The 125,220-nt window shown below is 53.7% G+C and overlaps 10 protein-coding genes, 1 long non-coding RNA gene and 1 other non-coding gene across 14 annotated transcripts; 6 read left to right on the plus strand and 6 right to left on the minus strand.

Moving 5' to 3' along the window:
* Positions 1–11,137: 11,137 nt before the first annotated feature.
* Positions 11,138–21,293, minus strand: HOXB13 (homeobox B13). Its single transcript, XM_071817962.1, has 6 exons — positions 20,675–21,293; positions 19,894–20,152; positions 19,425–19,627; positions 17,955–18,031; positions 17,453–17,539; positions 11,138–11,554 (listed from the first exon to the last, which is right to left on the minus strand). The coding sequence occupies exons 1-6, from the start codon at positions 21,291–21,293 to the stop codon at positions 11,138–11,140; spliced, it is 1,662 nt and encodes a 553-aa protein (XP_071674063.1).
* Positions 21,294–41,102: 19,809 nt separating this feature from the next.
* CALCOCO2 (calcium binding and coiled-coil domain 2) lies at positions 41,103–48,733 on the minus strand. 2 transcript variants are annotated; one of them, XM_071798224.1, is made up of 11 exons: positions 48,143–48,733; positions 46,388–46,576; positions 45,878–46,004; positions 45,632–45,748; positions 45,190–45,315; positions 44,586–44,713; positions 44,384–44,474; positions 43,657–43,779; positions 43,048–43,180; positions 42,620–42,657; positions 41,103–42,102 (listed from the first exon to the last, which is right to left on the minus strand). In XM_071798224.1, exons 2-11 carry the CDS (start codon positions 46,486–46,488, stop codon positions 41,926–41,928), a joined length of 1,161 nt encoding a protein of 386 aa, XP_071654325.1. In that variant the 5' UTR covers positions 46,489–46,576; positions 48,143–48,733; the 3' UTR covers positions 41,103–41,925. The 2 variants fall into 2 exon arrangements, with proteins under 2 accessions (XP_071654325.1, XP_065712270.2); XM_065856198.2 differs by having other exon boundaries at positions 45,632–45,765; positions 48,143–48,730.
* A 140-nt stretch (positions 48,734–48,873) lies between these two features.
* On the plus strand, positions 48,874–51,249 carry ATP5MC1 (ATP synthase membrane subunit c locus 1). Of its 2 annotated transcripts, none has more exons than XM_065856230.2 (5): positions 48,874–48,975; positions 49,398–49,446; positions 49,973–50,050; positions 50,322–50,497; positions 51,029–51,249. In XM_065856230.2, exons 2-5 carry the CDS (start codon positions 49,408–49,410, stop codon positions 51,141–51,143), a joined length of 408 nt encoding a protein of 135 aa, XP_065712302.1. In that variant the 5' UTR covers positions 48,874–48,975; positions 49,398–49,407; the 3' UTR covers positions 51,144–51,249. The 2 variants fall into 2 exon arrangements, with proteins under 2 accessions (XP_065712302.1, XP_065712301.1); XM_065856229.2 differs by having other exon boundaries at positions 48,903–49,023.
* Positions 51,250–51,988: 739 nt separating this feature from the next.
* Positions 51,989–61,356, plus strand: UBE2Z (ubiquitin conjugating enzyme E2 Z). Its single transcript, XM_065856389.2, has 7 exons — positions 51,989–52,384; positions 53,884–53,956; positions 55,272–55,459; positions 56,783–56,894; positions 57,445–57,557; positions 58,034–58,124; positions 58,954–61,356. Exons 1-7 carry the CDS (start codon positions 52,053–52,055, stop codon positions 59,122–59,124), a joined length of 1,080 nt encoding a protein of 359 aa, XP_065712461.1. The 5' UTR covers positions 51,989–52,052; the 3' UTR covers positions 59,125–61,356.
* A 253-nt stretch (positions 61,357–61,609) lies between these two features.
* SNF8 (SNF8 subunit of ESCRT-II) lies at positions 61,610–64,411 on the minus strand. Its single transcript, XM_065856260.2, has 8 exons — positions 64,302–64,411; positions 64,090–64,140; positions 63,737–63,875; positions 63,379–63,483; positions 63,032–63,104; positions 62,305–62,446; positions 62,062–62,136; positions 61,610–61,832 (listed from the first exon to the last, which is right to left on the minus strand). The coding sequence occupies exons 1-8, from the start codon at positions 64,353–64,355 to the stop codon at positions 61,695–61,697; spliced, it is 777 nt and encodes a 258-aa protein (XP_065712332.1). The 5' UTR covers positions 64,356–64,411; the 3' UTR covers positions 61,610–61,694.
* Positions 64,412–66,072: 1,661 nt separating this feature from the next.
* On the minus strand, positions 66,073–67,917 carry GIP (gastric inhibitory polypeptide). The gene is made up of 4 exons (XM_065855881.2): positions 67,673–67,917; positions 67,042–67,176; positions 66,660–66,791; positions 66,073–66,169 (listed from the first exon to the last, which is right to left on the minus strand). Exons 1-4 carry the CDS (start codon positions 67,744–67,746, stop codon positions 66,073–66,075), a joined length of 438 nt encoding a protein of 145 aa, XP_065711953.2. The 5' UTR covers positions 67,747–67,917.
* A 9,969-nt stretch (positions 67,918–77,886) lies between these two features.
* Positions 77,887–101,748, plus strand: IGF2BP1 (insulin like growth factor 2 mRNA binding protein 1). The gene is made up of 15 exons (XM_065856197.2): positions 77,887–78,491; positions 79,484–79,544; positions 92,266–92,314; positions 92,785–92,836; positions 93,188–93,251; positions 93,932–94,213; positions 94,565–94,699; positions 94,916–95,038; positions 95,695–95,830; positions 95,914–96,036; positions 96,464–96,580; positions 96,733–96,807; positions 97,063–97,194; positions 97,344–97,457; positions 98,049–101,748. The coding sequence occupies exons 1-15, from the start codon at positions 78,317–78,319 to the stop codon at positions 98,136–98,138; spliced, it is 1,728 nt and encodes a 575-aa protein (XP_065712269.1). The 5' UTR covers positions 77,887–78,316; the 3' UTR covers positions 98,139–101,748.
* A 3,961-nt stretch (positions 101,749–105,709) lies between these two features.
* TRNAQ-UUG (transfer RNA glutamine (anticodon UUG)) lies at positions 105,710–105,781 on the plus strand. The gene has a single exon. It is a non-coding gene; the product is annotated as a tRNA-Gln (tRNA).
* A 369-nt stretch (positions 105,782–106,150) lies between these two features.
* On the plus strand, positions 106,151–108,772 carry LOC139825467 (uncharacterized). The gene is made up of 3 exons (XR_011735529.1): positions 106,151–107,201; positions 107,392–107,459; positions 108,260–108,772. It is a non-coding gene; the product is annotated as an uncharacterized lncRNA (long non-coding RNA).
* On the minus strand, positions 107,379–109,100 carry GNGT2 (G protein subunit gamma transducin 2). Its single transcript, XM_065856338.2, has 3 exons — positions 108,938–109,100; positions 107,966–108,055; positions 107,379–107,650 (listed from the first exon to the last, which is right to left on the minus strand). Exons 2-3 carry the CDS (start codon positions 108,047–108,049, stop codon positions 107,525–107,527), a joined length of 210 nt encoding a protein of 69 aa, XP_065712410.1. The 5' UTR covers positions 108,050–108,055; positions 108,938–109,100; the 3' UTR covers positions 107,379–107,524.
* A 424-nt stretch (positions 109,101–109,524) lies between these two features.
* Positions 109,525–114,915, plus strand: ABI3 (ABI family member 3). The gene is made up of 8 exons (XM_065856484.2): positions 109,525–110,228; positions 111,002–111,169; positions 111,570–111,746; positions 112,825–112,907; positions 113,066–113,161; positions 113,523–113,710; positions 113,920–114,039; positions 114,192–114,915. Exons 1-8 carry the CDS (start codon positions 110,112–110,114, stop codon positions 114,350–114,352), a joined length of 1,110 nt encoding a protein of 369 aa, XP_065712556.2. The 5' UTR covers positions 109,525–110,111; the 3' UTR covers positions 114,353–114,915.
* Positions 114,916–120,311, minus strand: PHOSPHO1 (phosphoethanolamine/phosphocholine phosphatase 1). Its single transcript, XM_065856486.2, has 4 exons — positions 120,177–120,311; positions 118,537–118,639; positions 117,188–117,289; positions 114,916–116,560 (listed from the first exon to the last, which is right to left on the minus strand). Exons 3-4 carry the CDS (start codon positions 117,230–117,232, stop codon positions 115,799–115,801), a joined length of 807 nt encoding a protein of 268 aa, XP_065712558.2. The 5' UTR covers positions 117,233–117,289; positions 118,537–118,639; positions 120,177–120,311; the 3' UTR covers positions 114,916–115,798.
* Between the last annotated feature and the right edge of the window lie 4,909 nt (positions 120,312–125,220).

A 125,220-nucleotide genomic window follows, 5' to 3' on the forward strand; every position in this document is an offset into this window, starting at 1 on the left:
CGTCTGCAGGCGAGCTCACCAATCCGGGCTGGCCGAGGCTGCTGAGACCATCCCCTGGTGTCAGTTTGAATGGGAAACTTCACTGCTTTGCAGTGAGGGGGGATGTATTTTTTAATATAAAGACCTGCAGCCACGGCCGGTTTTCCCTCGCCCCTCCCCGCCCGCTCGGCCCCCAGGCAGTTTGCTCACACCTCCGTTGCCAGCAGCTCCATTTCTGGCATGGGGGTTATTTTGGGAAAGCCCTTTGCGGAGGTGAACCTGTGGCTGTGCCAAGGCGTGAAAGCCCACCCCCAAAAATAAAAAATAGAGAGGAGAAAGAGTGCTGCTGAGCGCCGATGGCCGGCTCGCCCCACTGAGCCCGGCCTTTGCAAGCCGGGCTCTAAGCCTTTGCGCCCTTGTAGTGCATCTTGCGCAGCTACGTGCAGGGGGGGGGGGGGGGCGGGCAAATATAAAATAGTATGTATTTAATATTACATATTAAATATTATATACTATATGCAAAAAGTCCGTGGCATTTTTAGGGAAGGGAAGACCTCTCGGCTCGGGTTTATTGCTGTGGAGTCGGCATGAGCTGGGTCGGCAAAGCCCAGGCTCGGAGGGCTCCCGAATTTGGGGGTTGCTTGGGGGTATGGCCAACACAGAGAAAAGCCGGGTTGCCCAGGAGGGTGGCTCCCAGCCCGCTTGCTCTCCCTTCAGAAAGGATTTATACACAGGATGAAATGCCTGGCCACATCGGTCAATTTAATGATCAGCGTGAATTAATTCTGACTCCGTCTTTAAGAAAAATGATGGTTTGTGGCACAATTCTCTGCAGGGCTGTCATTGCAAAGAAGAAAAGAAACCAAACCCCAACAGCACGGGAGCGTTTCCGATGCCTGGAGGCAGCGTTTCCAAACCGGCTTGGACCGAGAACACGGAGAAAAGGGGAAATTCGGTGTTTCTGTAGAAGGGAACCATTTTATCCATTATCTTCTCGTGTTAATACACCTTCCCTTCTGGAAACGAACCTGCGGGGACGGGGTGTTGCTGACAACATATTAGGGTTGAAACCGACAGGCTTTTGCAGTTGTACCTGGTTCTATATTGGAGACACATTCCCAAATGCGGGGAGGACCGGCCGTGACCGCCCCCCCGCCGCAGCCCCGGCCCCGCTCCGTGCACTTGCTCCCTTCTCGTTACCGTCTGCCGGGAGCAGGACTTTTAAAGGAAAACTCAAGGGTGACGTTCCAGGGTGTCTCGGCTAAAGGGAGTGAAGATCGGCTTATATTTGTTTCTTTTTATTTTATTTTTTAGCAAAAATCTTCTGTCGGAAAAGCGCGAAGGCACCTCTGGAAATCTGGGAAGAGGACGGGGGATGTAATTAACCCTTGGAAAGAACCCTCGGCTCTCTAGAGAGGTTATTTTGTTGAAGTACTTGAAGGATGACAAATGTACCTCCGGAGGGAGAGCGCTCAGGGCGTTATCACCGCCCGGGGAAGCCGCTGAAGGGCCCCGACTAAATATAACACACAGCGTTAAGGCGGGTGGGGACTTTGCTGTTTTTAAATCCCGGCTAAATCCTGGCGATCGCTCCTCGATTTCATTCCGCCCGGGGACTCCGTCCCCTGCCCACCCTGACGGGCTTCGCTAAATCTACTTCACGTTCGGGTTTTCACGCTGAAGCCCCGCGGCTGCGATCGTGCGGGGCCTCAGGGCGGTGGGGGCCGAGGGCGGGCGGCACGCAGTGAATTTTGCCACATGATGCAAATCGCATGAAAAACAACCCCAAATCGCTGCCCCGCTTCCCCCCCCCCCCCAGGTTTGCTGCCGGCTGATGTGAACGTGCATCCCGGTCCCGGTCCAAGGCGCACAAGGCACCCCGGCGACAGCCCTTGTATCCCAGTTCTGAAAAAACCCTTCCTTGTAAAAGTCACTTTACATCTCCTGAGCCTGAGAACTACCAGGTAACAACTTTTTACGACCCGGCCCCCAGGACACGGTCTAATTTCGTTCCTTAACTCAACTCTCCATCCCATTCTCTCCCGGTTGGTTCCCAGCAAGAGACCCCTCCGAGTTTAGCATGAACTTAAACACTCAAACCTTGCAATGGAGCTGATTCACGATCTGGGCTTAAACCGCAGGATTTTTAGACCATCTGGAGTTGAACTCAGATTCCAGCGGGGACATTTTCAGCTGTTTAAAAGTCCTTGGGATCCCACTATCATGGGGGAAGCGCCTTTGCCAGCAGCAGCTCCGGTCTCTGCAGGAAGGTGCTGAGGTTGGTTCTTCCTGGGGGTTTCTGGCCCCGGAGCATCCCAAGGGTCACTCTGCTCCCATGTTGGCCCAGGCAGAAAATTCCCAACCCAATCCCAGCCTGAAGCAGCTGGAGAAGCTCCTCAGATGTGTTTCTTTGCTCTTCTTGCTTGTTTTCCTTCTGATGACTTGTGTATTTTGGAGTTTGAAGCAGGAGCTGGGTGGGCAGAAAATGAGGTGAAAGGAGGGGGAAGCGGCACTAGGAAGCTGGGCAAAGACCAAGAGCAAATCCATGGTTTAACTCCCCTTGAAAGTGGCTGGATGTGAGCCCTCCTCTGCCCTCGGCCCTTGTCCGGGGACCATCGCTTCTTGGGTTTATGGTTCCCCTCTGTGTAGTGTCAGCGTTTCACACCCTTGATGACACAGCCTCCCCTTTTCCAGTCCCTCTGAAGGTTCGGATTCCAAATAGAGTAAAAAAACCCCAAATTCTCCAGCTCAGGGATTGTTCTTAGTATGGGTCTACACGCTAGTCCACCAGTTATTCTTTAGATTAAGAAATAAAACAAAATTAAAAGGCCCCAAAATCAAGAGGTGAGTCACAGAGTGAGACTATGGGTTCCAGCAGCAGGGCTCGGCATCTCTCCCCTCGGACACAGCAAAGACAAGTTGTGGCACCATCCTGAAACTATTTAGCTCACATCCATGGGAGATGGGGGCCTTTTAAGGTCTCTTCTCCATACCCCACCCCCAGAGCCCCTACCCCTCATATATTATTTTTACTAATGTGGGATTTTTTTTTTTTGCCTTTCTTGAAGGAGGAGGGATTTGTGCAGCCAGATCCGAGGAATTTAGAGAGAGAGAGAGAGATCCCCCTGTTGACTAGAGAGAAGTTGTTCTTGGGATTAGAGATGTCTGACCTTGAAGGTCGCAGGTCATGGTCTTGAATAAGGAGCAGGAGAGCGAGGCTGGGATTGAAACTTGAGGTGTGTCTGCTGGAGATCACAGGGAAAAGTCTTCCAAACAAAGAGGAATGCCTCGGTCAGGGTGAGAAAGGACAACTTCCCCAAGAATTATGGGCTCCTTCCAGACGGTCACATACCTGCAGACCCCCCAAAGGATGCGCCACGGCTGAGGGAGGAGAGAAAGGAGGGGAGAAAGAAAGGAGGAGCAGGATGGCTGGAGCCAGAAGGCCCTGTTATTTATGACTATTTGCACTCTGGGCAGGCCCAGAGGCCCTAATGCTGGCGGTTTTATGGAAAAAGGTGCTGTGGAGAGGATAGAAGGAACATCCCACCATCAGGGTGGAGATGGCTGCCCAGAAACATCTTGGCAGGAAGGGAATTCTTCTCTCTGTGAGACCCTGCAGAGCTCTGGGGAGTTGCTCACGGCTCTATGCCTCAGTTTCCCCCTGGGAATATCACTCAGAGAAACAAAGAGCACTTCAAGCCTTGTTTCAAAGCAGTGAGGTTAGAACAGACTACAGAAGCCGCCTTTCTCTGCTGGGATTTCCATCCAGATAAGGAAAACAACATAGTGGTCCAGAGTTATCAGGCTCGTGCCCATGGATGCTGCAGCGGGAGGTTTGTGTGTCTGTACCTGGGTGTCTGTGCGTGGGCCGTGTCCCTGCCCTGCCCAGGGTGCGTGGGTGGCGTGGGCAGGAATGAAGGACCCAGGAAAGTGTTTGAAGATCCAGGACCTTCAACACAAGCACAGCTCACCTCCCTGGAGCCCCAGCATTTGAAGAGGCTCAGCTCCAGACCCTCTGCTGATGTCAATATGGTCTGAATGACCTCAAGGACAAGAAGTCCTGACTCTATTTCAACATTTGTTGAAGAGAGCGACGAGGACCTCGTGGTGTTACTCGTGCACAACATGCCCAGAAAGCTCTGCAGTGACACTCCACAGGCCGGGTCTTGTCGCGGTGCTTCAGCCCATCCTTGGGGCCTTTTCCGTCCCTTTCCAGGCCCAGCGACGGCAAAGAGAAGGGAGAGGGTGGGGGCAGAGCAGCCCCTGCCCCGGGAGCGGCCCCGAGCAACGCTAGAGGGAGCCCCGGGCTCAATTAATTAACGAGCGAGAATTAACCGAGTGAAAAAAAACCTGCTGGAGCTGGGAGACAGTCAGAATTCGTTTACCTGGGCTATTACTGGCATTTCAAGCTGCATTTATGCTTATATATATTTAAAAAACCCTACGTGGGTAGCAGTGAGATGACCATAACCCAAAATGCAGCGAAGGAAATGACTTTGCGCATTTGTGGTCTGATTCGGAGCAGTTTGGGTTCTAATTGATTTAAACGGCTGTCAGGCCTGCTTTCCTCTCCGCCTAGGTATTTATTCTTCACTTTGAAGCATTTGAGGGAAACCAGCAGGCATCAATCTGTCTCCGAAATGCCTTTTTTATGCCAGTATTGATTTTTGAAGTGCCCCTGGAGGAAGAGATGTCAGGACTGGATATTGAGGAGTCCAGTGCTCCCCAGGCTGGCCCAGCTGAGCTGCTCCCGGGAGGTGCCCAGGCCTGGTCCAGAGCCGGCCCAAGGCATTGGGACCGCAGCCAAGAGCCCACGGTGACGGCCACCACGGCGCAGTGGATGGGCTGGAGCCATGTGGGGGGTGAGCTCAGGCTGTAGTGTGAGCAACACGGAACCAAAATGGAGCTCAGCAGAAAGAAGGTTATAAAAGCTGCTGTTGGGCTTATTTATTATCATTTTAATCTTATTAACGTCCCATTCGGTGGCTCTTTGGAGAATAAAGCACTGATAATGTGTATTTATCTTGATAGAAACAAACCGAGCTTAATAAAAATGAATCACTCGATAAAGAAAAAAGGCAAATAAAATATTTCTGAAGTTTTATATTGCCTTTTTAATTAAGTATAATACTGGTTGAGTATGTAAGAGGGGGAAAACTAGAAAGTAGCAGAGATTATGGAAAGGGTTTACTGTATTCCATGTCCTAGGTGTAAATAATGTTCCTGTTAATTTAAAACCAAGGCTGCCTGTCTTTATGACTTCACTGCACTCACATTAGCTCTATCTTTATACAGTGTCATGGGTGCAAATAGATTGGGTTGAAAACTTCCCCCGGAGCCACTTTAAAGTGACTTATAATCTTTCCCTTTAGTGGTGTTAATTCAACTTGGAAAAGGTGTTTGAAGCACCATTAGGCAGAGAAATGGACCTTCTCTCCTGCTGGTGCCCTTATCCAAATAGCAACGTTACAAAAAAAAAATCTGTTTCATATCAGGCTAAGTCTCTGGGGCTCCAGAGAGCAGCTGAAGGGGACGTGGGCTTCCTTTTTACGAGACTTAAATACATAAAGGATTTATGCTTTGCACTTCTGTATCACCATCCTGTGGAGGTCTCCGGGCACCTTGGAAACCTCCTGCCTCGCACTGTGCAGGACAAGTGGCAGCAGCTGCTGGCAACAGGACGGAGGAAGAGCTGGGGACACAGCCAGGGGAAGGAAGGAGTCCAGGTAGCCCAGGCTGGCCCCATGGTGGCACACTGGTGGGGTGGGTTGTGCAGCAGGACTGGGACAGACAGTTGTCATCCTCTATCTCAACCATCCCTCCGTGCCTGGCAGCTCGGTCAGCACCCGGTGGTGTGGTTACCCCACGTCTTGGTGGAGGAAATGTTCTATTATGGGGCAGTCTGGCCCAGGAGAGCCAGATTGTCCCCACAGGGGTTACGACCCAAAAAGGACTGAGAGATTGTAGGATGCGACTTTTCTCCTGTCCTCCAGGAGAGGGCAACCCCTGGCTGGAGCTGAGCTGAGGAACACTTGTTAACAAGAGATGCTTGGGAGGATTTTCCTCTTTCGCTGCTCCTTTCGAGCAAAAGCTCAAATTACTGGGCTGGAGGAAGGCTGTAAAATGGAAAACACAGATGGAGGAGCTTTCAGGGAGTGTCGGCTTGGGGTAGCCTGTGTTTCTTGCATAGTGATATTCACTAGTACAAACTAGCCCTAAAAAATGGAAAAAACAGAGTTAGAATCAAACCAAAGTTTATTCGGATTCCATCAGAAGTTTATGCTCTGCAATCCAATCATAAACATATCTCACCATTTGTTTTCATTAGGCTTGTGTTTAATTCTTCTTCTTTAATGTTCTTCCTTCTGAAGACCCAGACAGAAGATGCAGGTGTATGTTGGGTAAAACAAACCGATCTATATGTAGCCTGTCTCCCAATACTTGATTTCCACCATATACACTGGGATTTTTAAGGCAATAGATTCTCCCAGAGCAGCCAATGTGTTCTTGACCTGTCCTGTGGAGACAGGCGGGTGAGCAAGACCCTGGCAAACATTTATTCCAAGTTGTGTTCTATATAATTGGGTAGCAGATCAAATAGCTCAGCCTCTTCTCTATCTCAGTTTTCCCATGTACAAAATAACAATAATGAAACTGCAACATGGATTAAACATAATTTTCTTCAGATGTCCTCTTTCCTAAGAGGGTGGTGAAGATCCAAGCTGGTATTTCAAACAAATTTTACTATGCATGTGAGAAATGTTCCATGTATTGCAGTGTAACTACTTGTGAGCATGTCCTTACCTTTGTATTTGGAGGAGCTGGTGTGGAGAGGAAAGGGGGTCAAAATGCTTCTGAGTAAAGAAACCAACCGCTCAGGAGGGCTGCTCAACACCTCTGATTTCCCAACTACGTCCAGGGAAAAGGTTTGGAAAACCTAATGCACAAGTATTGGAAGGGAAGGCGGCATCCCACCAGACCACTTCATCCCAGTGCAGGTGTGCGGTTTGGAGAGAGAATATCTGGAAAATAAATGAACAAAACCCTGTTAAGCAGTCCTCAGAGCATCCCATCTCTTGCTGTTAGATACAGGAAAGAAAAGCAGGAATGAGAGAAAAACACTGGAGCCTGGAGAACTGGAATGTGGAGTTTTTTGGCACAAGCTGAGCAGGAGAAGTTTCCAGAAGAAACAACATGAGTGAGAGGATTATTACGAAAGGCCAGAGTGTCAAATCTGTGCTGAGAGTTAAAAGGAGCCTATAAAATCCACTCGCCAGAAATGGAGCCAGAGCAAGGTCTGGAGTTAACTCCTTAAAGCCTACAAACCAGTGATTACCATCAGAGTGACTTTCTCTCTGTGCAGAGGTGCAGAGTCTGGGCAAAGTCCCATCAGAGCCGTCACCCAGAAAGCTATAAAGAGCAAAAAGGCAGATCAAGCAGGTTGATGAGTGTTTTATGCAATGCAATAAATCCAATGTCTAGAGCAGGTCACTAATTTTAACTCCCCTTTCATAGCCATTATATAATGGTTATTTCAAAAATAAAACAGGATCATAACAATATAATCCAGTTATAACTATATAATCCACATGCATCTAATTTTACCACCTTTATTAATACAAATAATTGTACTGCAGTAGCTATGTGAGGCCAAACCCTGCTGGGGACTTGCGGACTGATTGCAAAGAAATTCCAGTGGCTTATATTTTTTTCCGTACTCAAACCCTTTGCAAACACTGAACAGTGAATCACTGCAAGTTATGCAGCAATTCTTCCTCTTCTGTATAAATACAATGAGTCCTGACAGGTATCCGCATACTTACCGAAGTAAAGACTAAAGCTGAATTACAGAGCATTGCCTAAATAATAAGCAAAAATGGGTGCAAGACAGGAGTGTATCCTACACTTCGCTGTCGTGGTCGGTAGGACATGAAATGATGGGTGTATAACATAGTTAAGATTTACATGTTTTCAAAGATTCGGTATTTGCAAGGAATGGAGAAGGTAGATTTGGAGCCTGAAGGCAGTGGGGGATCCCTGATGTTGGGTGGATACGTGTCACAGCGATAACAAGATAAAGTTGTCCAGGACCAAGTGGCAAACTGAGCCCAGGGCTCCAATCCTATGCAGAGGGTATGAGAATCATTCTTACCGCTCTCACCTCCTGCTTCCCCTGCAAAGTGTCTTTATTGGCCTCTGCTCCCGTAAGCCAGGAGGAGCTGATTAGCAGATTACAGACCAGTCCCGACCTATCCCCATTTCCCCTTCTGTTCCTGGCCTTTGCATCCTGCCCCTGCTCCCAGATGTGGAGGATGAGACCCCGCTGGAGGGAGCTGCCCTCAAATCCTGCCCTGGCTGCACGGCTCGGCTCATCCGCATGAACCGGGACAATGAGAGATAGGAGATCATGAAACGGTGGCTTGAGAGTTATTACCAATTTGGTTCTGTTTGGATCGTGGGCATTCAGAGACATTTTGGGAGGAAGCAGAAAGTATATGGCCAACTTTTAAATAATATTTTGGGTGCTCCACTTGAATGGCGGGTGCTTAGCCAGAAGAAACGACTCGAGTTTAACACACACCAGAACAAATATTGTGCCTCCAACTCAAAAAGGCAGAGCTGAAAGGGACAATCAAAGCGAGATGCTTTGAAAAGTCAGAAACAAGTGTAACATGGAAGCAAAGTCAAACTAATGAAAGTCAAAATGAATTTATGAGGCACCTTAATGAAACACGTGGACATGCAGAAGATGAATCCATGGTGTTTAAGCTTTTAAGTCTGCAGATAGTATGGAACTCACATGATTGGAAAGGTAATAAATTTTGTAGCAAATGGACAAGATCATATTTGCACAGAGAAAACCTTTGCCCAAAGCAAGCATGTGTGGTTGGTGACAGATTCAATTAGGCGATGTAATGCCAGTTACACAACTGTCTTGTTCAAAGACATGTACTATGTTCTGTCAAAGGTTGCACCCTTCGCTGGTAACATTTATGGATTAAAGCCGAGCAGCTTTGCTCTGCCCGACAGATGGGTCTTGTTCCTTTGATGAGAGAGATCACAGAGAAAATGATAAACAAATCATGTCCGACTCTGTACTCATGGTGACAGAACATAGATAATAAATGTTACTTTTTACTTAATTACCCAGAAAGTGCTCAGACAATATGCAGTCTCAACCCGGGACATGGAAGCGCTGAGCGATGATCAGACGCTGCCACGTTTATGAGTCCTGCAGCAACAACCCTGCCCAGATGTGGGGCTGGAACCCACCACTCGGCCGGGCAGGAACCGGCCCCCGGGACCCCCGAACGCGCATCGTGCACCCCCCGTCCCCCCGGTCCGGCAGCACCGCGGAGAGCTCCGCACCCCCCGGCGGAGGGGGCTGCAGGAAACCCCGCGGCCGATGTACAGACACACCTATAGACACACCTATAGACACACCTATAGACACATCCAGGTATGGGAGCAGCATTCCGGCTGGGCACTGCGACCCGCAGCTTTCAGAGCTGACGGCAAAGCTCTCCCTGGCCCACCAAGCGGGGGGATTCTCCCTTTCCATCAGGTTGGGAGTTACTTCTTTCCCAAATGAATCCTCTGAAAGGATCTGGGCTCCCTCTGTGACACGCAGCCAGCGCTACTGCTGGGTATGACCAGCAAGGGCTGTACTGGTGGTGAGTCCTCCCCAGTCCACAACTGGGAAAGGTCCTCCCTGCTCCGCACGGTCACGCTCTCCTGGAGCTCAGAAAGCTCAGTTCTTTGGGCTGGCGCTTTGCTTTTCTTCCCTGCATCTCTCTGTTTGTAGTTGTGCGTGCAGTCGCTATGCAACGGGGCAAAAATACCACCACCTGAAATTACAGGAGCGAAGTAACACCGTCAACTTGAATTACAAATTAAAATAGAACAAATAATAGTAATAAAAATACTCACTTAAAGCGGTATTGAACACAGAGGGACAGAAAGAATAACTTCTTCCCGCGGAGGTGGGGGGGGAATCTAGAAGCTAAGTGCTAAAATAGAGGTATCAGGGTGCTGTGATGGATCTGTGCTTTCTCCAGACTGATTTGTGCTTTCTCAGGTGCGTCTGAGAATATTTCGGATGAGGGAACAGCTGCCTTTTCACTCACCTGAAAGTGATTTTCTCTTTGCTTTTCCTTTGGAAACTTGGGGCTGCAGGATCCTTCTTATCCTCGGTGGTAACTTTCTATTGTTATTTAACTGTGCGTACCCGATTCGCTTTCCCCTTCTTCAGCCAGGCAGGGAGCAAAGGAGAGTCCCCCACACACAGAGAACCCGGTGCGGGTAATTTAACTGACCCTGTGGGAAGTGCAACTGCAAATAGAGACAAATAACAATTCGTTAGTCCAGAAATTCGGTGTCTAGATCTAGAGAGAGTTTTATTGTTGATGCTGGAACAATAATAGTGGCTGGGGGTGTGAATTAGTGCAACATTTTTTAGAGCGCAAATGGCTAATATGAACACGAATATTTTTACAGAAATACACTAAAGGTTGGAATTCGTATTTTGTGAAAGCCTTACCCCGGTGGGAATGATTTTTAAAATGCCTCCTTATTATTTGCTATGTGTGCACATTAAAAAAATACCGAAAGAAAACGAAAATAACAAAGAGTGAGAGGTTTTCCTAGAGCTGCAGCCGCGACAGGACGCGGGACATGGGTCTTGGCGAGCGCAGGGGCAGATGGGGCTTTGTGTTGCAGGGGTTTGATATTTGGGTTGTATATTGTAGAGCTGCTGTTGTCCAAAATAATTTAAAATCGGCTTAATTTGCGAGTTTGCAGTGTTACAAAAAATTAGGGTGAGTTTTGCGGGGTTGTTTTTTCTTTCCCCTCTGTGTTGATGACTTTCTTTTCTACGTAAATCAAATTAAATCGGGTAATTTTTGCGCTTCTAAACGTCCACAACAGCAGCTCCCCGCGTTGTTTCGGCGGTGGGAGAGGGTTCGGTCGCACAGTCCCGTCTGCTGGGTGAACCCCCGGGCCCTCCAGACCCACCTCGAACCACTCGTCCCCGCTCTCCGGGTCCGGACCCCGGCAGCTGCACTCACAGCCCGTTTTTAGCCGTTTCTGGCCGGGTGAGCCCTTCGGCCGCTTCCCTGAAGTTTGTTCTTTATTTTGGGTTTTTTTCTTTCTCCCCAGGTTATTTTACCGGCAAACGGTGGGTGCGGAGCCGGGACGGGCACCCCCTGCCCGTCGGTGCGGGGATGTGGCTTTGCTGTCGGCTCCTCTGGGCCGGGGGTGCGACCCGGGATTTACCGGTATTTGTCGGGATTAACCGGGACATCAATCCCGGTCGGGAGTCCTCGGGGGGGACCGAGGCTCCCAGGCGACCCGTGCTGTGCTCACGGCTTTCGGGGGCAAGGGGGGGCATTATTTCATTCATTAACAGATCATCCCCAGTCCCTTTCCTTCGCCTTTCACGGAAATGGTCTCCCCGATTTGTCCTTTCCGTGTTTTCCCTGCGCGGCCGCGGAGCCGCTAGGGCGAGAACCGGGGAGTTGGATTCGACCCGTAGGAAACCGAAGCACCGGGATTTACTGTAAAACGTCGCGGCCGCCTTTCCCGGAGGCGACAAAGTCTGAGAATGTCACTTAGCCGGAGTTTGTCGCCCAAAAAACGTGCTCTCGTTCGGGCGGTAATAAATTTCCCCTCCGGCACGGAGCAAATTGAACCGCAGCGGGGGGCAGGGGGGGGGTCGCTGCTGCAGCCCCTTAATTTCTGCAGCTTTATCTGCAGCTTTAGCCCCCCCGACGGTTCCCCCCGCTCATAATGTTGCCCCAGTACTCTGAACGCCCAGTTTTGTCGGTCCCTGCACACACGGGTTGTGTGATGAGGAAGGGATCCTGATTTATATCCAAGGCGTTATTAGATTGAATTATGCTTCCTGAGAGGCAAAAAAGGGCCAAACACACCCAGGTTCTCCCGGATGGGAGGGGGCACAGGCCTTTGGGGTGGACTTGGGGGGCACTCGGCCCCGCGTGTCATCCTGGGGTCCATCATGCAGAGGAACCTGAGGCCCTTCTGCTCTCAGGTGCGTTTCCAGTTCTATCCATACACATCACGTTGCTTCATGCATTTGTGCAACCCCAGGTTTAGTGGAATGTGCCTGAATGATGGTTGAGCACAGATGTAGGAAAAGGTTGCCAAAAGCATTCCAAGAAAGGACATGGAACTGGCAATAAATGAGGCTGCATCAGCAGGAGTGGAGGCTACGAGCTCTGGAATCTTGTGCCAGATTTCACATCCTCTGTGGACTGATGGCGATGGGGAACTCGGGGGAGGGACAGGAAACTGGGTGGCTGGTGTCTCACCAGCAGCAGCTCATGAATATGCTCAGCAACAACATCGAGTAGGTGGGAAATCAGAAGTAAAGAAATGAGGTTGGTTCAACGGTTTGTGTTGAAAACTGCTCTCTCCATTGATTTGCAGTGACAAGGATTTGTCCCAGGGCATGGAAAACACCGCAGAGACGGACTGGGAGAACATCAGTTCCCAGGTGCCAGTGGTCCACAGCGCAGCAAAATTCAGACTGAGAGGGTAAAGCAAAATAAGCATAAGCACAGGTAAAGTGCTCTGATGCTTTACCACAAGCTCTCCAGACTCAGGGATTGACAGGGCACAGAGAAGGGTTGGTTATGCCTGACTCTCCCTTTCCTCTCTGAACTGGGACTGTGCACGCTGTAGGAATGAGCTTTGTCCTTTTTTTCCTTTGCACTGAGCTGAGTCATTGTGGAGGAGAAGCCCATTTGTTAACGAGAACAAAGTGCCAAGGTTGAGAGCAGAGTCTCTCTGGTTGTGACCTGTTGGGCTCAAGTGTGGCAGCAGGACAAGTGTCCGGTCACTCCTGCTTCCCCCGGCAGAGCCACGGGCTGTGCGGGGTGCACATCACACCCCCCGCATCGCCTGCCCAGACCGCACACAGACCCAGAACGTGCCATAAATCCTAAGGTGTGTGATTTTTCTGCAAACATTTATTTAGATGCCGGTCCCTTGGTCTGCTCAGGAGACTCTGTACCCTGGGGCTGGGCAAACACGCTGCTGTGAAGGGCTGGAGATGAGAAAATTGTTTCTTTTGGTTGTGGGAAAATGCACTGAAGCTATTTCAGTGTTAAATACCGCTGCCAAACTTCTTGGAGGGAGAAATAGGAAGAAAATTATTGTTTAGGGCCATCTACATAAGGATCAGTTCTTTTCAGTAAAATAATCTGGGATAGGCAGATATATTTTAAAAGAAGGAAAATCTCATTATTCAAAAGTATGTTCAAGAAATACAGAGATATTAAGCACTATTTGATAATCTTGGGGGAGATCAATGGCTGTTGCATAAAGGGTGAGTCTTCAAATGACAGGAAACTCACCCCAACCTGCCATGTAATTCAGCAGAGGAATTTTAACAAGAAGCACCTGCCCGTCTCTTCTAGCTCAGCACTGGCCTTTATGGCTTTACACACACTGTTAAATTTAATCAAGCACATCAGTTTACATATTGTTTCTAATGATTAAACTCTCTATGGCTGGTTTTTTTACATATAGGTGAAGTTATCAAGGTGTATTACATTTTTTTTTAATATACCAACCAGCTGAAACATGCGGGCTGCTGGCACACTGTGCATTGAGTCAGGAGCTTGTATATTCCCAGCATCCAAGAGTTCATGCAGACTCTTGAGGAATGTCATAAGCCAGAAATGATGAGATGGTAAAGGCATTTGACTTAACAACTGATCCATGCTTTGTGCCTGTGTGACACCGGTAGAAGCATTAGCCCAGCAAATGGTCCCCAGAGGTGGCCCAGATCAACCTCTCGTGCTGCCACAGAACCGGGATTGCAACGTGTTTGCCAGGATGCATTTCAAATGTAGCAGTGAGGAAAGATTTTGCACTAACAAACATTCTCCAGGGTTATAAAATGAGCATCCAAAAATGGGAGGAGGTTAGTGCTGGAGGGAGGAGGGGAAGGAAGAAGGGTCACAGCTTGGAAATCCCCGGCATGAGGAGGGGGTGATGGAGCACACGACGCATCCAACAGCGCTGGACTCGCTGCTGGTGCCTCTGCAGAGCTGGGTCCAGCACGGCCCAAATGCATCCAACTCATCGACCTCCATGGAGCTGATCCCTCCCTACTTCCCTTTGCTCTGTATCTCTGGATGTCCAAAAACCAGGAGCAAATTCCTCTCCTTCCTTCAAGGCAAAATTTCTTGCTGGATAAATAGAAGAAGTGGCAAAGCTGGGAATTCGCAACTCTTTCTCAACTGTCTGGCTCAGTCTCATATTCACAGGCCCATGGGGACCACTTCTGGGTGCACATCTGAAAGAACACAAGAGCACATGCTACTTGAGCTATTGAAGGTCACAAACATCTTACCCATCTGAAAGACATTGTCGTAACAGGCCACTGTTTGCACAGGACAGATGGAGAAAAGAGAGGGAGGAGAAAGAATCCCAGTTGCTGTGGGAGGAAAAGCAACAGTTCCACCCCCAGTGGATCTGCAGTACCAGGTTGGTGTTTCAGTGGTGTCAACTGAGGAATATTGTGGAGGGACAAATAAGAGAAGCCACAATAAGATGACATAAAATAATGGCTCATGCTGTAGAAAGGTTCAGCTTCATTCCTCGCAAACATGCATGGAACGATGGTCCCAGTCTCCTCCTTCAGTGCAAACACAGACGTGTCTCTACTTCCACCCCTCCCAGTTCCATCCCGCTCCATTTCAGTACGTTTTGGTGCATTTTGATGAAAAGCAGACAGGGAACCCACCTGCTTTGTTTCCATTTTCTGTGACTTAGCATTGCCGTAAGCTCCATGTCTGCTCCCTTTGGACTTGGTCTGTACCTGACATTTCCACATCTCCTTCCCTTTCACACTTGACATTCTTGCCAGGATCTGGTTTCTGGTTTGCAGACCAAGGCTCGGCCCCTGATGGTTTCATGGATCTGCAGGGGTGTGTTGGGCTTGGAGGTGAATTTGAGTGAATCAGATCCCTTTGAGATTCTGACAAATGGCTCCTGGAAGGTGACCCAGGTGTGACCTGTATTTCTTCTGGCCACCACGCTCACCAAGTGTACTGTCCTTCAGTGCCCAAATTCCCCTCACCAGCCCCATTCCTGTGCAGTGTTGAGGAATTAATGGCATCAAAAACCAACAGATCCCTTAATTCGATTGCTTTTGTTGCTTTATGCAACTGAAGATAATCACCACCCGGATTTTCTTTCCCTTCTCTGTGCAAAAACCCCCGTAGTCTCCTAATAACTGACATAGTGATTTCCATGTATTTTTCTTAATTAAGTAATACCCTTCCTGTGGCTGTACAGGGAGGCTTTATTATTTGCTAAAATAAATATATATATACACATACACGTATACATACACATATACTTATACAGCAAGTGACTGTATCAGCAGGGGAAAAAAAAAGACAAAAAGAAATAAAAAAGAAAAATGTATTTCAGTCTTTGGTGTTCAGGAAAATAATAATAATAATAAAAAAATAAAAGCCTACGGGTACTGTAAAAAATGTATTGGGCTGCAAATTATTGAAGGGGACAGGAGACACTTGCATGGCAAGTCCAGGTGCAACCAGGGCTTTTCTCTTTCTGGGTAAAATTGTGTTTTGAAGTGATTTCCCCTCCTCCCGTAGCCCGTTCTCGGGTCCGCAGCCGCTCCGGTGCAGACTCAACCGGAGCAAACGTTCGAGGGACCCAACAGATCCGGGTTTCCCCCCCGATTCTCCGCCGGGCTCTGGTTTCTCCTCCTGCCCGGCCGAGAGCAGAAGGAATCGCCTCTTTCTTGCACTTTCTTGCGCGCAAATTGATGCCGAAGGGGGTGATGGAGGCTGAGGGATGCGATGAAATGCAAACGGGCAGTGTAGGGTTTCTAATTGCCCTTAAATAAAAGAAAAATAGTAATAATAAAAGTATTTAGCTCTCAGAATAAAGAAAATACGGCCCTTGAAAGGAGAAGAAAAGAGCCCCTTTTTCTCCGTCTTTTGGTTGCACAGGGAAATCGCACATGGATCTATAATGCGGATATTTCACAGTTTACAGTGGGCATTAACATTCAGCACACGGTTCTCTGCAGTAGGAATGAAATGGTTTTGAGTGCGAACGAAGAAAAACCCATTAGAAAACCATGACTGTATTAAATTTCAGCTCGGAAAATTGAAATATTTCTCACTTGGACGCTTAATTCTGCAGATCAGAGCGAAAACCCCAATGAACAGAGCGTTTTAGTTGCTGTGGGGGGAATATTTCATCCCAGTGGCACTTCCAGAACGGCGGGAGACTCATCGTTGGCGACTCCGCTTGCAAACAATAAACCTGCTTAATCTTTTTTACACTTTTAAAATCTTTCTAAAAAACAATTAAGTCATCTAGCAGAGAAAGATAACATCGATTCTGGTGGAAAATTAATTAAATTTGCCTTTTACAGAGTGCGAAACTAAAATATATCGAAAAGTCGTTGCCCTGGCAGTGCTTTAGAGTAACGAATTTCATTTTAAATTTATTGGATGTAACTACAATGACGAGTTTTCCTGGTTTGTTTGCGGGTCTAAAATCGCACAGGGATGCGCGGCAGCGCACGCACTAAGAGATCACATTAGCATTTGCGAAAATAATAATAATATTATTAATAATTTTTAAAATAAATAGAGGGAGTGAGGTAGAGCTCTGTTTTATTTTTTTTCATTGTATTTTGGGACTCAGATTAGAAAACAAATGGAGTGAGGACGTAGAACAATGTACCTTTGATTCAGCTGAAGGAGAAGCGGGGCAAGACAGAGCAGTCTGAGGTCCCTGTTAATGACATCCCGTCAAGATGCTTGTAAGACCCAAGAATGTTTACAACGTGGGCTCAAGTTCAATGACAAAATCCTTTGAAGGGGGAAGGGGAAGGAAAAAAAAACCCCAGCCCAGACACTTTGTGCGGTGGGCATGAACTTGAACAAAAGAAAGGAGTCAAAGGCTGGGGAGAAGGCGGGGGGGCGAAGGAGAGGTGTCCCCACTGCGCCTCTCATGCCTTTCTCATGCTCGGAGGTGGATCTCGGGTACAATTTTCTTATCAAACTTGTATCAGAGCCCCCTCATCCCCCGGGACATCCCAGGTCTCCTCTGCCCCGCGTTTTGCGCTGCGCTGCCCCAGGTTTCAGCCTGTTCTGTCCCACGTTTTGTGCTGCTCTGCCCCAAGTTTTCGGAGTTTCAAGTTCAACGGCAAAGGGAGGGGGCGGGAGCCTTCACCTGGGCCGCCCCCCCGGCAGCGGCTCCTTCCCGGCGGTTTACGAGGATGTCGGGTCTCTCTGGCCCTTTGCTGGGGCCGCCGTGTCAAGGTTTTACAGCTCTGCCCGGGACTCTCCTCCTCCCCTTCCCAGCTGCTTTTTCCGCCTCGGATTCGGGATGGAGCTGAGGGAATGGGGGCGGGGAGGGGGGGGTCACGTCTCCCAGTTTCAACCCAGTTCCCTACTGGGTCGGGGGATCTTAACTGGGGCTGGAGATATCTGAGGGCTTCCAGTCGTTCCAGTGCCGGTTTGAGGACATCAGGGAAAGATCCCTATATGGGGGGGGGAACAAAAAATTATGGGAAAAGAAACATCTTATTAAAGGGATTAACCGTTAACGCGCCATAGTTCTAAGGGAAACATCCCTGTCCAAACCCGTAAACAGACCAGGTTTATTTTGAAGTCACGCTCAAATATGAGCCATTTTCTAAAATTTATTTCGTTGGGTTATTTGCTTTTATTGTTGGCTCTCTGAGGCCTCCTCGGATACACCGAAATCAGGGCGAGAAGATTCCTTATTGGTAACACAAGGGGAAAGAAAAGCGGGTGGTTTTTCATCCATCTGCCCGTTCAGTAAAACCAGGCAAACATCCCAAGCCTCTTTCTAGCGCTGGAGGCGCAATCGGGATTGTTTCCCCGGGCCAAAAGTTAAGGAAATAAACCCAAATCGGTTCAAAGACTGCTAACTAAGAGCAGGATCCGGATTGGGAAGAGCAAAGCGTAACCGGTCCCTGCAGGGCAGCGCTTTCCGCAGCGCTCCAGCGCTATAGGCGAACACAGGCACCCATGGGCGGGTGTTACGGGCGGCCGGAGGAGCCCACGGCCCGCGCTGGGTGCGCACACGCGGCTCCGTGCGTCCGCGTTGCCCCTTTTCCTCCTTTTTTGGCTTTTTTCCGTGTGCCGGAGCAGCCACCGGGAGGGGCGGGACCTCATGGGGGCGGGGTTTAGTGCGTCTGCCCCGCCCCGCCCCCGCTGACGTCACCTATCGGAACGCTCAGCCCAAGCGCCATTGGCTGTTCCCGTCCGGTGGGTTCTGACGCCATGTGTGACGTCACGGGAGGAGGACCGCCCGGCTAGGCGGGGAGAGACTGCGCCCCGGGGGGCGAAAATATCGGGGGGAAACGGGGAAAAATGGGGGGAAACGGGGAGAAAATCCCGGGGAGAGTGCACCCTACTCCGCTTCACTCCCTGCCCGGAACCTGCTGGAAGCCAGAGCCCGCCCAAACCTAAAATAGTTGATAAATATGCTACTAAACAACCGCAGAATCACTATTTAAAATGGTCATAATTTAGGCCATGCTGCGGTCTACCACTTCGAATTTATGCAAGAAAGAAAAGGCAGTAAAAAGGGCATATTTTTGTTTGTGGTGGTAACGGTGTTTTGGAGCTTAATCGCCCTTTCAGAGGCTTTTTGGGGTTTATAGGCAGGTTTAAACACGAGCCGACCCGCCGCTGCCTTCAAACACCGAAATATGAAACAAAGAAATTGTGTACGTGGAGTTTGCGCTCCCCTGAAGCTGTAAATAACCCGAAAAGAACAGAGAAAAACCCATGTTCGCGTATATTAAATTTCACCCTATTTATTCTGTTGAAAAGGATGACGACGTTTCTTAATTTTAACCAAGGTCATTTAGTATTATGTGGGGATTACCTCAGCACATGCTATGAAACGTATCACTAGAATTAGTAGAAGGAAAATGTGTGTACAAATACACGTATATTGGCACAAACGAAAGCGTATATGGAATTATACGAATTGCATTTACCTGTATCAAAATATAGGCGTGAACCTACATATAAGTATGTGTATAAGGACGCATACAAACACGTGTATATACACCTTTTTCTGAGTATATATTTATATCCACACATCCAGTACTATATTGCATACGTTTGGGTAGCTGGTTATATATAAACACACAAACACAAATATCGGTTAGGTATAATAATGCGTATTGCTAGATATATGCATGTGCATACGTATAGGTATATTTTATATATAACCGCGCAAAACCGTAGTACGTGCCTTCAGAAATGCGTGCCTCGGTACATATGTGGCACACGCATATACTGTACAATTATGCAAACAATTCACGTGTGTTTCTATGTAACACACCTGCACTATATATATTCTCCCTTAGACATGCATTTTGATACCTCTGCCTGTAATTAAGGGGATTTCGTACTGGTTTTCGTATCCAAAGATCCGATTCCGTGTGATCCCCACAACCCCGGGCAGCCCCGTTCCCGCTGGATGCAGCGAGCCGGGAGTTGCGGATTTGGCTTCATTAATGCAATTAGACATTTCCTCCCCCACCCCCCCTTTTTTTGTTTTTGTTTTAAAAAGCGGTTTGAGGACGCTGTTCAATCCGAAAAGGTGGGAGACGGGGAGAGCACGACGTGGCGACGGGAGCGGACTGTACAGGGTCCTGTGCGTGCAAAGCGGGCGGGGATGGGGCATATTCCCAACTCGCCCTCCTCTGGGGGGGATGTCACCCGGGAGCAGCGGGAGCAGTTCCCAGCGGTGTCCCCGCCGCCCCCTTTCCCACCGTTGACAGTACCGGAGCCCGCACCCCGGGGGAACAGGCGGGGAGCCGTTCGGGGCTGGAGGTGGCCGTGTCCTCACGGGGTGTTACTGCTGCTGCTGCTTTTGATTTTGGCGACGACTTTTTTCTCTTTCACCCGCCTGTTCTGGAACCAGATGGTGATCTGCCGCTCCGTGAGGTTGGTGGCGGCGGAGATCTTCCTCCTTTTGTCGCGGGTGATGAACTTGCTGCTGGCGTACTCCTTCTCCAGCTCCTTCAGCTGCCCCTTGCTGTACGGGACCCGCTTCTTGCGGCCCCGGCGGAAGGAGCAGCCGTCGGGGGGCAACTGTCCGGCGGAGTCTGGGCGAGGGGAGAGATGGGGCTGAGCGGGGAGACCCCCGCACCCTGCACCCGCCTCCCGTCACCTTGGCCCTGCAAGCAACACCCTCCTGCCCTGCCACCCCACTTCTTCCCTCCATCCGCCCTGACAGCGAAGATATTCAAAGATATTTAAGTTATATATTCTCTCTATTGATGTTTGAAGCTTATTTTGCTTATTTAGTTTGTTTTGTTTTGTTTTGGGGGGGGTGTTTGTTTGTTTGTTTGTTTCGTGGAGAAATCCAGGTATCGGCAAAACACCGACGTGGGGAGCCCCGCACTTATACCCGCGTACTCGCTCCGCGGTTTCAGCGTCGTCGGTGCGCGACCGGCCCGAGTCCAGTCCCACCGGCGTGGCCGATGTGGGCCAGCTCACAAACAAGTGTTACTGCTCAGAGCAGCTCCCCAGAAGGTTGTTTTAAGCCTTGGTCCCACCCTCCCCCTCCGCACGATGGACCCCCACACCCCACGTCCCCTCTCCCAGCCCTAGCGCAGGGACTTTACCTGTAAAGGCGGATTTCAGGAGGTAGCCGGCCTGGCCCTGCTCCTTGGGGCAGCACATCTGGCTGCTCCAGCCGCTGCCCAGAGCCCACGGCTGATGGTAACCGTCCACGGGCAGCAGCGTCTCATGCCGGGCCTCCCCCGGGCCCCCCAAGCCCGGTACCACCGACACGTCCAGGTAACCGGCCACGGGCTGGTACGGGGCCCCGTAGCCGGGGTAGAACGCGAACTCGGCGGGGCGGCTCTGGAAGTCCTCGCTGCCCGCGGGGGGGTCCAGGTACTTCTCTGCGGGGAAGGGGCCCTGGGCCGGGCCGGCTTTCAGGGCGCTGCGGGCGACGCGGCAGGAGTAGTAACCGCTGCCGAAGTAGCCGTAGGGCAGCGGGGCGGAGGCGGCGGGACCCGGCGGGGCGGCCGGGGGCGGTGGGGCGGCGGGACACGGCTTGGGCGGCTCGGCCGGGCCCTCCGGCGGGTAGCCGGGGTTCATCCCGGGGGGAGGCGAAGGACCGCTGAGGGCCGAAGGGGGAGGCGGCAGCAGCCCCCCCCTGCCCTGGCCGCCTGCGAAGCCGCCGGCTGCCAGGAGCCCCTCGAGGCCCGGGGGGCCGCGGGGCTCCGGGGGCTGCATGGGGGGCGGCGCGGAGGCCGGGGCATGGGGAGAACCTGCTCGGCAGCACCCGGGCACTGCCCGAGGGGGGTCCCCGGATCTTTTTAAAAGGCTACGAGCTGCCGAGAGCGGCCTTTCCCCGCCGGGCTGCCCTGACGCAACGGCCGGGCACTGCCTCATTGGCTGCCGCTCGGGGGGAAAAGGACGGAGAAGGAGGGAAAAAAACCCAGCCCCACACACAAAAAAATCTCCAGCCTCAATAAACTCCGGCTGCAGAAATTGCGAAAATACTTTTATTGCAATGGGAGGAGGAGGGGACCCCCCCGCACGTGACAGGCGGGTACACGGGAGGCGCCTCTTGCGCTGCATCTTGCCAACAAAAAAAGTGGTAGAGGTGGGGGAAGGAATGATGGGGAAGAAGGAAGGGAGGGGAAGAGGAGGGAGGGTCATGAACGACGCGGAGGAAAAGTCCCCGTGGAAAAATACGGGCTCAGATTATAACCATCCTTTTTTTTTCCTTTGGTGTGTGTGGCCCCTGCGTCCCACGCAGGTCTGGGGGTTCTGCCCTGGGAAAAGCCCAGTCCAGCCCGAGGAGACCCACAGATCCCTCGGCCCAGCGGGGTGACAGCGGGAAGCTGTGGGGCAGCCACGACCCCCCCCGCCCCGGCCTCTCCCTCTGCCCCGATCGAGGGGGTTTATCCCCTGCACACAGTCCTGGACCCCCTCTTCCAACTACAAAAGCCGAAACCTCTGTCCCTGGGGAAAGGGACAGGGCATGGCCCTAAAAGCAAGGAGAGAGGGAAAAGGGTGTCTCCTGTACTCTGAAAAAAATAGCTGCAAAGGTGCGTGTGGAAATCGGTCTGCTTTCACACACGATTGCCACGCACAGCGCTGGCAGCCAAAGACCATCCCAAAGGGAAAGAGCTTGGAAAGAGGAGGTGGAAAACGATACAGAGAGCCCCTTTGGAGTCCGGGGGCAGCAGGCAGGTGGAGAGCCAGGTAAGAGCAGGGAAAGACAGACGGACGTGGCGATGAAGGATTACATGGACCTGGAACACTGGGGTAAATACACTGAGGCCCGTGCCCATGTGTGTGCTGATAAATTCCTCAGGTACGCACGTTTATAATCATCTGTACACGTGGTACAAACACACAGAGCGACGTTTCTTGCTCGTTTTTCTCCTGGGTTTTCAGCCAAAGGCCTTGCTGGAATTTCCCCAAAGGCAGCTTGAGCTTCTGCCTTGTTTCCTTTGTGCAAAGCAATGGAAAGATTTCTGCTTTCCGACTACCAAATCGCAATAAAAATTCTCCTGCCACGTCTTTGGGCCACGAAAGCAACGACCCATCTGCCCAGAGAAGCCAGGGATTGACGCCCAGGGACAGAAATCCCGGTAGGAAATAGGGGTTAGAAGTGATGATTATGAAGCTCGCCCAGGGGACAAAAGGCCCCGTTTCGCTGCGGGGGGCAGGTGTCCCCCCAAAACCTCATCTCTTTCCAGTTCCCCTCATCTGCAGGGTCTTCTTTGTCCGGGGTTGTTTCGGTCAGATCCGCTCCGACAACCCATCCGCTCTCCCAGGGAACTAAACCACATCGCGAAGCTGCATCTTCGCTCCTCGGCCCTTCTTGTCCGCTAAAAATCCCGCAGACTCACCAAAATCGACCATTTTCCTTTTCTGGGGAAAACAAACAAAAAAAATCCCTTTATTTTTAGCCTTCACCTTTCCGATTTCAAAGCTCCTTTCTTTCCTTTCTGCAGTTTAACGACTGCAGTCCTTCTTTGATGCCCTTTTTATTCTCCCCCTCTCCCCATTTGCTTTGAACGGGGCACGGCGGCCGCGCCGGGCGGGTGTTTGCGGACGGGGCCGCCGCCGCCGCCACTGACAGGTCGGGCTGAATCCGGAGGTCAAGGCCAAGTTGAAAGTTAAAAGCCTGTTGACTTCGGGGCTTCGCTGCGGCCGCGGCTTCGCGGGGAGATGCTCCCGAGATGTCCCGGGCTGAGGCTGGAGCGGGATCCACGGACAGAGCGACTTGCTGCACATTTTCCTGGTAGTTTGTGTCACTTTATTTCCTTCTATTTATTTATTATTTTTAAATCCAAACGGGACAAAAGAGGAGCGGGATCCACCGGTAGAAGCGCCCGGCGCGCACAGACACCCCGAGAAATGAGGGTCCGGAACCTCCGATTGACGGAAATGGGGTTTTATTCCGTTTCCCGGGCAGCCGGTGCGCGGCGGCTCCGGGCCCGCAGCCGCGTCCCCGGCAGGAGCAGCGTCGGGGAGGAATTCACCTTTTTCACCCCCAAAAACGACACTTCGGTTAATTTCAGAGGCATTACCGCTTTCCGAAACTGCAGCTTCACCTCATGCTTTTAAATCCGCGCTTCCCTTCAGCTCAACTTCTTCAGAACATGTTCGGAAAATGTAGAGCACGCTTTGCCGTGGAAATAGTTTAAAATGCGGCTTCCAAATTGATATTAAGATTTCCGTTCTTTGACAATTTTACGGAGAAAATTCAATGTAATATTTAAGGTCACAATAAAGCAAGAGGAACGGCGTTATTTTAAGTGAAAAAAAAATGTTTTCTTTTACTAGTTCCTCTCTATGATCTGGCATACAATTACCAAATGTACTTATTAGATTTCAACTAGTATTTTATTATATTCTCGATGGGAACCATTTAATATTTATGCCGTCTGGAATCTGATAAAGCTTGAGAATAACTTTTTAACAGTCCGTGATGTTTCTAAAAAAAATTGAATTTGAGCCCGTCGTTATAAAAGACAAAGAAAAGAACCTCAAAACCAACCCAAACCCCAAAGCAGTTTGAAGGGGAGGAAAAAAAGAAAAGAAATATAGTTAAAGACTTAGCGTTTGGAAATAATCAATTGTTGGAAAATTGGACTCTGAGTCTGGAAGGGAGCCCAGCGTTTTGGTTTCTGATTTTGGCAATATTTCTGGGAATAAAAAAGAATCAAATAAAGGCAAACATTTTGATCTTCTAGTTCTTTTTTTCTCCCTTCACCACCGTCCCCTCTTTCCCCCCCACAGGCATCCCCGGAAGCCCGGGGGATGTAGGTGCGAATATTTCTCTCCCCGATGCCTGGAGGGCCAGAATCTGTACTTTATAGCGCATTTCTCGTGGATCCTTTGAACAAATCGGCTGGCAGGGGAACAGAAAGCCCGGCCCGGCTTCTCTGGGCTCTTTTTATCCCCACTCTGCGCTGAAGTCCCGGCGCCGCAATCACTGCAATGCACTTCTGACCTCCCACCCCCTTTTTTGGGGTGGGAAGCGGGGTGATTTCAGACTCAGGGTTGGGTTAACCTGGTTCTCAGTGCATCCCACCCAGCCCAGCCGGATCAGCCTTTTCTCCTGCGCACGTTCCCCGTCGGTGCTGAGCACCCTGCACCCATCATTGCACACACCAGGACTGGCTCCGTGTTCCCCCAGTCCCTGCTCAATTTATTTCAGCTGTTGTGGGAGAAAAGGGGAGTTGGTTTGTGCTTGGCTTCTAAACCCTGCTTCTGATGTTTGATTTGTTAAGAGCTGTTGGGATCCTTTACGCTTCCCTAGTGGGAGCCTGCAGCCAGGCTCACATTTTTGGTGGAATCGGGAAAATTTTGAGGCCTATTCTCAAAAGTGTGCCCTGCAGGAGGTGAATTTGGTGGAATCCAGCCCTGTCGCTGCTGGGGGACACTGGACATGGGGCAGCCTGAAAGTGGGAACCAGGGGAATCCCCTTCCCTCATAGCATAAAGCTGTGGGCAAGTCCCTAAACTGGGCTGTCCCTCTGCTCTGGTGCAGTGTTTAATGTGTTCTTGCTCTTTTCTGGTCTCTCTAGTAGCCGAGAGATTTCTCCCGAGGGCAGAAATTCAAACACAAGAACTTTGTCTTTTGGGCTGAGCCATCGCCATGGTGGTCACTGGCGAGGGCCAGGCTCATGTACCTGGTGTGATTCATGCCCTGCGCTTGGGGAATTCACAGTAGGACGGATCATAAATCATGGCGAGATGAGCGATGCTGCTCCTGGTCCCAGGTTGGGCACAGGAGTGCTCAGGACATTGGAATCATGACTGAGGTCCCCAGGCCTGTGGTGACTGCTTCAGTGGGAATTTTACCTCTTGCCATTCATGGCAAAGCCTCCCTAGGCTTTGTGGCCAAGGTCTTCAGAGCAGGTAAAATATTGGGGGTCAGAACCTCCTTAGGGCAGCCGCTCTGTGGAAATGCCCTGCAGAGGTGTCCGGGGTGCAGCATTGCTGCAGAATCTTGTGTGTTTCTTACCCGTGCTGCAGGGAGAGTTCCGTGTCTATCCAAAAAGTGGCCAAGCGTTTCACTCAGGCTGGTTCAGCCTTCCCGAGCCTTGTGCTGGATCAATAATTAATACTCACCGGGAGTGACCATCAGGTCCAGAGTGGGCTCAGCAGAGCAGAGACCACAGCAAGTGTCTTGGGACACCTTGCGATTAACCCTCCTCCATGCCAAGACATCACTGCAGCTGTGGGGAGACGGTCCGTGCGCTGGCCTCACCACTGCCATTGCCACTGCCATTGTCACTGTCACCGCCAGGCCAGCTCCGGGGAGGTCCCTCCACTGCCCTGTAGCACAGGGTGACTCGGGTGAGGACCGCGGGACGCAGCGCGGAAAGGCGCTGAGCCCGGCGGGAAGAGGGGGCTCAAAGGTCGCATTTCCCCCCACTTTGCCCCTTTCCTTATTGCAGGGGCGGTGGCCGGGGGAGGAGGAGGGTGGGGAGGAAGGCGGGGGTGAAGGAGACGGCCGGGGGGACACGCAATCGTCTCCCGCCGCCCTCCCCGGGGCTCAGGGGGTTCCGGGGGCTCCGGTCCTGCGGACACCTAAACAGCTTTTTTAGTCTTCAGTGGAGCCGATGTCCAAATCCAGGTACTTCCCGGCATTTTCAGCGCCGGACTCGCAGCTCCCCCGGCACACGGTGCCGGCTGTGAGGACCAGCGGCTGATGGCGAATTGATCTGGTTTGAGGAATAAATGCATTGCTGTGACTCGACTAAACGCCCAAAAGTTACTTGCCAGAATGGTGGGAAAAATAACTCCAAGTATCAGCCCATGGGTGAGTGAATTGTCTGTTTACAAGTGCCAGACTACATTAATCTCACAATGGCGGGATTGTTGCTTTACGAGGACAGGGTCGGATGCTTTGTGTTCTGCTTTGCAGAAACGTAATTCCACCCTTTTCCAAAGGACAAACCACAGGGAGAGCACCTTACCCGAGTCTAACCTTTGCAGTCGCTTTTCCTCCCTCGTTTCCAGCCCAGGATGGGGAATTTGGGCTCCTGTCCCCGGCCTCGCCGGTTCTGGGGGTGACCGGGGGTTTCTCAGGCAGTTCAGACCTTTTGTACCCAGAGAATGCTCAAAACCCCGCAGGTTTCAGCACAGGAACTCAGGTCGGGCCGGCAGAGGGAGAAATTCTGATCGATGCAGAAGTAACAGCTTTAGGACTGAAGGAATCAGGTTTGTGAAGTTCCCCGCAGCTGCAGTTACAGGAGGAGGGAACTGTCCCTGTTTACAGTAAATCCGTCCAACCCTGAACCTGCAGGAATTCTCCTCTCATTGCCTCCGCGGGGACAAAGGGTTTGATACTCACTACTCGGAATGTCCCTCTGATAAACCAGGACCGTGGGCGAGTAGCAGGGATGGGACCCGGCTCGGAGCCCGTGGCACCGGGAGCCCTTTTATTCGTTGTCCCTAAAAAGGGAGGAAATCTCTGTTCCCATGGCCAGATCTCCAGGGATTTGTATCATCTGTATAATAATTAACAAAATATCATCCCGAATAACTTTTTATTTAACACCTGTACCAGCAGATGACCTCATAGAAAGGAGCATGCGGGCTCAGAAAGCACCGTGTTACTGAAGTACTAATTACACGTTTTCTGTGTTGCAGCCGATACAGCGGAGCGGGGAGGTTCGTGCTGTTCCTTCCCTTAGTTTATCAGTGTGTGCCAAAACCAAAAAACAAAACAAAACGAAACAAACCCCACCCAAACCAACCAACCAACACATCCCCAAACACCACCACCAAAGTCCTGGGATAACGCCGCAAAACATATAAATAATTATAAAATTGGTTAACGTTTTATTTTTAAACTTTCATTCCCCCCTCTCCCCACTCAGTCCCCATGTTTCCCGAATTACCCCGGATTCCGAAGGGGAGGAGGTTTTTCCTCCGTCTCTATAATACTCCAGCGTTACCTGGTTTTTTTAGTTGTTCTGGGCAAACAGTGACTTTTCCTCTCCCGTTTCTGTGCCCCCGACTCTGTGCTCCCCAGGGTCCCCGCAGCCCCGCCAGGCTCGGAGGGTCGCTCGCCCCCAAACCCATCCGGGGGACAGTGTCACAGCAGGGACCGTCAGTATCCCCATTATCCACCAACCTCCCAGGCTGCTAAAGGCATCGAGTTCCTACCCGCCAAGATAACCGGTTTCTTTTACATTAATTATCCGGATTATCGAAAACGAGCCCCAGCTGAAGGTGCCCCCAGGGGCCCCCAAAGGTGCCAATCTAGCCGTTTATTTAATTAGAGGTTTGTTTGTGAACGACTCCACCACCTCCACAGCTACATCGGGGTTGATTTTGGTTTCGTTTTCTTTCCTTTTTCCCGGCAAATTTATCCTGTGGGGTTCGGGGGTCCCTGAGATCCCGGGTGTGAACAGGGAACAGACCCTTGGAAAGACTCACAGCTTTCCCTGTTGAATCATTTGCGTTCTGATGAAACATTAATGGAAAAGGATAATGCATCTTTCAGCAACCTCTCCCAACTCGATTCATACCTTTGCACATCTTAATTTCCAGGCGATCTCTACAGGTTCTTGCCCTCCGGTAAGGAGAATCAACTTTCTTAATTAGCAAGCAATCAGGAAGTAAAAAATTTAACAGATTACAGCACAATCATAAATAAAGGAATAAACCACATGTGCACAGTGTTAGGAAAGCAACATGCGAACTACACATTTTTTCTGCCATTTATTTCTGTGCGGATCTAAGGGATTTTTTCCAGTTCCCACTGTCTGGTGCGATTCTCTCACCCAGGGCATTCTTCGTGTCCTCATGCCAGGTGTCTGTGCGCTGCTCCGAGTTGTCTGCAGGTCATGATTTCCACTCAAGAATTCCCCATTTGCAGCATTGTGAGTTGCTTGCAGCTCATGGCTGTTCTGACCAGACTGGCTACTGAACACCCAGCGTTGCTCAAGGAGCTGCAGTGGACCCGCTCAGCCCCAGCTCTGCCCACGCTGCTCCCACCACCCGGAGCTCCCGGAGCCCTTGGTGCTCCAGCAACATTCTGCCTCTCGCTTCAGTCCAGTTCTTACTGCTGGTCAGCACAGCTGGGGAATAACTTTGGTTTCCGAAGCATAATATGGTGTAAAAAAGACTTGCAATGCCAAGGTTATTCACTGCGACCCTAGGAAGTCCATCAAACCCCATTTTCAGTCATTCCTGCTGACAAATGTTCCCCCAGCATTGCCCAGGCTGGTTCCTTTCCAGCAGAAGGGACAAGCCCTGGGCAGGCTCTTGTGCACGCACACAGCAGGAGGCTGCATCTGCCCACATCACCCTGAGATTTTAGTACCTGAGCCCACCTTGTTCCACATTCAGCAGCCGGAGCTACAGCTCTGGGTTCTCCCTCTTCGCATGGCAGAGTCACCACATCGGAGCCTTTCCAAAGCACCGGCCTGGCAGCTGCTCCGCCGTTCACTGTGCCATGCACAGCTCCTGCTGGCTGCTCACCAGGCAGTGCCGCCTCGTTTGATCAACACCAGCACCAATAAATGCTGCTGGCTGGTCCTCGGCGGTTGTGAGCGATGTTACCACCCGTGTGGTTTGATGTCATCGCGGATTTCTGTGCCCAGGCCCCAACTGTGGGGAGCTGGGTGTGTGACATTGCCGGCGGTGGCTTCATATTTTCCATTCCTTACTGAACACGTGCCAGAAACACTATTGATTGTTGCTTAAGAAAAGGGATTAAGAAGTAAATATTGTTTCCTCATGACTGGGTTACTGTAATGGTTTCTTCTCTTGAGCTCTCCCTTTTACTGCTTGTAGAGGAGATATTTTCCTTGGACCGGTATCCTTGCTAAAGGCAGAGGGGGTTTATCTGGGACACTCCAAAATATCTGTATTGGCTCCCCCTGATCCCTGCACTTCCTGGGTGTGATAACCCAGGATTTCGGACACAATGCATCTTCTGGCTACGCTGTGAGGAAGGAAATCTAGAAGAGTTTCAGCAGAAAGGGGTCAGAGCCCCACACGAGCTACATCCCTCCCTGGCTCTGCTAGAATATAAATCTTCACATATACATTGTAATGAAAGGAGCCATCCCATCTGCACTGGAACCAGTTAAATCCCAGTCACACGTTCCCAACAGAGGGGATGTGTCTGGGAGCAGCACAGCTCCTCACACAGGCCAAGACTTGCACCTTCCTGCTCAGCTGGCAGCAGGAATTATAGAATGATGCTGAGCAAATGTTTTGGCTCCTGATCCGTGTTCAGCCTCTGTTGTTCTGATTTCGTTCCTGTTGTTACTTGTACCGAAGCTGGGGTGGGTATGGGGGGGCATGTTTCTGGTGTTACCTTCACGTTTCCATTTGTTCCGTGGGTCTATCCTGACAGCCCTGCCCAAATCATGAGGCGGACAGCAATGTTTTTGATAGGACTGTGTTAAATGGGATGAACTGGTCGTTTGCAGGATGGCCAAGGGCTGATTGCAGCCCCTGAGCCTTGGCATAGCCGTTGTCTGAGAAGGGGCTGAGAACTCAGCCCAAAAGCACCAAAACGCCTCTGATGTACCAGTTCTTTCGGGGAAGTGGGAAAAATGGAAGCTGAGTCCTGCTGTGCTCTTGAACTGCATCTGTCAGAGGGCAAACATCACCTACAGCAGCTGAAAAGCAATAGGAATGGAAACTGATGCAATTTTCACGTGCAGATAAACCCTTTAATCTCATTTTGCATAATTGTATTGTTGCAAAGGGATTATGCACTATTGAAGCTACAGATCTCCTCTAGCCTAGATAATTTCTCGGAGCCTTTAGCTGCCAGTATTGTTGTGTATAATAATTATAGCTCATGATCATCTTACTTTGCCCAGCTGTTATTGGTATAACTCATCGGCCAGACGTTCTGAAACATGCTACTAATAAATGCCACTGGAACCTGCGTGCATACAAAATATGACGGGCTGAAAAATAATAAACCCGCTGCAGTGAATGATCAGAAGGAAGCGACAGTTCCACCCAGTGAGACCTGACAGCCTTGAAAGCAGAGGTGTTTCTGGAATTGCTTCCAAAATACACAGCTCACCATGGGCAGAACAAAGGGTTGGCCTATGTGAGCGAGGAGCCGATGGATACGGGTTTGGCGTTGGTGCACAGGGACAGTTTGAGGGATGTTGGCTGTTCAGAGCCCCTAAGCACACAAGTAGGGGGGAGAGTCGCTGTGTTTTACAAGAGATGGAGCTGCCAGCCTGTTCTTGTGTCCGAAATACCATTTTCCTGGCTTTCCAGCACTCCTGGCACCAGTTTCCACCCTCTGCCCATTTGACTTTGGAGCGGGAAGGGCTGGGAAGGGGACACGGTCCTGCTCCCCACAAGGGGCACACGGACAAGCGATGTTATGAGAGAAAAAAGAAGTGAAGACAACTGAACCCGCACTTGCCCTTAGCTGAAGGGCAGTGTCAAAACTTCATTTTCTTTTTGATTAACCCTCAGATGAAGTAATTTAAAGGGAAGGAAAGTGATTCTGCTGAGTGACACTAATTTCAGTCTGATTCATTTTACAGTGTTGTAAAAACAATTATGTGCCTGGCACCATCCAGAACATTGAACACTGTTCAATAACCATCAGATCTACCGAGATGAAACTGATACAGCTTGTTAGAGCATAAACTTATTGAAAATGGGCTTTGCAGCCAGACCAAGCGGACAGTGGCTTTTTTTTTTAATATGAGCTTGGCTGGTTTTCCTCAGCTGAAATAAAAAGGTGCAGTTGCTGTAGTGTCTTTTGATCAGATTTTTAAAGGAGTCTGACTCTCATTTGGTGACTCTCGACGCCTTTCCAGCTCACAGGATCCTTCTCACAGTGACTGATTAACTGCACGTTGTGTATGTGGTAGTTTCCAGCGACTTACATTATAGTGTATTTTTACCTAGAAACAGCCTTGGAGTGGCTAGCTTAATTTCTACCAGAAGTTCTATTAAAATATATGAAAAGATTACTCTTTTATTGATGTCTGACATTGGAATTATCTCCCTTAAGGCAGACACATCTGTCTCACGAGGCTAAATAGCTTGTACCAGGAGCTGATTCAAAGTCAGATTGATGGTACGGGCGAAATTTATTCTTGGAGCAACATTGCTGAGGTCAGTGAAATGCAGAGCATCCGCTCAGGCTGTGGAGCGGCTGCTGTTACAAATGAGCTAAGAAAAAAGTGAGGATGAGACCCTGGTTACCTTTTAATTTGTTCCATGGTGCTGTTTTGCTGGGGCAGAGGTTTCCAGCCCCTGCTCGGTCCCCAGCTTCCCCAGTGACTGCCCACTTTGAACTGAACCCACTGACCACAAAGCAGCTGAACAGGGAGATGAAACAATAGATTCAAATCCTTCTTTTACCAGGGCAGATGTTGCGCGTGCTTTGGACAAGGGCAGTGCCTCGTTATCCATAGTTTTGTTAACATGCGGTAAATAAATGTATATTATCCAAAATGGAGCTTGAAAAAGAAATCGCCTTATCCACTGGAGCTATTTGTCAGACGCACGAGGCCTTATTGCCTCTGATCAGCTGGAAACTGGGCCAGGGAAGGGCAGATCTGCGCTTAGTGCGGTCCCAGCAGGGTTAAGTGCATAACAAATCACTCTCCATGGAGCAACCAAACCAGGGACCCCGCAGGATCGGTCACTGGGCCACGTTTCAGCCTCTCCCAAAGCCTGAGGAACGAGACTCCGCTGCACCACACTCATGAATTGATCCTTATAGTTGTATGAAAAGTCATAAATGTATAGGTTGCGTTTCAACACATCTCTCCTTGTGAAGAGGAGATTCTCAACATGCGGTGCAAGCGCTCAGCTGAAGTTCAGTACAAAGAACTTTCTTCCTCACAAACTCCGTTCCGCTAAGTGGCTCAGACACCAACCTGGTGTCCTCAGCAAAGGATTTGTCACTGAGCAAAGCAAGAGCTGGCAGCAGCCAGATACCAGCACGGCAAACACATACACGTCAAGTTCCAGTACAGCGGTTCCACGTCAGGACACCCACAAACTCCTGATGTTTCTTTTTTAAAGGCAAATTTCACTGGTCATCTGTTGAGGAATGTTGTATGCTAGCAAAGCTGCATTGAGGCAATTGCCAAAGAACGTATTTTAAAACAAAAGAAACAACAAAATGGTTCTATCAGTTCATGGCAAACAACGTTGTCTACAGAACAGGGGATCTCTCTGATTTGGGGAGACAAAAAGGTTGGGAGTAGAGGTTTGCTCAGACCCCAGAAGGAATGGAATATGATATTGAACACAGCAGACCCTGAACATCCTCTGCCCGGCGGTGTGTTTGTCCTGTGTTGCCTCCACTAACGACGCAATGATGAAAGCGAAGGCGGCAGAAGGCAGCACCTCCCTTGTCAAGGTTTTCCCTCCTAAATATAACATCTGTCCAGTCAATGCATCATTACTGAGACAGCTATCGTATGCTGAATATCACTGATGAATCACCTAGAGCACAAAGCCAAGCAGTTCCTCTCCCAGCACTGCTCAATCTTTCATTCCCACATCACTTTAAAATTAAAATTAGGAATCTTTCGCTCTTTTGATGCTTTGCCTTAAATCTATAAATAGTCTGCTGAGGATACAATGCTGAGTCAGAGGAAGAAAAATCACCCACTGAGTAATTCACATCTCTCCTTACTCCAGCATGCACCATTTTCCACGGCTGGTCGGCCAGCACCCACTGTTTGCAGAACACTTCTGGAAGGTGGCAGTTCTTGGCCAGACAGGTATCACCACCTAATTTCTGCTCCTCCTCTTCCTTTGTCCTCACATTTATTTGTAGCTTCCACTGTTCACAACTTAGGACACTCTCTGTTCTTCTCTGCATCAAATATCCCATATGCTGCTGCCTCGAGCCACTCAGTGTTTTCATTGGGGGAATCAAGGTTTTAGAGGACTGAAATTAGAAGACAAAACATCTTGGGAATGTGGTTCTCTGAGTGTTTTTTACTTGCTGACCTGACTCTCTGATGTGTTGCAGGGCGACGACCACGTCCTGCATGGTCTCTTGGGGCTGGATTGGAGTTGTACCCACCTAGAGCACAAGATAATGAGTGTATTAAGGAGTTGGTTCTCTGAGTGTTTTTTACTTGCTGAACTGACTCTCTGATGTGTTGCAGGGCGACGACCACGTCCTGCATGGTCTCTTGGGGCTGGATCGGAGTTGTACCCACCTAGAGCACAAGATATCAGGTGTATTAGGGAGCTACACGTATCTTACAGGCGACAGAGGTGTGTGGAGCGGAGCCAGGGACGCACTGTTCTCCACCCCAGCGCCTGAGGTCAGGGGTGACACAGGAAATCTGGTTTGCTGAGGCTTCAACAAGGATTTGTGAACAAGTTGGAAAAAACCACCTTCTTAGCCAGTGTGTTCTTGGTAGAGCGACGCCAGCTGCTTTTTAGTGCAAAGAGGGAAACAAATAAGTAACACACTCAGCTGGAAATGATGGCCTGAGGTTGAATGCAGGGTTGATACCAATCTGGTATGTGTTGGGGGTAGAAAAGGAGGAATTTGCATCACCGTGCTGTGCTGAGCAGCACAGTCTGCGCCTCCCATCACCGAGAAGCTCCCACCAGGGCCAGGGGGAACTGAAATATGAGTATTTCTGTGTGCAGAGAGCTGGAGTGGGGCTGGGTACGAAGGTGAGGGCTCCTGCAGGCAGCCTGGAGCAAAACTCTCTTTCCCCCGATTCGGTGTAGTCTATCCCCCTCTGCCGGCCTCTTGGTTCCTTTTTCTTCTTCCCACCAGTGTCGTTTTCTCCGGCAGAATTTACTCTCTTCTTGCTAATGGAACAATTTGTCTGATGCATGTATACATTATCCTGCAATTGAATGAACAAGATGCAGGGCTGGAAAGGTATTTGCCTCCTCCCTTCTTCTCTCCATGATCCTGGTCACACTGTGTGATGTACACAGCATCTTAATTAAGCACAGGAGATTTGATGGCACTAAATATGATCAGCCCTATACCGATCCCATTAGTCTAAAGAACCCAATAAATGAGGCTCAACAGTTTCAATTTCACTTCACTGCAATCTCATCAGCATTCCAATTCCATCGCTTCTGAGAAATCAGCAGTTTCGATGGAAGAAAACCCCCTTTCTCAGCCAGGTACCATTCTACAACGGCTTATTAGCAGAGCTAATTCTGTGTTGGAATGATCCAGAACTGCAAACCAGAACCTTTTCCAGCCATCAGCTAAGCCATGACTTCTTTTCACAAAGAAGTAAAGCGAACTATCTCAGCATATATGACCGTTTCTTCTTTCCAAGATTTATTTTTCTTACCTTTTTTTGTTTGGTTTTGTTTTTTTCCCACAATACTGCTTCATGAAGAATAGAACCAGAATAACACAGCATTGCCGACCTCGCCCATCAGTCAGCAGGACTGTTTCTGCTCACTGTAGATGTGTTATTTACAAACTGCCTGCTTTAGATAATAATCTGGGCAGTTAGTCAGAAATTACTACCAAATAATGCCACAATTTCTTGCTGTTTCAGAAGCTTCATACTACCGAGCAATAACTGCTGGAACAAACAGTTCCATTGATATTTCTGTCGAGCGGTGAAAAACAAAGATTCCTGGAGCACAGCTCTGAATGCTGCTTTCTTGGAGCTGGGAACGGAGCCACTTCCAGTGCTGCTCCATCTCCTCTCCTGCGGCACGAGTCCAGCAAACACTGGCAAGGGATCGCAGGCGTGTTAAGTTTTGACATCTTGCCTGACTTCAGTCATTATGAGAGATGAAACATTAGGGATAGTGCGTGCTGGCACAGGGCGAGTGTTACAACAACAGGGGCCGCCGGGCCCGAGCTCGGCTGGGATTCCCAGACCGGCTGCCAAACCCTGCGCAAACCGAGCTACACGGACACTAAAGGTTTTGATTTCTAACAATTCCAGGGGTTTGTTAATGCCGTGACCCCTGTGTAAATGTACTGGTCCCTTAGGAATCAACTATACCACAGTTATTTTGGCTTCCCCACTCAAGAGAAGACAGAGACGCTTCTCCAATGCTCCATCCTTGTGCCGGGAGACTCGAGAACCCAGCAGCTCCACACCTGCGGCCGCAACACAACTTTTGAGGCACCTCTTTTCCGAGGTTTCACCCCTGTACCTGTCGCACAGGACGTGGCACTAACTGAACGGCAGCGGGACGCTCCTGAGCGCCCTCCCCGGGGTCTCCATCCCCAGTCGCCGTCCTCCCCAGCCCGGATCTCACCCCCACGGAACCGGAGCGCGTTCCCCCCGCCCACACGGAGGCACCGGCAGGGCCGAACCGGGAACCACTGGAATGAAACACCGGGACAACCGCGGGGAGCTGACCCCCACCCTTCCCCGCCTTCTGATTGGTCAAAAACATCGGCATAATCCTCCTCCCGCCCCGCCCCTTTATTAACATATTGCCTCTCCATTGGTCCGAGCGGATAGGAGTGCCTCTGATTGGATAAAAACGACAAGAGAGAGGTGTTGCTACGGCAACCAGAGGACGCGCCGGCGTCACGCGCGTGCGCCAGAGCTGCCCATGCGCATTGCGGTGACCCAACGGCCCGCTAACGGCCCCGCCCTGTCACGGGAGGCGTGGCTTCATTTGAACGGTCGCAGCCAATCATAGCTGCGGGGAGCGGGGTGATTTGAATATTCACCAGGGCGCGGGGGATTGTGGGAAGTGCGTGTTCTGACAGGATGCGGTCCGGCTCCTCACGGCCCGGCGGGTCCTGGGGCACCGGGGCGGGCACCGGGGCGGGCACCGGCGCGGTCCCCAGCTCGGGGCCCTGCTCCCCGCAGTCTGCAGCCCCCTGGGCTCTGCCTCCGGGCCGCCGGGTGTGTGATGCTGGAGGTGAGCGGGTGTGAGGCCCACGGCGTCCTCGGGTCCCGCAGAGCAAAGGCCTTGACAGAGCCCAGCGTTGGTCCCTAAGCAGCAAAGGGCGTGCGGCAGCTTCCCGGCCAGAGTTGTCTTAGATCTTTAAGATGGCACAAAAAAATTATAAATAAGTAATAACAAGACAAAATGAGCAGCATTAGGAAACTGAAATGGGGCTCTGGAGCCTGGTGGTGCTGCTGACACAACGGGCAGGACCGTTTACATCCAGAATTCGCAACAGTTGCGTGAATTCAGTTCCTGCTGCCGTGGAAACAGACCGAGATGGCTCAAAATTGTTCTAATTGTTGGACACACCAGAAAAGCTTGGATTCCCTTTATTTGTGTGATTCCTTTAACCTGCTCTGTTTCCATGGCAGCCAGCAACAGATTTACTAGGATTCATTTTAAATTCTACAATCTTGATATGTGTCATAAGGTTAAGAGTTTTCCAACGTTCTCTGTAGAATTAAAGATCCAGTGAGCTCCTTAGATTTATTTGAGCAATCTGTAGCGTGCTCAATACGATGCATCCAAGTGATATATAGGTAGATATCGCTTCTGCATTAAAGCAGCGTGTTTTTCCCTTCTTCTGCCTGTAAACACAAGGACTGGAGCAGTGATGCTTCTGGTCTATTCTTCTGTCTCCTGTCAGGCCACATGTTTTGGGATAAAGTGCAAGAATCTCATGTTTGGGGGTTGTTTTAGAAAAGTTGACTGAGAAATATTATTTAATATCTCTTTCCAAGTTAGTGTTAGAAAATCCACCAGCGTAAAGCAACAATAATAGGTCAAGGCCCACTTCCTAGGTGTAGTTCTGAAAGGACAGAGTACAGGTCATTAAAATTATAGTGACTGAGAAAGAACCTCCTAAAGGTGTAAAATCTGCCTAAAAAAAATACTGGTGTTCTCTGCTATAATTAAGAGCCCCTCTTCCAAACCTTTCCTACATTGTGGATCAGCTCGGGTCTAACAATAGCCCTCTTTAAGGGAGGGTTGTCAAGCCTAATGAGTCCATTAAGGCAGGCGTGGGTTCATATATAAGGCTATAACCAAGTAATAACTCTTAGGAATTAAAAATCCATATGGCTCTCTCAGCTGTACTACAGAACATGTGCAGCAGCTGCTCTCACAACCACTATAACTGTTATTAAAAAAGGAATTAACTACACTATATGGCTTACGAAACTGCAACTTATTATTAAATAGAAACAAATTTAGTGTAAAAAACATTCAGAGTCTTCAGGCTGACCGTGGTTTTTTTGTCCTTCTCGTTGTCAGTGTTTGCTTGTGGTTGCATTTAGATGCCGTAATCACGACCGAGGCCCCAGAGGAATACACGTTCTGAAAGCGCACGCAATATCCCAGCCTCCTCCTGTTATGGGGGAAGAGAAGGCGGCGGGGGCCGAGCCGTACAGATGTAAGTGCCTCAGGGCTTGAGTTATCAACTCACTCTCGCAGCAGCTGCTCCCACTGGCAAATCTCTCCTGGCTCAGCAGAGGAGAAGCGCAGCCTGATGAACCTCACCAGGGTTTTCGGGCTGGGAAGACCATTGGGAAGGGTTAAAAACTCCCCGGGGTCTGAAGGGCATCAATCCCTTTTGGCAGCCGTCCATTTTTTCTCCATCCTGCCTCACTTCTTGTGCTGTGCAGCCTTTCTCAAAATGAGTGTTAAATCTGGCGAGGGAAAGGGGGGTTATGTCACAAATTTTCTGAGTGATTTGGGCCAAATTCCTTCATGTGTGCATTACTGTTTTCCTGTCTGTAACATAGGAGTGATATTTAATTATGGAAGTAATATTTAATTACGTAGAGCATAAGTCTCGTAAGGCCTGCTTCTTCAGTGCTTGTCGTGGGAGGTTGTAACGTGAAAGGAGCTATATTTAAATTAATTAATTTGAGATCTGTGTTGCTGATGGCTTTGCTGTATTTTAAACTCCCAATAATCACAGAAGTCTATAAGCCCTGGGTGCTCTGAAGCTTTGTCACCAATGTCATTTTTTATTTATATTACATGGTAAGCCAAGGTGTAAGCTTACATTGAAGCCTAAACTGACCTTGCATACAAATCTTAACGAACTCTGATGCCTCAGAGGGCAGAGAGTCTACACGATCTCTTAACCAGGGCCCTGTGCAGTCCCACCTGCTTTCTGAGTGGGGTGGGCATGAGCGGGGCTGTGCTGGTCGTAATATATTCCATAGTATTGTGTCACCAGTGGAGAACAGATGAGTGAGCTCAGGTTCTTTCCTAGAAGGGTTCAGTGGTGTATGCATCGGGTGCTGCGAGCTGAGCAGGCGGCCGAGCTACAGATATCTGGGGGATGACTGAGGTCAAGGGCAATACTTTGTAGTAACCTGATTTCTGGCCACATCCAGTGAAGTGCAGAACGGCTGCTGTTCACATCAGGATGTGGTGTTAACATTTTCCCTGAAGTCTGGACTGGCTGGGAAGGTAAAAAAAATCCCTTGGAAAAGGAAAGTCCTCTTTGCCCGACAGCAAGAGCCAGGGTGCGCAACACCACTGCACCAGCAATACCACTTAAATTGTGATCAAAACCCAACAAGACCCTCTCCTTGCCGAGATTTACTGCTTCACAGACCAACAGAGCGAAATGTAAACTGTCATACATCCCTCTTTATTCTACAAGCATCCCTGCTTCTGTTCTTCCCCTTTCCGCTCCCCCCGAGAACAGCCCTGACCCCTCGCCATGTGGGCCAGGTGACTCCGAAACTGCCACCCAGCAGATGCTTCCGCAGTACCAACTGTTCTGAGTCCCCCACCCCATCTCCAGCTTTTTTTTCCTGTATTTTTATATTTTGCCGTCCTTCCCCTGTGTCCCACCAATCTGGGCTGCCTGGCACATGCTGCAAGCTGCAGTCCCGCCGGAGCGATATTGTGATGGAAATGAGGGAGGGGATGCGGGCAGAACTGCACAGATTTACAGCACTCTAAGGGTTTCCATTAAAATCCTTGACAACTTGTTATTTATGAGGAGACCAACAGCTCTTCTAATATCCAGGGCCTGGACCCCATTCACTTCAATAATGCTGGTTTGGAATAAATGAGCCAGAGGATGGAAACCAGTTCCGTTGGTATAATGGAGGAGGCTAATAGCTGTTTAGAGAAAACAACTGATGTAATTCTGGGACCCAATCCTTTCACCAACAAAACAATAAAGGTTCGATTCTTCAGTGCGTTTCACGTTAGTGATTGAATTCAGTACAAAGAGGGTGATAAATGGCAGCGTTTGGATTTCGTGCCGTTTATATACCCACGTTGCACTCTTGATTTGTACGAGTGCCCGAGAGATAAAGGGGCCGGTTGACTCCTGCGTGAGCAGGAATAGGTCAGTCTGGATCTCCACAGCAGAACAAGGTGAACATTGTGTCCTTACCGAATAACGTAAGTGACAAAACCCCCTGTGCATCAGGGTCATATCTTCATTTCTCAGTGTTACGGGGGCCGGTGAGCGTTATCCTGAGCTGCCCAACTAAGCCGGTGTGGCAGTCTGGCTGAGGCTGAGCTTAGGACATTTTTTCCGCCATTCCCAACTCTGCTTTCTCACCCTTCCCGTGCCCAATACAAAAGCCCTCCGCTTACGAGCACAGGACTGATCTCTGAAATGAGGCTTTCAATTATCAAAGTACCTTAAACCCTGGATGTGCATTATGCTGCTGTAAAGAATTATCGATCTCTTCTGCTGTGTCTTAAAATCAAACTGTCAAGTTGATTATCGAGTATAACCACTCAATTGCTGGCTTGCCCACTGATTTCCTCCTTTGTTCACCTGCATCTTTTCTCTTCCTTTTGTCGGGAATCTTTTTATCTCCTTTCTGCTTCTTCTGCTCTCCATGGGAGCCTCATTAAGGTGAAGTGAAGCAGCAGCAGCAGCACTGCCAGATGGACCCTGCTCCACACCCTGCAAAGCTTTTAAATGATAGAGATTCACAGAGCAGGACTTCTTCCTTTTAGATACATTTCTAATGAACGTCCATTCAGATGCGACATGAATTTGGGCATAAATTGTGCCAACCCCCTACTGTCCCTTTAGAAAATGTATATCAGGGTCCTTATCCAACACACATCAAGGTAATATTGGATCTCACCCAAAGTGTAACTGTATCTAATTATCAGCCATTTGAGCTACTTCTGTATTAAACCATAAAACTGAGGTAGGATTGAAACCTCTTATGATTCCAAAGGCTAAATGCGGCAGTAACATAAATAATACTGTAAATTACAAGTAAAATGAAAACTTGGTTGGAAAATATATGATGTAATTTGTGCTTAGGGGTAAATTGGTCCCTGGCTGCCCAGGCCAGGGAAGGTGTGACCTGTGTAAGGCCGAAGGAGATGGCTGGGACTCAGAAGCTGGGTCATTAGTACAGAGAACAAATGAGATACCCTAAAATCCTTCCAAAAGGCAGCATCCTCGTGAGATTTATTGCAGTCTGACCCCCTCTGCCGGTCACCCGCTTGCTGCCTGTGTGCCAGGCACCTCCAACAGGCTCCGAGATCAGCGGGGATGGTGGGAGTGGGCAAGCGGAAGGTGATCTGGGGCTACCAGAGCCGTGCTAAAGCACTTCGGTAAGGCAGAAGCTTCAGAAAGTACCTGAAAGGCTGCAAAGAGCAAACAGCTCCCTTAAGGCCCCATTGACTCCTCCAATTTATTTCTTCAAGAATGAACACAGACATCTTTTTTCCAATATTTTCTTCATATAGCTTTTAATTTTGTTTGCTGCTATTTTCTTTTACATTTCTTAAAAATAATGCTTACCAGCACAGCGCATCTCAAAGCAGCTACTCTAAACCTAAACTGATAAAAACCTTATGTCGAAATCAAAACAGTAATCCATTTTGAAGTCGTCATTATTCTAAATATTCTTAAAACTCTATATAAACTTCTTAGGATTTTCTATTGCTTCAGATATTCAGCAGGAAACACAATCTAATACAACTGGATAATAAACATTCACCCATTTGTGTCTGCACAAAGAAGAGCTGCTGATTATAAATTGAAAATCCAGAGGCAGAAATAAAGACAGTAACTGGATAATCTGTGCACAAAGCATTGTAATATCCCAAGGCACTTAGTTTTGAATCACGGTGTTTTGGTTTGAGAACGCGCTCTTCTTGTCAAATCAAGGAAGTTTAGAAACAAAAAATAATCCAAATTGATCATTTTCTTTCAATGAGGGTGCCCAGTTTCTGACTGAGAGACCATTGATCCTCTGTGCTGCCCAGACAACTCAGCCCCTGCTTTTCTGTGGCTCGTTTATCAAGCGTACAGACTCGATCCAAGACAGGAATGAGGATGGACACCGGTAATAAGTTTTGGGATGTGATGTCTGACCCCATTATGTGTTGCTCACGTCCTGCGTGGAACAGAAAGCTCAGAATTACCGCACCAGTGGCGCGGTCAGTCTGGTCTGTGTGATCATCTAAGCCTATACAGTGATTTTGGTCTATTTATACTGCAGCCTCTGGACCTATTCTACAGCGCAGATACCAATTCAGCATTATTCCAGGCCATGACAAAGCAGGTGGTCATCAAACACCTGCTTGTTGGACTTGTCGAAGCTCTGGCTGCAGTGCGGGCACTGCAGGAGGTGGCTCTGCACGTGTGCCTCGTACTGACTCGTCCCCGTGTCTTCAGGAAATACTTCGTTGCACAGGGGGCATTGCCGTAGAGAAGCCTGAAGTACAAAGGAAGTGTAAATAGTCAGTTTAAAAGTTGTATTCAAAGAAAAGAAACAGACAAGTTTAGTAGCCAGATAGTATGACTTTTGGACAAGTCTCTCTGACTTCTAACGATCCCAAGTTTTCAAATGTCTCCAGGCTTCTCTAAATACCACTTAAAAGTGACGAGCTCCTGAGAGCCACTCTGACCTTCCGTCCTACGCAGCACGTGTCCACATCTCTGATATGAAACACGGTCATTAGCAGCTGCATGCTGCTAGTTCTGGCATGAGATGCTGCCAAGACCTGGTCCTTACAGAGTAAGGTCAACAGAGTTTCCTTTCTCTTCTTGGAGACACATAACTCTCATTAATTCTATGTGTTAAGCATCTCTGGCTCCATTTTGTTGTCCACTGTCTTACTGGGACTAACCCAGCATGTAGAGAATTGGTTACAGAGCTGAACTTGCAGCTTTTTATTTCCAAGCACTAACTTGTGTCCATTAAACCACAAATTCATGTCCGCTTTACTTACTACATCTGCAGCTCCTGCTCCCAGGTTTGCTCCTGCAGCTGTAAAAAGAAGTGATCAATTTAGCCACAGCAAAATGATTAACACTGTAATGTGCTGATAACAAGACATTCCTGAAACATGAGGATGGGGCTCTGGATTGAAACCTCTATATTTAGGAGTATGGAAACTGGACATAAGCCACAGAGCTGGTTGTCTCACAGCTGAACCAACTCGCTAATCATTGTCCCTCCTGGCAGAACAGCCACCCCTGATCACGGAGCAGCTGTCACACCTGGCGCCTTTTGCAGCTGCCAAGTCACCTGTGCACAGGTGAAGCTGCATGGAGGCGCTGCCAACAGCAGCTTTTCTCCAGCACTCGGTTCCAGAGGGAGGGGAGTTTGCTGGGGCTCTCGCTGCCATGTGTTTGCCGTTCTGGACAGTGATCTCACCACAGTATGGATTTCCAAACAGAAGAACTCCTTCCAGAGTTGGACCCGGAGCCTGAGGAACACCGGAGAAGGAGGAACCCTCTCCAGCCCGCGGGAGATGCCTCAGGAGCGCGTCGTTCTCATCCCTCGGATTCTGCAAAGAACGGCAGACAAGATGATCGCAACAGAGTAGGTTTGTTGCTACAAAGGGTGTTATTTGGTAAATCATGGCAAACGGGCAAATAAACCAGTTTGCAATCAGCCAAATATCAATCCTGAAATCCCACTGATTTACCCTATGCCTTGAGCTGACCCAAAAGGATCATGACAGAGGTTGACTTTCCTCCTACAGAGAATCCCAATTACAATGTCTTGTTATCCAGGCGTTTCTGCCAGAACTAAACCATCTGTGTACACTATGAGAATATCTGTGTACTATGAGAATCTGCCAGTGTGCTCACAGAGCCACCTGTGTTGGTGTCCATGAGACTATGAAGGTCTGTTTCTGTCACAGAATCCCCTGGATTCTCCCAGGATTGAGCACTATTTGTCCCTGATCAGTGCTGAGGATGCCTCAGCTCCCCCCGCTCCGGCTCCCCCGCGCACCGCGGTGCTCAGGGACGGCTCTACCTCTTGAGTTCTGCTCATGCGTAACCGGCGATTCTCCTCCTTTAGACTTTGCAGCTGCTCTGTCTTGTCGTGGTTCATACGAGACAGGTTTTCTACTTCTTTCTCGTAATTCAGCACTTGAGACTGGGAAGAAAGACGGGTGGGCGGAAAGGGAAAATCAAATAGCTGTGAGTGAGGAGCACAGGCACCTTCTGCTGCAGAAAGCAAAGCTCCATTTTCCCATTAAAACCTTTGTAGAAACTGAGAATAGTTCCACGGGGATCTATTGGACTCTACAGCTGATGCTCAGCCCATCGTTCTGGGTGTCCCAGGTCCCAGACCTAACACCAAGCTATTATCAGTCTCCCTTCACACACCTCCCAGCCACAAGTCTTGTTTCCACCCACCTATTGAATGTATTAGAATGTTTTTCCAAACAGAAGTGTGTTCTGCCTGGATCCTTAGCTGGCAGGAGGTGAAAAACAGTCTGGCTTTGGTCAACTTAATGAGCATGCAAAGGGGATGCTTGCAGGGAATAAACCCTCAGTTTCTTTGCACATCCCCCTCGGCCCTTCCACAAAACAGCCTGCCAAGGTTTCCTGGAGGTCAAATCACATCAAAGGTTGAGATAAAGAACCTATAGAACCTACGTAATCAAAAAAGAAACTCACACACCACGTATTTGCTCAAGATTGCTCAGTTCTGTTGGAGGCAAAGCAAAGCGAGGGAGGGCAGCTCCGTTTGCTACCTGCAGCTGGTCCATGTGCTCCAGGGCTGCTCTCAGTCTGCTTGCCAGACGGTCCTTGTCAGAGCTCATGTTCTGAATTTGCTCTTTGAGTCTACTCAGAACAAATCAAAACACACCACACTTTCACAGATAGAAATTTAATCCATAAAGCCAAGGTGCCTACATGAAACCCTGTTTCGAGATATGCTGTAAATACACTTACTGGTGCAGTTCCGCCCCTCTGCAGTCATCCTGCTCCTTTAGATGTTTATTTTCCTTTCTCAGGGAATTCAGCTCCAGCTCCAGTTTCTCTATGTTGCTCCTTAGAGACTCTACGTTATTCTGCAGCTCCTGAAAATCAGAGTGAGGTTGGCAGGTGGTAAATGGGACTGAAGCAACAGTCCTGCTCTGCACCGGAACTGCACAATCCCTCAACTGCAACACCTCCCGGCAGCCCGTCTGAAGGAGGAAAATCTCTCCTTTGCATTCTGACTCCTCTTTCAGATGCCGTTTAATTTATATTAAGCCCTGAGCAGAACTGAAGGAGGAAAAGATAATAATGCGATTTAGGGACAGCCAACAAAACATTTTTGAACACTCCTGTTCCCATATGTTCCTGACTTCTGTGTCTGCTGCTGCCTCTTGTTCATCATGATTGTTCTCATCACAGTAGAGGTGTTGTACGATTTGGTAAAAGATTAAACAGATAACACGTGGAGAAACCTCTTTTGTTTTCTCCCAGAAGCATACAGTGGAACAAGACGCAACTCGATCCCTCTTCATATTTCAGACTTAAAGCTGCTGACTTAGATTAACTTTTTGTTTACCTGTGTCTTCTTGAGCTCTTCCTGTAGGTTGATGTTTTGTTGCTGTAGATTTGCACAGCTCGCCTTCAGCTCCTTATTTTCTTCATGTAAATTTTTGTTTTGCAGTTCCAACTCTTCCACTTCTCCCTGGCAAGCAGCAAAGTTGTTCACTCACAACAGGAGCACCAAAAAGCCACATTCCAAACAGCGCAGTGTGAACAGCAAAGGAAGAGGAGCTCTGCAGCAGGGAACCCCGTGCACCTCCCCACGCTTTCACTACCAGCGCAGACCAGGCTGCTGCTTCACTCTCCCCAGTCTGCCCGAACCTGCGTGACAGATCCACAGCAAAGCCAGGAACAGAACCCAAGTCTTGGCATCCCATTTACCGGGTCGCTTCGTGTTGGCAGTGAGCACACGCTAATAAAGCAGAGGCAGGAAAAAGCTGGGGATGGGGGACACACACCTGCGTGGTCACCACCAGGATGTCATCCTCGGTCTCTGCTCTGAACTGGAAGGGCACGCTGGCTCCCCGCACCACGCCGTCCTGGTCCACATAGCAGAACTGGTAGTACTCGTCGTCCTTGGGGAGGTAGTAAGCTTCAGACAAATACAACAGCTCCGTCACATGCAGCTTCTAATTATCCAAGTCTCTTAACTACATAGCACAGAAAGTGTGTGCACTCTGGAGTGACCCTGGCTCCCTGCTCACCTTTGAACTGGATCTGGTGCTGTGCAGCAGCGTCACTGTGGGTGTCGCTGTGGGTGTCGCTGTGGGTGTCGCTGGGGAGAGGAGCCCACATGAACGTGTAATATTCTCGGGTTGTTTTCCATCCCACCTGAAACAGCAAACTTGTTATATGGCATCACACAGTTCATGTTTATCCTGTGGTAACTGGACTGTATTTCCACACAGATCAGTTACTGGGAGGACTTTTGCATTGATATCTGACCTACGACAGGTCATGATTATCCTATGACACGATAATCAGTGTTCGACAGCGCTGAAGCTGTTCAGGTCACAACAGACCTGGCACCTTGTCCCTAGCCACAACAAAGATGTTCCGTTACACAGGGTCACTACTGAAAACAATTCCCCGTTGTTCTATCAAAGCCCTAAGTCCTGTCTTAGAATGAAGCATAAAGCAGATGCTGAGCCATTCGTCTCTCCCGCTGCTGCCTTCTCGTGCCTGGCACATGGGGTCTCATGGGATTCACTCACCCGGAAGATGCCCACCCAGTCCTTCCCGCGAGGAACCATGTTCTGCGTGAGGGTGTACTGACAGGTGATGTCTCCTCCAGGAACATAGAACTTCTCCACATTGTTAAAGACCACCTGGGAGAAGTGGCAGTTGTCCAAGAGGACGGCGGACGTGGGCGGCTCGTCTGAGGACTTGTCCATTGTGGAGGTCTGCAAGAGGAAAGAAGAACGGGATTATCTCATCTGCAGATGCTGCCAACACAGTTGTGTCCACGAAGGGTTTGACAAGGTTTGGCTTGAGAGTGACGCAGCTGCGAGGTCCAAACCCACTGCGCACAGCCCGAGGTGTCTCAGCAGGCACACGGGCTGCCTGGTGGCCTTGCCGCTGTGGCCGGGAATGGCGCAAACAGAGGAGTACTGGCCGGGCAGGTCCTCGCGGTTCTGTCTCACCAGCCTGTGTCATGAGGCCGTTATAGCCCTGCGGCTCGTGACCGCTGCAAGATGATTCCCAGTGCTGAAATGAATACGTTGGGTGACAGCAGGGTCAACAAATAGCACTAAAACTTTCACACGAGTTCCCAGTACAGAAAACTTTGCAGCGTGCTGTGACACTAAACATCACGCAACATAAATCCACAGCGGGTGCATCAATCCAACCAGCACCCAAAGTGCCGGAGCCAGGGCAGGGCAGGACACAGGACACAAAATGCTGCTCTGTGCCACTCCGTCCTGCAGCGCAGAGCAAACCCTGTTACAGCCCTGGGCAGTTCCAGGAATCCCCAGCAGAATCTTCTCAGCTGCTCTCAGTGACAGCAGCAGCAGCAAGGACAGAGCTCAGAACCAGGGGAAGGTTCATCAGGAACAACCAGCCCACCAGAGCATTTCAGGTCATCTCCAATCCACACGTTTCACAGGGAAATTAACTCCCTCAAACCTGCATTTTTAATTTTTTTTGGAGATCATCCATATTCTGTGAAAAAGAACAGCCTGGAAACCGGGCAGAAGTTGAGGTGGGGACTGCGGGGCTGTGCTGGGAAAGGAAAAGGCACCAGAGCTGAGAGGAGCAGCGAGAACTGCACTGATGCGCTGCCTTGGCATGAAAAAAGGTTAAAAAAAATTTAAGGACAGCACCTTAATCACTTTCCTGCATCACTTCAGCACAGGACACAGTGCTTGCTGCCTCCAGGCTTGAAAGCAACTTGCAAAGAAAATCAAGAGTCGTCCTGCTGCAAAAAGAGGGTTTGGGTGGAATCCTCGCGACACTGAGGGCAGAGGCGGCTGGGCCGGGGTGCCCAGGGCCGCGGGGGCTCCAGGACACGAGTGAGAGGACATTTGATCACCGTTCAGTTTGTTCCGCACACAGCTTGGAAGTCACCAGCGGTGGCCCCTGAGGGGACCGGCACCGGGACAGCGGCACCTTTGGGTGTTCGTGCCTGACGGGGCAGAGGTACCAAGGTATCGCGACAGCTCTGTCTGTTTTGTTTGGTATTTTTTGTTAACTTTTGTCGCTGTTTTCTGCTACTACGAGCCCGCAGCGTCCCGCAGATACACAACAACGCGGGCTCCCCCTTCTCCGGTGACACCGACCCCCGGTACCGGTACCCAGGCATCCCCAGGGTTCGCGTGTCGTGTCCCCCCGCCGCGGCTCCGCCACCGGGAAACGAAAGTGAAAGTGTCGCCGCCGCTCGGCAGCGTGGCAGCCCCGGCCCTCCCGGCCCCGGGGGGTCAGACCCCGGAAGGGCACAGGGGACCCCATCACCTCCCCCCCACACTCACCGGGAGGAACGGCTGGAACCGCCGGGGCTGCGAGCGAGCGGGAAAAGGCGGAGCCGCCGGTACCGCCCCCGGGGACACGACACCGCCCCCGGCGGCCCCGCCCGCGCTGCCGGGACTTGTAGTTCGGTGCGGGCAGGTCCCGTGCTCCCCCCGGTGCCGGGTGCGGGGACAGCGGTGCCAGGTGTCCTGGGCCGCCGGGCCGGGAGGCGTTGGAGCTCAGGGAGTTTCAATCCCGGTACCGGGCCCTGGGGAGGTCCCTCCGGCCGCTCTCTGTGCCGGGGCAGCCGGGGGCGGGACACGGACGGGCCCCGGCTCGGCCTCCAGCCCTGGGCTGCCGGTACCGGCGCACGGAGCCCTCGTCCCCGCACCGCGGCCGGGGGCGGCGAACCCTCCCGGGGCCCCCATTGCCCCCGGGGCGGCGGCGCTAAACCTCGGCCCTGGAGACGTTCGGCTGAACCGGGCACTTTAATAAACGACGGGGAAAAGTTTTAACGTTCAAAACGACCCTTCGGGAGAGACTCGGGGCGGGCCCAGCCGCCATCGCGCCCGCCTCCATGGTAACTTCTATGGTGCGGGGAGCGGCCCCGCGGCCTCATGGTCCTCTGGAAGACCTCCAGGCCGCCAGCCAATCAGCAAGCACGCAGAGAAAATAACCAACCAATGACGATCCGTGTGGAGACACCGCCCTCCCGCCGCGTTGCGCTGTCCCGGATGCTGGTGGGAGGTGCCGGCCGGGTCTCAGCCAATGGGTAGCGCGGATGTTGTCCCAGCGTGCCGCGCGCCGCGCACGGCGGCAGCCAATGAGCGCGGAGGACGCGGGGGGACACGGCAAGGTGAGCGCTACCCGCAGAGCCGCCGCAGCCCCGGCCGGACCCGCGCAGGTGGGAACCGCTCCGGCCCCGCTCCGGCCCCGCAGACACCGCCCGCAGCGGGGAGCGGCTCCGCCGGCCGCGGGGCAGCCCTGGGCCCGGGCGGGAGGTGGGGCCGGGGCCCGGGCGGGCCGTGCCCTTCGGCGGGAGGCGGCGGGCGCGGGAAGTGGCGGCACCTCCGCTGTCCCCACGCACCCCGCGACGCTCGGGCGGGCTCAGCTGGGCCTCGGCGGGGTCGGAGCGGGGCAGGGAAGGGGAGCAGGGCCCGGCCGAGGGTTGATGGGGGCGGCGGGAGCAGCCTCGGGCGGGCCGTGTCGTGTGGCGGCCTCGGGACCGCGCGTTGGCCGGTGGTGCGGGGATCCAACCCCGTCTCTGTTCTGTGGCAGGTGAAGCACGATGCAGGCTCCTCTGGCGCTCCTCAGCTCCCCAGCCCTGGTGAGTGGTGTCTCCGCTGAGTGCTGCAGGGCCACTCAGTGAGACGTGTCATTGCAAACCTTACCCTGCGCTGCTCGGTTCGAAGCGAAACTGAGCCGGGATCGTGTGGGTTTGTTTTACGGTGGATTTGGCGAGGAGGGGAAACAAGGTGACCTCTGATGCCCGGCGGGTGGGATCTGCCAGCTGAGCCGTGCTGAACTGCAGCCCCGAGGCTGCTCCATGATCAACTGCTTGTCCTGGAGCTGCCGGGTCAGCCCTTTGTGTCAAGGTGTAAATTGGGGAGAAAAGGTGGAGCTGCAGTGACAACTGAGCTGCTGTAGCAGCCGTGACATGTGTGCTCTGGGGCAGCATTACTTGTAGTCTTAATCCAACTGGCTAAACTAGAAATGCCCTACATTTCCACAAGTCTTTGCTTTTGAGTCTCGTTTCATTCTTGAGATGTTTTAAAAAATTCTAAGACTATTCTGCATAAAATAACTGCACCTTTCTGCGGATTATTACAGGAGTTAATTGTGTTTTGTTTCAGTTCCGCTGCTGCTCCAGGGCGCTGGCCAGACCAGTGTCGGTGTCTGTTTTTAGCCGGCCTGAGGCTCAGACCGTACAGGTGAGACTTGTGGGGTGAACTGGGTCCCGTATTTCCCCACTCGCTGCCTGCGAGATGTGATGGTTCCACCTGAGAAGGAGGAATCAGTTTGTTTATCATGAGGGTGGTGCGTATGGGGACATAAATTCCAGCCCAGAGCAGCAGTGGCTTAGCAAGCTCGGCTGATCGTGCTCAACCTTGAGTAGAGGATCAATAGAGATGATGTTTTATTGAATTCTTCTATTTAGAATTAAAACGTGTCATTAGGCTGTTTGTTTTCCTGTGCCCCCAGCCCGCCGGTGTGTCCCACGCACAGCTGTCCCGCCGCGCGTTCCAAACCAGCGCAGTCTCCCGGGACATCGACACGGCCGCCAAGTTCATCGGTGCCGGTGCGGCCACGGTGGGGGTGGCCGGTTCGGGAGCCGGTATCGGGACAGTGTTCGGCAGCTTGATCATCGGCTATGCCAGGTGAGCCAGGCCCGCTCCAGTTCATCCCCGTCTCCCAGCACTAAATTAAATAGGTCAGTGGAGCGTTCTCAGGAATACGTCGAGCTCTATATGAGCAGTGGGTGTGAGCAAACGCTGTTTCACTGCAGCTGTGCTCTTTGGAACAGAAAATGGTGGTTATAATCCATTATTCTATTAAAATAAATGTAAAAATGCCTGCGTTGTGTGAATCCACCCCGTACCTCCCTGAGCGATGCAGCCGCTCTGCCCATCTCTGAGAGAAATGAAACTCTTGGAAACGGTTACTTGGTGCCACCAGCACAGGTGACACCGTCCTGCAGGGTTCACAGTGTCCCCATTTCTAAAACCAGGGGAATTCAGGCTTACTCAGTCCCACCAGTGGCCGCCTGCCCTGAAACTGCTCCCAAATGTGCTGCCACTGTGACATCGTCCTGGGTTTCTGGGGTGGGAGGATCTGGAGTCTGGTTTGGGGTGTTTATTTCTCACTGTGGATCTTTTCCCCCCCTCTCTATCTGGTGTGTCTCCGCTCAGGAATCCCTCTCTCAAGCAGCAGCTCTTCTCCTACGCTATCCTGGGCTTCGCGCTGTCCGAGGCCATGGGGCTGTTCTGTTTGATGGTGGCCTTCCTCATCCTATTCGCCATGTGACAGCGCGGGGCCGGCTGCGGCGGCCACCCCCGTCCTCTGCGCCTGGAGAACGCTTCCACCTGAGCGCCCCAGACTGACAATTAAAGAAAACATTTCTCTAAATAAACTGGTGGCTTTATTTATTTCCTTTTTCTTTATTTTTTCCCTTATGTTCTGGGCCGGTGGTGTGGGAGACTTCTCGTGAGTTGATGGTTGAAGAGGGTGAACATCCTGGGTAGGATAAAGCAGAAGGGGAATGTGAAATGATGGTGGGAGGAACGTACTTCAACAGCTCAGATCTGTGCACAAATCCAACCAAGCACTGTGCTGGTAAAGCAAATGCTTCCAGATGAGCTGACAGAGTGGTGGTTTTTTAACATAGCATTGTTGAAAATGCTTTGCATTCTTTTTTTTTTCACTGAAATGAGCTGGCGGGTGCAGGTGCATGTGTGTAAAGGTGCATTGATAGTGTTTGCATCATTGAATCGCCGGTTGGTACACGTGGGATGTGCTGCCACCTCCTCTGAACTTTCTCATTTTGCCCAGAAGAGCTGGTTTCAGAGCCACACTGTTGATGTACCTCCTCAAAACATCTGTCTACACAAAGCACCACAGCTCGCTTCTGTTTCCTTTTTCCCCTCAACGAGACTTTTTCCACCCAAAAAGCCCCCAACTCGTTATTTCTCCACCCCGGGAGACCCCCGCTGCAGTAGGGGGCGCGCTGCTCCTCAGTGGGACGCTCTAGCCTGCGATGAGGCGGTTCCATTACGAGACTCTATGGTGGCCGGGGGGAGTTTGCGCCGGCAGTGGGAGGGGGGGAAGCGGGGGAGGTGCCGCTCTGGCCGGCCATCGGTGGTGGAGGCGGGCGGCGGGGGCCGCTCTGGCCGACGGACTCGCTGGTGCGGAGTCCCGGAAGCGGCGTTCCCCGGAATGGCGGAGAGTCCGGCGGCCGAGGAGGCCCCGGCCCCGGCCGCGGTGCTGGCGGCCCCGGGCAGCGGCTCGGCCAGCCCGCCCGCCGGCGGCACGGCCAGCCCCGGCGTCTTCATCCCGGCCGAGCTGTGGGCGGCGGCGGGTTTCGGCGCTGCGACACCGAGCGGCGGCGGCGGCGGCGGCGGCCCGGGGAGCGGCGGGGCCCCTATCGCGGCGGCGGCGGCGGCCGCGGGGGCCGCGCTCCTCACGCATTCGGCCTTCTGGGACCCCACGGTCAGCGGCGACTGGGACAGCGAGCGGCCCAGCGCGGCCTGTCTGCTGCGGATCAAGCGGTGAGAGCGGCCGGGCCGGGCCCGCCGGGACCCGGGGCTACTGGGGCGGGAGCGGCGGGGACGGGACCCCGCGGCGGTCACTGGCCCCTGGGCCTTGCCTGCGGGCCTGGAGACCCGGACTGGGGCCTGGGGACAGGCCCTGGGGGGCCGCGGGGGTTCTTGGAGACACAGCCCGGTCCCCATGGTGCCCCCAGCGCCCCCTTGCCCGGGGTTTTGGGGAGGACGGGTCTCCCCTGCCCCGCAGCCATGGACGCCCATCCCACCATCAGGTTGTGGTTGGGGTCGTGTCCAGCTGAGCTCCTCAGCTCCAGTCCTGCCCGCAGGGTCGCTGGTGGCTCCTCGGAGACGCTGCCAGACGGAGAGAACAGGATTCTCAGTCCCTCCTGACAGCCACATTCAGGTGTTTGTCCTAAACCTGCCCACAGCGATGCTCCTCCAAAGCGCTGCCGCTCCAGATCCTTAAAGCATCATCTGGTGCACCCCTGTGTGGCGACAGCCTTTGCTATAACGAGCAATATGGTCTGGCGTTGTTAGAAACGCTGGTGCTGCTCCAACAAGTCCTTCCTCTTCCTTCGGAGCAGGAATCACTGCCTGCCAGGCTCTTGCTCATCCTTGCTTTGGATCTTCTGGAATCTCTTCCCAAGATGGCACCAGATATTTGGGTGCTTTTCAGCCCAAAGCACAAAGCTTACAGTGGCAGCAAGGCTGTGTGCTCCAGTGCCCCCGTGCTCGTGCTTGCCCCAAAACTTCCCTGAGCTGCCATTGCTTCCCAAGCGGGGAGGTAAAGGTGGAGCTGGTCCTGGAGCTCGGCACAGCTCGGGTCGCGGGAGGGGGTTTGGTGATTGAAGGCAGTGGGTGACATTTGGTTCATCTGTAAACTGCACGGAGTTGTAGGTGACTTGTTCCTGTTCAGTTCATTGAGGCCACGTTCCTAAGGAAACATCGTGGTCAAGTTGTGTGTGTGTGTGTGTGTATGTGCATCCCAACTACTTGTGAACCCTCAAGCCCAAACCTGTCAGAGCAGTAACCTTCTCAGAGGCAGCTGAGTCCCGGTATGTGTGGGGAAAAGAAGCCCCTGCGTGTACGAAAGGGATCCCATCAACGGCCTGCGTGTGAAGAGGGAAACCACGGGGTGGGAAAGTCTTGAAACAATGAACTTTGCCCACGAGGACTTTTAAATGCTGCCACAGGGGGAGTTTACAGCTAAAGCTTTACGTGCTGGAGATGGTAAGAGACAAGGCAGCTGGTAGTCACGGTGCGCTGGGCCTGATGTCTCTCATATCAATCCATTGAATGCTGCTTGTGCTCCTGGAATGCCTCATTTATTTTGGGGACAAGCTGTAAGAGCTCAGCCAGGAAACAGAGGCAAAAGAAGAACGTCCAGCTCTTCATGAGTTGCACATTTCTGTCTTAAAAGTCTGTCCCTTTGCATCTAGAAGGTTCTGTGCCTTGAGGGCTGAGGAGGGAGATCCCAACTAATTCCTGTTTCCTTTGTTCAGGGATATCATGTCCATTTACAAGGAACCACCCCCAGGAATGTTCGTTGTGCCTGATCCCCACGACATGACCAAGGTAAGCGGTCTGGACCTGGTTCAACTTCCTGCGTCTCCGTGTGTTGCTGGTGACGGCTGCTGAGAGTGTTTGCCCAAACAGAGCGTTTATTCCCGTAGTGGTTTGAGAGGAGTCAGGGTGAGCCTTGCAAGAGCATAACGAGGCTCCCGTTTTGGCTGTGCCGTTGAGCCGGGCTGCGTTTAACACGGGAGGCTATCGGAAAGCGAGATGCTGTCACAGGGCTCTGAGCAGCTTCCCCAGACGCTTTAGCATCCCTGTGACCCGGTGGGGGCTGGTCCAGCTCCTTTCGCCCTATGGATGTTTGAAAACCACCAACAGAGCAGCTTGGAGAGGAAAGAGCCCCTAGGAAAGCTGTTGGCCATGGAGGCTCCTCAGGGAAGCTGGGAATGAGAGGCGTCCATTAGTGACAAGCAGTGCTGGGGTGTCTGTGATCCCCCTGCAGCACCCAGAGCTGTGGAATCATGGGCTGGCAGCAGTGGGAAGTGTCCCTGTCCCCGCACCTGCTCCCTGTCTGGCTGCAGAGAGGCTGCCAGGCTCCCCCACCCCCTGACAACCATGGGATCCCCCAGACACCCCAGGGAAGCCGCTGCCTCCCGTGTGGCTGTGGGGTTTGGAGGGAGCATAACTGGGGGTCTCGGCTGCGGCGCGGGCTCCTGGAAACGCCACAGCGCCCTATGGTGGGAGTGGGGGTTTGGGATGACAGCCTGGGGGCTTTGATCCAAATCCCAGGGAATGGTGAACGGGGGCTGCCTGCATCCCCTGGGGGTACAAGCTCCCTTAGCAGCCCAAGGGAGCAGATTTCCTCCTGTACAATTGGGATCCTTGAGGGCAATTAGCATGGAGAGAATAGGGTCTTAATTTTGGATCTTGGCAGAGGAAATGGAGCGATTGATTTTAATAAGACCAAATCAGCGCAAGACCACAAAACTGAGGAATGCTCTAGTTTTGGCAGAAATTCTGGATTTTTGCCTTCTAAAATTAGATTTTTTTCATATTTGATATTTTCTTGAAAGCGGAGCTTACCAGCTGAGCTGTGATTCAGTCTGCTTGGGGCTGTGCAGAGTTGGATGGGAGGCAGCTGCTACGGCCTCCATCCAAACCCTGTGCTGGGAACGCGCTCTGCACGTCGTGGGGACCGAGGGGCGCAGCGGGGACCAAGGGGCACAGCGAGGGGGTCGGCGTGGGCTGCACACGGTGGGTGCTGGTGGGAGATGCCGCTGTGGGCGGGGGTTTCTGGGGCCAGAGGGTTTGTGGAGGTTTGCAGGGCGCTGCACAGCCTGGCAGCGGGTGCACAAGACGGGCTTTTGTTTTGCAGATTCATGCATTGATCACAGGCCCATTTGACACGCCTTATGAAGGGGGTTTCTTCTTGTTCCTGTTTCGCTGTCCTCCAGATTATCCCATCCACCCTCCGCGGGTCAAACTGATGACAACAGGAAATAACACAGTGAGGTTTAACCCCAACTTCTACCGCAATGGGAAAGTCTGCCTGAGTATTCTGGGGTAAGAGGAGACTTTGGCTGTTCTGTTGGGGAGCCAGGAGGCGACTGCAGGCTGGGTTGTGCCTTGTGCCCCGATCCTGCCCCACACACATGCTTGGATGTGCCTTTATGCTGCTGTGAAGTCGTGTACAGAATCAGGGTCATAGAGCAGCACAAATGAGAGTCAAACTCGTCTTTAAAAGCACCTGAGGATGGAGCAGGGGAAGCACGAAGCCCAGCGGCCACTGCTGCGTCTCCCGCTTCCCCCCGCAAAGCCCGAGCGCTGCGTTTCTTCCGCTTTTGCGCTTTGCAGCTTGATCCTCAATATTGTTTGAATGTAGGCTTTTGTGGTTTTAATTTCCTCTCTCCATGTGGGTTTAAAAATAAATTAAAAAAATTAAAAGCCGCTAATAACTTCCTTGAGAGCCATTTGACTGCTCTGGGTTTCCACCCACACGTCAGACGTGGGGCCGAGCGGTGGCTGTAACGATTCACAAGCGCTGCTCCCTCGCCGCCTGCTCAAACAGGCTCTGCTGCTGCAAACCCTCCTTATTTACCTGCTGGATTTTTAACCGCCTGAAGCCGTGTCGCTCTGGCAATTGTAGCCCTGGAGCTGAATTATTGAAGAGCAAACAAAGAGCCTCAGCAGAACTGAGAAGCACGGGGGGAGCGTGAGCGGCAGGATTTAGGGAGAGCGTATGTGGGTCAGCGCAGCCGCGTTCAGCTCGCGGGGGACAGGCCTGTGTGAGCTGGGATGTGAAGGGCAAGTGGCAGAACAGCGTTTTCTGCGGCTGCTGTTGTGTGGAGAGGTTTTTGCTACTCCCTGTGTGTAGAACGGGCACCTCGTCCCTCCAGCAGAGCTCCTGTCGGTGCTTTTGGGGGCAATCCCGGTGCGGAGAGTCAGCATCGCATGGCTTGTCTGAGGCTTGAAAATCAGGTTTCAGTTCCTAAGGAGCTATTGGTTTTGACCTGTGGCAGGTCCTGCTGGTGGCTCGTGTTGCCCTGGGCCGCTGTGCGAGATGACAGCCCATAGCTTAAAGTGCCCATAAAACACTCAGAAATGGCGCTTTTCCTCAGCTCTGCGTGATGCCCTGTGCGTCGTAGCAGTGACGTTCACCAGCCTCTCGTCTTGGTCAAGAGTTGAGAGAATAAACTGCTTTCACCCTGAAAACTCTCTGGGTGCCCGGTGTTTTCTGTGTCCATAGCAGCGGTTTCTGTTCTGTCGCGTTTCCGTAGGGCAGAGATGTGGTTTCACGAGTGTTCCGACCTTTGGCGGCTGGAGGGATGGTGCTCACTGAGCCAGTCCTGCGCTGTTAACCGATGCTTCTCTGTTTTAATGCCTCAGCACCTGGACTGGGCCTGCGTGGAGCCCCGCACAGAGCATCTCCTCAGTCCTCATCTCCATCCAGTCTCTGATGACCGAGAACCCCTATCACAACGAGCCGGGCTTTGAGCAGGTGAGAGCCTGAGGTCCCTGCACACCTCACTGCTGGTGGCAGGTCCCGTTCTGGAGACCAGGACAAAAGCAGGTTGTGGTGCTTGGCTCCTCCTGCCTTGCTCTGCCCCTTGGCAGAGTGCGGGGGGATGTATGGGCAGCTCTGCCCCGGGGCTGCTGGGCTCCCGGTGCACGAGCTAACGGAACAAATGACGTTCGAGAAGGTGCTGTGAGGGGTTGGCTCTTCACTGCTCTGCTACATGGCTCCTGATATGGCCTTTCTTGGGACATGCTGTCATGCAGGGAGCAAACTGCTCAGGTTTTCGTGGTCTCCAGCATCTTGGAGCGAGGTGCGTTTCTGTGCTGACTTACCAGCTGACCCATCTCCACAGCTGTGCAGTCCGAGGCTCTGGAGACACGAAACATCGTGCTAGCTTTGCCTTGGCAGCAGCAATTAGCTCAGCACGCACTGAACAGACGAATCTGCGGTGGGTTCAGTGCAATTCACCGGGGCCAGGAGACAAAAAACCATTCCCACCGCACGGACTCACTGCCCCAAATTCTGTTTCCAGGAGAGGCACCCGGGGGACAGCAAGAACTACAACGAGTGCATTCGGCACGAGACCATCCGCGTAGCGGTGTGTGACATGCTGGAAGGGAAGTGTCCCTGTCCCGAGCCGTTACGGTATGGAAAGGCGGCATGGAGAGAGCATACATGGGTGTAGGAGGCAGAATAAACTCTGGCTGCCCTTCCTGAAGTCCCGAGAGCTGCTCCAGGGGCCAGTGGGTCTTTAACTCTTCCTGGTCCAGCCAAGAGTTGTTTTGTTCCCTTGGAACGGCCGGCGGCATCCGTGCACTAAGGGCTGAGTTAATGTGCGACGGCCACAACCTCCAACTGCTGCTGGAGTATAAATGTGCCTCGTGTTCTGGGGTAAACCATCTCTCAGGAGGGGAGCAGAGCTCTCGTGGCAACGCTCAGAAGCTCTGCAGCCGTGGCGATGCTGCCGTCGGTTTCGCTGTGTCCTGCACCCAGTTACCGGCGGGGGACACACAGTGTTGTGTCCACACTGGCCACACGAACCAGAGCTCAGTGGGAGGGGGTGACCCCGAGTGATGTCGCTGTTGTTTGGTGGTGACCGTTTGCTCTCTCATTGCGTTCAGGGGCGTCATGGAGAAATCCTTCATGGAATACTATGACTTCTACGAAGGGGTGTGTAAAGAGAGACTTTATCTCCAAGGACAGACAATGCAGGTGGGTGGCAGACGATTTTCTTGTTGATAACTCGCTGCTTTAGGTACAGGTGTGTGATCAATGACAAACAACAACGTGCAGCACCTGGAGGTACATGGGGTGGATCTGGATCTTTCTGTGAACTGTATATTCCAACTTTGAAGCGTGAAACGGAGACATTCCTGTGGAAAAAACCCAACCTTCCCCAAGTCTGGAGGCTGCACACGGTGTTTTCAAGGCTATGAGAGTCCCCGAGCGCCACAGCAGCGTTTCCTGCTGCCACACGGGTAGAGTTTCTCATTTGCTGAGGTTCCGGGTGGGAACTTTGCCCTGACGCTCCTTGTTCTGGCAGATGAGACCGAAAGTGGCCGAGTCGGGAGCTGCTGGGGAGGCCGGGCTGGAGGAGCAGTGACAACAGGGCAGGCTGGACGCAGGAGCCGGGTTCTGCGCTGCACAGAACAGATTGCTGAGCTGTTTGCATCTGAACAGACGCATCTTCCTCCCTCATCAGCCACCTCTGTCTGACTCATTGAGAAATTCCACTGCCGAGAAAAGATGGAGGTGGTTGATTTAATGATCTTGTGTATCCGAGCCCTTTTTTCCTGTTAGTGCCATCCAGAAATGCAAAGCACTCCCAAAGCAGGAGGGCTGATGTGTAGAGTGAGAAATTCCCACCAGGAAGGTCTGCCATGACAGGGGAAAATTTAGGGGCCTCTCCATCATAAGATCGGATTTAACCCTTAATGCTTTGATCATTTGTTGCCCAATTGCTACACGGCTTTCTTCATTCTGCCTCTTGCCAGGTGGATAACGGTCTATATTGATGGCCTTACCTCTGGTTTTCTTCCAGGATCCCTTTGGTGAAAAACGAGGCCACTTTGACTATCTGTCCCTCCTGGTGCGTTTGCAAGGAATCCGGCAGAAGGTGCAAGAGAAACACCAGCAGGAGACGACAGAAATAGACTCTGAGAGCAGCTCCTCTGAGACAGAGACGGACACGCAAGGTTGCTCCAAAGCCTAGAGCTGCGCTGCCCGCGGGATGTTCTGTCTTCACCCTCTCACGCACCCCGGACAGACTCAACCCAACCAGGGCCAGGGCGGAGAGAACTGTGGGATGTTCTGTCTCCTCGTGCTGCTCTGGTGAATAACGCTGAGCGAGACTTCACGTGAGACAAAGCCGAGCTTGTGGCAGGCTACTCTTCAAAGGTACTGACTACCCTAGAAAGCCGGAGCATGTGGCATCAGGTTATTTTTTTGGGAAACACCTACACTGGTTGGTTTTTTTTCTTCTTTTTTTTTTTCCCTCCATTTGATTAAAGAATGAGATCTCGACTGCAAATCCTCTTGACAGCTTTTCTGTTGCTAGACAGCGAGCCCTTCCCTGGGGCCGCGCAAGGAGCTGCGGGAGCCTGCGATGAGCCCAGGCTGCGATGGCGCCCACGCAGAGCCTTTTTGTGCGGGTGGGGAGAGCCAGGGCCTCGCTGCTCCGGGGAGCCCACCCAGCCCATGTCGTTCTTCTAGACGCTGTTCTAGACAGACCAAAGATCGGGAGCAGTGCTGGAGTCTGGGCTCCTCTCCGAAAGCTTTCCTGGAGCCTTTGTCCACTGAGACTCCAGGTGCAAAATGGTGGATGAAAAGTGGAAACTGCAAGAATCCCTGAATGCAGTGCAGGTGTGTTTGTCCTGGCCTTGTGGGGAAAGGAGGGCGAGCAAATCATTGATCACAGATGGGGTAGCACTTAAAAATAAGTCTAGTTTAAGTATTATATTTTTAAGGTGTTGATTCGAGTTTAGCATTCTGGAAAGATTTTGTTCTGGCTGCTCTGAACGGAGCTGTTTTGTTGCCTCGACTGAAGTGCTCTTTGCTTGCCACCCGGGCAGTGGAGTATTTGATGTTCCTCCCTCCTGCCGCCCTGATCCACCAGAATGAAGCGCTAGAACAGGGGCGATTCTAGTGAAGGAAGCCAGTTTGTGGGTGCAGTTCTGCAGAGCCGTGCGCCTCGGTACCCACAAATTCCTTTGCCAAACTTGGCCGAGTGAAACGTGTAACACCCGAGTGCTTTGACCGATTCACGCCGCAGCTTTTTGCGGGGAGCGAAGAGGCGGCTGCGGGTGCCGCCGCACCCAGGACGTGTTCGGTGTAACCCGGGTGGAGGCGAAACACCCGGTTTCCCCATGTAAAGGAGCCTGGTGAAGACTCAATGGAGCAGCAGAATGTTTGTTGATAAAGAGCTTAATCTATATATTTTTTTTTCAGTTATTTTTATGGGAGCTTCAATAGCACAGAGTTGCACATTGTCCCAGGCCCTCTCCCAGTTTCTGTGACACCTTCCCACCAGCTCGGCCCCATTTCCGACTTTCGATGGCGGGAGAATTCCCAACGCGGTCACCTTGGTTCTGACAACAGTGCAGGCCGGAGGGGCCGAAAGCCCCGCTGTGTGTGGGACAGGACGGCAATGCCCCCACGGCTCCGAAGGACCTTCAGTCTCTGAGATTCCCACCTGTCTCGCAGAACCCCGGAGCCTGCGCTGCTGCGGCCACGGCGCTGAAACCTGCAGACATTTCTGAATTGTGAAGGTGCCACTTAACTTGGGAACCTTTCTTCCCTTTAGTGAGCAAACGCCCCTGGGTCTGTCATTGGCTTTAGACTTAAACTCTGTCTTCCCTCAAGGGAAAGCTGAACTTACGTAGGACTCACTCACCATCTATACACCAGATGAGAGGGAATAAAGCGGGTTTCACCCTGACACGAGGTCTGGGGGGGACAGTGGGGTCTCCTGAGAAGCCATGAACTGTGTGCTGTGTCACCGCCTCTCTAATCCCATTGTAAATGTCACATTTGTCACCGTTCGGTAGCGTTGCGGGTGGAGCTGTGACGCCGCTGCCTGCAGGCGGAGCTGGTTCTGAAATGTGTCTGTGATGCATGTGGCGTTACCATCCAGCGACCCGACGGAACAAGAAAATGCCTTATTGTGGACACTATTCACATCACGCGCATGTGGCTGTAACCGAATTAGTTCTCTAGCTCTGGTGTCGTCTGTCCTGCCATTTCCGAATGTTTCCATTTCAAAGTGACAATCCTCCAATGACTGCTCTAGGCAGAGATGTTTTAGCGAGAGATTTTTAGACCTAATTGAGTTGAAAATATATGCACAAGAGTCACTCTAAGATACCTTGTTTATATACTATTGTACATAAGATCTTTTCTTTTTTTTTTTCTTTTTGTGCAATAAAGTTTGTTTTGGCAGAATCCAGCCTGTGCTGCTCCTTAGTGGAACAACGACTCGCTCAGAGCAGAGAGGACAACAGGACAGTTTCTCAGTGTCGCTGCTGCTGCCACAGCTGCAGCCCCAGATAGTGCAATTGCAAGAGCAGCTCAGGTCGTTTGCCTCTTGCTGGGACAAGGTCATTAGTTGTTTGTAATGGTAAGTGGCATTTCCACCCACAACAGAGAAAATTCAGAGCCAAGCGAGTACGAATCAGTCCTATTAAACCTTCCAAGCTAGACACTTTTTACAAAACATTTATTTCAAGTCTGCTGTCCCTGTTGCAGCTGATACCTCGCAGGCAGGGCTGTAGGAGTACAGAGCAGTCACGGAATCGCCTCCTTGGCCTCCTCCGGAGTGATTTCCTGGGCGTACAGCTCCGTGAAGAGCGCAGGCAGCCAGTACTGAGCTTCTCCCTCTGCCTGCGTGTCCAGCCAGGCCATTCCCTCCTTCAGCAGGTGTTCCTGCACAAACAGAGCGGAAACCGTGAGCAAAACCTAATGGCTGGGAAGCCGTTCACAACACAGGCCTGAGCCCACCTTCACTCCAGGGCAAGGGAGGGCATAGAGGTTGGGCTGCAATAATTTTTAGTGTGTCCACAGCCCCCGGTCTCCCAGCTGGCGCAGGATCCCCCGCGCTGCTGCGCTAACGCAGCCCCTGAACTCGCTGCACACAAGCGACCCTCGTACGTACCAGCACTTGCTTTGCACGTTCCGTCTCCCACTTCAGGCTGGACCTGATCTCACTGACCGTTACGTAGCCCTTTTTCTGAAACGAGAGGAAAAATACCGTGTGCTTATAGGTGAGACTTAAGTCCATAGTTTAGAAGAGTGTGGACAGTTTTGCCTTCAGGTCTGGCCTAATCACAGCTCCCCGTCACAGAAGCAATAAGGTTCTTTCAAGGTGGTTGTACTTTAAAACCTCCTGGCTCGGTACCTCTGCCAGCTGCAGGACGACAGTGTGATCCATGTTCAGTTCGGCGGGCACAGACTGGATCAGGTACGTTCCCCCGACAGGGATGATCCCAAAGCCACTCCCTAAGACCTTCAGTTTCTTGATGGCCCGCAGGAGATCGTCCCTGCGGAGCAGAGGGACACGTATCAGGCTGTCAAGCGGGAGCCGCTCCCCAGCCGCACGCTGTGCTCTGCAATGAGGGACACTTGACGTGCAGAAGCTACGAGCAGGAGCAGCTCCTTGGAGCTTGCTGTGGTTTCAGGTAATCAACAGCTGAACAAGTGTTGATAGCGCAATTTAGAATTAGTTTGTGTGTCTGTGCCCCCTTCGGAAGTGCAGACCTATGCTAGAGACACACTTGTAGCACCTAAGCTGCAAGTGCTTAACTTGTAAGATTCACCCCCAATTAGCAGTGAGCTGTGTCCTGACACCCGCTCCTGCAGGACGCGTCTCAGCCCCTTCCCCACAGCTCCGGAGACCGCGGCAGCGAGTTGGGTTTGCGGGGAACCCATTGTCTCCAGCTCAAGGCAACAGCCCTTTGTGCCTCAGGGCTCCCAGAGCACAGCGCTGCTTTCTGCAACGTCATTAGTTGTGGGTTAATTGTGGATCACGTGTACGTGGCTCCATTGCTGGAGGTCACATTTGGAGCCCAGTCAGCCCTTTTCTTCCCCAAATGCCACTCGATTCCCTGTCCCAGACAGACACTCACTGGCTGACGTCCTGAGCAAACTTCCCCCGGCCCTTCAGCACCTGCTGGTGAAGTTCTTCCAGCATTATCAGCCCTAGGAGTGGACAAAAGGGGACAGCGAAGCGTCACTGCACAGCAACATCACTCCAGCTGCACCTAAGGTCCTTTGTGCGTTTGCCACCGGGGAGTAGCTGTAACCTTGTACAAACAGAACGAGCTTTTGGGGGCAATAAAGACAAAACTGCCATCTCAGTATTTTGTGAAATCTACTACAGAACGTTCCACTGAGCGACACGACTCGTTCTTCCCTGGGAACGCTGCCCTCCTGTTTGCTGCAGCCCCTGGAAATCAGCCTGGGGAGTCCTCACCTCCGTTCCTGTGCTTCAGAGCCAGGCAAACCTCAACAATCTGAACCCCCAGCTCGTAGTAAAAGTCTCCAACTCCGAGCATCTCTGACCAGAATCCTTTCCCAGCTGTGAAGAGAGAAAGGGGAAAGTGAGCGGGCCTGAAGAGCTGCTGGTGCGAAGCCGTGAGGAGACTCCGATCTGTCAAACAAGTCTCCGGTTTGGCTAACTTCGCCTGTTCCCCCGCCCCGCTTTCAGTAAATAACACCCAGAGGGACATCACACCGATCCACAAGCCCCAAGAATCGAAACAGCACCAGCTCTGCCCGGGGAAGCTGCAGCTGACGAAGCCGCGGTCGTTAACCCGGCGCCTGCTCCTCACATGCCAAGGGATCCACGCCGATGGTCGCGCACATGTCCTGGAACTGCACCCGGAACGCGGGGTTTTTACGGATCTCCTGCTTGTGTTTGCTGGCAAATTCTTCTAAGTTGGTCTTAAACATGTCCAGCTGCTTGGACATCTGGAAGAGAATCGCAGAGAGGTGTTTGTGTCTCAGGGCTTATTTAACGCTGATTTTCCATAGGGAAAGGCACTAAGAGAGCAGAGTCCTCAGGAAGCGCTCGGGCAGCAAACGCCGCAGCGCCGTCCCCAGCGCTCGGGGCCGACACCCGGGACACGGCGGAGGGGAAACGCGCCCGGGTTTGGTGCGGGGCTCCCCCGCACCGCTCACCCACCTGTGCCAGCTGGTCCTCGGCCAGGACCGTGCCGCGCTCCTTGTACTTGGCCTGCGGGGGAAAACACGGGGCTGGCGCCGGTACCGCGGGAGGAGGGAGCTGCTCCCCGGGAGCTCGGGGCTCCCCCCACCCGAGCTCGGTGGGGTCCGGCACGCTCCCACGGGCCCGGTACATCCCAGTTCCCACCCCCCGGGTCCCGGTGCCCCCATCACCTCCGCGAGTTTCTTCTTGGCGATGGCGCCCGCGCCCACTCCCCGCCGGTGCATCCCGGCGCCACCGCCCGGCGCGGTCCGCTGACGTCATCACCCCGCGCCGGGCGGCGCTGACGCACAGGGGGTGGTTCCGCCCCCCCCGCGTGACGGGGACACCCGGGTCACCCCCGGGGGACACCGGGGACGATGGGGGTGGGGGCGAGGCTCTGCGGGGGTCGGGTCCTCTCTGGGGGGTCAGGAGGGAGCGGGGTCTCAGGGCTCCTCTGAGCCAGGGTTGTGTCCCCCAGCCCAGGCTGGACCCCCCCCAAACCAGGACCCCGTCTCCCAGCCCAGGCTGGACATCCCCAAACCAGGACCCCGTCCCCCAGCCCAGGCTGGACCCCCCCAAACCAGGACCCCGTCTCCCAGCCCAGGCTGGACATCCCCAAACCAGGACCCCGTTCCCCCAGCCCAGGCTGGACCCCCCCCAAACCAGGACCCTATCCCCCAGCCCAGGCTGGACCCCCTTCCAAACCAGGACTCCCAAGCCAGGACCCCCCGGCCGATGCCAACATCTGTTTTTAAGCCACCACCCAGTGTTGGGTCCCAAACTCCCAAAACCCCCCAAACCGGGATAACTCGGGCGGTGGGTTCACTGACTCCCCCGTGGCTCCTGTGAGCCTGGTGTGCAAGGACACTTTGGTTTTAGAGATTTACTGATACCTTACAGTTCATCCCGAAATCACGACTCCGAGTCTGATTTCAGCTTCAAACTAAACTTTATTTATACAGCAAAGCAGACGCTGTGCGCCGAGCAGGGAATGTCAGACCGTCCTCCGCGGCGTCTGAGGTGACGGGAGCTCCGGGGGTCACACGGTCCTGCCAGAGCAGAGGGGACAAAGCCATCAGTCCCTGCGGTGCTGCGCTGAGCGCTCTACATCTGGTTCTTGCAGCAAACAGGTCAGTTCTTCCATTCTCTGCCCCCCGGCACCCGCAGACCCGTTTGGACAGCAAGGCGGGGGCCAAGGTTGGGATCTCATCGTAAGTATCTTCAACTTTGGCAAAAAAATCAGCAACTGGTGAGAGGCAAGAGGTGCAAAGAAGCGTTTCTCCACAGGACAGGCTGCAGACGAGCTCAGCAGTCACTTGTGTTCTCTGGCTGCTCAGCTCACCGACCAAACCGTGTGGAATTGTCCAGAGCGCAGAGCTGCCTCTTATTTCCAACCTACATTTATTCATGGCCAGTTCATCCCTGTCTGTGCTTCTGCCAACTTCTGCCATGAGCATGAGCAGCTCTTTTCTCGCTCTGTTTTGTTACAGATGGTGACTTTTCTCTCAGCCTGAGCACTGGATGGGCTCGCCCTTCCCTTGAGCCTCCCTGGGGCCCTTCCCTGCACCTTTTGCATCCCAGTTTCTTGTGTTTCTCTCCAAACGCCTTTCACAGCAGTGTGCAACGCACAGAAAATGTATTTCCTGTCGATGGTTTGGTGAACACCTCCTTCTCTCATTAAAGAGGAGAAAAGGATTTACTGACCTCCCTTCTCCAGACAGTAAGTTTTTGAAATGTGTCTTCCCCCACCTGTGTTGTAGGAATGGTCTCAAGATGCTTGTGCAGAACCAACCTCTGGGCAGAGCTCTTAACTCTGCAGCCCGGTCCAGCCGCACTGCACGGGAACTCCCGGTGGTCACCTCAGAAATGCTGAACTCATGGGCTGAGCACCACAGCGAGTGCGGCTGGGGACAGGGAAGGATCTGGGGACGCTTGTGACAATGGGACAGGTGGATCAGCCACTCACATGTCTCTGCAGAGACCAGTCGACATCAGCCACGTCAGAAACTCGGGGGTCAAAATGTCCTTCAGACCTTCCAAGCCCTCCAGAGAAGTAAAACTGCAAGAAATGGGCCGTAAACTCCCAATGAAAGTCTTTGTTTCCAAGAAGGACTTTCCCCTGCAAGTCGCATTTTTATTTGTAATTAATGGAAACACTGGAAAACCTTTTAATCAAGCTGATTAATCTCCAGCATCAGAAGTTTCCCTTCCCTCCCCAGCACAGGCTGGATGGATGTGTCAAGAGCAATTCGGGGCGCTGGCTTTTAATGAGCCCGTTCTGGCTTTCGCAAAGGCAAAAATGACCCCAATTGTCTATATTTTTGAAATTAGTATTTTGTGAGAAATTTCAAGGTTAGAGAGGCTTCTTTTGGCCCTTTTCTTCTCCTCCCTCATGAGACAGGATTGCACAATGTGAAGATTTCCTTTCGAATTAAAATCCACTCATGTTCCCGTGCGACATGGTTACCATCTCGACCCACCCCAAAATTTTCCTGCCAGTGTTGAACCCTCGGGGGCCTCGTCCCTCCCCAAACCCCCATTCCCCTCACCTGGGGTTCTCCCGGGCCCTCAGCAGCCAGGGGAGCAGATCTTTGTGCTCCTGGGTGCCCAGGTCCCACCTCTGCCCGTTCGCCGCCACCACTTGCGGCTCCGCTTCTCTCTTGTAGGGCTCGATGATGTTGCTGGAAAAGCCAAACGGGGTGAGCTCAGGGCAGGTGCCGCCAGATGGAGCCAAAATGCAGCTTTTCCACCTAAAACCGGCTCCCCCACCTCGCCCCATCCAGCAGCCCGAGGAGAAGGCGCTTTGGCCGGGGACAGGGATGGTCGTGCCCTGAGCCGACAGACCAGAAACGTTGCTGGGACTTAGAAAATAGAAAGAAAAGAAAACCCGACTCTGCCGACAGCTCCGAGCGCCCCACGTCGCACGCTTACTCGCTTTTCTTCTCCCGCCTGGCCAGCAACCACTCCACGAAGTTCTTCTTCAGCATGGTGTCCATAGTGCGGCTGTAGTCACTGGCCAGGGTGGCCTCTGAGTAGCGTCTGTGCACTGGTCTGGCACTGGGAGCACTGGTGAGAGCACAGAGAGGGTGCAAAGGGTCTCAGGGCTGATCTGTTTTTAGCACTAACAGATATTCCTGGGTGTAGCTGGAAATTTTGCGGCGGCAAAGAGGGAAAGTTTTTGTTCTACGCCTGTTCTGTGGTCAGGTTTTCAGAAGCTTCCAGATACTGGGTGCCCACCAGCCTCATTCGTGGGAGATGGTTGAATCTTGTTGCTAGTTCTGAGTCAACCTCCTCCTCTGGTTGGGTTCCAACCGGTCCCTCCCAACTACACCGTGAAATCTGGGGAGTTCCTGGCTCTGCCTCAAAGGCTCCAGGCTTTGGGTTGATATCTCCCGTATCACCTGCTCATCTCCGCACGCCTGGCTGCCTCTCTTATCCGAGATCCACCCCAGGACTCGTGTTCTCACCCACTTACCGAGACACCAATGGAAAACGTCAATTTGCCTCTGGCAGGGAGCTGGAAAAGACTCAAAATCCACCGTGAGCTTTCCAAAACACTTACCCCGAGACGTTGTCTTCCATCAGAACGAAGCCCAGAGAAGCGAGGAGCAGAGACAGGACTTTGACAGACAGCATGTTCTTGGCCAGTTTCTCTGTCCCAAGGCGAAGGACGGTGCAGATGTCTGGCCGCTGTGGCACAGGGGACAGGGGTGACCCGTGGTGGTTGGGCACGTGTCGATGCTTGTAACCGCGTTTCCTCGGCTGCGCGGAGCAGCCGGCTCCGACCCGCAAACCTCCCCGTTAAATCACTCGTTCAATGCCAATGCTCTTTCCCACCCTGGTGGTTTTAACGTCGGCTCCCTGCACTCTTATTGTAAAGAACTCATTGTGGGGCACGCGCTTTGTCCTCCTGGGTTTACGAGCTGACCCTGGGGGTGCCTCATTGTGCCTGGAGGGTGGGCTCAGTCCCAGCCTGATGGGACCAGGGCTGGATCGAGCAGTTCAGCCACATCCACGTGTCCCACACTGAGATTTGGGATCCTGAGCCGATTTCTGGGAGCTGTTCTGTCAGGACAGATGGTGCCTGACAGGGACTGGAGCCACAGGCAGGAATATCAGTTATGAAATAACCCATGGACAGTGATGGATTCCAAGATTTATTGGTTTCAAGCTGTTCCTGGTCCTCATGTCCAGAGCTCAGCCCAACAGCCCTCGGACATCTTAGCTCTTTTAATTACTATTCCAGCCCTGCAAACTCTGTACAAAAATGTGTTTGATCACAGCTCACAGGCAGATTTTGCCGTCCCTCACCTCAGTCTTCATTAGAGCTGTTTGCAAAGGAGCTGCTGCCAACAGGGGCGACACGGGAACAAAACCAAAGGAGCAGCTCCAGATTGGGTATCCCCCCCTTCAGAAACATCCTCACACCGTGGCAGAGCTTCACTCCTGAGTTACCGGTACCCTCACAACACCCCAGTTATTGTTTAAGAAAGAGCGAGAATTTGGAAATTAGGATGTTGCTTGCAATTGTGGCATTTGGTATTTCTGGAAAATTGTGACATCTTTTACAAGCATTGTCAGCCCTCCCTGTTACGTGAGAAAGATACTGAACATGATCTCAGATGCCCCAAGTTCTGAGCGCTCTCAAAAGCAAAGGTGTAACACTCAACACTGGCAAAAGCCCCCAAATATGAAGCGCTAAAGCAATAAAAGACAAATAGTGTTAACAGTGGAAGTGAATTCCATTGTATAGAAAGATGAGGAATATTTTAAATGAGAACAGAGGATAATGATTAAATAACAGAGGTTTTCCCTCCTATTTGCTTTTCATTTCATATATTGGTGGTATAACTGCAGCAATGACGATGGATCTGAAAGCGGCCACGTTATGCAAGAATATTGCTCTACTTCAGGTATTTAGGAGAGGAAATGCATTGTAGCCTTAATTTTAAGGAAGGGCAGCGCTCCTCTACAGAATCCACCCGAACAGGGAGGAAGAGCAGCCCAAAGCTGGGCAGGAAACAGCAAATCCTGCAGCACTTTGGGAAGAGCTCAGCCCAGGGTGGTCCTGCTCTGTTGGGGCTCCTGCCTGACGCTCACACTTGTTCACCCCACTGTTATCTTAGGAGAATATAACCTTATATTAAAGAAGTAGTTCAAAAGAGAGAGTGCCATAGAGCTTCTTACCTTCCTCCTCTCTGCTGCCCCGAGGGCTCCAGCAGGTTCTGCTGCTGGGGGGACCTGTGGGGCTTTTGTAGCGTTGGCTCTGCAGGACCAAACCCTCTGCTGGGCGTAAACAGGAATCAAACCCCTCATCAGGGCAATTCAAACCCACTTAGAGCTGCTTCATTAGGTCCATTGACCTGCGGAGCAGGAAAATAACCTTTTAAAATATGTTTACATTAATGGCAATTAAACATCGCTATATCACAAAATCAAGAATGAACACGAGTAATACATATGGCGCTGGTCTAAACCTTAATTCCACCTCTTCCATGGTAAAAACTGCCTTAATTTCCATCTTTTCTTTTGCCAAGTGTGAGCGCTGATCTTAGAGAGATCCAGGCTGCTCCCTTCTCATGGGTGACATAACTTTGCTAAAATCAGTAGCTCCCATCATTGTTATTATTGTCACTATCAAATCTGGGCATCCCAGCTGTGGTCTGCAAGCCCTTGTGCAAACCCCAAGTACGGAGAACAGCGTCTGTCACCAAAAATGGACGTTCTAAGAGGAGAAGGCTTGGGATGGAGAGTTTCCAAGGGGAAACGAGTAGGAGCAGGGGAGGCAGAATCAGTTAATGAGCAGGAGTGGTGGCATCACAGCCACTCATGGGGTGAGGGCAGCAGCTGCACCCAAGCCCTGTTTGGGCTGGTTTTGTCCCGGGAGGGTGACGGAGCAATGGAGCAGCTCCTGGGGGGTGATGGAGCAGCTCCTGGGGTGTGCTGGAGCACTGAAGCGGTTCCTGTGGCTCTGCAGCTGCTGGGGACATGGGGTCAGCAGGGCCATCACCTCCCGCTGCCCTTGCACAGCTGGATCCAGGAGAGCAGATGTTCTGCAGATGTTCATTGTGCCACCAAAGCACCAGGGGTGAATCCGCTTCCCACTGGCTCTGCTGCGACTGTCCCGGTAAGAGATTTTCCCCGTGTCCGACCTGCCCCGTGCCCCCTGGGTCTGTTCAGGGACCATTACCATGTGTGTTCCCGTTGCTTTAGGGTCCCTGTCCCCTCCAGCTGCCACCTGCGGAAGCAGCAGAGCAGGATTATGTCTGTGCCAGCCTAACCCGGAGCTGAGCTCTGTTCACGTTGTTCCTGAGGTGATGCAGAGCACGGTCCTGTCCGGTCCCTGGTTCCCCTGAGCAGCCGGAGCTTCTGCTGGAGTTTGTCCAAGTTACAACCTTCCCCTTGGCTCTGCTGCCAGTTTTGTAGAGTTGAGCTGAGCTGTGGAGCCCAAACATCAGGGACCTGCGTGTGCGTGTGTCTGTTCTCCCACGTTTGTGCTGACTCAGCCACATCAGCGATTGTGTGGGGAAGAAGTGGGATTTTGGGTGATGGGGCTGAGCAAGAAGCAGCCCACGGTGGGTTCACGGCGACAATGGCAAGAAATGCCGGTGGTTTGGTGCGGGAGAGGGTTTCGCGGCAACATGAGGAGCTTTGTGTCTCCAGGTAAAAACTATCCATTTTGTAGGTTATTTCTAAAAGGTGTGGGTTTTGTGCTCTCTGAGCAGCGCTGCAGGGACAAAGTGTCAGACACAGGCTGGTTCCAGCCCCCAAGTGCAGAACCGGTCATTCCGCAGCTCCCAGCACAACCAACCCCGCCAGCGAAAGCTGTTGCATCTCTATTGCATTAAGCTAAAGGCTCATAAGGACATTATTAGTGGAGACGAAGAGTGCAGTGCTATTAGGGAGTAATTACGACTTTCACAGAAGCTGTTTAACACGTGGCTTCGTCCTTTCGCTGGCAGCACACGCGTGCCAGGGTCTCCAAAAGCTGCTCGCCCATGCAGGAACGTTGTTCCTGCTGCAATAAATGAGGCTCTATAGTAGTTACAAGTAGCCAATTTACACTCCTAGCACAGTTGCTAATCAATAAAATGCAATAGTTTATTCTGGTGTCTTTATTATATGTATTCTGGGTACTTCACTCCCAGCCAACTCAGATATCTTGTTTCTCCAAAGTGCAACCTATTTGTTTTCCTCTCATTAAGTGCCTCTGTAGGACGTAAAGTTAATAGAGTGAAATAGATATCGAGCAATATTAAATGTTGACCCAGGGTTCGCAGTTACGGTTATTTCAGGGCATCTGCTCGTGAAGCGGTTTGGACAGCAGCATCGCTCTAGAATTTCTCACGACAACGAACCCCCCCGTGAGCAGAAGTTCCTTCTGCAGACACCGGGCTGTGTCTGCGTTTGTGAGACCCACCGAGCGATGCCTGGAACACAGCACCTCTGCCAGCCCGCTCGGGGCCCTGTGTCCACATCTGCTTCCCCCAGGGTAACGAGGTTTAATTAACGATGCAAACCTCAGCTCATCGCAGCCTCGCTGCGTTGTCTGTGCTCTGCTGCTCACACCAGTCACTCCACAAGCTCCGGCCGGGTCCCAGTGTGGGACAGAGGACACTTCAGCCTCCGGGTCACCCCGCGGGGGCATTTCTGTCCCTGCCCATCCAGCAGCAGAGTGGGGGCTGCCCCGTCCATCCCCCTGCGCTCGGGAGCCACCTCGGCTCTTCTCTGCAGAGCCGGCTCCAGAAGTCGGGATTTCAGGAAGATCGCAGCTGTGGTACCAAAACCATCCTGCTCTAAGACACCAGAACCTGTCAAGGGCAACTTCAGTCACAAAGCGTTTCGAGTATTGGATGTCCCTGTAATAATGGAAAATAGGGCTTGAGGTGACCTTAAGAGGTCACTGGTTCCCTCCCCAGCTCCCAGGCAGCCTCAGCTCTGCTTCGGTCACTTGGAATGAACGAGTCTGATCCATTCCCAAAAATTTTCAGGAACTGAAGTGCTGCGAACTTCCCAAGAAAGTTCTTACTGTTTAGTTCTAACATCTCCCCTTCCATGGCACAAGTGGCACTTCCATTTGTTCCCAGGTGATGTGGGAAGCAGGATGTCCCCGTTCCCTCTGGAGCGGTGTCCTCCCTGAAATCACAGGCATCGCCGTGTCATCCCAACTCCGGTCCTGATTTAGGACCAGTTCTGCTCTAAACTCAGCTTTGCTGCGGAGACTCAAAGCTTGTCCTGGGAGCTCATTCCTCACCCCCAAAGTCTCGTAGAGGATTTAACTCTTGGTGCTTTATCCTCACCCGTCCCATTGCACGTTGGCAGTGCACGAGGAGCCCGCTTCGTCCTCTCTGGGCTTCAGACCCATCGGCCCCTCCGGTGCTTGTGGGAATGGATCAAGTTTTGTCGTAATGGTCAAAACCAGGTATGGTTTTAGTCGCCAGTGCTCTCTTTTAACTGCAAACAAACCCCAGGGCCTTTTCAGTCTCTGGGAGTTGTTCTGGACAAATTCAGCTCACTGGGGTGGCTGTCTCAGAACCTTCCTGATTGCCAGTTCTTTTTGGGGGAAAAAACCCCACAACAGCTAAAAATGGGAACCAGAAAACATGGAGAGTACGGGGTTCTCCTTGTTTCGCGCTCTGCTTGTTTCTTTTCTCTTAAGCTCTTGTCCTACCCCCAGAAGCAGGGACGTACAGGACACAACTGGTGTAACAAAAAACCCGCAACAGCACCTGTAGCATCCATATGGGGAAGATTTATTTGCACCATATAGAAAAATATCACAACTGCAAGTTTTCCCTCCACGTGGTGAGCACTGTCGCTGCTTCCAGAGGCTGGAGAGATGATCCCCACGTGCCCCTGCACGAACCCCACCTGCGTTCACCCCACTAGCGCTTCACCTCGTGCAGTTATTGCCATGTGCAAACCATCCTGCGCTCCCTCCTGGAGCATAGACAGAGCCAGAACTGCCCGGCTGGGGAGGTCAGGGCGCCGGAGCCGCAGGAAAGGAGAGGAAATAATCAGCCTCGCTAAATCCCAAGTCTGTACCAGCAGGACGAGCAACGAGCCCGGCCGGTCCACGGCAAGGCGCCTGCACAAGTGGCCGGTTCACTAACGTGGGATTATTTCCATCTCGTGCCCTCGCTGCTCCGCTCACGTCGCCGTCCCGCAGCACAGCGGTGCGGGTGCCCCGGCGCGGGCGGCGGGGAACGGGTCAAGGTTTCCATTGTGAAATGACCCATCTCTTTTTTTAAAGTGACCCAGAGCAGCGAGCGTTGCTGTGCAGCTCCCGGGATACACTTGTTTTGGGTAGAGAGAATTAGGCAAAAATGCAACGGCATTAGTGGCTGAGCCGTCTGTCGCCTCCTGCTACAGGGAGCTTGAAAAGCGGAGGGATGAAGAGCAGCAAGAACTCAACAGTGACTCGAAATTATAGGGCCCCCAAATTTGTACTCGCGGAGCATAAGTCTGATATGAACGCATTTATTTCAGGCTGGAGGAAATCTGATACAGATACCTACAGTTCCTGAGAGGAAAACGTCTCATCTGTGCTTTATAAGTGCTGCAAATGTTTGGAGGGGGGTTCAAAAGAGCAGCTCCTGCTCGGAATAGGGTCAGGGGGAGTTCAGCAACGGCAGGATTCATCCCCCACGATGCTTCCTCCGCTCCTGGAGTTTAGTTTATCGTTGTACCAAGACCAGAACTTCCCCCACCGCTCCAGCCGTCTGTAGAAGTTGCTGCTCCAGTTCCTGCCCAGCTGCTCTCCCTGATTTTTGAGGAGAAAACCATTAAATTTGGACAGGTTAGAAGGGTCTGCTCTAAAGAGGTGGTGGCATATTCATCTGGGGGAAGAACTGAACGTTAAAGGGACTATCTGAACAACAACGTTTCAGGGCTCATTGTGAGAAGCATTTTCCTTTCCTCGCAGTTCAAGTTTACCACTCACCCAAAGAAAGGGACAGAAAAACCCCAAAGTGAACCATTTCCATTGCGGGGCAAAAAATTAAACCTATGCAAAGCAGCTTTGTTTGAAGGGAACTGGAACAGTTCTCTGTGCGCTTGCAAAGCCCAAGGGAGATTTGGGTGTGTGTCCAGGAGCCCCACACCTCATCCTGGGGGAACCCGGGGCAGCGGATCCTCCTCTGGTTGTGCTTTTCTGTTGGGTTGGTTTGAAAGAGCCTCTGGCTTTTTAGTACCAGAACGAAAGGATTTGTCAGGATGGGAGCTGATTTTCGAAGGCAGGGTTTGTTGCAGCGTTTGCTTTGTTTTGAACCGAAGCACTGCAGTGTTGAGGGAGCGGGCAGATCTTCCAGGGAGCTGCAGGTTTAACCATTCCCACCTTGGTGCTGCTGGAGCTGCTGCCCCCCGGGAGCTCAGGGACCTGCCCAAGCTCTGCCTGGGGACACTGGGGACATGGGGGACGCCCCTGAGCTCCCAGCAGCAGCAGCTCAGTGCCCGGGGGGTGGATTCAGGTGCAGAGAACCAGGGGATCCAGAACAACCCACTGCAAACCTGGATTTGGTTTTCAAGCAAACTATTAATTTCAGAGCAAGTTTGCTTCTCAACCAAATTTATCAAAACGAGTTTTTATCAGCTGGATCTTGTGAGATACGAGCTGCTTTTTCCAGTCGTGCATATTTTCCACGTCATAAAAACTGAACAAAAGGTGGTTCAAACTGGGATTCCGCTTAAGTCAAAGGAAATATTTGCCAACTGCAGCCCTCACCCTCCTTATTCTGTTCAATTCTCACCCATGTTTTCAGGACAAACTTGCTCCATGTTCAGGTTATTTCTGCTGCTTGAGATTTGATTGAAACAGATTCTATGAAAACAAAATTCTTATATTTTTCCTTTACGACCTGTGTCTTTTCCTGAAAACTTCCAGGTGTATTTATTAGATAGTAATTAATACATGTTTTCATGTATTAACTAACTTTGAAAAATGAAGATTTTTTTTTGCAAAGTTTTGGGGTTTCTAAGCACATCTCTGATGTCCAAATTTAAATATCAGTGATATCACCAGAGATTAAAAAAAAAACAAACCCAAAAAAAACAAATTAAAGAAAGATTCAAGTGATAACTGGCAGAAAAGCAACAGAATAGAATCTCTGCTTGTTTACCGCTAATCTGACATTAGAAATGGTTCTGGTTTAGTTGTTTTCTGCCTCAAACAGCAGACTGCAGGAATTACATCCTTTTGTATCAAACCCTCGTTCCAGTGAAATCTTTGCTGCATTTTTACCACCCAGCTACAACCTCCTGCCTTAAGAAATTGCCCCAGACTCCTAAGAGGCAACAATAACTATTTGAACTTGTAGATAAATTATCAAAACTCATTAAGACCACTTCTGCCCGATTAAAAGATTGAAATCTTTTAAACCCCTCAACTTTCGCCCAAGATAGATTTTATGGATAAAATCAGAAGCAGCTTTAGGAAAGTGGGGCAGTAAAGTTTGAAAATGTTTGTAAAATCATTTAAAACAAAAATTAAGTCCTCAGAATGATTTTTTAAAAAAACTGCAACCCAGTTGAAGGAATCCTGGGGAGGAAAAAGGCCGCGGAGGGTTTGAGTGGGGACAGAGTCCGGGTGCAAAGTGCTGCTCAGCCCCTCGCTGGCTCCATGATCCCAGTGGGTCCCAGTTTGAATCAGCCAGGGGAGCATTGGTGCCCTGGGGGTCCCGGGGGGGGGGTTGCCCGGCCTCGGGGTGGGGGGGGTCCCATCCCAGCGCTGCTCCCCCCGCAGCCCCAGCTCCAGGCTCTGCTGTTTGCATTCTCCACATACCTCCCACCCGCGGGGCTGCGGGGGTGACCGGCAGCCCTGCCGGGGTCACATCCAAATTGAAAACTTCCCCCTTTGTTTGGAGTTGCTTTATTTTTTTAGGTTGATTTCCTTCGTTTCTTTCTTGCAAAGGATTATGTTAGGTGGGGAAGGTAAAGCAATAAAAGCAGCGACAAAAGCGTTGTGCTGGAGATCAGCGATGAATCCACAGCACACGGGGTCCCTGCTTTGGGCTGTTTGTGTGGATCCTGGAGGAAGGTTCCTGCTCCACGTTTCCAGCCAGGGGAGGCTTGAAACAGTTTCTGAGCTGCAGGAAATTCATTTCCCAATTTCATTGCTCTTTTCTCTTCACCTGTGAGCGCTCAGCTCGGCTGCCCTCCCCCCCGCAAAGCTCCGCACCCCGCGCCCGAAGAGGCTCCTGGGGCCGGGGGGGTCGGTGGTGCCCGGGGTGAGCGGGAGGGATGGGAACCCCAGTGTCCGGGTTAGGGGGCAGAGATCCCGGGATAACACAGGGAATCGGGTACAGGGGAGAAACTTAGAGGCGTTTTGCTGCAACTGCCCGTTTCCCAGGATGTTTATCGTTCATTTTACTGAGTTTCCAAGGGGGCTGTAGCACAGGGCTCATACAAACGTCTCCGGGCATGTCCATCTATTTATTAAGATTTACACAACTTCCGACTCCTCAACGACATCCGATTTATTTACTAACAAATTCTCCGCGTGGCTTTTCCTCAGCCGGGAGAAAAATAATAGTACTAAAATATTTGGCTAATAATAATAATAATAAAATATTTAGCAATAGAACACGGCACATCCCAGCTGAGCAGTACCGAGGGAACACCCAAATCTGCCGGGGGCGGTGGGGGTCCCGCCTGCCCCCCCAGCCCCGGGGCCACCCCGAGCAGCGGCGGGGGGTGCGGGACGCGGAGCTGCCGGGGGAGCCGCGCCCGGACCGCGCTCGGCCGAGCTCTCCGTGCACGGGCAAAGATCCTCTGCTAGCGACTATTCTTTTAATTTTTACGGTTTAAATCTTTCCCGCAGGGGCGGTGGAGCGCGGAGCCCCCGGCCCGGCGGGCGGGAGCGAGTTTTCCCGGGGAGCGCCACCCGGAGCCGCAGGCGCGGAGGGGCCGGTCTGTGCCGCGACTTGCAGCGCTTGGAGAGGGGGGAGCCCCGGCCGCCCCCGCCCGGCCCCGCCCGGCGGATCCCGGGCCGAGCCCCCGACGCTGCCCGCCCGCCCCGTCGGGAGGCAGGAAGGCGGGAGGGTGGGAGAATGGGGGCGGGTAGGGGGTCGCTGCTATTTTCAGCCCATCTTGAGCCTAAAAATAAAAGTCTCCAGAAAAGGCAGGCGGGAAGGGAAAGGGGGCGGGGGGGGGGGCTACTCTGCACACGCCGCTTCACCGACGGGGCGCCCCCCACCGCCCCAGCCCCAGCTCAGCCCCGGCCCCGTCGGGGAACGGTTCTGCTCCCTCGTGGGGCCCTTTTGTGCCGGGAGGAGCCCCCCCACCCCCCACGCCCCCTTCCCCGAAGGCTTCCGCGGGGCTGCACATGAAGGGCTTAAAACAATGCCGGGGACAATGCCCCCCCCGGGGCTCCCCCCTCCATCCCCAATCCCCTGGCGCCAGGGGACCTCCCGGTCCCTTTGATGCCGAAGTTTTTTACACCCAGAAAAATCCCATTGAGGCACCGGGGGAAAGGGGTGGGGGAGGGGCGCGGTGGGGGAGGGGCGCGGTGGGGGCGGGGGGCTGCAGCAGATGGGAAAGTGGCTCCGACGGGACGGGGCTGGGCGGAGGAGGGGGGGTGGTACACAGACATCCACGCGGGACGGGGCGCGGATGCGCTCCCCGCTCGGGAGGGGGGTGTGCGTGGAGGTAAATACCGTAGTATTTAAATTAAAATAAATAAATAAGTGGCGGCCGCCCCCTCCCCCCCCGGCCCCTCCCCCCGGGGGCCGGGCCCTCCCGCATCACCACGTGGCTTCCTCCAGCAAACATTTTCACTCATTTTCCAGGTCGGTTTTATTTAGAGGCGGTGCCCCGGCTGCCGAGAGGCGTCCGGTGACACTCCAGTGCCGCTCCGCGACTTGGGGGCCCCCGCCGCCGGCGCCACCGCCCTGCCCGCCGCCACCACCCGCCGGAGCCGCCCCCTCCCCGAGGAGCAACCCCCCCCCCCGCCTCCTGCTCTGCGGCCGCCGCCCCCCTCCCCAACGGAAAAAAAGGATCCACCGAAAATAGGAAAAAAAACAACGAAAAAGAGGGGGTTAAAAAAACCAACAAGCTACCGAGCCCCCCCGTCGCCAGCCCCGGCCCCGGCCCGGCTGTGGGGCGGCTGAGCGCGGCCGGAGCCCGACGGCGCGGGCGCACGGTGGAGCCCCCCCGGGAGCCGCGCTCCGGCCCCGCCGCCCCCCGCCCGCCGCCCCCCGCCACCGCCACCATGAACAAGCTTTACATCGGGAACCTAAACGAGAACGTGACTCCGGCCGACTTGGAGAAAGTCTTCACCGAGCACCAGATCTCCGTGAGCGGCCCCTTCCTGGTCAAGTCGGGCTATGCCTTTGTGGACTGCCCCGACGAGCAGTGGGCCATGAAAGCCATCGAAACTTTTTCGGGTAAGCGGCGTTATCTGCCTTCCCTCCCGCCCGCTGCCTCCTCTCCCCTTCCCGGGACCCCCCCGGGGCTCACGGCCCCCCCACCCCTCCCCAGACACGGGGTGTCCCCTGCTCCGTTGCGCCCCGTCGGGGTTTGCAGCAGCGCTGGGGCGGGACCCCCCATATCCCCATCTCCCTCCCCAGCGCTACCCCAAAAATAACCCGGGAGGGTGGGGGGCAAAAGCGGGAACCCCCGCAACCCCCCAGGCCGATCTCGCTGGGCTCAGCGCGGGGGTCCCGTCGCGGCCCGGGGGGGGTGGGCTGGGACTTTGGCCATTTTGATTTGAAACTGGGTTTCCTGGGGCATGTGATGTGTGGAGTAGCGCGAAGGTCGCCATGCTGCTCGCAGGGAGAGAAAAAGCTCCCCGGGAAGCCGAGAATTTTTAAAAGATTTGAATTTTTTTAAATTATTTTTTCACCCCTCCTCTAAAACTGGGTCCCCCCACCCCCACCGGGCTCTGCCCCCCTTCCCCAAAAAAATATATATATAAAAAATCATCATCATAACCCAGCAGCAAAGAGACCCACTCCATTTTCAAAGAGAAATCCATTTCTGCCATGGAGTTACAATTTGTGAGCCTTTTAATGGGAGGGGGGAAAGAAGCTGCCCGAAGGACTTGGTGTGGGCATTAAACTGGGTGAATTAGATAAAAGCGAAGAATTGGTCCCTAAATATTATTCCTCATTTTCTTGCGCTCAGAGCAGGATGAACTAAGGAATTAAATATTCCCGAGGAACGTTGTCCAAACAGCGAACTCACCACTCCCACCGCTGCCCATTTGAAGCCAGCCTTACATTGAATAAAATGCACTTGTAAAGGGATCGGAAAATGTATTCGTGCATAGTTCGTCGTAATTTGAATTAAATTGCGAGGTTTCACGTGATAGTGTGTTATCCAAAGCTTTCTGACCACTCCACCCAGATTTTAAAAAACAGACCCATTTTGTTTTTAGGCAAAGTGGAGCTTCATGGAAAACAGCTAGAGATTGAACATTCAGTACCTAAAAAGCAAAGGTAATGCAGTGTTTTAATTTATTGAATTATTTTTACATTTCTGTTGGGGGGAAAAAAATCATCTAAGATAAAGGAGGCAAAAAAATAACCAAACCCGAATGTGTGCGTGTGAAATTAGAGATATTGGTGATTTGGCTTCAGATCCGTCCCCAGCGAGGTGAGAGGCAGTTTGGAGGATCAAGGTTTAATTTCTTTTGTTTTAAAAAAGAGAAGAAAACTTAATCTGCGAGCAAGTTTATTAAAAAGGGCGATGGTTGAGCTGTTATCCAGCAGCTCGCCCAAGCTGTTGGGTGGCTGAGGCGGTTTGGGTTGGGATTTTCAAACTTGTGGCACTGGAAGAATTTCCAAAGCTCGCTTGGCTTCTCTGCTGTGAAATGGGCGAAATCTTTTGTTTTCCAGAAGAAATGTAACATTAAAAAATATATATATAGAAACAATTTCTTTTTTAAAAGTGAAATTTGCCAGGATTTGATGGTGAACACTTAAAGAAAATAAAACCCCACTATGGGGCTGGTGGCTCCGTACCAGGGAGGGATTTAAAGCCCGGTGAGCATGGGCGCTGCCCTGGCTCCTGCCCACTCGCACCTTGGATTTTGGGGCAAGAACTGTGTTTTTTGGTGGTTTCCATCTACCTGCCCAGGGCTTCTCCCGCCGCGCCGGCCTTGCCCAGCCCGGCCCTCTCCATCATCTCCATCTTCTTGGCCCTTTGTTGTTGCTGGCGCGCAGGACGCCGGAGCAGCCCCGGCCCCTCAGTCCCCGGCCCTGCTGGGGCTTGGCCAGGAAATAGCAAGAGTAGTTCATTTTGTATTTGCAGAGACCCCCCCGTCCCCAAGGAGGGGCCGCCTGGGCTATGGGCGAGTTAGACCCCAGCCCAAATAGTCCACGTTGGATCGCGTAGCCCAAACCCGCGGTGGCCACGTGACGGGTGCTCGCTCCAGTGCCCGCGCTGGGAGGAGGCGACGCCAACTCTGTCCCCAACCCCCCCCTGGGTCCCTCATCCCTTTGAGCCCCCCCTTGGGAGCCCGGTTTTGGGGTCACTTGTCCCGCCTGGGTGCGGGTGCCAAACTTTGGCAGAGGGGGCTCTCCCAGCAGGAGCTGATCCCAAAGGCAAACCCCAAACTCATCAAATAATTTTCTAGCCAAGATCTTTATTATTATTATTAGTTTTTTAGGACCTGGTGGCAGGTGAGCGATGGAGCTCGTTACATGCTGGGGTTTAATTATCAATGAGCAAAGGGTGGTGGTGGAGAGGCAATTACCCCAGGAAGGGCAACATAATAACAGGCAGAAATACTCCCGTTTCTTTTTCGGTTTTATTTTCTTAGTGCTGCTGGATAATCGATGGGCTGGGGGAGCAGAGCCCCGGGAACGGGGGGGGACGCCCCCGAGTACGTGGGGGTGACATTTGCTGCAAACGGGAACGTTTCTGTGGTGTGTGGAATGCGAAGGAACGCGGGGGGGCCGGGTTGTGCTTCTGCCGGGTCTCCCCGGAACGGGCACGTCTCACGTTTTGCTGTTAAACCCCGCTTTAGGGGCTGGGGGGTTTAAATGAAACCCCCCGGGGGCTGGTTTAAAGCGACAGGAGCCACGGTGGCCCCGGGGTGGGGGGGTCCGGGGTCCCTCGGGTCCCCTCGCCGAGCCGCGGTTACTTTGTCTCACTTTGGGGAAGGTGTTTGGTGTTTCTGGGTCTGCAAAAGGCAACTTTTTGGCAGCTTCTGGTAAACTTGGCAGGTTGGTTGCCCCGCAAGAGCTTTTGGGGGGGTAATTCGGGGGATTTTGCTCCCCGCCCCAGCCCGGCTGAGGTGATTGGGAGGGGTGCTGCCTCAAAAGCGACTTATTTTTGCTTCTTTTCTCCTTTCTGCTTGTTTTTAAGACTGGATTTTCCAGTTTAAAGGCACATGGCACAGGAAACGGTTAATTAAGTGTGAGCAGTGAGGACAGAATGGGATGGGGTTGGTGGGATCTAAACCGAACAAGCTCCCCCTTCCTCCCCACCCCCCCCTCCAAACCTGATATTAATTTTTTCTTCCCCCTTTAGAAATGTGGGAAAACAAGTCCTGAGCACCATTTATAACGTTTTAAAAACGACGTTTGGGTTGTGTTTTCTTCTCGCTTCAAGTACCAATAGGAACGCTCAGGAAAACTGACTTGGGTGGTTTAGAAATGGATGTTGTGCGTTGTAAATAAGTCTTTCCTGGTGGTTTGTTTCCTCCTTCAGAATCTCCCCTGTCCCTCAACTCATCAAAGAAATGGATTAGAAAAGTAGTGAGTGTGTAAATATGGCAGAGGAAAGAGCGATTGGTGCGTGTGTAGCTGCTGCACCCGAATACTCAGCAAAGATAAACTGATTTAGAGTTGTTTAATTACAGTGATTCTTCAAATAACCCTTAAAGCTGCAAATTATGTTAATGATCTCGGGGAACCATTTTAACAAAGTACTTTAGAAGTATCGGGCTGCGAAGAAAAGTCACTGCTGTCGTTTCATTAAAAAGAACGCGAGTTTTAAAGTTTGTTTAGATGTGTTTAAAGGATCTCAATGCTGTTTGGGAGTTATTTTTTTCTTTAACTTTGCTGGTAGAAAAACTTGGGGAAACTTAAGAGGATTTTGAAAACAAATGATCGCCTGCTTTATTCTTCGGGAGGTTAAAAAGAGGAAAAAGAAATCAGTTTTCCTGCTGCAGATGAAGGGTCGGTGGGGGTTGGAGCTGCAGAAACCGCTGGGGTTGAAAGAATGAGTGAATGAGGGGAGGAGGGGGCAGGGGAAAAACGTGAATCCATCGCAGACATTCCAGATCTGAGGAATGTGGAAGTGAGCGGAGCCGGGAGCCGGAGTGGGGCTGGGGGAGCCGAAACGGCGCTGGGGGAGCCAGGAGCCGAAACGGGGCTGGGGGAGCCGGGAGTGGAGCGGGGCTGGGGGAGCTGAGAATGGAGTGGGGCTGGGGAAACCGGGAGCCGAAACGGGGCTGGGGGAGCAGGGAGCCGAAACGGGGCTGGGGGAGCAGGGAGCTGAAACGGGGCTGAGGGAGCCGGGAGTGGAGTGAGGCTGGGAGAGCCGAAAATGGAGTGGGGCTGGGGAAACCGGGAGCCGAAACGGGGCTGGGGGAGCCGAGAATGGAGTGGGGCTGGGGGAGCTGGGAGCCGAAACGGGGCTGGGGGAGCCGAAACAGGGCTGGGGAAACCGGGAGCCAAAACGGGGCTGGGGGAGCCGAAACGGGGCTGGGGGAGCCGGGAGCAGAGCGGTGCTGGGGGAGCCAAAACGGAGCTGGGGGAGCCGGGAACCAAAATGGGGCTGGGGGAGCCGGGAGTGGAACGGGGCGGGGGGAGCCGAGAATTAAATGGAAACCAGATCCAGAGGAATAAATGGGGCTGGGGGAACCGGGAGTGGAATGGGGCTGGGGGAGCAGAGAATTAAATGGGAGCCAGATCCAGAGAAATAAATAGGGCTGGGGGAACTGGATCCAGCCCAGGGGCTCCAGACCGAGCTCAGTCACTGGTTTGGGGTTTAGAGGGTCTGGGAGCTCCTGAGCAGAGCTGGGAGTTATCAAATGTTGTTAATGACACCAGGATTTTGTGTCGTGCATAGAAGTGGATGGAGAGATCTTAAAATTGGCGCTTCTTTGTAGTCTTTGTTTTCAAATCGATGTTTTCACACCCGAGAAGTGTTCTCTTTGCATGCGTGTAATCGTGCAATTAATTGTTCGTAATGAAATATTGTAAAATTTTTGATAAGAGCGAGTGTGGTTTCTTTGTTTAATCGGTGTTAGTCAAAAAATGCTCCTTTCTCCCTCCTGATGTTTGAATTCTCTGAAAACTGGACTGAGGAAAGTTTACTAGTTCTTTTCCCCTAAAATAAAGACACTGTTCTGAATGCTGAGACAGAATACACTTTTAATCCAATCCTCAGATCATCCTCCTTCCCTTCAAACAGGGCTGGTTTACAAGTTCCAGTGTCATTAACAATTAGCAACCTCTGTGCTTGGAATGGGGGCAGGAGGAACAGGGGCTGAGCTGGGGGGGTTGGGGCTCATGGGACATTTTGACCCCCAGAAAGGGGCAGAATCTGGAGTTGTTCTTTGCTTTGTTCTTGTGAGTTTGGAGCCTGTGACACCTCCGAGAGCTGCACTTGTGTGGGAATTAATGCATAGAAAAGCTAGAAATGATTTGTCAGTAGATCAGTCACGAATAATTTGTCAGTAAATTTCATCCATGAGGTTTAAAACTGAGATAATTTAATACATTTTAACATACCTGGGAGGAAGGATGTATTTGCCAATTTACAGCCTGAAGCGAGGGAAATGCCTTTATTTCTCCCATCCATGTAGGAGCCATAACTGACCAATACATGCAAGAAACTGCAATTTAACCATAAACTTTGTAGCCTCCAATTTTGAACCTGTAGAAGATGAAACCCATGTAGATGCCCTTTGTTAAGAGTTTGGTGATTTCTGGCTTCCAAAGGAAAGAATACATTGAATTCCAGCAATTGCTGGGACTCAACCTACTCCTCCCATGGAATTTGTTTCTCTCTTTACTTTTTAGGTTAAAACCCAAGCAAACAGAGATATGGCCGAGGGAAGTTGGGGTTAAAGTACTTGCTTTGAAAACTGAGACCTTTCAGAATTAAAAATAAATAAATAAACACAAATTCGGAGCCCCCAGCGCTGTTAATATTTGCCAGAGCTCCCAGGGAGGGTTTGGGCTGCTTGGGGCTGGCACCAGTTTGATGGGACAGGTTTGCTGGGGGAACTGGGAGCCTAAAGCAAAGGCAAAGGGGAGCCCCGGGGGGTGCTGGTGTCTCCCCCTTCCCCAGAATTAAGGAGCAAACTGAGAAGTTGAGGAGCCCGAAACCTGAAGGTTGCAGGTTCCTTCTGAATAAAAAAAGCCTTTTGAAGAGGTCGCAGAGACTTTTCTAGATGTTTAAAATCATTTTTCTTCGCCGGAGAGGAGCTTTGTGCATCTTTCAGTTCTTATTGTGCCCAGTGCGAAGCGTGGAAAAGACCCGGGAGGGTCCTGCACCGGGTGCCTGGGGGGGATAGAAAACGCACTTGCTCAGTCAAGGTTAAAATAATTAAGAAAACAAGTGGCACAGGAAGAAAATGCGTGAGGGATGGTGCTGGTGTCCCATATCATCCTGTGCGCGCTGGGGATGGGTTTGTGGAATAATCCACTCACCAGGAAGGTTGTTCTTCACCTATTTCTGATGGAACGAGGAGCACGGAGCCCTGGGGTGTGTGTCCACCCAGCGATGAGTTCGTCCTGCTGCTCCTTGCCCATCAATGCATGAACCCTGCGGGGAATCCAGCTCCAAAATCTTTGCTGGGCTTTACCTGAAAATGGCGAGTTTCTCCAGGAGGTGGTGGAGCTGTGGGGTTGCGGGGGTCTCGCCGGAGGGTTTTCCTTCTTTCTGCCGGAGGTGTCCGTGGGTCTGTCCGTCTGTCCTCGTACATGTCCTGTGGCACTGGGAGATGTTCTGCCCAGATGTGTGACCCTGTGGAGGGGACGGGCTGGGGACGTTGGGGTTGTTGGGGTGACCTCGGGAGGTGTCTGGACAGCGGGAGGTTTTACAGCACCCACGTGGCGCTGCCCCACGAAGCTGTGGGTAAGTTAATGGGAAGCGTTGGGTTGAGCTGGTTTTCTCAAAACCAGGGTGCGTTTTCTGCTTCTGGTGGAATAACCTGCAGAAGGGGAGCGGAAACCAGTTCCCCACTGGTTTGTGTTCAGTGTCCATCACCTGCTCATGAAGATGCTCAAGCGGTCTTCACGGGTTTAAGTATATAGATTGAAAAGAAAAGGGGACACTGCCCGACCTCATCCCCTTCCCTGGGCTCTGCCTTCGTTTTAGGAGCATCTGAAGTGAAACCAGATGCTTTTGGGTGTTGCTGCAGCTCTGGGGTGCCGGTGCCTGCTCGGAGGGGATGCTTTGGGGTACCTGGGCGGTCGGGAGGTGCTTTTGGGGAACCGTTCGGTGCATGGAGTAGAGCTGCTGTTACAACCAGAGAGTGGGAGGACGGTGTCTGGAGGTCCTGGCGAGGGGCTGGTGGAGCTGGGAGAGGCGACATCGCTGGGGATGAGGGGATGGGATGGGAGCAGGAGTGAGGGCGAGAGCATCCCCGTCCGCTCCTGATGCAAAAGAACAGGGGAGCGCAGCCTTCCCTTCAGGAAAAGAATTAAAAAAAAAGAGGAAAATAAACAAAAACCGTGTCCGTCTGTCTCGGAGGAGCCCTCGCGATCCGTCAGGAAATGGGTCATTTATTTTATTGTGACTGACACTTGGGAGCCCTGACATGGTCAGAGCTGAAATTTCACACTTTGCTGGCTACTGTAATTGTCTGGTCTGCGTGGAGCAAACCCGTTTGAGGAAATAAAACCCTAATCCACGGGCATCCCCGACAGAACGCGGTCTGAGTTTTATTTTGAGGAGAAGTCGGCAGGTTGGGTCTGGTTGTACTGAACACGGTGGGTCCGTGGGAGCTGGCAGAGCTCCATCCGCGCCGCGAGACGCAGATCCCGCACGGTCCGGGGATATCGCCGTGTGTAAACAGCACTCGGGTTTACAGGGAGAGCGATTAGTGCTAAAAGGAGAAGGTTGTGACTCCAACGAAGATCCCGCTGTAGTTTCCTTTCTTACCGAGTTACAAGCGGAGATCCTGGGGGAGCAGCCTCCCCGACCGGAGTGGAAAAGAAAAGAGACAGGGGAATTGTGATCTAGAGCCAAATAAAAGGGAAGAGAACCAAAAAATAAGGCTCTCAGGGCCAGATTTTCACCCACAATTGGAGCCACGTTTTTCCAACTTGCGTTTAAGCATCTAAATAAAAGCTCCATTTTCAGAAGTGATTAGCGCCCGATGTGCTGAGCACTCTTGAAAAATCTGACTTTTGGAATTCCTTCTTCTTTCTGGAGATTTGGATCCGCCAGCTGACACCGGGGGGTTTCAGCCCCCTGGGTCCTGCCCCTTCGCCCCTGATGCCGCAGACGCAGCTGCCGCCCCAAAGCCCCAGGAGGGAGCGGATGCTGGGGGCACAGGCTGGCAGGTCCCAAAATGTTACTCGTCCCCCTATTTCTTTTCCCTGAGCTATGTGGAGAGGTGACGTGTGGCAAAAGGCTTGTGTGAGTGTTTGGGAGTTTTGGGGGTGAGGATGGAGCTGTGGGAGCGATGCCTGAGATGCTCCATCCTCCCGCTCCACGTTCCTTCCGGCATTTCTCACCGGCGAAGCTCTGGCTTTGTGTAAACTTGAGCTGTCCAAAGCTGGGGGTTCAGACCTTCTGGTTGTGTCGTGTGTGGAGAACAACCTGCGGTTAAACGATGGTTGAGTTAAGCGGGGCTGTCAATCTCAGCCAAATGGTTCCTTGGTTAATCACGTCCAGCCAGACTTGTGTGTGTACACCGAGTGTATCTGTTTTCTTTGCTATGAAGACACTCCCGTGTGTTTTGTAAACTCCTGTGGTTCCAACCCGCAGCATAAAGGTATTTACAAGCAAATTGCTCAAATGAGCGAAGCAAAGAGCAAAGTGAGGGTCTCCTTGGGCTGGATTGCTGCTGGAGCCTCGATGGGGCTGTTTGTTGAGGTGTCATTTCTTGAAGAGCCAAGAACCTCCTGTAAATGTTCTGCTTTTGGGCTGGGATTCCCGAGGCTCCTAAGGAAGCGCTTTGCACAGGGAACCCGTCCTTTTGAAGTTACCGGGGCTTCGGTGGTAAAATGAGGCATGTGCTGAACTGGAGCCTGAACACACAACTTTCTATGCACTCGTTGTTTAGTGTTCGGTTACAGCTGAACTAATAACGCAACAAATTTCTCTGACATCTGCAGCCTCTTCTTGCTTATGGCAAAGATGCAAAGTGGCTGAGGCTTTTAGACGTGATACGTGTTGCAGGGAGAGAATATTTGGGACTCTAGAAGCATGAATGAAGCGCTCGCCCCGCTGAGCCGTTCCCTGCCCCGTGATGCTGCTCTGGCCCTGCCTGGCATGTTTGCACAGCGCTGATTTTATATTTAATTCCCCCAAATACCTGTTGGTGCAGCTTTGGAAGCTTCGTTCTGACACCGTTTGTGCCGGTAAAACCTGGTGGTGGGAGTGTTGGTGGGAGGCAGGAGAGAGGACACGAGCCCCAGTGGGTAAAGGAAGATGCTCCAGAATGTGCAGAATGCAAAATGCGGAACGTCCTTTTATTTAATGTGTGCTTTTCTATCAGTGTCAGGGGTGGAGGGAGGGAAGGTGCCAGCAGAACTTCTGCCACCCCCAATGTGTGCTGATCTGCAAGAAATTTGCCTTTAAATGTCACATTTGTTGGCGTATTCATAGTCCCGGTGCTGCGGGTGCGAGCTCCTGGCTCATGTTTGGTTAAGGTTGGTTTGAGAGCTGTCAGAGATTTGGGGCTGGGAACCCACCGGGTTTAGCTGGGCTTGGCTTTGGGACGTGTTCAGAGCATCAGAAAGAGCCTTTCAATGCGTGGCAAGCCGCCAGCAAATTAGAATGGCAAGATAATGCAAAATGGATGCATTGTCTAAAACTCATCCATCTTTCCTCTCTATTACTTACTGTTAAACTCGTCCTGTCCGCAGATCCTTGATGTATCGACTTTTTGCCAAGAACGGACGGCACAAGTCTGGGGGTGATTGGAGTCTTCCTCTGGGCAGGTGGAGGATAAGGGGTTTTGGACATTCTTGGAGATTTTTGGCATCCTTTGAAGCCCTGTGGTGTTGACTCCTCTGAGGTTGGTGCAAAAAGGTAGCGCAGCCATTTAATAGAGGAGGGAACTTAAACCGGAGCGTTTTTCCCCGTTCCCTTCCTTCCGCACCCAAGGTTCTAAAACCAGGAGCGAGTTCTCCAAGGATCCTCATGGACACCTCTTCATTCCTGGCAGCTCCCTGAAAAGATCCCATCAATTATCAGGCGTGATCCTCCGTGTACAAAGCGATTCCGAAAAAAAAAGAGCTAATGGAGAGAAACCAATTAGACAGATTTATTAGCCCAAGATCAAATTCTGGTTGCCGAGATGATTGATGGGGATGATTAATCACACGGTGCTTGCTCGCTGGAGATAACGGGCGGCCCGGGCGAGGGGGTCTGTGGGAGGGTTGTGCATGGGGGATGTGTCCGTGTTCCTCTGTGTTTCTCTGCAATCCCGTGGCCAGTTCACTCCCGCATCCCTCCAGCTGTGAGAGGCCAAGCATCCGGCTTGGCCTGATCCTGGGGGGTTCAATAGTGCTTGTTAACACCCCCCACCCTGGCTTGGGGGGAACTGGGAGCCGTGGTGGCTTGGAGAGCAACGCAAAAGGTGGGAAACCCCGAATCCTGGAGGCAGATCCCGACCGGGCTGTGCTGGGTGTTTAGCAGGTGCCTCTTTTTGTGCTTTTATCACCTTGTCAATGGAGGGAGTATAGGAATAATATTCCTGCTTCGCTGAGGTGCCGGCAAATGGAAAGCCTATCAATTTATAAGGGAAAAGCAAGTAATTTCAGCTACAACTTTTCTCTGAGTCCCCCTGGCAACGTTTGTGTCTTAGCAACCACATTTTCCTATTTAAAAATGTTTAAAACATTAAAAAACAACAACAACACCACATTAACCACAGGATTAAGTGCTTTCCTGAATCAAAGCCTAACTAGATAAATGAAATGCTGTTAATTGAATCAGGGATGCACTGTGTTTTCAGCCCCCAAATTTGCATAACATTTGCATTTGATTGAAAAGCCGTCATTAATGTTGTTCAGTTCTAGCAGGTCCCCCCATGTCTGGGGCTCTGGGGTCCCCCCGCCCCCAGGAGCTGCAGAGATGGTTTGGGAGGAGCTGCTGGATGGGGTTGGGGTCAACCCCGAGTTCTCTGCTCTGTCACCAGTGGTCGCTGCCATCGGTCACCTCTGCTCTGTGAAACTCGCGGTGGGGACGGAAAGGGGAGGATTTACCGAGGGCATTGAGAGGTTTCTGGGGTGTCCCGTCACCTCTCAGCGGAGCCACCAGGGCGGCTGGTTCTCGAGGGCTGGATCAGGGGATGCCACAATCCCGTTGTCACCGGCACCACCGCCGGTGCGGAGCAGGAGCGCGATGCCAGGGTCTGTCCCCAGGACTTGTGGTTCCTTTCCCTTCCCAGCCCTGCAGCCGCTCACGCTCCTCTTGCCACCCCCAATTAAAACAAACAAACAAAAAAGCCAGCAGCACATGGCAGAAACCACCCAGATTCGCAAGTCAATGTGTTTTAGCAGGTGGATCAGTCGCTGCGGCTCACCCCGAGGATCTGGGAGGCTCCTGCCTCTGGAATGAACCCGGCAGCATCCCCGAGAGCTGCTGCCGTGTGCCCCGGGATGGTGATGCCAGGGCTGCTCCGCGGCTCCGTCACCCCAGGGACGCGGGCATGGGAGGGACCAGCTCCTGCGTTTGGCACATCCTCAATGAGACGCCGGGGAATTGCACCTCTCGGGGTTATTTACTGGGAGTGGAGCTGTGCTGGGCACAGGCAGGACCGCGCTGTCGCGTGGGGTGATGTTCCACGGCGGGGATTTAAATACGGCCGGACCTGCTGCTGGCGAAGCCAAGAATGGGTTTATTTATTCATGACTTCCTCTGTCATTCCAGCCTCAGCCGGGGTGGAGCGGGGGGTTCCCACCCAGCATAGGCATCTCCACGTGGTCCAGGGACTGAGGGATGCGGCCCCCTGGACAGCAGGGGCACCCATGGGCCAGGGGCTGCGTATTTGGGGTGCCGGCTCAGCCCGGGGTGCGTGAGATCCCGCTCACCCCCTTGGGCTGGGAAAGCCCCATCTCCCCCTCCTCATGGAGATTAATACCTGTCAGTGATGGAGACCGTTAGGAGCAGCAAATAATCCCAGTGCCGTGGTCGCAGGGGGAGGAATTACTGGTTAATTAACATATTAACGAAGGCCCAGCGCCCCGTGAGGTGCGGCCAGCCCTTGGCCGTGCCCGGCGTGGTGATGCTGTGCCCGGGCGGGCGCTCCCACCACCTCCGCAAAAGACTCCCAGTGCTTTTTTCTTTATTTTTCTCATTTTTGGGGGGAGAAAATGAGATGCCACCGGCAGAGTGACGGTACGAGGACATAAATGGCTCTTTTCTCTCCATAGCGCGTTGGATGCCGGTCACGTCTGTGCGGAACACATGCTCTGCCCGTGCAGATGCTTGTCGCGATCTGGAGAAGTTTCCGTGGCGGGGGCGGGTGGGGGGACCGTGGGGTTTCCTCTGTCACTTCCAATCCTTTCGACCCTCCCTGGACTCTGACATTCTCCGCATTCTCCATTTCTTAATCTCTCTCCCATTCATTTGGGGATGTGGATCAGCATGGAAACGCGAGATCTGGTTTCAGAGCGTTCCCCCTCACCCTGTGCTTCCTGCAGCACCCGCCACACGCTGGGATTTTAAGGGTTAGTTTGGCTTCTTTTTCCTCATTGACCTGGTTTGCGACTGTAGCAGTGACAAAATGTGGCGTTTTGGAGTCTTCCTGGTGGCGGAGCGGGCGGGAGTGCTGAAAATCCTATTTTTTATGCTTCATTCTGACTTTCAGAGGGGAGAGCTGCCCCATCCGTCCAGCCTTTGGAAACCCTTGGTGACCCTGGGGAGCACCAACCCTGGTTCTGTTTGAAAGCAGCTGACCCAACCGGGCTGTCTGGGGTGTTTTGGGGTGTGTTGGTACCCAGATCCAGGGGGGATGCTGGACCCGGCGGGATGGGGGTGCGGAGGATCCATCCTCACCTGGGTGGTGAAATCCCACCCATGGCTTTGGGCCATTTGTACCCAGACGATTTCTTCCCCTTGACAAATGAGCTGAGCCGCCTTCTGAAGTTTTGCAATTAGAAGATAAGGATCTGGAATCTCGTTTTCTTTCTGGTTTTGGATTATTTCACGTGTTCATGAACAGTCTGGATGTGAAGCCCGGGTCTGCGATGAGCTGCTCTGAGGGTATTTACCCCACATAGCGCTGCCGTGGTCCCGGCGTTTGTCTTCTGGCCACCTTAAAATTCCGTGGGTTTGGTTATTTCTGCAAACAGAAGCTGCTGGGGGGGACCACCCGTGTGGGGGGTTGGCACTATTTGCACCCACAGAGCTGCATTTCCCGAATGTCGTTGCCTTTGTGTGGGGGGTCCGGCAGCACTTGGGGTGCCAGCCGTGGGTCAGGGGGTATTGGCAACGGGTCGGGGGGTGCACAGCGGTGCCGGAGCCGCCGGCCGAGCCCCGACTGCTCTCAGCTGTCTGCAGCAGCTGCGAGCGAGGGGGGACAGCACCCCCGGGGTAAATTTGGCATGGGAGCTAAAAAAAGAGATTCTATTTTGGGAAAATGGAGGTCGGGAAGAGCCAGGAGCGCAAGGGTGGGGACGCTGGGAGCACGGTGGGCGGTGGAACCGGGGCTCCCTGGTGGAAATTCTGCTGGTTTTGGATCCCAGGGTCGCCCCTGCGTGCAAACGGAGCGGGAGGGCAGGTTACACCAGCGCAGGGCTCCCTTTTGGCTTTCTAATCCCGCTATTAAACCTGGCCAAAGCCTTCCCAGCCGTGCCCACGTCTGGGCTGCGGCCGATGCCGAAGGGTCGGGCGGATTGGCATCGTGTTCTCGGTAAATCCAGAGTGAGTGGAATTAGCCAAAAGCCGTCAGAAACCCGGGTAGCACGTGGAAATGCAAAATTTGGTCAGATACAAACAACGTGCAATGGTTTGATGCGAAACGGCCACGTTTTGGACACCAAAGCTGCTTTTTTAATTGCTTTGCTTTTCTTTCAGGAGCCGGAAAATTCAAATTCGAAACATCCCGCCCCAACTGCGATGGGAGGTAAGAGGAGCAAGTGGGGAAGTGGAGACCAGGTTTAAGGACTTATTCCCCCACCAGGTTTCTGTACTTGGGATTAAAGTTCATTTATCCTTTTCTTTCTTATTAACTGGGTCTAATTATACCAGCTCCTTGCGTCCATGTGGTTTATTGCTCTCCCACTGCAGGAGTAAACTCAACTGGCAGAAGCAACGTAAGCCACACCAACCAAAATCCCCATTAATACCAATTTATAGTGATTTATCCATTGTGTGAGGGACAGAATGGATCCTTTCTTCCCGCCGCTGCCAGGACGTTCCCGACTCTTCCCGTCCCTGAGGCCCCTTGGCCTGGCCAGGCGGGAGCTTCCTTTGGCTAATTGCTTGTGAAACCTTAATGATGAGGAAGCTGCCGTTATTGATTGATTTTATTTCCCTGCTCTGTCCCGACGGTCTCAATGTAAAGTGGTTTTACTTTTTCTCTCCGTTTCCCAGGTTCTGGATGGTTTGCTAGCCCAGTATGGCACCGTGGAGAACTGTGAGCAAGGTAGGATGACAAAAGAAGCTGCATTTCAGATATTTTCTGCCCTGGCTGTTTGGAGGGGGGAGGAGGAGGATGGACACGCCGTTTTGCTTTGTCAGCACAAGCCGCAGCTACAGATGTCAGGAGGTCTCAGCCTGGTTCCTGGGGCTTTTTCTTATTGTTCCCCATTGGTACAAAGCGAGTCCCGCGGTGGCTTTGGGGAGCAGGGGAGTGTCCCGCAGCGGGGCGGGCTGGCATCGTCCCCGTGGCACCACCGGCATCCCCGGGGGACGTGTGGGGACTCTGTGCTGTTTGTGGGGTCTCAGCCCGAGGTGTTTGCGCTGCCTTTTGACTTTTGGTCCGTTTTTCTCGCAGTGAACACGGACAGCGAGACAGCCGTTGTCAACGTCACCTATGCCAACAGGGAGCAGACCAGGCAGTAAGTCCCCATGGTGTCCCCAGACTGTCCCTGCACTGCAGCACCAGCCCCTTTCCCCAGTAGAAAACAGGATTTCCAGTGTGGGGACTCAAATCATGTGTGTGCTTCATCAAGCATCTTTGGTCCCTTTGCATCTCACAGGGACGGGGCTGCTGGCAGGGGAATTCCCTGTTCCGCCAATTTTAGAGTTTTTCGGGTGTTTTTTTCCCGAGAGTTGAGTCAGTGCCCGCTTTCTGGAGAGCTGCAGTCTGTGCTGTCTCCGCAGAAAACCAGGGTGGTTTGCCGGGGCTGTGGAGCTGTGGCCGAAGCCTCGTGTTGCTCTTGCTGCCGGCCCCATCTACCGACAGCTCCGGCTCCTGCAGCCCCGAGCTCCTGCTGGAGCGGGATGGAAACACTGGCCAAAAATCACCAGGCAAAGGGGACATGGGAACCGCTCCCAGCACAGTCCTGTCCTGCACTCAGGGCTGCCGTCCCTGCTTGGAAACGTTCCCCTGAAGCCCCTTTGGCTCACCCAGGCTGGCTGGGAGGTCCCACCAGGTCCCTGCAGCATCTGATGTCTCCCCGACTCCCAGTGCTTCCTCGCCGGGTGTTACACCAGGGAGGACTTGGCCCGTTTTGGGTCGAGCTGATGCTGATTCCACTTGGTGTGGGACCCTCCCCAACCCTCTGTCCCCTTCCAGAGCCATCATGAAGCTGAATGGGCACCAGCTGGAGAACCACGCGCTGAAGGTCTCCTACATCCCTGACGAGCAGTCGGCGCAGGGGCCGGAGAACGGGCGACGGGGCGGCTTCGGGGCACGGGGCGCTCCCCGGCAGGGCTCCCCCGTCACCGCGGGAGCTCCGGCCAAGCAGCAGCCCGTGGACATCCCCCTCCGCCTCCTGGTGCCCACCCAGTACGTGGGGGCCATCATCGGCAAGGAAGGGGCCACCATCAGGAACATCACCAAGCAGACGCAGTCCAAGTGAGTCCCTTGGCTCGCGGTCGCTGAGCTGAGGGCTCTGTGGTCATACACAAGGCTGGATTGATTTTTTGGGGGGAATGGGCTTTCTGGCTGTGCTTCCCACATGTCCGTTTTGCTGGTACAGGACCTGGGTGGGTGTGTGGGGGTGTCACTGCTCCAGCCGGACCCATTTAGCATGAGCTCATTGAGCCCCTAGCTGCTGTATCCATGTCAAGTATTGAGGCCAGAATTAACTCCTCTCGCCTTCCCTGGGTGCATATAACCTCAGAGTAGGGTGGGCTGCGGGGACATGGAGGGAGCGGAGCAGCTGCGGAGTCCCCCCCAACCCCGGTACCCGTCCTGTCCCTGCAGGATCGATGTGCACCGGAAAGAAAATGCGGGAGCTGCCGAAAAAGCCATCAGCATCCACTCCACCCCCGAGGGCTGCTCTGCTGCCTGCAAGATGATTCTGGAGATCATGCAGAAGGAGGCGAAGGACACCAAGACGTAAGGTTCCCCCTGTGTTTGTGTTGCTCCTCGCTGGGCTCCGATCCTGTCCCAGCGCCGGGTGATGCTCCCATGTGTGCAGGAGTTTGCTGTGGGGACCAGGGGACTCGGGGCGGGGGGACCTGAGCTTCCCCTGTCCCTCTGTACCAAACCCTCCCTCTCCAGGCTGAAATCATCCTTCATGGGTTTTGTTTTTTCACCCATTCTCCTCTCCAGAGCTGATGAAGTGCCTCTGAAAATCTTGGCCCATAACAACTTCGTGGGGCGCCTGATCGGCAAAGAAGGGCGGAACTTGAAGAAAGTGGAGCAGGACACGGAGACAAAAATCACCATCTCATCGTAAGGCTGCTCGCTGCCTTTGGGGACACCAAGGCTGACCTTCCTCAGGCTGGGGCCGGGGGGAGGATGAGGAGGAGACGGGTGATGTGGTGAGAGGGGCAGGGATGCTGCCCATCCACGGGGAAGGCACCAGTGGGTTGGGTGCTTTATTCCGCAAAGCTCTCTTGAAATATCTTGGCTTTGTATTTTCTGTATTCCCCTCCTCGTCCCTTTGGCGTCCCCCCGCTCCTCGTCCCTTTGGCGTCCCCCCGCTCCTCGTCCCTTTGGCGTCCCCCCGCTCCTCGTCCCTTTGGCGTCCCCCCGCTCCTCGTCCCTTTGGCGTCCCCCCGCTCCTCGTCCCTTTGGCGTCCCCCCGCTCCTCGTCCCTTTGGCGTCCCCCCGCTCCTCGTCCCTTTGGCGTCCCCCCCTCCCTGTCCCTTTGGCACCCCCTCCCCATCCCTTTGGTGTCCCCTCCGCAGCTCTGCAGGGCTCAGGACTGGTTGGTTTGATGCCTGGGACTGGGGTTTTACTCTTAAATCCTGTTTTTTGGGGTGAAGGCAGAGTGGACATCCCACTTCAAACTGTGATGTGGTCCCTGCTCTGACTGGGGACATGGTGACAGTGACAGCCCGTTGCCCCCATGGCAAGGAGCACAGCGCTGACCTGTTTTTCCCCAGCCTGCAGGACCTGACCCTGTACAACCCCGAGCGGACCATCACGGTGAAGGGCTCCATTGAGAACTGCTGCCGCGCCGAGCAGGAGATCATGAAGAAAGTGCGGGAAGCCTACGAGAACGACGTGGCCGCCATGAGCGTGAGTGGGCTCCGGGCTGGCAGGGGCTTTTTGGGAGGGTGCCACGATCAAACAAACGAGCTGTTCTCTGCTCTCGCCCTCAGCTGCAGTCTCACCTCATCCCTGGGCTGAACCTGGCGGCGGTCGGGCTCTTCCCGGCCTCGTCCAGCGCGGTTCCCCCGCCACCGAGCAGCGTCTCCGGGGCCGCGCCGTACAGCTCCTTCATGGTGGGTGAACAGCGGCTGCTCAGGGTGTCCCCTGCGCCGAGAATTGTAGAATCAGACAATGGTTTGGGTTGGAGGGACCTTCAAACTGCCCCAGTGCCATGAGCAGGGACATCGTCACCAGCTCAGGTTGCTCAGAGCCCCGTCCAGCCTGGCCTGGGATGTCTCCAAGGATGCTTCATCCACCACCTCTCTGGGCAACCTGGGCCAGGCTCTCACCACCCTCAGGGCCAACAATTCCTTCCCAGCCCAGGGGGCATGATCTGGGCTTTAAACTATTGCAAATGCACCACAGAAGGTGCTCGGACCCCATGGGGCTGGTGCTGGCTCAACCCCGCACCCCTGGTTGGGGAGTGGGCATCAGCTGGGGGTCCTTGGAGCTCTGTCCTCATGGTGACACTGAGCCCCAATGGTGACGCTGTCCCCGCAGCCGCCGGAGCAGGAGACCGTGCACGTCTTCATCCCCGCGCAGGCGGTTGGCGCCATCATCGGCAAGAAGGGGCAGCACATCAAGCAGCTCTCCCGCTTCGCAAGTGCCTCCATCAAGGTAGGGTGGGGACCCCCCCGCCAGCCCCACCCTGAGCCGGGGCCTTTCTGGCTGGGAGAACCAGTTGAAAAGCCCAGGTGGTCGGGCTGGGGGCCCAATCCTGCGGCAGAGCAGGGGACATTGCCACAGCCACTGTCTGTCTCCCCGTCCAGATCGCCCCTCCGGAGACGCCGGACTCCAAAGTGCGCATGGTCGTCATCACCGGCCCCCCCGAAGCTCAGTTCAAGGTTCCCTCCACGCTATCACTGTGGGGAGTTTGGGGTGTCCCTCTGTCACCCCCTGGAGCTGGGAGGGGGGAGTAGGGGAATGACCCCAATTTTGAGCCTGGTCTGTGGCTTGGTAAACCCAGCATCTCCCTGGGGCTGAGCTGGTTGGAAACCCCAAGAACTGGGGTTTCACAGGATGCTGTCCCGACTGGGATGGTGGGGACATGCGGGGGTGGGACACCTCGGGTGGCCCCTGACCCCCTGCTCCCCCCGCAGGCGCAGGGCCGGATTTACGGGAAGCTGAAGGAGGAGAACTTCTTTGGGCCGAAGGAAGAAGTGAAGCTGGAGACACACATCCGTGTCCCCGCATCGGCCGCCGGCCGCGTCATCGGCAAAGGCGGCAAAACCGTACGTGGAGCGATGTCGGGATGGGGACGGGAGCACCCAGGGGTGGGACATCCCTGGGTGGGGAGCCTGGGGACATCCCAGGGGCAGATTTCCCCGGGAACTGGCTGGGATTCCCTGGGGAGGCTCAGCAAGACGGTCCCTCCCCGCAGGTGAATGAGCTGCAGAACCTGACGGCGGCCGAGGTGGTGGTGCCGCGGGACCAGACCCCCGACGAGAACGAGCAGGTCATCGTCAAGATCATCGGGCACTTCTACGCCAGCCAGGTATGGCCCTGCAGCCCCCCCAGCACCCCGCGGTTCTCTGGTGGCTTGTATGGGGTTGTGTCCACTTGCGTGTGTCCTTCTGGGGACGTTCAAAGAGTTGAGAGAAGGGAACGGAGCTGGTGAGGGGCTGGAGCACAAGTGTGATGGGAGCGGCTGAGGGAGCTGGGGGGTTCAGCTGGAGAACAGGAGCTGAGGGGAGACCTTCTGATCTCTGAACTGCCTGAAAGGAGCTTGGAGCCAGGGGGGTCGGGCTCTGCTCCCCAGGAACAAGCGCCAGGAGCAGAGGAAACGGCCTCAAGTTGCACCAGGGGAGGTTGAGGTTGGATGTGGGGAACAATTTCTTCCCCAAAGGGCTGTGGGGCATTGGAACAGGCTGCCCAGGGCAGTGCTGGAGTCACCATCCCTGGAGGGTTGGTGAGGTTCTCAGGACATGGGGCAGTGCCAGGGTGGGGGAACAGTTGGACTTGATGAGCTTGAGGGGCTTTTCCAACCAAAGTGATTCTGTGATTCTATGCAAAGCCACGTCCCTGTCCCCGCGGTCTTGCCAGCCCCAGGGTCCCCCCCAGCTCCCCTTTGTCCCTGTCCCCACAGATGGCTCAGCGCAAGATCCGGGACATCCTGGCACAGGTGAAGCAGCAGCACCAGAAGGGACAGAGCCAGACGCAAGCGCGGAGGAAATGAGAGCGGCTCCCGGGAGCGCCGAGCAGCCAAGGCCGGGCTTAAGAGTGGCTGGGAATCAGTTACCGTAGACAGACGATACTTTTTTCATTAACCGATCGAGACTAAAAGGCAGTTTGATTGGCTCCCCAGGTAGATGCTTGGGTAAAAAACTTAAAGAAATTGGGTCCTTTTTTAGCTCCACGTGCCAGGGCAGCTATTGAAATGGAGCGAGAGGTGCTGCTCGGGGCCCCTCTCAGGCACAGAGTTTGCCCCAAATTTCAGTTGCCTTTGGGGTCCCATTGCAGCCCCAACGTCTCCGCAGCTGCTGGACGTTCCCAGAGCCACCTGTGGCCTTTGGAGCTTCTCGTTTTGATTTGGTTTTTTACCGATTTTATTTGTTTTTTTCCCCAAGACAAGTTCCAGTGGATTCTTACCAACCCCTGTTGATAACAAGATCCAGTGCAGGGGGGGAAAAATAGATGAAACCCCAGGACAAGCACCTCTGTTTTCCAGGATGATTTTTTTCTCTTTTTGCTTTTTTGAATGTTTCTTTTCGTTTTAGGTTAAAGAAATACTTATTTTTAATTTTAAGCCTATGAAATGATGTCAGAAACAGGACAGGCGACTCTTTCTCAGTGATCTCCACTGCGGAGGAGACGACCCGTCCTAGAGACGAGGTGAAGCATCCAGGACAGGGATGAGCTGCTGCTTTTCCCTCCTCCCAACAGCAATAAAGCACCACCAAAAGCACCCAACAGAGAAGCAAAAGAACCCCCTGCTTGGTAGGAAATACTGAATTAATCTGGTTAATAATTGGATTATGGTAACTCAATGCATGCAGAAGTGCCACAGAACCTCCAAGGGTTTGGCCGTGGGGAATTACACCCAGGGAGTATTTTTATTAGCGAACTGGGGAGGTGCCAGCTCGCATTAACCCCCCTGGGGCAATTTGTGTCTTATTTCCCCCCTCCAAATCTCTCGAGGTGGGGAAAAATGGTCTTGAAATTGGGCGCATTTTTGCTAGTTTATAAACACTTCTTAAAAGGCAACCAAACACCACCCTCCTTTCTGCGGTAAGAAAAGCTGTTCTCATGAGCCGATACCAAATATATACGTCAGCCGAATGTAATACGGTTGCTGATTCCCGTCACTCTTATGTGGATTTTATATTTTAGATATATTTTAATGGTTTGTTTTTAATATTGAGGATTTGGCAGGGACAGTAACTGCTGCCACCGCCTCTCCCGGGCAGGCGAAGGGCTCGTCTCCCCACGCTTTTCTGCTGCAAATCCAGCCCAAATACGGATTTACACTGATTTTCCTGCAAATCGGGACGGGAGGGTGGCGAAGCCAAACTGGGATTCATTTAGGAGGAGAGGAACGGTGCTGGATCCCGCACGGGAGCCGCTTTGGGGCTGAAAGGATTTGGAACAAGCCTCGCACTGATGTTTTAACCCTTATTTTCCCAAGCGGGGAGCAGCCCCCCCCGGCTCGAGCGGCGTTTTCCCGGAGCCAAACCCGGCTGGTAAGCGCGGCTCCGGGGTCGGTGCCGAGGGACCGTGGCCGCAGTTACTGTCCCCAAACCGCCGTGACGCTGGGGAGATGGGGGGGGCGGGGATTGCTGTGTGTGAGCAACGAGAGGAGAAAAACAGGCAAAAAAGCAAAAAAAAGAAGAGAAAAGGAAAAAAAAAAAAGCTACCTCAAGGTATGAAGTTACCTCAGCAATTGATTTTTTTTTTTTTGGTTTATTTTTGTTTTGTTTTGTTTTTTTTTCGGGGGGCTTGCTGATATTTTATATAAAAGCTGATAGTCTTGAATATTTTATTTTTTTAATGAAAAGAGAAGTTAAGTTTCATAATTTCTTATGAGCCAGGAGTTATGTGCAGGTAACCGGGTGTTATGAGCTCTCTATGGAGAACGACAGGGATTTCAGCCATAGTGGAAAAGGTGGCGGCGGCAGCTGCTTTTTGGGGCCTTTTCACGCCAGTTCACGAGTTTCACCAACAAGAGCTGTCGGGTGGCGACTCTTCAAGACCTTGGACATATTGGAGCCCACCAACTTTTGCAATTGGTAAAACCCAATTTCTTGATTTTTTTTTTTTTAAATTAAATTTGAAACAAAAAAACCAACAGAACAAAGCAATCCAAACGTGCCACTGGCTGAAAGGCTTTTTCTATCCACCTCCATTGAGAAATCAGATTTCGAAAGAGCTTTGGGATCAGGAATGTTCCGCTCCGGGACACGGGGACTATGCAAAGTGGGGGACGCGGGGTTTGCTGGGTTTTAAACCGCACCAGCTCAGGCCCTTTGTTTGCTAACACTTGGAAGCCATATATATATATGTACATATATGTATATATATATTTATATCTATATCTCCGAACCCAGACGGATCACCCCCCGTGTTGCCACGGGGGCAGCGTCAAACCATCTTCTCCACTATGATGCTGTGACATGTTTTACAGAGATTTGCCTCCGTTTTACCGAGGATAAGCGATTAAAAACAAGAAAAGGGGAAAAAAAAAGTGAGAAAGAGAGAGAGAAAAAGGAACGGGAACCAAGTTTTGTTTCCTGCAGCCGCACAAGGAGGCGCAGGGAGGGCCAACCCAGCCCAGCACTGCCCCTCTCTCCTGCTCCAAAACATTCACAGGCTTGGTTTGGCTTGTTTCTAAGTCCCATCTGGGTATTTTCCACTATACCCACAGGAAAAAGACCCTATTTTTGAGCATTATTTTTAAAGATGTGAAATTCAATAGTGGTGCAGTGATTGTTGGGATGGGAGGCGCTGCCACCCCACCCCCTGCATTGCACCCATTGCCACCGGGATGGAAACACTGACCCTTTTATCCCAGCAAAGCGGGGTCAAAGGAGCAAAATTGGGCTTGGCAGCTCCTGCCCCTCGCTGGGCTTTTCCTCTTCTAATTTTTCAATCAAGGAGGACTGGCAATTAACCTTGAGCAGTTAATTACTTGAAATCTCTGGCTCTCTCCTTTTTTTTTTCCTCAGCCTTGCACAGAACTGTATTCAGACATCGGTGATTATAATTGTCCTTTCCAACAGCAAGCGTTTTTTGATAACTGGTTCAAACTGTATCATTGAGGGATAAAAAAAAACCACCATGAAAACCACCCCAATCCCACCCGAGCGCCCCCCGTCCTGTCCATCTGCTTGTTGCGGTGAGATTTGACCTAAAATCCGGTGATTCAGGGAAACCTTTGGTGCTTCCCCCCCCCACGCTGGTCCTGCTGCCCCAAGGTAGAAGCGGTCGGTGCTTTTTTGGGGGGGGAATCTCTTTTTCCCAAGGGAAATTATTTATATAAAGTGATTTGCAGTAAGGAACCCGCCTCCGAGCATCTCCCGTCTTTCTCTGGAGCTGAGCTGGGAAGAGGGGCAGTGGGATGGACTGGGATGAACTGGGGTGAACTGGGATGAACTGGGATATGGGTGGATGAGGTGGGGGCAGCAGACACAGGTGGGTTCTGGATCAGGCCTGGGGCGGGGGGGGAGCAGAAAAACCCCTCTAAAAACCCCAAAAGGAGCAGGAGGGATCCCCAACCCCGCAACAGCTCCTCTGGCTGCTCTTTGCACCCCAATAAACAGTGATTTGGGGGAACCCCCACCTTGAGTTTATCCCAGCGGAAAGAATTCTGGGTTGATATTTTTCATATTAATTCCTCCCCCCAAATCAAGGAGCAGCCCCAGGGGGTCTGGAAACATCCGTGGGGTGGGGGGTTGATGTGGGGCAGGGGAACAATGGGGCTCTGCTGGGGGGCTGTGGGCAGCCAAAGCACTTCTGTGGCTCAGTTTCCCCCGGGTGCCCCTTGGTGCTGTGTCCCCTACAAAGCGTCACTGGGAGGAGCGGCCGCCATGCGGAGGGGGGCTGGGATTTGGGGGTTCACCTCATTTGAACGCACTCGGTGTCTCCTCTTGCCGTTCAGCTGGAGAAAGAGGGAGAAACCCCCAGGTGGTGGGTGCTGCTAGAGACCCCCCAGCCCTTCCATGGAGTCCAAGTAGAGGAAAATCCACAGGAAATATGGCCAAGAACCTGCCTCTGAGCGGCATCCTATGACATTCTATGTTTCCTGGGCATTAGGTTTGGGGTTTGTTTTTATTTTTTAAGCACATTAAAAGAAAAAAAGCAGTAAAAGTCAGATAGTGAATCGATGCCGGAAAAAAAGATCTTTTTAATGTTTAGCTCCAACTATTTTGAGTGCTTTCTAGACTTAAAATAAACTCAGAAATGCAGACTTGCTTGTAGGCAGTTGAAGACATTTAATTCCTTTTATTGATGTAGACCTTCCCTCCCTGCCCCTTGGTGCTCCACACAACATGGGCTTCTGATATTTTTGGAACTTTCTTGTTTTCAGAGAATTTAGTAACCGAAGTGTTTGTTGGGTTTTTTGTTTTTGTTTTTTTTTTTCCCATTTTCCATTTATTTTTCCATTGTATCTTCTCGTTTTGTGTGGGTGAAGCCGGTGTAACCCCATGATCCGTGCGCTCTCCTGAGTAGCACAGACACTGGACCAGGTGCTGCTTCCGGCGCCTGCTCGGGTTGGGGTTGCAGGATTAATTCGGGATAGATTAATTTGGGATGCCCAACGGTGGCTCCACATCCACAGTGCATGGGGAGGAGAGAGATGTGTCCCCATTCAGTCAAATCAGCTCTTTTTTTAACTCATTTGTGATTATGGATGAGATCCAGAGCAGAGCAAAACCAGCCAGAGGCTCTTAAATCATGATTATTTTTATTTTGGAGGCCGTGCAGGTGCTGTGAGTGGGGAACGTGCACGTGCAAACTACCTCAGAGCTGGCGGGGAGCCCGGGGCTGGGCAGGGAATGCTCTGCTGGACCACAGCAGGATGCTGTGCCTGTGGGATGCTGTGTTAGACCACAGCAGGATGCTGTGTCCGTGGGATGCTGTGCTGGACCACAGTGGGATGCTGTGCCCATGGGATGCTGTGCTGGACCTTGATGGGATGCTGTGTCCGTGGGATGCTGTGCTGGACTGTGGTGGGATGCTGTGCCCATGGGATGCTGTGCCCATGGGGTGCTTTGCTGGACCACAATGAGATGCTGCGTCCATGGGATGCTGTGCTGGACCGCGGTGGGATGCTGTGCCCGTGGGGTGCTGTGCTAATGGGATGCTCTGCTGGACCACAGTGGAATGCTGTGCCCATGGGATGCTCTCCTGGACCACAGTGGGATGCTGTGCCCATGGGGTGTTTTGCTGGACCACGGTGGGATGCTGTGCCCATGGGGTGCTCTGCTGGACCACGGTGGGATGCTGTGCCCATGGGGTGCTCTGCTGGACCACGGTGGGATGCTGTGCCCATGGGATGCTGTGCTGGACCACAGTGGGATGCTGTGCCCATGGGGTGCTCTGCTGGACCACGGTGGGATGCTGTGCCCATGGGATGCTGTGCTGGACCGCGGTGGGATGCTGTGCCCGTGGGATGCTCTGCTGGACCACGGTGGGATGCTGTGCCCATGGGATGCTCTCCTGGACCACAGTGGGATGCTGTGCCCATGGGGTGCTTTGCTGGACCACGGTGGGATGCTGTGCCCATGGGGTGCTCTGCTGGACCACAGTGGGATGCTGTGCCCATGGGGTGCTCTGCTGGACCACGGTGGGATGCTGTGCCCATGGGATGCTCTGCTGGACCACAGTGGGATGCTGTGCCCATGGGGTGCTCTGCTGGACCACGGCAGAGCAGTGGGTTATGAACTGTGGCAAGCATTTGGGTGCTGCAGATCAGTGCAAGCCAACAGCAAAAAGGGGTTTTTTTAGCTTAAAAAACAAAAGGAATCTCTGGGAAGTGGATGCCAGGGCGTGTGCCAGAGCTGAGGCCGTTTGTTCTGGCCTGGTTTGGGAACAGTCTCTGCAAAGCGACACCAGGTCCAGCAGCGGGGACAGGGGACAAGGATGGTGTGGGGCTCACCAGGCACTCCCGTCGCCTTGGGAAGCCGATGGGATTGCCTGGAATCCGGGCAGAAGGTGCTCTTTCCAACGGCTGTCATTGGCGCGATCGTTCGTTACCCAGCATTTAATTGCATTGGTTCATTCCAAGCGCATTCGGATTCACCTTAGGATCAAATTCCTCGACTTCAGGAGGAAATCCGGCCCCAAACTGTGACCCCCGCGTCACCGCCACCTCCATCGGCTCCTGCGCTGGCGGAACCCGCAGGTTTTATGGTGGTGAAACCCGGAATTTTCCCGAGCGCCCAGGGGTCCCGCGGCACCTCAGACCTGATCTGTAACCAATTCCAGTTTGTTTATCTACCTCTTAGTGCCAGTAGATAAAACCCAGGTAGGGGCAGCTCCACAGGCTGTAGTTTAGGGGGAAAATAATAAATAACTCTCTTTTTCCAAAGAAAAATGTTCTTTAAAACTAGAATTTATGGGCTTTCTTTTCACTTTAAAGCGGTCATTAGTTGTGAAAGCTCCAGACCTCAGCAGTCCGAAATGTTTGGTCGTGACTAATGTTTTGGTGTGTTTTCTTTTTGTTTTCTTTATGCGCAATCTTCCATTTCTTTATGTTATTTTTCCCTTTGGAACATGGGTGTTCAGTTCTTCCACCAGCAGTTCACCCCCATCCTCCTCGCTCCCCGAGCCCAGCAGGGCTGAACCCCATTTTTTGCTGGGGAAATTGCAATCAGTGCTTTTCATTTTTGTTCGTTTTTGGGGGGTCAGGACAGTGGCAGCACGAGGGGGGTGACAGAGCTAAATTTGGGGGCCGCGTCACCCCACACCCCAACCCCGGGAGCACCCGGTACCCATGGGACACCCCCCAGAGAAGTTCAGGCTATTCAGAAAACAAAGATATAAAAATCATACTTTCCTATAATGATGTTGTTTTTCCTCTTTTCAGCTGATTTGTTTCTTTTCCACCTTTTCCCCCCCTCCTCTCTTGCCTCTTTAATCCGTGTTTTCCCTGGCTGTGGATGGGGGGGTGGAGTTTGGGTGGACGGGGGCTCCACTTTTCTTCCAAACAGGTTGATTCTTATATTTTGACCACAAGCCGCTTTTCTCCACTGTTTCATTTTTTTTTAAATAAAGAGGGGAAAAAAAATTGTGTGTCTGTGTGTTTTTATGGAGCTGGGGGAGGAAAAATAGAGAAATAAAGGGTGGAATAGAGGGGAAAAAATAGAGGAATACAGGAATGAAATAGAGGGGAAAATAGAGAAATAAAGGGGTGAAATAGAGGGGATATAAAAGGGTGAAATGAGAAAAAATAGAGAAAGGAGGAAAATATAGAGAAATAGAGGGGGAAAAGTAGAGAAATGCAGGAATGAAATCGAGGGGGAAAACAGAGAAATAAAGGGGTGGAATAAGGAAAGAAATAGAGAAATAAGGGGAGGAAATGGATGTTGAAGGCTGGGGATGAGGAACGGGGGTGGCAGCCGTGACATTTGGGGACATCCCGGGAATGCTGTGAGCCTGAGTGTGCTGCAACCTCCGGACCCAAACGGTCGCTCTCGGTGTCCTTGAGCCCCCGCCGGGAGGGTCCGGAGGTTGCGAGTGCGGGATATGGGTCAATGTCACCCGCGGGTGTGACAGACTAATGGCGCGGTGTCGTAACACGGACGCAGCGGTCCCATGGTGTAATGGTTAGCACTCTGGACTTTGAATCCAGCGATCCGAGTTCAAATCTCGGTGGGACCTCGCGTTTCCCCTTTTTATTCATTTATCCTTTTTTTTGCCTCATCTCCGCCGTGTTACCGGCGCGGAGGCGGCTGCAAAGCGGGATGGGGAGCGGGGGGGAACACCCGGTGTCACCGGCGCCACTCTACGAGGTACCGTACCCCGCCGGGCTCCATTTTGTGCGGGGGCGCCGGTTCATCACTGCGCATGCGTGAAAGCGGGGAGGGGGTGTGGCACATGCCGGCTGCCGGCGTTGATTGGGATTGAGGGATGTTACTCTCGCTTTCCCGCACTGCTATTGGTTAGAAATGCGCTCCGCCCCGCCTCCCATACATTAAAGTGCGGCGGCGCTGCTTCTCAGAGCGCATTGATGCTTCCGGTGTCTTCGACGTCGTTGGAGGGGGGTTTGACCTCAAGGTCTCGGCCCTACCTTAAGCCGCGGTTGGGTCAGAAGCGTCCCGAATCCCCTCAGCAGCGGCTTAGCCGGCTCTGACGCAGGTTTCCAGCCGTTTAATGGCGATTAACGGGTCAATCCCCTCCGGGCGTGGCCGCGCTCCGGCGGATCGGCCCGGATTAGGAGCAGCTCGGCCCCAAGAACGACAGAGGCCGCGGTAGAGCTGGCGGGTTTATTTAGCGTCTGCGAGAAAAAGACCAAACCACCTGTAGTTTTGTGTATTTTGGGCTCGGGGGAGTGGGAGAACCCCCCACCACAGGAAAAGCCTGTTCCGTGGGGAACCCCCAGCGTGGGGTCTCCGAGGGACTCCCAGCCCCACGGGCTTGGTGCTGGCCCATCCACGGGCGGTAGGAAAACGCTGCTTTGAGTGCTGTGGGAAGCGGTTTCCCTGCAAACACCATGTTTAAACTGGTCCCAGTCTGTCCCCATGTGCTCCTGCAACCGCCGCATTAGGGTCCCCTGTGCCCCAACACCCCGACGTGCGGCTTCCCCATCTCCACGCAAACCCTGTCCACGGGTGGAAGAGCTTTGGTGCCGCTCCAGCTTCGCAGCCGCTGTCCTTGTGTCTAAACGCACCGTGGGACTATGTGACCCCCCCAGCAGCCACCGCCGGGCTCGGGGCTGGTGGGAACAGGATGGGGACAGAGAGGGGACTCGAAGGACTCTGACATAAACAGCTGCTGCGTGGGGCTGAACACCTGGGGATGTTTTGGGGAGTTTGCTGAAAGATGTGATGGACTCAGAAAAACCTAAGGACCTCCAAAAAGAAAAAAACACCCCAAAGAACAAACCCCACACACGTGCCCTGGAGCGCTGGCTGCGCCCCCCGGGCCCCGCTGGGCCTGTCCGGGGTGGGTTTTGTCCTGGAAAAAGCTGCTCTGGCCTTGCAGAGCTGCTGGCTGAAAATGCAGAAGTTTTGCTTGCAGGAAACTTAATGTAAATCAGCTGTGAATGTAAATTGCTGCCAAGCCTCATCTGCCCTGGCAGGTGGTTGTTTTCCTTTTTATTCTTTTTTCTTCCTTTCCCACCCCCCTTTTTTTTTTTAAATATTTTCCTTCAATTTTTCCTTTTTTTCTTTGTCCTTTTTTTTTCTTTTTTGCTTTTTTCCCCCTCATTTTATATTTATTTTCCTTTATTTTTTTCTTTTTCTTTTTTTTCTTCGGTTGTCTTGCTTCAGACGTGCTACACTTGGCTTCTGGACTCCCTGGTGCTGAGGTCAGACTACAGGAAAAGCAGGTTTCGGAGGTTTGTGCCAGTCCTGGCCTGCGCAGGGGACCGTCCCTGTGCCCGGCGGGGACAGCGGCGGCCGGTCAGCTGATGGTGCAGCCGCCCTTCTCCTTGAAGGGGTTCTTGTCCTCGGGGACCCCCTTGAGCAGCGGGTCCTCGCCTGCCATGGACTCGATGTACTCCTTCAGCTCCTTGCCGGTCTTGGAGACCTGCCGAGGGAGGAGATGCTGCACAGGGAGCCTGGGACAGGCGCCCGCTGCGGGCTGCCCACCCACCCGTGTGTGGGGCCAGGAGGGGGGACCCATGGCTGTGAACACCCCACCCAACATGGGGTGTCCCCAGGGTGTCTTGGGCAGCTGGGTGGGTGCGGGGCTGCAGGACATGGGGTGAGGGGAGAGGTGTGAACACCCCTGTTTCTGCCTGTATTCGAGGGCTGATGGCAGGGGTTGTGTGTGTTTTTTCATGATTGGGTCCGGAAGTTGCCCCGGGGAATGGCCCCACTGTGTTTTGGGTGACAAACTCACCATCTGCCTCTCGTTCTTCACCTCCTTCTTCAGCTGGTCCAGCTCCATCTTCAGCAGCTCCTTCTCCGTCATGTCCTGAGCCATTTTGCCCTGGACCCGTGGGGAAAGGGCAGGTTGGTGCTGCACAGCAGGACTGTGGCTTCAGCCCTGAGCACACTGCAAACGCCGCTGTGTCCGAGCTGCCCCGTGGCGAGACGTGGGCTGCTGCTAAAACCCCACCGAGGCGGGAGGCACCTTCCAGGCACCTTGCAAACCCTTTGCAGCCCCTGCTGACACTTTGCTTGTTCTCCGCAGGCTCAGCACCACAGAGGCGGCCAGAGGGCAGCAGAGCAGGACCCAACCTGGCTTTTAAGGAGATCTTTGCTGCCACAGGGGCCATTTCCCCAAACCATGAGGAGCTGGGCTGAACCCACATGGCTGCCCAAATCTGTAAACCAGACCTTCCTGATGGGTGTCCTGTGCCTGGGCAAGAGCATCTTTGCATGTTTGCTAAGGAACTAAATATCTTGGGTATTTTTTTCCTTCTCTCCCCTCCTTGTGCCTTCCCCCAGGTAAGCGATAATAAGGATTACGGCCCCTTCATTGCTGTGAACTCAGTATTTGCATGCAGAGCCACTGTTTGCTGCCACAGGAGGTGTTTTGGGCCACGTGGGTTGGAAAAGCTCGGGTGTTCTTTTCCCAAAAGCCCATCCGGGGGTTGTGTGATTCCCGTGCAGCCAGCCTGTGCTGCCGAGATCTCCTCCCATGTTAAAACTTGGATTTGAAAGCCTGGCTATAACCTTTTAAATAAAACCATGGTTAAGCTGAGATGTGCCCTGGCCATGCGCTGGGAGGTCTGGGCTCATGTTCCACAGCCCATCCTGGCCCCTCGTGGCAGAGCCAAGAGCCGTGGTACCGACCCACGGCGGAGGCGGCTCCAAACCACATGAACCCCACGATGTTCTTTGTACCTGGGGGGATAGAGCCACTCACCTTGGGGACACGGGGCCACCCCGCTCAGCAGCAGAGACGTTCAGAGACCATCCGGGAGGAGACGGCGCCGGCTGCACCTCGCGCTCCGAGACTCCGTCAGCTCTGTGGGAGCAGATGTCTTTGGTCCTTAAGCTGATAATAGACTCAGGAATAAGCTGGTCAGGTGTTGGGCATTAGCCCCAAAGCCCCGGGAAATGGGTGGGGGAGGATGAGGATGAGGATGGGGAGGAAGGGTGGGTGGGTGGGGTGGCCCTTGGGCTCTGGCCATAGGTGTCCTGTGGGAATGAGAGCAGTTTCTGTGGGGCCCGGGAGGGACAGCGAGGGGGCGGCTGGGCTGGGGGTCCCCGGGGTTTGGCTGGGGGTGTCCCCAGGGCCAGGGCAGCTGGGGCGGCTCCTGGTCCCTCCGGTTTGGAGAGGAAATCCATCCCGCCCCTCGTCCCCAGCCAGGAAGGGCCGAGCCCTGATGGGTTCACTCCTGGCCCAAGTGACCAGGGCTGGGGACAAACCGGGGGGGCTGAGGAAGCGCCTGGGAGGAGGAGGAGGAGGAGGAGGAGAGTGGGGGGGATTTCCAAGCACTCAGAGTGAGAATTTCCTGCCCTCGCCTCGGCCTCACCCGTGGGGATGTGAAACACACGCAAAGCACAGAGGGACACGCTGTTCTGAGCCTCCGCGGTGTCATTGTCACGTCTTCCGTGCTGAGCAGGGTCTGGGTGACCCGGCAATGCTGTGTGGGATGCGCAGGGCGCTCGGGGACGTTCTGGGGTGCAGGACCAAGCGCTGCCCTGGGCTCTGGGTGACAAAGGTGAGGGGACGGGAATTGCCGTCCCTGGATGTCCCCGAGCCTGGCTCAGCCCCGCACGTGCTGGGACAGTGACAATGGCTCATGGCGGGTGGCAGAGATGGTGGTTGGGGTCTCTGGCAGCTTCTCAGGTGCTCACCCCCACCCCACGCTGACACACCTTTGTCACAGCTGTCACCCCCTGCCCCACTGGAGTGACCCCTGCATGTCCCCACCTCGCCTGGCCACCCCGAAGAGCCGCAGCAAAGGTGGCAGGATGGGCTCCCCGCCCACGGGGTGTCCCTGGGGGGGACAGGGACACTGCGGCGCCCACAGGCCCTGCGTCAGCTCCGCCGGCGGCTCCGGGCGGGCGGGAGGAAGTGGGGCCCGGCCGCCATGGCGGAGCTGCAGCGCCTGCGGCAGCACGACATCCCGGCCGGGCGGCAGCTGCTGCGCGACCACCACGGCAACCTGCAGCGTGTGGCCGACTACTGCGAGAGCAACTACCTGCAGGTAAGGGACGGGGACGGCGGGGACGCCGCGGGACGAGCGGCGGCTCTGGGGCTGGGTGTGATGCTGGGGCAGCGGGGAGCCTGGCTATGATGGGGATCCTGGAGGTGACTCTGCCCATGGGGACAGGAGCCTGAACGTCCCTGTCCATGTCCCACTGTGTGCTGCTGCTTGTCTGTGGGTGTTTTCTCGTGCCTCAGTTTCCCCTCTTGCTGCACAGCAGCTTTTCTGCTCAGCTCTTGGGTGGGTTTGGGATGAAGGGCAAGTCCTCAGGGGTCTGATGAGAACTGAGACACCGTCCCCAGCACGGCTGGTGGCACAGCCGGCTGTCCCCATGTGTGGCCACTGGTGTCATGGCTGGTTGTCCCCATGTGTGACCGGCTGGTGGCATGGCCAGCTGTCCCCATGTGTGGCCACTGGTGGCACAGCCGGTTGTCCCCATGTATGACCACTGGTGGCGCGGCCGACTGTCCCCATGTGTGACTGACTGGTGTCACAGCCACTGTCCCCAAGGGTGGCAGGAGGCTGAGCTGGGCTCTGGGCTCTGGCACTTGCGGGATCGGCAGCGTTTGGGGAGGAATCCCAGGGAATCCCCAGAGCTGGAACAGCCAAGTGCTGCTGCCGTTTGGTGTCTGTCCGTGTGTCTGTGTGGCCGTGTGTCCCGCTGTGGAGCTGGAGGAAGGCTGATGCATTTGGAAAGCAGAAGGAGGCACCTCTGCCCCCGTGTGACCCGGTGGGGACACGGAGCAGCTGGTCCCAGCGGCCGTTCCCCGCAGGCGAGCGACGCGCGGCAGGCGCTGGAGGAGACGATGGCGCTGAGCACGCAGTCCCTGGCCAGCGTCACCTACCAGGTCAGCAGCCTGGCCAGCGCCTTCCTGCGGCTGCTGGACCTGCAGGCGGCCGAGCTGCGCCAGCTGGAGGCCACGGTCGGCTGCGTGGCCCAGGTGGGACCATCGGGGGGTCTGGAGGGGCTGGGGACCCCCTTCCCCGCTCGAGGAGCCTGTCACCCCCGAGCGTCACCTCGCATAGGGATGCAGGAGCCTGTCCCGGGGTCACCCAGCCCTGTGTCACAGCATGAAATCAACTGGGTGGCTGAAGCTCATGCGTCCCCCCAGCACTGCCCTGTCCACCATCCCCTGCTCCAGGACGGGCCAGGTCCCCTATGGTGGCATCGAGGGTGCCACTTGTCCCGCTGTGACAGGGCAGAACGGGGTCTGTCCCTGCGGTTTTGGCGGAGCTGGGGGGGGTTCGGGCTCAATCCTGATGCTGATACAGGGCTGGGGAGGGTGGTGGGATGTGGGGGGGGCCCGGGAAGGGGCAATGGGGACAGTGTCACCTCCACAGAGGGTGGACATGCACAAGGAGAAGGTGTCTCGCCGCGAGATCGGATCCTTGACCACCAGCAAGACGTTCCCGTCCCACCAGAAGATTGTGCCCCCTCCCGGCCCCCCCTGCCTGGAACCCTATTACAGGAGGCCCCTCAGCTTCAGTGTCCTGGATGACATCGGCCATGGCATGAAGGTCAGCGAGGGGTGGGACGCTGGGTCCCCAGTGTCCTCAGGGTGGCACTGGTGGGTGCACACGGGGGCTCAGCCCCTCCTTGCTGGAGCGTGGGGGGGTCTGTCCATGTCCCCTGAGGCTTCCAGCGTGGGGGGGACACGATCACATGCAGCAAAGGGAAACTGAGGCACGCAACGCTCAGCAAAGACCGTTGGTGTAGGGAGGGCTAAGCTGCCCTCCCCACACGGTGCTTCTCCCACCCCAAAAGCAGGAAGGGACCCATGGCGGGGTTCGGCAACCTGGGAGGCACCAGCCCCGGGTGAAGCCACCAGGGGGAAGTGACAGCGACAGGGCTGTGGTTCCCACGGTGGCTGGTGCCTCTTGGCCGCCTCCGCACCCAGCGCTGGCAGCTCCTTCCGCTTGGCTGCTCCCACGGGGGTGATGGGGACCTCGGGGTGCTGCTCCCAGAGGGGTGACGGGGACCTCAGGGTGCTGCTCCCACAGGGGTGACGGGGACCCCGAGGTGCTGCTCCCAGAGGGGTGATGGGGACCTCGGGGTGCTGCTCCCATGGGGGTGATGGGGACCTCGGGGTGCTGCTCCCAGAGGGGTGATGGGGACCTCGGGGTGCTGCTCCCATGGGGGTGATGGGGACCTTGGTGCGCTGCTCCCAGAGGGGTGACGAGGACCTCGGGTTGCTGCTCCCACAGGGGTGATGGGGACCTTGGGGTGCTGCTCCCACGGAGGTGATGAGGACCTCGGGGTGCTGCTCCCAGAGGGGTGATGGGGACCTCGGGGTGCTGCTCCCATGGGGGTGATGGGGACCTCGGGGTGCTGCTCCCACGGAGGTGACGAGGACCTCGGGGTGCTGCTCCCGGAGGGGTGATGGGGATCTCAGGGTGCTGCTCTCATGGGGGTGACAAGCACCTCGGGTTGCTGCTCCCACGGGGGTGATGGGGACCTTGGGGTGCTGCTCCCACAGGGGTGATGGGGACCTCGGGGTGCTGCTCCCATGGGAGGTGCAGCGCTCTGGGGTTCAGTGAGTTTGTGGAGTGGCTGTGGCCGCCCTGACCCATGGTGTCCCCATGTCCCATCCTGCAGGACCACAGCACCCAGCTGTCCCGCACCGGCACCCTGGCACGCAGGGGGACGAAGGTGGCGGCGCAGGCGGGGGGCACCCTGGGGTGAGGCTGCGGGTCGGGGGCTTTGGATGTGTCACCCAGCAAGTGACAAGGGTGGGGACAGAGCCCCCAGCTGCACCTCGGGCTCGCCCGATGCTGCTGCCATGGGGGTCCCGTCCCCATCACTGTGCTGGGGGGGTCAGCGGCCACTCTGTCCCCAGGAGAAGTGCCCGTGTCCCCGAGCCCGTCCAGCCGCCCGTGGTGCCTGAGGACAAGCTCTCCACAGCCTCCTCCTCCTCCTCACTGGCGTCTGCCAGGTACTGGGGGGCTCTGGGGGGCAGGGGGTGCCGGGGGGTGAGGGCAGTTCTGCTGCAAAGGCATTTTGACAAAAAAGATGGGTTTTGGGAGTGGGAAATTTGCTTCCCTGGGCAGCACTTGTTTCTAGAGCAAAATTATCCCCTGATGGAGGGTCCCTGATGGGGAGGGGGTTTGTCCAGGGTGGGGAGGGGGTTTGTTCGGCGTGGTGGTGGGGAATGTGTTTGGGGTTCGCACACAGACACCAAGATCAGCCCACGTGGTGACCATGACGAGTGACCCCTCGTTCTGGTGTGGGACAAGTGTCTGTGTTTGAAGAGTGGGGACAGAGCCGCCCCCACCCTGACACTGCTGCCCCCCCAGCTCAAGTGGAGCCCTGACAGCCCCCACTGAAGATGTGTCCCCCGCACCGGGGCCACTGCCACCACCTGTGGCCACCATTCCGCCACCCCCGGCCCTCCCCGGGGACCTGCCCCCGCCGCCACCAGGGGACCTGCCCCCCCCGCCACCGGGGGACCTGCCCGTGTGCCTGCTGGACCTCGTGTCCCCAGGTGAGCACTCGGGGACCCAGAGACACCCAGCACACGGGTGAGTGGGGACATGGGGGTGAGTAGGACATGGGGTTGAGTGGGACACGGGGGTGAGCAGAACACAGGGGTGAGCGGGACATGGGGGTAAGTGGGACACGGGGGGGGCTGCACGTGGCCGCTGCTCCCTGTGGAACCCGCCGTCCCTCAGCGGTTTTCCATGACCTTTGCAGCCCCTGACGACCTCGAGCTGCCGCCGCCTCCGGCTTTGCCCGACTTTGAGGATATGGCGCCACCACCACCCCCCACTGCAGAGGACCCCCCCTGGGCCCCCGAGAGCTACCTGGAGAAAGGTGCAGTGGTCCCCAGACCCCCATCCCTTCGCCGTGGCGCTCTTGGCTGAGCCCCCGTCCTGAACCGCAGCACTGGCGCTGGTGGGACGAGGATGGGGGGATGCCAGGGCTGCTCCTGTGCCCTCAGCCCAACGGTCCTTGTCCCCCCGCAGTGGTGGCCCTGTACCCCTACACACGGCAGAAGGACAACGAGCTCTCCTTCCCGCCCGGCGCCCTCCTCTTCGTCACCCGCCGCTACTCGGACGGCTGGTGCGAGGGCGTCATGGGCGAGGAAGCGGGTTTCTTCCCCGCCAATTACGTGGAGCCGTTCTGAGCCCCCATGTCACCCATATCCCCCATCCCCCATCCTGCATTCTGTATCCCCCGCATCCCTTATCCCCCATCCTGCATCCCCCGCATCCCGCAGCCCCATCCTGGAGCACCCAGCCCCTCTCCCCTTTGCCTTTTCTCCACATTTTGAAGGGCAGCATCCCTGGTGCCGGGAGGTTCAGCACTGGGCACTGCAGCTCCCGGCTGATGGGGACACAGTGGGTGGCACCTCGGGCCCCTGGGCTGGTCCTGGTGACCCTCACGGGACCAGGAGATGGGGCCATATGCCCACGGGAACCAGGAGAGCAGCACCCGCCGCGTCCCCAGGGATGTGCCTGCTGTCCCCCCAGCCTGAGCCTCCGAGGGGACAAGGCCAGGCCCCGTCCCCAGCATCAGGTCCCCACAGGGTCCCCCGAGCATCGCTTTAGCCTGGCCTGCTCTGCCGTCCCCCCCGAGGAAGAGAAACAACACATCTGTGCGGCTCCGAGCCACTTCACGCCCAGGTTTATGTCCTGGATACAGCTTGTGCACCTATCTGCAATATATAGATCTATATCTATACACATATATATGTATTTTGTTTTAATTCCATGGCTTTAAGTTCCACACAGTTGACCAGGGTCCGGAGGAGGAAGAGCAAAGAGGGGGGAGGTGACAGAGGAGGAACAACTCGGGGCTGCTTTGGTTATTTCCCGCTGCTCAGGTGTGTGTCGGGGTTCCTGCGGTTTTGGGGGGGTCCCGAGCCGCCCTCAGACCTGTAAGGCTGCGGAGAAATCCGGGGGAAGCTGAGACCAGAGAGCAGCCAGGGGGCTCCTGGCAGAGTGCAATTAGACAGGGTGATTAATGCTGCGGGGGCCGGGGGGGTAATGCTGATACTGAAGTGCCCCAGCACCTCCCGGGGGTTCAGCACCTCCGGCGCAGGGCAGGGGGTCGGTGTGATCCAGCAAACACGGGGTGACCCGTGGGACATGGGGACATTTCCCTGGGAGCAGCAGCACTGGGTGGAGGTGGAAGCCAAGGGCCGGTCCCCCCCGCTCTGCCCATGCCCTGGGCACTACGGGAGGTTTTATTTCCAAGGTACCACCTTTCCCAAAGGTTTCCTGTTCCTCGTGTCGTGTTATTTCAGAGAATAAAGTCTCAAGGGACAGTTAACCCCGTGGCAAAGGTTCAGCTGCTGGCGGTGCTCACGGCTTTTAGGGATTGCTCTTGTAAAGCCAAAAGGGAAAGAAAAGAAAATCAAAATTAAAAAAATATAATAAAGAAATCACTATTAGTGTTGCTGCCCCCCCGCGGGGCTGACGTCCGAGCTGCATAGAGAAGGCTTTGCCTGGACAGGGATGGAGAATTGGGACCTGGAGAAAGTGCTTCAATCCCGGGGAGCAGGAGCTGGGGCGGGAGCGCAGCTGGGACGTGGGGTGCAGGATGTGGCCCCACTCGGCCCGGCCCAACCTCAGCCCTTCTTCTTGAGCAGCTCCTGCAGGTACCGGGCGATCTCGGTGGCCGAGTCCCAGGGGACCAGCGTGGCCTGGAACGCGCCCGGCTGCTTGTGCTGCAGCTCCTGGGCCAGGCGGTGCATGGGGAAGCCCTTCCGTGGGAACGCCACGTCCGCCGCCGTCAGCGCCGCCGCGGGGCAGAAGTCGTTGGCGCCGTCCCCCACGTAGAACACCCGCTGGAACTCCACGTCCTCCTGGGCCCGCTCGGCCAGGTACTCAGTGAGGATTTTGCGTTTGCACATGTTGGCCGGGCAGTCAAGGCACTTGTGGCTGTGGTAGGGCCCCAGGGTGAGGTACCCCCGCTTGTCGAAGCCCGAGGGGTTGCTGAAGATCTTGCGGAAGAGCGAGTGGATCCCGGCCGCCCGCAGGCTGCACTCGATCCCGAACATGTTGGCGTCGGAGATGAGGATGATCTCGAAGAGCTCGTGGTTCTTGGAGAGGAACTGGAAGAGGTCGGGCATGCCGGGGGACAGCGGGATGCTCTCGTACACGGCCTTGAAGTCGCCCATCCTGACGCCCTGGTCGCCCAGGTAGCCCAGCACGCGCTGCATGTACTCGTTGTAGAAACCCTCGCGGAAGGTCTGGCGGATCCGCTCCGGCAGCGCCTGCCCCGGTGCCGCCCGCACCACCGACTCGTCGCTGTTCTCGTTGACGATGGTCTCGTCAAAATCGAAGACCAGGAGGTATTTGGGAGGCCGGGGGTTGGCCATCCCCACACTCTGCCGGGGAACGACCAGGCCCAGTTAGCTCAAGGTACTTGGGCGCAGCGATGGCGGCAGCAAGGGACACCAAGGGACAGCGACACTTCTTGTCCCCAGGTGGCTCGTTTGCCCGGCTGGGCTTGCAGGGGCTAATCCCCCACGGACAGCCCTCCCTCCAACCCTCAGCCATTTATCTGCCTATAAAGAGATCATTTTGTCACCGCTAATCCATTCCCGCGGTCACTGTGTCGGTGCCACCGCACAGGTCCTCCCAAGGACAGCGCCCGCCCGGGCAGTTCTGTGCAGGGAGGGTCCTCGGGGGGGATTTACCCCCATTTATCCCCAGTCAGGGGGGTTTGTGTCTCTGCAGCCCCCTATTGCTGCCAGGACAGAGGAAAACACCTTGCAGGTTGATTTCCGTTCCATCCCCCGGCAGGGACCGCAGGCTCCTGAGCCGCCTCCTGCCCCGCTCCAAATCCAAATTAAACCCACTTTTGCTTCTTAAAGCCACCGCACCCCCCGGGACCTCCCGTGCTGTCTGCGGCTGGAGGTCACAGGACGGGGACCCAATCCCTGCTCCTTGCCCCGGAGGACAGAGGGGACAATCCTATTGAGAGGGGACAGGGCGGTGACGATGGCACTGACCTTAAACAGGCATGGCAGCCCTGCACCCCCGCAGCACCTTCGCATTTTCAGAGCATCCTCGGCCGGCAGCGCGGGGCCGAAGGCAGCTCAGGGCTCTCCTGCCTGCAAACCAGAGACGGGGGTTGTTAATGGTTTGGGGTCATTAATGGTTTGGGGGTCATTAATGGTTTGGTCACAGCATGGCTGGGTCTGTGCCCTGCCCTGGACTCCCACGCTCGGGACCTTCCGCACCAGGAACGGAGGAATTAGCGCCCGGGAGGGGGAAGCGGCAGAGCCCGCTTAATGCCGCTGATCCCGCTTAACTCCCCCAAGCAGCCGGGCTTTGCCGCACGTGAAAGCAGCCAGCGCCAACGGCTCGGCACCAAACCCCAGCAACACACCCCCTGTGCCAAAATTGCCCTGATTTTCTTCCAGTATAATTAGTCTGGGGTGTTTCTTTTAATGCAGTAATTATGCTGGAACGATGGTGGTTCCCCCGCAGCTCCCGGGGGGATGTTCCCGTCTGCCCCAGAGCGAAGGCAGAGCCCTGATTACGGTTCCTGATTTTTGCCGACCTCTTGTGGTCCGTGGAGATCAAAGCAAAGAGATGAGAAACCTCAGAATAAACCACCCTGGCAGCCAAGCCCGGCTGGAAACTCCAGCACACGGTTATGGGAGGAACAACTCACTGGGACGTGGGGCTGGGAGGAGTTCAATGATATTTTCTTGTCACCAGCACAAGAATAGGAAGAGTTTTCCAGCTATTTTGGGCACAAATGCGATTCACGGCTCTGCTGAAACCCCAGACCACAGCTGGAAGGTGGACAGTGCACAGGGCTCTCCAGACTAAACCCGGCTTGAAATCTTGGAAAAATGGCTTTTTGTGAACCAAATTAGTTATTTCTGGGCAGAAGCATCCACCAAAAGCTGAAGTTTATTTACAGACACCACTTGAAGCCAAATAATGCAACAGCCATCCCAGGAGTGGCTTTAGCCACGATTTAGTGGTCCAAACCAAGAGAAACTGAAAAAGGATTAAATATGAAAGAGTAACTAGTTTTTTTTTGTTATATTCTAAAAAGGTGCCAGTGGTGAGAAGAATAATGTGGGTTTAAGCCTCAAGGAGAGGTTGCGGTACCAATGGAACGGCTGGTGAACGCCATGTAAGGGATGATGGGGACACAAAGCACTGAGCTGCCCCCAGAAAGCTGCCCTGCCCCACACGTTTGCGTTTTGCAGCACAGGACGGGCTGGGACACGTCCCAGGGTCGGGCCAGACGAGGTCAAACAGCAAACCCACAGCATCGCTGCGGCTGGGAACGGCTCATGGCTCGTGTCCCGTAGAGCAGTTGTGCACAGAAGTGACTCACCCGGCGGCTGCGTCCCCGCAGCGCGTCCCTCCGCCTCCCGCACGAAAGGGGCTCCCTCCAAAACCAACGCAGAGCGGCCGTGCTTCCTGACATTATGCAAAGCCTGAGCGTTGGAACAGAAGAGAGCAGAGATTTGCTCGTTAATCACATCGAACACAAAGGCTTAAACCAACTGAGTTTGGGATGAGGGTCAAAAATATGCCTGATATAAGCTGGGTTCACCAGGAGGATAATTTCCCAGGGTGGTTTATCTCCCAATCTCCCTGTTTTCTTCCCCTCCACCCACCCTCGATCCTTGTGCCCCAAAGAGGTCCAGGGGGGGAGAGGCTGAGCCCAGCAGCACCCCACGCCCTCCTTATCTCCACTGATCAGTGTCCCGGGACCTCGGTGCTGCCGTGTGGTTTCGGGCTTAATCCCGCTCCGGGTTCAGCGCAGGACGAGCAGCAGCACCCGAATTGGGAACCGGAACGGCTGAGCCCTGAGAGCGGGGGCACACGGGGACACAGGGACATTTCCCCACGGCAGGCGCAGTCCTGGGCTGGTTTTAACCCCTCGTTGTCCTCTGCTCTTGCGTGCTGTTCACATATTTTCACCTTCAGAAACCATTTGATATTTGTGGTGTGCACAACACCTTCGAGGTTTTTTAAAATTTGGACTCAAAACGCAACCACCGACCTTTGGCAAACGCGTTTGTCCAACCCCCGCCGTCCCCCCCCCGGACAGTATTAAGGGCAAAACCAGAGGACAGAGTCCTGCTGCCCCAAAATCAAAGGGGAAAACAGCACATCGGGCACGTCACCGGGACGAGGAGGCAATTTCACTGCTTCTGGAATAAAACCCGACTCAAACCTGGAATAAAACCCGACTCAAACCTGGAATAAAACCCGACTCGCTCCCATCCCCATCCAGCTCCGCAGTTCCCCACGCAGCAGCAAATGAGCAAATTAATGACAAATCACGGGTGTCCTCGCCAGCCCCGACCCCCCGCACCCGAGGTGCCACCGCGTCCCTTCTCCCGCCCCCCGGGCGGCGGCCGGACCGGGCTCGGCCCCCCGGGATGTTCCGTTCTGCTGTTTATTTTCCCGCAGCCGCCGCCGGGCCCGGAGCTCCCGGCACCGCAACACAAATCGCTCCGAAACAGGTGGTTTTGTCCCCAAAATGCTGCGGTGGGCGGGCGGGGCTGCCGGACCGGCGGCTGGTTTGCGGGAGCCCGAACCGGGATCGCGGGTCCCCCCCGGGCACGCGTCTCTCGCCGCCCGGAGTCGGTTCCGGTGCTGCCCGGAGTCGGGTCGGTGCTGCCGGACCCACCGCGGCTGCTGCTGCGCCGGCTCCGGTACCGGCTGCCCCCCCACGCCGCCCGCGGAGCGGCATCGGTGCCGATTCACGCCCGGTCACTCCGGGTGCTGCCGGTACCGGCGGGGCTGACTCATGCACGGCCGGTGCTTGGAGGCTCCTGCCCGGTCAGCGCTCCTGGTATCGGTGGCAGCCGCACCGCTCCTCCGAGAGCCGCACTGGGTGGGGACCCTCAGGCACCGGCCGCCCCGGTCCCCGCAGGGTCCTACCGGATCGGCACCTCCCGGTACCGGCACCGGCCGCCCCGGTGCAGCCTCACGCCTGATCAGCCCCCGGAGCCTCCTTACCGGGTGGGAATGTCCCGGGAGCGCCCGGCTCGCTGCGGTGCCGGTGGGTGCGCGGGCAGCCCGGCGGTGCCTGGGGCCGGTACCGGGAGCGCGGTCCGGTGCGGCGGGGCCGGCGCCGCTGCCGGGACTGCAGCGAGCGCGGCCCCTTTAAAGCAACGCAAACGGCGCCGCGCGCGGCCCCGCGGCACAACCGCAGTCCCTGACGTCACCGCCAGCGCAGCCAATGGCAGCCGCTCTGGCGCGCACCAAAGGGGCGGGGGCCTCCATAGCCACGCCCCCTCCACCGAGGGCGGGGGAGACATAAAGGCGCCGCTCCCGCCGCCCCCCCTCCGCGGCAACGCAGCCCCGAGAGGCAGAAACCGGCACCGAGCGACGAAACCCCTGCTGGAAACAGCCCGTTCAGCATTTCTTATGACTTGGCCATTTTGGGGCGATTTTGCCCCAAAACAAGTGGCAAAAAAAAAAGCACAAACGCACCCAAAACGCAGCCCCGCGGGTCGGTGGAGGCTCCGGGCCAAGAAGCCGCCTCACCGGGCACCGCAGCGGCGCCCGGGTCTAATTTTAGGCGAGGCTCAGGGCGGCCCCAGTGACAGGGTGACCCCAATGACAGGGTGGCCCCGCCAGCACCGTGTCCGCACCCCAAAATACCCTCGGGGGCTCGGGCGGCGCCCCGCGGTATCTGGGGTTTGCAGGACGTGTAATTTGTGCCGGAGGCGCCTGTGATAAATAAATAAGGTTTGTTCCGAGGCTGGCGAGGCTGCGGGCAGGGAGGGGACCGGGCTGACAAACGCGCCGTTAAGACACCGCCAGAGGTTGGTTTTGTCCTGCTCTTTAATTAAAAACGTCTAAGAATGGAAGGACGCAAATAGGATCCAGAAGTTCGGTGGAAAGCAGTTTTCTGCTCCCAGCTCCCAAACGCCACGTTGCCCGGCGCTCCTGGCGTAGCCCCCAAGGGTCTGAAGTTCCCCTATTTTGGCAAAATTCAGAGCTCAGAGCGTTTGTGCAGCCAAAGCGCGGCTGTTCCGAGAGCTCACGGACAGCGGTAACGACACCGACCCTTCCCACCGGGTTTATGGGGAAAGGTTCTATCGCCCGTTCAGCCTGAGCCGCTGTCTCTGCTGCTCACGCTGTGTCCCCAGACCCGGGTGGGTTTTGGGTTCCCCCCCCGGAGCTCCAGCATTTGCCAGCGGGTCCAGGGCGAGGGGAACGCTCTGAAGGACAAACGGCAGCGGGTGCCGATCGCTCCGGCGCCGTCCCGGGGCAGTTTGGCAGGTGATCCCCCCAGTGATTTTCCACGGCGGGTCTCCTGCCAACCCCCCCAACCAGCCCAGAGCAGCGGGGACGTCCCCGTGTCACCACACGGATCCGCTCCCGGGCTGAACTCCTGGCTTTTCACCAAACACAGCGTCTGTGGAGCTGCCTGTCTGTTTGTCCGTCCTGGTCCCCCCTTGCTTTATTCCCCACAGCACACAGGAGCTGGGTGCCAAGTTCAATAGCCCCCAAACCCAACGAGCCCCTTGTCCTGGCACCCCTGGGCTCCCCACATATTTTGGGGGGGGTTCAAACTGAGGCTTTGGGATACTGGTGGGGGAGCCAGTCCCTGAGGAACCTGCAATTACAGCTGCTCACACACCCTGTTTCATTTATAGCAACGAGATTTTGGTGGCCGAAAAGGATTTGTATGGTCAATATCGGGAAAAGCCTCCAGAACTAACCGGCCACAACACAGCAAACTCCCTTCGTTTCATCTCATTTCCCGATGGGGTGACGGTCCCACACAGATCCTGCAGATCCCTCTGCAGATCCCCCTCCTCCCCAGCAGAAACGATGGGATCAACCCCCTCACCCCGGGGAGCGATTCCTGATGGGAACAGCCCAGCGCTCCAACAGCAACAGAACAGATCGCAAAGCTGTGGTTAATTCAACCTGCTGAGGTTATCTCCTGTAACAACTAACAGGATTTCTGTATTTCTTTCAACAGAGTGGATGGATTACTGTAATCAATATACGCCTATGGTAATCAATATATGCCTAAAATGAGTAAAGTAAAATCCACTATACACTGTATAAGAAAATCCGGTTGTTTCTCGGTACTAACAACAAGCTTAAATTTTCACAGACTGCGAGACAACGTTTTGGGCCAAGTAGGAATTTTCCTATGAATTCACCCTAAATCGCTAAACGCGGTTTCTCGAAGTAGGGGGCAAAGCGCCTGTCCTGCCACCCTCCTCACTCCCTTGGCGATGCCCGGTGAACCACGTTCCGCCACCAACCTCAATGGGACGGGCGGTTCGGTAACGCGCTGCTCATGCTCCCATTTTTGAGGCCCCGGTTGTTTCCAGCCCCGGAACTCGGTCACGGTGCAGCCGACACCGAATCCACACGCCGCCTTTTCTATTTGCACTCTCCAGAAACGGCTCTGGCAGAGGGCGGCGCGGGTGCCCCGACCCGCGGAAATCACAGCGTTGCATAAGAACCAGGGCACTGTTACCCAACCGGGGCTGGAACAGGACGCAGGTTTAATTTTAAGTGTTGTGAGACCTTTGGACCATAAGTGATATCTGAGGCTTCGCAGAAAGCTGACACCGCCACGCTTGCACTGTCTCGGGAGGAATAATTTTTCACAGATTTTTGCCTGTACGGAGCAGCTTTAATATAATCGCAAACTGATCCTTATCTCCTTTCTCACAACTGACGCTACCCCCTGTCTGAAAAACCTTAGGGAGGAAATTCTATAGAAAACTAAAAAGAACTGACGGGGAAACAGTGACGCTGCAGTCAGGGCAGGACCGGATCAGAAACAACACAACAGGGACATCTCCTGGGACAGGAACACACTGGATCTCACCGCACGGGCTGCTCGAGCAGACACGCAGGTTAACATCCCTGTGAGCACTTCGAGAGCCTCTTTTCAACACTTTTTGCTAATAAACCTCATAGTTTTATCAAAGCTTATTGAGAAAGTTGTCTTATGGCATTATGTCATTCTGACGGGGCGCAGGAGATGAAAGCACACGGGTGTTTCACAGGGAAAGCACAGCGTTGGATGCGTGGCGCTGCACGGTGCTTGGGTTCCTGCTGGAAAAGCAAAGGCAGAAGCTGTTCTGCACCGGGCTCAGTGGTTCATTGTGCAGCTCCCGATTCACCGGCGCCAACGCAACGCCCCAGTTTTCAGTCACGTCTCCCTGGGAACGCGCAGCACGACACGAGGACAAAGTTGCCGCCAGCACGGGCTGCCCCGCGGTCGCTCTTCTCAGATCGGGCTGCGGCGACCGGGCGATGAAACCGCAAAATGAAGGTTGCAGACAGGAATGGTGCTTGGCTGTAACGCACCCGCTTTGCTGGCGAGTCGGGCACCGACTGGGCATCAGTTCGTGGGGCTGTCACCGGTTTGGGGTCTGTGCTGCCTTCTGTCCCGACTTCACCTGGGTGATGCCTGCACTTGGATCAGCTCTCATCAGAAATCTAAACACATTAACTCCAACAGGGCTTGGGGAGAAAGCAGAAAGCCCAATAATTTTAGCTCCCTGCCTGCCCATCCTTCCTTTCTTTTAATATGTTTTGCAACTTTTCATGTAGGGAAAAATGGTTACTGTGCATTTCAGAGAAACACGCTAAGTCATGGCTTTGGAATGGAGCAACAGCTCATTTTCGTAACCTGCCCACGCTACTCAAGAAATTCTACTAATTAGTTTTTGCTGCGTTAGAAAACAAAACCAAAACAAGCAAACAAACCAAAGCCAAACCACGTGCACAAAGAAAACCCCAAACCACAGCCACACACCCCAGATCTCCAGAATCTCCCCCAGCTGATTCTGGATTTGCAGCTGAAGAGAGGAAGGTGCAACATCGCCTGGTCCCTCTTGGCACCAGCACAAACACCGATTCGGAATGGATGAAGGTGGCACAGGACACGGCTCTCTGGAATTATCCGGAGAATGCACGGCGCAGACTCGCTGTCTTTAATGCAGAAACGCCGTGCCGAGCTCTGGTTCCAGGCTCCAGGCTGCGTGCTTGGAGCAGGACGCAGATTCCGCATCCACGCCGACCTCCTTACAGGAGTTTTCTGCCCAGCAGCACATCCTGTACCCCAGAGAAACTATAACTGATTCCAATGGGATGAAGTTCAACAAGGCCAAAGTGGTGTGTCCTGCACTTTGGCCACAACAACCCCTTGCAGCGCTCCAGGCTGGCACAGAGTGGCTGGAGAGCAGTCAGGCAGAAAGGGACCTGGGGGGACTAACGGACAGGAAGCTCAACAGGAGCCAACAGTGTGCCCAGGTGGCCAAGAACGCCAATGGTGTCCTGTCCTGTATCCAAACCAGCGTGGTCAGCGGGAGAAGGGCAGTGTTCCTTCCCCTGTGCTCTGCATTGGGGAGGCCACACCTGGAGTGTTGTGTTCAGTTCTGGGCCCCTCAGTTCAGGAAAGAGATTGAAGTGCTGGAGCGGGTCCAGAGAAGAGCAACAAGACTGGGGAAGGGACTTGAACACAAGCCCTATGGGGAGAGGCTGAGGGAGCTGGGCTTGTTCAGTCTGTAGAAGAGGAGGCTTAGAGCTGAGCTCAGCACTCTCTAGAACGACCTGAAGGGCAGTTCTAGCCAGGGGGGATTGGGCTCTTCTCCCAGGCAGTCAGCAATAGGACAAGGGGGCATGGGCTTCAACTCTGCCAGGGGAAATTGAGGCTGGAGATTAGAAAGCAATTCTGTGCAGAGAGAGTGGTCAGCATTGGAATGGCTGCCCAGGGAGGTGCTGGACTCACCGGCCCTGGAGGTTTTGAAACTGAGATTGGCCATGGCACTTAGTGCCATGATCTGGTCAATGGACTGGAGTTGGACCAAGGGTTGGACTGGATGATCTCTGAGGTCTTTTCCAACCCAGTCCATTCTGTGATTCTGTGAACTAAAAATATTATATGTCCATTAAAAAAAAAAAATATAATCAGGCTGGAAGGCCAGAGGTCTGAAGAACTTCTGTAGGCACTCCTGGAAAACCAGTAGAGCTCAAAGTTCAGAAGCAGATAAGATATAGGAATAAAGTCATGTTT

Source organism: Patagioenas fasciata, chromosome 22 (assembly GCF_037038585.1).
Source record: "Patagioenas fasciata isolate bPatFas1 chromosome 22, bPatFas1.hap1, whole genome shotgun sequence".
Lineage (NCBI taxonomy): Eukaryota > Metazoa > Chordata > Aves > Columbiformes > Columbidae > Patagioenas > Patagioenas fasciata.

Bases quoted from the DNA above. Each gene is read 5' to 3' on its own strand.
- HOXB13 (XM_071817962.1), bottom strand. From the start codon at position 21,293: ATGCAGCCCCCGGAGCCCCGCGGCCCCCCGGGCCTCGAGGGGCTCCTG. The intron at 20,153-20,674 runs GTAAAGTCCCTG...CCCCTCGCCCAG, and splicing joins CCTGAAATCCGCCTTTACAG to ACTCCGCCGGACAGTTGCCC. The intron at 11,555-17,452 runs GTAGGGAACTGG...CCTCCGGGAAAG, and splicing joins AGTTAAGATCCCCCGACCCA to GCGGCCGCGACGTTTTACAG.
- CALCOCO2 (XM_065856198.2), bottom strand. From the start codon at position 46,567: ATGGACAAGTCCTCAGACGAGCCGCCCACGTCCGCCGTCCTCTTGGAC. The intron at 45,766-45,877 runs GTGAGCAGGGAG...ATTTGTCTGAAG, and splicing joins GCACCAGATCCAGTTCAAAG to CTTACTACCTCCCCAAGGAC. The intron at 42,103-42,619 runs GTAAGTAAAGCG...TTTGTACTTCAG, and splicing joins GAGCAGGAGCTGCAGATGTA to GCTTCTCTACGGCAATGCCC.
- ATP5MC1 (XM_065856230.2), top strand. From the start codon at position 49,408: ATGCAGGCTCCTCTGGCGCTCCTCAGCTCCCCAGCCCTG. The intron at 49,447-49,972 runs GTGAGTGGTGTC...GTTTTGTTTCAG, and splicing joins TCCTCAGCTCCCCAGCCCTG to TTCCGCTGCTGCTCCAGGGC. The intron at 50,051-50,321 runs GTGAGACTTGTG...CTGTGCCCCCAG, and splicing joins CTGAGGCTCAGACCGTACAG to CCCGCCGGTGTGTCCCACGC.
- UBE2Z (XM_065856389.2), top strand. From the start codon at position 52,053: ATGGCGGAGAGTCCGGCGGCCGAGGAGGCCCCGGCCCCGGCCGCGGTG. The intron at 55,460-56,782 runs GTAAGAGGAGAC...TTAATGCCTCAG, and splicing joins GTCTGCCTGAGTATTCTGGG to CACCTGGACTGGGCCTGCGT. The intron at 56,895-57,444 runs GTGAGAGCCTGA...TTCTGTTTCCAG, and splicing joins ACGAGCCGGGCTTTGAGCAG to GAGAGGCACCCGGGGGACAG.
- SNF8 (XM_065856260.2), bottom strand. From the start codon at position 64,355: ATGCACCGGCGGGGAGTGGGCGCGGGCGCCATCGCCAAGAAGAAACTC. The intron at 64,141-64,301 runs GTGATGGGGGCA...TTTCCCCCGCAG, and splicing joins CCAAGAAGAAACTCGCGGAG to GCCAAGTACAAGGAGCGCGG. The intron at 62,137-62,304 runs GTACCGAGCCAG...CTCTCGTTTCAG, and splicing joins TCGTCCTGCAGCTGGCAGAG to AAAAAGGGCTACGTAACGGT.
- GIP (XM_065855881.2), bottom strand. From the start codon at position 67,746: ATGCTGTCTGTCAAAGTCCTGTCTCTGCTCCTCGCTTCTCTGGGCTTC. The intron at 67,177-67,672 runs GTAAGTGTTTTG...TGCTCTCACCAG, and splicing joins ATGGAAGACAACGTCTCGGG to TGCTCCCAGTGCCAGACCAG. The intron at 66,170-66,659 runs GTGAGGGGAATG...CATTTCTTGCAG, and splicing joins AGGGCCCGGGAGAACCCCAG to TTTTACTTCTCTGGAGGGCT.
- IGF2BP1 (XM_065856197.2), top strand. From the start codon at position 78,317: ATGAACAAGCTTTACATCGGGAACCTAAACGAGAACGTGACTCCGGCC. The intron at 79,545-92,265 runs GTAATGCAGTGT...CTTTTCTTTCAG, and splicing joins TCAGTACCTAAAAAGCAAAG to GAGCCGGAAAATTCAAATTC. The intron at 97,195-97,343 runs GTACGTGGAGCG...CCCTCCCCGCAG, and splicing joins TCGGCAAAGGCGGCAAAACC to GTGAATGAGCTGCAGAACCT.
- GNGT2 (XM_065856338.2), bottom strand. From the start codon at position 108,049: ATGGCTCAGGACATGACGGAGAAGGAGCTGCTGAAGATGGAGCTGGAC. The intron at 107,651-107,965 runs GTGAGTTTGTCA...CTCCCTCGGCAG, and splicing joins TGAAGAACGAGAGGCAGATG to GTCTCCAAGACCGGCAAGGA.
- ABI3 (XM_065856484.2), top strand. From the start codon at position 110,112: ATGGCGGAGCTGCAGCGCCTGCGGCAGCACGACATCCCGGCCGGGCGG. The intron at 111,170-111,569 runs GTGGGACCATCG...TCACCTCCACAG, and splicing joins CGGTCGGCTGCGTGGCCCAG to AGGGTGGACATGCACAAGGA. The intron at 113,162-113,522 runs GTACTGGGGGGC...CTGCCCCCCCAG, and splicing joins TCCTCACTGGCGTCTGCCAG to CTCAAGTGGAGCCCTGACAG.
- PHOSPHO1 (XM_065856486.2), bottom strand. From the start codon at position 117,232: ATGCGAAGGTGCTGCGGGGGTGCAGGGCTGCCATGCCTGTTTAAG. The intron at 116,561-117,187 runs GTCAGTGCCATC...GTTCCCCGGCAG, and splicing joins GGCTGCCATGCCTGTTTAAG to AGTGTGGGGATGGCCAACCC.